We start from the raw sequence: 123710 nt of genomic DNA on the forward strand, positions 1-123710 counted from the left end.
AACATTCATTAATTCATTCATGTATAGTCTCCATGCGTGCGTCCTTGCCTTGCGCGGTGTGCAATGACAAAATACGTTGCTTTGTGAAAACTTTTCACACGATAATAGTACGCACCTTACAGTAGGTTATTTATACTAGGGTGGAATGATATTTCTTTTTTCATAAAATATGTTATCACCTGCACCTGCGCCATGATTTAGTCTCATTTGCCGATTGCACTTCGCAACGAGTAGATAATTCTCGCCATGTTGGCATTATACTGTGCCGAACTATCGTAGTTATTTCTACGCACAGCAAACGCGTGGAACGACCTTCCCGGAATTGACTGTAATGGTGCAACACCCTGACCAATTTATAAAATGTTTAGCTCATATTGTATAATCAGTAATTTTATTTCCGAATTTGTATTGATTATATGTCGCTCTCGTCGCAATTTTTATTTTTTTTGTTTATTATTACCCTCAGGGCCAAAGGCATTATAAAGGGGAGGGGGTTACAGCAATAAATGAGGAAAAGAAACAAATATGAGGAGTTAGAGCGTTTAAGCACAAAAGCTACTGATTATACAGCTTTAGCTAGGGTTTACAACGTCATCATAAATTGGTATCACACTAAGATAGCAAAGTGGTAAACACAAAAGCACTTCGGTTACAACGATACAGTAAACAAAAGAAATGCTTCGATTACACAATGTTAGCTAGAGCTGCTCGAAATCTTTGGTCATCGTAAATGGATACGACTTTACCAGGAAGATGGTTCCGTTCGGTGGATATGACCGCAGAAAAATGACTGCAGAAAATTTTAGTGTGACATGATTCAAAACCAACTTTATAACGCTGGTCGATTCGAGGCGATACATATTGTGGCTGAAGGATGAAATCGTTGCGGAGTGTTGAATGATGGTATAATTTATGAAAAAGAACTAAACGTGCGATTGTATGATGAGAAGAAAGTGGGGTAAGTGCAAGGTTGGTTTTCATGGCAGACACACTTGCAGTTCTGTTGTAATTACGTAAGATGAAACGAACTGAATTATTTTGCAGTTATTTTAATGAATTAATTAGTTTGTCAACGGCAGGATCCCAAACAGAGCATGCATATTCAAGTTTCAGACTTATAAGGGTAGTATAAAGAAACATTTTTAGGGATGATGGGGCGGTTGAAAAACTATGGCATTGGTAGCCAAGCATGCGGTTAGCATTGCGGGTTACGTAATCTGTACGAACATTCCAAAATAAATTAGCAGACATATGCGCACCTTGGTATATATAAGAGTGAACTAATTCCAAGGGAACATTATTTAGGTAATATGTATGCATGCTGTTAGTTATTCGGGATACCCACATCACTTTACATTTGCCAACATTTACTTCCATCAGCCAAAGTTTGCACCAGTTAGCTACACTAATTAGATCAGACTGAAGGTGGTTAGCATCGCCTGCATTAGTTATTTCACGAAATACAACACAATCATCAACAAATAAGTGAATATTAGATGATAGTGAGGAAGGGAGGTCGTTAATATAAGTGAGAAACAAGAGGCCAGAGTACTGAATATTGGGGTACACCGGAAGTTACGCTTCGAAGTGGAGAGTTATGGCCGTTTGAGGGGGGGGATGGGCGGTTAAAATTGAGAGCGATTAGATAGGAAGCACTCAATCCACTTCAGGATGTTAGTGTCATGGTGCAGCTGACTTAGTTTTTAAAGTAAAACATTATGACAGACCTTATCAAATGCTTTAGCGAAGGCTAAAAAAATGCAATCAGCAAATGACGAATGATCGAGAATGCGATGCAATTTGTGCGTAAAGATTGCGAGCTGTTTTTTGCATGAAAATGGGTTTTCTAAATCAATGCTGAGCTGGTGTGAAAAATGCATTGTACTCCAGGAAATTAACAAGATGTTTATATGTTCGAGCAATTTACAGCAAATGATTGAGAGTGAGAGGGAGTGATAATTAATCATCATCATCAGCCTGGTTACGCCCACTGCAGGGCAAAGGCCTCTCCCATACTTCTCCAACAACCCCGGTCATGTACTAATTGTGGCCATGTCGTCCCTGCAAACTTCTTAACCTCATGCGCCCCCCTAACTTTCTGCCGTCCCCTGCTACGCTTCCCTTCCCTTGGAATCCAGTCCGTAGCTCTTAATGACCATCGGTTATCTTCCCTCCTCATTACATGTCCTGCCCATGCCCATTTATTTTTCTTGATTTCAACTAAGATATCATTAACTCGCGTTTGTTGTTCCCTCACCCAATCTGCTCTTTTCTTATCCCTTAACGGGTGATAATTACGTGTTAAATTTTTGTAACTTGTTTTATGCAGTGGAACCACCTTTCCCATTTTATATTGGCTAGGTTGATTAGATGTATCCAGTTATTGCTGAAAAAGTTTTGTTAGTATAACAGAAGTAACGGTGTTGGTATTTTAAAGAAACTTTGAGTTAATAGAGTCGTAACCAGGCGATGAGTGTTGGTTCAGGGAACCAGTTTCCCAACGCCAGCTGTATCCACAATCACTGGAGGCATAACTACATAATCGTACTAGCAAATAGGAGGTCGGCGGTCATTGCAGGGGACGGAAAAAATTTGCACAAATGCATCATTAAGGGAGGCAGCGCACTGTTGCTTAGGTATAAGGATGTCCAATGGGTCTTCCAGAGTTAGGTGCTACTCATGGAAAGGGTGATTACATTGATGGCCTTAGATAGAAAGTTAGATTTAGCGTTCTTTGGTGCTGTTACGTACGTGTAAAATGCGGACTTATAAGCAAACCAGCGTGTGTCAGTTGGCGAGTGTATTGCGGGGCGATGTAAGCGTGTTTTGCGGTTACATAGGCGCTTAAGATGGGTATTGTACCAAGGAGCATCAGAATTAGAGGTAATGATGCGGGATGGAATGTACTTTTCAGTTCGTTCCTGAACTTTAGCGGCGAACATGTCCCAACAGCAAACTGTAAGTTGGTGTGGACGAGTGATGGGCGTATTCTTGCACGGAAAGATGAAAACTCGCCTGTTCTGCACATTCGTGAAGCATGTGACATTGAAAAGATTGCTTAGAATCGCTGTGCGCTGTTGCGGTGCATCTTTTCTTTCGCCATGGCGATATCATCTCGTGACGTCAATAATCTTGTAGCGAGTCGCTTTCGCGACAAACTGCGGTGCTTTCATCTAAACATTCGTTCAGCACGACACAAGGAAGATGAACTATCTGCTTTTCTTAACACCTTTTCTTTTACTTTTGACATTATAATGATTACGGAGACTTGGTATACTCTAGAAGACCAGGTTTACAGGCAAGATAGTTATAACACTTACTTCCTCAACCGTACGAATGAAAAAGGTAATGGCCTTGCCGTTTTAGTAAAGAACGACATAGACTCTCAGATAGTACCAGAATTTTCTCTTATTAATTCCGACATTCAATGATCAACTCTAACGTCACGAAATTACGTTTACTCTGTAATATACCGACCACCTGATTCATCTGTAAATAATTTCACCAGTGTTCTTGAAAAATTATTCAATTACGTAACCGACAACAACTTAAGACTAATTCTTGGTGGCGACATTAACATCAACGTACTAGAGTCTTCTCCCCTCGTAAGTGAGCTTGTGGCTACGGTTGTGTCAAATGGTTACGAGATAGTAACACATACCCCCACACGTATCACACCAAATTCGGCGACTTTCATTTATGTTTTTATTACCAACATAAACAAAGATAACGTGGAGTCAGGTGTATTGTGTTGCGATATGAGCGACCACCTAGCACTTTATTTTATTACAGACAGTACTACCAAAAAGCCCACGGAGTTACCGACTAGAACAGTTCAAGACATCACGCCTCTTACCTTAGCTGCTTTTAGCAAAAGTCTTTCCCAAACAGATTGGAGTACAGTCTACCTTTCATTAACTGCAGATTCAGCCTACGAGACATTCATAGCTATCCGTAAACAAATTTATCTGAAACATTTTAAAGAAAAGGTTGTAAAAGAATGCCGTAAATATCGGAAAGCATGGATTAATCATGAATGTTTAAAAATGATCAAAAAAAAAAAAGAGACTCTTTAGAAGGTTTTTAAAAACTAGAGACATATCAGACCTTAAAACATTTAAAGAATTCCGCAAAAAAGTAATCGCGCTTATTAGGAAAGAAAAAAAGAAATTAGTTAAGTCAGCAATTCCATCCAGATTTCTGCAGTGGGAGTGCAAACATCTGGAGGAAGCTTAATACACTATTTCACAGGACCCCTATTTGCTCAGGAATTACGGAAATAGAAATAGATGGCCGCATTGTTAAAGATCTAGAGCTTGCAGAAAAATTTAACCACTTTCTCATAAACGTTGTACAGCCAACGCAACAATTACAGCCAACGGTAACTCGTGCAGAAACTACAGAAACGAACAGCATCTTTTTCGGGCCAACCGACGATGAAGAAATAGCCTTAACGTTCTCTATGCTAAAGAACACCAGCGCGCGTGACATAGACGGTTTTCAGATATCTCCGATCAAGCATGTAATCCATATTATAGCTCCTGTGCTCACTCACATTTATAACCTGTCTTTATCGACAGGCTGTTTTCCAAAACAAATGCAAACGTCTGTTGTCACTGTGCTATATAAAAACGGAGACAAAAATGACCTTGCGAACTACCGGCCCATTTCTATATTACCGATATCTTCAAAAGGCTTTGAAAAAATTATTTTTAAAAGAGTCATAAACTTTTGCACCAAATTTCACATAATAACAAAATCACAATACGGTTTCATGAAGGGCAGGTCGACTGAGACTGCTTTACTAGCCCAAAAAGAAATATTTCTAAAATCTTTTGAAGATAAGAAACTCTGCATTGGAATCTTCGCAGATTTTTCCAGGGCATTTGATCGTCTATGTCGTTATATTTTAATTGAAAAACTAGAAATGTATGATACCTATGGCATCCCACTTTCACTCTTGAAATCATACCTTAAGTGCCGATCGCAATGTGTAAAAATTAACAATTACTGCTCTTCTCTTCAGCCGATAATCACTGGGGTACCACAAGGTAGCATTTTACGGCCGCTGATTTTTAACTTATGCATCAACGACATTGTAAAAATTAGTGATAAACCTAAATATATAATCTATGCCGATAACACTAGCATTTTCTTCACTGGTAACGATATGGGTACATTAACTACACTTATCAACACTACATTAGAGAGCCTACATGCATGGAGTGAGCGAAATTCATTAGTCATTAACGCATCAAAAACAAAAGCTGTAATTTTTCACTCGCGGATGCAGCTTACTTATCCACGCGATGCCTTACGCTTAGGTAGTGCGACGATTGAATTTGTAGAGACGGTTAAAACTTAAGGGTGTTTTTTAATCGTATAATGTCATGGGAACAACAAATTAATAAGCTAATAACTAGTATTTCCAAATGTGTAGGTATACTTGCACGACTGCGTTCCTTGCTTCCAGTTTCCTTTAAGATAACACTTTATAACAGCGTGTTCTTATCGCTTGTCAGTTAATGTTTTTTGGTATGGGAAAGTACAACAGCAACAAATATTAATAGACTATACAAACTACAGAAAAAGCGCTTAGGCACATTGCTAATGTTGACTATTATGCATACACGGGTGAATTATTTAAGCGGTTTAACATTATCCCAAGTCATTAGCTTTACGAGTATTGCCTAGTAATAAGATATAAAAAATCCCTGCTCAATAGCAATCGCGCCTTTTTGGATATTTTTCCACTAGAACCAATCACTATCCCATACTCTACTCGTCACCAACAACACTGGATCATTCCATTGTGCAGAACACACTTTGGCCGACAAACGCTTCGCTTCACTGTTCCTGTTTTATTAAACAAATTAATTCAAAAAGGATAATACTTGAAGAATGTGGCACATGTATACTTTTTTTAGCGCAAAACAACAGACACAAGAAAGACGACAGGACAAGGCGCTTTCTTGTGTCTGTTGTTTTGCGCTAAACAAAGTATTCATGGATTCGCACCAACCAGCCCGCCAACGTATTGTGGCACATGTGTTATTACGGAATCCCTTTTATCATGAAATCAACGCAACATTATTTATCACTAACTAAAGTTTCAGTGTATATTGAAATTTGTCTTCATGTATTGTACTGTGTAATTTAACCGTAAAGGAATTCGTGTATCTATATTTTCAGTTCATGCTGAATCTATGTGTATTATGACTTGTAAAATATTAACCCCTTCTTGCTATGAACGAATTTTGTTCGTCTATCCTCAATGCATTCCATGTATCAGGGAGGCTCGGGTTCCCCTCAAGTGACTGATGTCACTTTTATCCCGAGCCTGCCCTCATCCTTGAGATGAAAATAAACTGATTTGATTTGATCGGAATTGTGCAGAAGAGAATGATTTACAAAATTCGTGAGGAAAATGTCGAGAAATGTAGTTAATTCGTTATTTATGGCGCTTAAGTTAGCGTTTCTGTAAATATGTATAGTTTTTCTTAGTTTATTTGGCTTGGGGATTAAAGTGTTAATTCAAAATGCAAGTAGGCAGTGATCGCATATACCAGGTAGGTGTGTAATCTGATACAATGCAATTGTATCAGGGTGGGATGTCAAAACCAGGTCAAGGGTGCTTGAGGGCATTAGAAACTACACGTGCATAGGTTGTGTTACTAGTTGCGACAATGAAAAAAACTGAGCACAAGTCTAAAAACTCCTTATAGTTTGTGCCAAAAAGGGAGAGTGTGAAGAAGGTTGATCGTTCCAGGGTATGTTTGGAAGATTAAAATCGCCCAGAAGTAGGATGGGAGATGAAGCAAATTGCGTGTGAGCAAGGTTTATACTGCCGTGTAGGTCATGGAAAAACGTAGATTGTGCAGAGGGCGAGCGATAGCACACGCCTATGATGAATTTTTTTTGTGACCAAGAGTTACGGAAACCCAGACAGCCCCTAGATCGTCGCTCGTACAGACAAGAGAAGACGGAATGTCATTTGAAATTGCCAAAAGGACGCCACCTCCTCTACGCGCAGCACGATCGCAGCGATAAACACGAAATTGCACAGCATCGTGAAATACTTCTGTGTCAGTGACACGCGCAGACAACCATGTTTCAGTAGGCGCCATGGTTTTTGCAGAACATGTGTCAATTGCAAAAAATAAAGAATTGTATTTGTTGAAGGTGCTTCTAACGTTAGAATATAAAACTGAAACTTGAGTAAATCAAGAAAGTGAACCATTGTCCCTAGCGCTTTCCTAGATAGGAGGACGTGGTGGAACAGTATATGCACGCGGCTACATTATCACTACGCTGTTTGAGTTTTTCAATTTGATCTGAATTGGCGTTGTACATATATGATTTTCGTTTCAGGATTACCTTATCATGTCGCAATTTCAAAGGTTCATAAGAGGCTTGCCTCTTACCGAATGCTATCAGTTTTATTCGCGTGGTTCGTGTACTATCGGAAAAATCCTTACTTAGATTGACTTTCTTATGCTTGAGTTGGCTGCGCAGAGACAGTAGTTTATCTTTGGTTTTGAAGTTTGCGAGCTTCACAATAACAGGACGGGATTTATTAGACGTATACGAACCTGGGCGGTGCGCACATTGGATTTCATCTACTGGAAGTGGGTCGGTAATACTACCAATTACTGTGGCTATATTCGATTAAGTTTGTTGCCATGTCTCATTATTATCAGGACATTGTCTCTTGGACCCTGAGGACGTGTGCTATACGCCTAGTGCACCGCCTATAGAGGCGCCACTGACAGCCACCTAGCGGGCGCTTCCAACAGTACGTGCGGGAGCAGTAGCAGACGACAACCCTTTGCAGCAAGGATGGCTAAAGTTAGCGGCTGCGATTTCTCCTTTGTTCGGTTGCCAGACTGCTTCTGCGGTGACAGCTGTAGGGAAGACGCTGACCTCTGTGGGAGCGGGTATGAACACGATGTTACCGGTGTTTGGAACATGGTCCACATACGTGCCAGGTGCGTCCCGCAGACAAACGCCATGAACGCCATTTACATGAAGTGGAGCTCATTTTAACTAGCCGATCAATTCCGTTGAGTAATGAGATGTCTCAAACGTATTTTTAAATTCTACCCTTGCCGTAATGCTGCTTCTGCACCTCAATAATAATAAGCAGTCGTTTTTAGTGCAGACTTCTATCAAACAAATCCGCGCGGTGCGATGTCTGCATATGCCGTTGTGATTTTTCTGCCGATGAATACATATGATATCGCCGAATAAGTGCAGTCGAAGTCGCTTCAAAAAGAGCAATTGCGATTTTATTGATGGAAACGCGTACACTAGTCAACGAAGTCACCAAACGCACGGGTTATTAAAAGCGCGTTTTAGCGCTGTACCGCCGATACAATTCAGATGCATACGTCGATAAACTGCCGTTCCCGCTGCTGTTTTTGCAATTTTAAATTCCCCTAGGGAGCTGCTTGGAAGCGTACAAAGATAATGTTGACTAACTTTTCAGTACTTTTTTTTAATGTTACGATAGAGAGGTGCCACATTTAAAGGCAGAGCAGCGCCAGTCAATGTAGACGAGCGTTGGCGGCAAGGCCGGGTTTAGTCCTCTGCAGCGTAAGCATAAGAAAGAATTCAGTTGAGTGCAAAATTCACATGCAAGATAGGACTACATTGTGAAACAAACAAATCACCCGGCGTGTTAAGTCTGCTCGGACAGCATCGAGGTGTGATGACTTCCCAAACGTGATGCGAACTTTTCAGCGAAAAATGGAACAAAGATACCATGTGCAACAACTATTAGCTATTCTCGCCCGGAACTATCTATCTTCTAAACACATTTCCCAAAAAAACCACAATGTCTAAGATGCCCTCGGGTGAAAAGAATAAAGCTGTTGCTTTATTATAAAGAATAAAGCACTTGCTTGGTATCATTCAGATAAGACACAGCGTGATTTATACCCTTTACAAACAGGCAGGGTGAAAACCTCGCAGATCAAAAGAATCAACAAGAGTTATGCATGAAGCAACTAGCAACAGTTAAACATGTGCGAAGCCACGCATAAAATAGATCTAAAAACATGAAGTGCGGGACAGCTGGTGCGAGGATTTACTGAGCCACATTAAACCAACAATTTCAGTTCTTGCAAACTTCAGTAGCTTTAACATGCAACACAATGCGCTCGTGCAGTCATGCTGCCTAGCTAGCGCAACGCGGTAAAGGAGCGGAAAACAATATAAGCGGCAAACGGCATTCCGAAGTTTAGTGAAATGCCTTTAAACCGCATGCTGCACTGCAGAACTTTGTCGCTTACGGGTCTAACTATGATCGAGTGGAAAAAAGACACCGACGCGACAAAGGAAAGGATGAGAACAAGGAATTTCCAGCCGAAGCGACGATCCATTGCTACCGTTGATCCCGCTGATGAGGCTTTGCGGTGAATGATTAGAACCGTATCGCCGGCCCGTTTTCGCCAGTATTTGAACCCCACACCCTGCAACAATTCTTCGACATTCCTTGAATCTTTGGCCACCCCACACATGCGAAGAGTGTTGCCTATTTTGCTCTGAACACGTGAATAAGGCAGAAGCACTATCAACGACACAACAAACTACGGCGTGCGGCTGGCTCCTCTCCCGTGTGTTCTGCGCAAGGCCGCCACCAGTGGTGCATCCATCGGCGCGCACTACGCGTATAGACGATGATGTATAGTGTTTAATGGCGCAAGGACCAGATATGGCCAAAGAGCTCTAAGAAATAGTGTTGAGCGATCGATAGATTGATGATTAGGGGTAAGTAGATGTAACGTGGCTGGTGTAGAGTACTAAACCTGATCGTTGCATGAATGCATAACGCATATACTTGCAATAAACTATGGCACTGACTACAGCGAGGAGTGCTATGTATATAGATGACATGTAAACTTAAAACATTCAATTAATGATAATTTCCAAACAGCACTATTGCCTCACCAGGATCCTTGTGCGCAAGGGCCTGGAAGCGTGTGCTATATATACTAATGACGCAACATGGGCCTCAATTAAGAGGCCGTGATACGGATCACTCTGGTGTATAACATCTAGCATACTAAGATCATTAAAAAAATCGAAGGGTGATATCACGTCAAAGAGTGGGTCTTCGCAAAGAAACAATGCCGGGTGTAATGAAATACGCTGTCTGTATGCTAGAGGACAATGCTTTTTTTCTTTGATCTTCTACTTCGCGACATCCAAGGAAAACGTGGAGTACAGTTAGCGTTTCACCACATTTCCTACAGGTAGGAGGGTCACCCTTGGTTAACAGATAAGAGTGTGTACCATACGTGTGGCCTATTCGAAGTTGGCAGAAAGTGACCTCAGTTCATCGTGTTCTTATTGGTGTGCAACTTCCTAAATGTGGCTTTATTAGATGGAGCTTATTAGAGGATTTTGCCTCCCACAGGCGTTGCCAATAGCATCTGAGCTTTTTTTGCGTAAGAGCGGTTTGAGAACTATGGCAGCGATAGTGATGGAAGGGTTATTAGCACTTGATCCTATGGATGTAGCCAGTTTCTTGGCAAGCATATTGCCTTCTATGCCTCTATGTCCAGGAACCCAACATATGATATGTTAAGAAGTGTAAGCTTTGCATACAGCCGAGCAAAGCTCTGTAATTACATGATTTTTACATTGCCGTAGCGACGATAGAGCTTTAACAACGCTTAAAGAGTCAGTAGAAATCATGGCCTTGCGAAGCTGGATATTGGTGATGTACGTTACAGCCGAGAGTATTGCATAGGCCTCAGCTGTAAAAATGTTTGTTTGCGGGTGCAGATCAATGTATTACGTGAACGATGGGCCTACCACTGCACCAAAAAACATCGGCATGCGATTTTGATGAGTCTGGGCAAGAGTACGTTGCCTGAAGTTCTAAAAAGTGCATTCGGATGTGTTTGTCCGGGGAATGCTTTGTAACTTCTGCAAAAAAACTCACAATCAATGTGGTGCCACTTCCACGGCGGCAATGGCTTCGCTGGAGCCATTAAGTGATGGTAAAGAAAAGGGACACTCATTTCGTGGCTAAGGTTCTGCACGCGCAGAGAGAAGGGCTATCTTACTGTCTGTCGGCTGTGGAACAGGGTGGCACTGGTGATATCGTTTTATGGTTGAGGAAGTGGGATGTTCATTGTTCGCATGTATTTTCTGAAAATACATGCAACTAGAGTACGACCTTTGAAGACGGAGTCACCATTCATTACATTCCACGTAGAAATTCTACAGGACTTGTCCTGAAGGAACCGGTCGCCAAGCGGATACCTAGATGGTGGACAGAGTTAAGTATCTTCAAACGCATCGACTGGCAGATTTATACACTATGGAGCCATAGTCAAAACGTGTATACGTATGACTTTTGTACAGGTTCATGAGGCACTACCTGTCGGTGTCCCATGTCGTATGTGATAAAAGTTTAAGAAGGTTGATTGTTCTTGGGCATTTGCTTTTAAGATACTTTATATGTGGAATGATAGCTTTAACTCCGGTATGATGCGTAGAAGTTTCTGTTCTGTGGTCACCGACACGTGCTGTCTGCGTAGCTCCATATTGGGCTCTACAAATAAGCATCTTTTTCGTGTGAAAAGGACACAGGAAGTTTTAAGAGGATTTAGCTTAAGGCCATTCTTTTCTGCCCATTTACACACTTTGTTGAAGCCACGCTGAACATGTCACTCACAGATTGCGAGGTTGCGTGACATGAATCCTAACTGTATATCACCTACATATATGGAATAAAACATATTCCGGGGTATACATGACCTCAGGGAGTTTATTTTTACGATAAATAGGGTACACCTTAATATCCTACCTTGCGGTACCTCAGTTTCTTGAATAAATGGCCTGGATAGTGCATTGCCAACTGTAACACGAAAGGTACGGTGTAATAAGCAATTTTCAATTACCTTCAGCATATTTCCTCGAATATCCATTGCTGAGGGATCTCGTAAAATCCCACATCGCCAAGTTGTGTCGTATGCTTTTTCCATGTCTAAGAACACTGAAAGAAAGAACTGCTTCCTGCTGAAAGAAACTGCTGAAAGAAAAGCGGTCGCGAAGGTTTGCCTCAATCCGTCCGAGATGGTCGGTAGTCGACGGAGCCTCTCTTAAACCGCACTGATAAGGGTCAAGCACTTCGTTCAAGTCAAGGAAACTTAAGACATGACGATTTATCATTTTTTTCGAAGAGTTTGCATAAGCACCGTGTGAGTGCTATTGGACGGTAACTTAAAACGTCGAATGGGCCTTTACCCTGTTTCAAGACCGGGACTACGATAGCTTCTTTCCATGAGGATGAAAGGTATCCGGCAGCCCAAATAGAGTTGAAAAGTGCCAGAAGTGCCATCTGTGTGTCATTTTTTTTCCATGTCATACATGATTCGGTCAGATACCGCTGCAGAGCTCGTTCACACGCTTAGGGCAACTCTCAGCTCGGCAATATTAAAAGGACAGTTGTGCCGTTGATTCGGTCGAAATTTTCGGCCTAGTGACTTCTGTTCTGCTACTTTCTTGCATTTAAGAAATGGTTCTGGGTAGTGTATGGAGCTTCATACACGCTTGAAGTGTATGCCAAGGGCGTCGGCCTGGCTTTCCAACGTATTCCCTTGGCCATCGACCAAAGGCAACGGATGGATAAGCTGCCCCTTTAGCCTTCAGAGTTCATCCCATACTTTAGCCTCTTGGGTATAGGAATTGATGCCAGAGTCAAATCTCTCCCAGCTCTCTCTCCTAGCCTGTCGTCTCATGCGCCCCCTTGTGGCTTCGTATGTTTAAACGCATTAAGATTTTCCGCCGTTGGATATTAGCGCAGTGTGCCCCAAGCTTTGTTTTGTTGCCTTCGCGCATCCCTGCACTCACCGTTTCACCAGGGAACACGTCTCTTACATGACTGGCCATTTGTCTGTGGGATGAACTTTTCTGCAGTGTCGATAATAAAAGTAGTAAAATACGCCACTGCGTCGTCAATACTAAAAATCGCTTGAAAATCTCGTGATAAGTAGGCAGATTGTTAGAATGATTGCAGTCAGCGGAGCCTACTTTCCATCGAGGACACGCGGAGGAGGGTTTTGTTGCTGTTTAGATTCAGTGCAACCGAGAAGTGGTCGCTCCGAAACGGATTTTCTAATACACTCCATTCTTGTTAAGAAAAAAGTGTGGGAGATCCAAGCGCTAGATCGATAGAAGAATAAAAAATCATGTGCAATATTGTAGTAGGTGGACTTTTTCTTGTTAAATAGTCACGCACCAGGGGCCACGAGAAAAGTTACGATCAGCCGAACCCTCGTGTCATACCGGGAGTCTCCCAACAGATTGTTTTGAGCATTAAAATCCCCTACGACAAGATAACATTCACGAAGCTGGTCAATCGGGCCATATAATTCCGGTTTGCTCAGGTGATCGTTTGCGGTATGTAGGTGAAGCAGACAGCAACCAATTTACTAAACACAATTGCTCGCACAGCAATTGCCTCGAGAGGCGTCCGAAGCAGCAAATCTTGGCAAGCAGCGGTCTTGTAGACAACTATGGCTACACCACCAGATGGAGTGTTAGCCTCGTCATGGTCTTTGCGGAACATAGCATATGACCGGAGAAAATTTGTCCGTGCAGCTTTTACTGTAAATGTGTTTCCTGAACACATAGTACCTTTCGATGACGTGTGCGTAAGAATTCTTTAATGTCATCAAGATTGTGGAGAAAACCTCTCACATTGCACTGCACGATTTGCGTATCCATTTTGAAAGAGTGTTATATTGTGTGTTTCGGAAAGGAAACTTTGGCTCACAGGGTCCTTTCCGGGCGTCATGATTCGCGGTTTGTTTTTGAAGCGGGAGCGAGAATCGCGCTGCTCCCCAGGCGCTGGTTGCGCCGTTTGGCTTGGAGCTGGATACATCGACTCCTGAGAGCCAGTGGACTTCCGCTCACTCGAGTTTTCCGGTTATGCCTTGCCACGAAAATCAGGGCCTTGGAGGCCACCAACACAGAGGTCGAAGGGGCCTCCTTCAGAGACGGCGCAGCAGCGCTGGCTGCTGTCGCCCGTGGGGGGGGGGGGGGGGGGGTAGGGGGCGTGGCACTGCCACGGCCACTCTTTTTGTGGGCCGGGCCCATGCTGGAGTCTGCTGCGGGATCACCCCCTTACACGCCGCATTAGCAGCGGTATAGAGAAATGAAACAGACTTCCGTGGTTCTTGGAAATATATGTCTTCTTTTAATTTGAGTGTGATGCGTTTTTCTCTTTTCCATGTAGGGCAGGATCGAGAATATGCTGCATAATCACCATTGCAGTATGGGCAGTGGATCGCGCCAGTACAATTGTCAGAAGCAGGATCGTGGTCAACGCATTTCGCGCATGTCAGTCCACTTCGGCAACTTTGCGAGCCATGGCCGAACCTCTGGTATTTGAAAGATCTACGCGGGTTCGCGATATACGGTCTTACTCGCATTTTAGTATACCCTGTTTCGAGAGTCTCTGGGATAGTACTGGAGCCAAATGTGATAGATGCTTCGTGGGAATTTCAACGTTGTCTCGTTTAATCTTTAATCGTTGTACTTTTGCCACGTTTTGTTCTTTCCAGCCCTCTAGGAGCTCTTCTGTCAAGTTCAAAAGGTCTCCAGAAATTAGTTCTTTGAATAGGTTCATTCATCGGAGGGGGGTCACGGAGATTTGTACATAGCCGAATACTACGACACGGGAGAGTTTTTCGTGCTGGTGCTGGTCACGAACCTAATGGAGGATGTCGGCGTTGGCCATTTTGGCCACCTGGTTGGGAGCTCGATTTGGCGGAGGCAACGAACACACGTTTTGACAGCTTGAGAGCAGAATACCGCCCGTGTTTTTTTTTTGTGCTCTCTTCCGTTGTCCACGCGCTTTATTTGCGGTCAATATGATATGCAGTAAACACCAACTAGGCCAAGCTGAGGTTCTTCTGAGAGGAGAGAGTAGACAGGCTTTGTACAAAAGTGAGAGCAGGTTTGCCGAGTGGCTGTGGTGGCGCCCCAATAGACCAGCCGCCTCCCTTCCAAGAAAGAGCAGGGGGCAATGACCCCCAAGGCGAGGCACGACGGTCGCTACAAGGGCTCCACCTCTAGAATGGTGGAGGGTTAGGTGTGATTGCCGGAAGGAGTGAAGAGTTAATGTTCAAGATAGGCTGGTTTCACGTTGTCGCAGGGCACTGTCTGTTCTTTGCCTCGAACGTCAATCTTTAAGGTTTTCTCTGAATGCGAAACCACACGAAAGGGGCCTTCATAGGAAGTAGTCAATGGCGGCGTGATAGAGTCCCGCCGAAGAAAGACGTGTGTGGTTGTGTCCATTGCCAGGAAACTAAACGCAGGCTGCCCGCGGGAGATACGTAAGGCTGTAGGTCGAAGCTCGTCGAGCCAGGACTGTGGCCTAAGTGCTGCGCTGCAGCGGGCCTTGCTGGATGCCGAAAAAATTGCCTGGAACGCGGATTGCTGACCCATAGAGCATCTTCGCTGCGCTGACTCCGAGGTCATAGTTGATTGCTCTTCGCAGCCACAGTAGTACTAGGGGTTGCCTTCCCACCCAGTGCCGTCTGTCGTCTGTCTGTGGCGCTCAATGACGCCTTCAGTTGTCAGTGGAGACGCTAGACCATGCTGTTTCTCTGTGCGTCGTAAGCAGTGGTGCTATGAAGGTGCGTGCCGAGCAGTTTCGCCAGGGCAGAAAACGCGAGCTTTGGAATTGTCACCCTCCGTCAATAGTTATGAGCAAAGGGCAACCGTACCGCAATACCCACGTAGCAACAATTGCGCCCGCCACTGTTTCGGCCGTGATGTCTTGTAGAGACGTCTCCTCGGGGCGCCTTGAATACCGGTTGACGCACGTGAGGAGGTACCTGAAACCTTGGCAGGGCGGAAGAGGCTCCCCCAAGTCTAAATGCGCGTGATCGACACGCTCTCTGTTGCTCCAAACGGCTGCACTGCTGTACGCGTGTGCCGGGTCACTTCCACGGCTTGACAGGCTTGGCAGCTTCTTGCCCGGATTCGAACATCTTCGTTCATTGGTGAGACGAAGCGGTCTGGGGTAAGCCTCGGTGTCGCTCTGATGCCATGTTGGCTTAGCCCGTGCAGTGAATGAATATTCATAGCCGAAACCGATGGGGCGCGAACGGTGTTGCGACGTCTGTTTCTCGAAGTTCGATCGGCGTTAGTATTCGGTCATTCCAGCGGCTATAGGCGGCGTGAGGGTAGGTCAAGATGGCTGCCGGGACGGTGATAAGGCGATCTTCCAAGCGTGTGCATCTCGAGCAGCAAGGCACGACAGGCCATCTAGTTTCGCTGCAAATGATACGTTCTCTCTCGCTAAACAGACGCAAAAGAGTGTAAATGAAGGCGAAGCTACGTTCAACGCCGGTCACGTCATGCTGCGGCATCAAGTCCACTAGAGACGATTTTTGCGAAGGGGGGCGCAGAAGCGTTAACGAAAAAGGAGACGTGGACAGGAAAGACGCTCACTTGCGACTAAGTATATTTTCAAAGACAAACCACCAGGAACGTTATTGCACATGCGCGGTCATCGAGACTTGTAAAAAAATGTTTACATTTATATTCAGTTCAGTTCAGTTCTTTCCTTCAGTTTATCCTTTCCCATACGCTGTTACGACAAAATGTATAGATAGCAGCACAAGTTAGCCCCTTTTGACCGAAAAAAAGAGAAACCGCTTGATGGTACGCATCTGTTACTGTTTCGCGAAGCGAGGGTTTCCAATGTATTTTATTTGCAACTTTGCCCTCGCCTTGTTCTGTGCCTTTCTTTGTCGTTTTGTTGGTGCCGTTTTATCCTCGACAGTATTCCCAGCCTCGCTATCTTTGCTGACGTATACATGCCGAGCTTACTTAAGCGGGCGCTACTTTAGAGAGCTGTAGCTTTGCGCGATATGTGATACGTTATTGCTGTAACTTATACGTTAGGCCCTCTCTGCATGAGCTGCCTCTTCGCAGAACCACGGTAGGCATGCCAATCTATCAATGTTTTAGCATACCATTATCGTTAAAATTTTTAGAGCGAAGAATCCAAGTTATTGATGCAGCGAAGAATTGCGCTTTTAGAGCGTTTTGAATGGCCAACGCATCTCCACCACTAATGCTGCTGGCGCCTGTACGCTAGGCGGAAATACAAAACACTTTCCTGGTTCGGTGTTGTCTCATAGTAGCGTCAAAACAAACTGACCTCTGTAATAACAACTAACCATCGTTTATACTTCGTGCTCAGTATCGGATAAACTTGAGCGACGGCTAGTTTTACCATTTATTTTTTACTATGAGGACGCAGAGGAACTAGCAAGGGCGAATGGGTATCGAAGCGGGCGATCTGAGCGGACCTGGATTCTGCCATGTTGCGCAATCACGGGGATCTGCCGTAGTAGGCAGATTCCCGTGATTATCCCGTAGTAGAATCCCGTAGTAGTAGGAATCTGCCGTATAGGCAGTATATGACACGCATGCGCAGTGTTCTGAACATATGAAGGTAACGAGTGAAGCTGAACTTTTCTGCTAATATACATTCACGTTAGTGCCACCTGGTTCTGCAACCGCACGATTGAAAGAAACAAGAATCGAAGGAACGAATTAGATGAGGACAGGAACAGTGACTGACATCGGCTCCCAGTCCTTGCAAGCCGGCGGCCTCGCCCACCCAGTTGATGATGCCGTCGGCAAACGCGAAGAACGTGACGAAAGCGAGGAGGCAGCCGGTCATGCAACCGGCCAGTGCAAGGCTCAACACCAGTCCGCTGCCTAGCACTTCCACGAACCGTAGCTGCCGCCTGCAGAAGAGCAGTACCAGCCATCTTATCGAAAATTCCCAATACAGTTGGGACTAAAAAGCCCTAAATGGTTACAGCTGTGATTTACGTGATACGTTTTAATGTTCAGCATTGCCCAATAAAAGCACAATCCTTAATCATCCACCAAGTGATTTCCACCTCTTGCTAGGTGGCACAATCATTTCTAACTTACGGTAAGTCTCCCGGGAATGATGATATTGTCCTGTTTGCGTTGTTTTTCTGCAAGGTGCTGCATTCATAGAGCTGAGACACTTGCACACAATCTGCTCTGCCCATGCACGCGTACTAAGTTAGCGCGCAACATTCATTCGCAAACATTCCTACGTAGCCTGCGCCCACATCTAACTGGTGTTGCGTTGGGAAAATATGTACTACGTAGTCGTAGGGAAGGCTGGACGAATCACATTGTCCGCAAGGGCATCGAGGCGTTTCCCCAGCCCGCCGCTCGGCCATCGGCGCTGCTGCTGCATTTGGGTTTCAAGGCAAAGGATGTTCTGGGACTGCTCGCAGTGAGCAAGAGACGATTAGAGGGGGAGCGCCAGGGCATTGTGGCGCTGAAGGCTTATGACAGCAGAGTACATGGTGGAACAGTTATTTAGAACGACACTAAAGGGCAATATATAGTTCAGCTGCATTAGTAAATTACGCTTCCAGAATTAAAAACGGTGTCTCATACCGTGAGAGAATGCTTTTTAAGCCAGAGAAGGCGAAAGAACGCGCGACGACGCCGTCCTCAAGTTCCCGCCCCAAATCGCTGCGACGTCATGGATTGAGCGTCCGTTAGGGTGCAGGTCTTGAGGCGATGGGTATAGAAGTACTATTACATTGGATTCTAAAGGTACAAAATGCTTAACCTGGCAAGTCTCTACAACTTGTCCAGCATTAAAATTGCCCAAGTGAGAGAATATATTTTAAAATGCGTGATGGTCACACAGACCCATCGGCGCACCACATTTAGACGCGAAATTCAACGAACGAAAGTCTCTCTGATATAGACCAAGCGAATTCACCAAACAGAATATTCAAGAGATACCTTACCAGTGAAAAATAATTTAAAGTTGCTCTTTACTGTCCTTTTATCTCATAGATCACACCTGCTGACGCATACTGTATTTTTTTTTCTTTCGTTCTCATCTCTCCATTTTTTTCCTCCGTTTTCCTCCGTCGGGCCCCCTTTGAAAACGCCCAAACAGCAGCAACTATGTATGAAATTCACGGTCGCCTTAATTGAAGTCTCGTTACCCCAGAAGTGAAGCGACCACTATCCCAGGTATAACTATGTTAACGCAGGAAGAGAACACATTCTGGAGAAAAAAAATACGCTTAAAATATTCCTGGCCGTTTGCTTCACCGTAAGGACGCGAAACTACGTTATAAGAACGCACGATAAATATCTCAAGACTGAAAGCACTTTGTCCCCAGAGAGGACTGTTGTTTGGCCATGTTACGGCGTTGCTGTTTGGGCATTCCGTCTCTCGATTTTGCTCAAATTACATCAATATTGATAGATGCATATTGCGTGTTTCTTGTGGGCGATGCACGTGGGTGCCCCGACGAAGACGACCAACGCTCTCTGGCTCTCGAGCTGTCGGCTGAACTGGCCAGCGCTGCAGTTATCCTCTGTAAATATACTTCGTATATAGTCTCCAGTTCTTAATCCTTCGTTCGCGTAACATTTTGGTGGAGGGTGCCGTTCCCCGTCCTCGCCACGGAGCTCCGCAGCGGCCGCACCGTCTTGCTTTCTGCCATGGCTTCGGGTGCCGACACCTCGTCGGCTTCTACTCCTGCGACCGCGCCAGCAACGTACGTTACGGTTACCAATTGACGCAATCCTGGCATATTCTCCGGCCAAGACAATGTCGACATTGAGGACTGCCTCAGCCTGTATGAGCGTGCTAGCCAAAACAACCACTGGGACCCTGCCATTATGCTAGCCAATGTCCTATTCTACTTGGGTGGAACTCCTCGTGTCTGGTTCCGGACACACGAGGACGAGATCTCTAGCTGGGATGCTTTCAAGGAGAAGCTCAGCGACCTCTTTGGAAATCCCACCGGTCGGCAGCTGGCTGCTAGAAAAGAGCTTGCTACCAGAGTTCAGTCTTCTACTGAATCGTATGTCTTGTACATACAAGACGTGCTCGCTCTTTGCGGAAAGTAGACGGCAAAATGACCGAGGTTGACAAAGTCGTCCACGTACTATAAGGATCGCGGACGACGCGTTCAACTTGTTGGTCTTCAACAATGTGTCCCCCATCGACGTCAATGTCAAGGAATGCCGCAGCTTTGAGCTCGCCAAAAGGCGCGGCGTCTTTCTCCCGGCTCCCGGCTCCTTAACACGGCTGCTACGTCGTCTTGCGTCGACCTTACCGCTTCACCACCCTTAAATGAGCACGTCACACGCGTTGTTCGCCCCGAACTCGAGGCTACAAGTCCTGCGCCGTTCAATCTACGCCTACTTGGCCCCACCATTGACCAACCAGCCCCAGCGATCTCTCTCATTCAGGCAGTTGTGCGGCAAGAATTTGCAAACCTCGCTTTTCCTGCTGCCTGCTCTGTCTCCCGGCCTGACGTTCGACCGGTGCCGACAGCTACGCCTCACAGTGACCTGTACTCCCCTCCCAGATACCGCAACCCTTCCGTATGGAGAACTCCGGACTACAAGCCCATTTGCTTCCGTTGCCGGCCTCAGCATTGGCCACACCGCTGGCCACTGCCGCACCTCCTGGACGTCGCCGTATTCGAGGTCCTTTTCCCCGTCTCCTCGCCCATATGCCGACCCACGCCGTTACTCGCCTCGTCATCTGCCTCCTACCTCAGGCGTATCCGTCGATGACAGTCGTCCTGCTCGCTCGCCGTCACCTCAGCGCCATCGGTCCCCGTCGCCCCAGCTACGCCGCTATTCGTCGCCGACCAATTATGGAGCTCGGACGGAAAACTAGACCATGCAGCTCTTGGGGGTAGTGCTCCATTATCTTCGTCGTGTTGAAATCTTCTATTGATGCTCCCAAGAACCAGAACTTACTTGATGTTCACGTCGACGGGTGTCATTTTCACGGCGCTAATAGATAACTCGAGCCGAGGTGTCCATTATGACTTGTAACCTCCGTCGTCGACTGAGAGAGGTTCTCACGCCTGTTACGACACGAGCCGTACGCGTGGCCGATGGCAGCGCTGTTGACGTCTCTGGAATGTGTACTTCCCGTATCAGTATCGCCGACCACCACGTTCCTGTTCTTTTTGCAGTGCTGACCAATTGTGCCCATGACCTAATCCTCGGACTCGACTTTCTTACGGCGCATTCAGCTTTGATCGACTATTCTGCCAGTACCCGTTGCCTCGAACATCCTCTACTCGCGCATATTCGTGCCGAACTGCCGAACAACTTTAATATGACCGTCTTCGCCCACCTGCCACCTAAAGTCTCGACTTTCGTCGATTTGCTATCATCTTTTCCTGTGCCTGATGGTGATTACGTCGCCACACCTGTTCCTGATGTCCTTTTGATGCGCAATATCACTGTGCCCCACTCCGTCGTCCCCGTCACCGATAACCGGACATGCCTCCCCATCGTCAATTTTGGCCTGACAAAGGAAGTTCTACCGAAAGGCATGTAGGTTGCAACGCTGCGTGCTATAGGAGATGACCACGTCACGACGTTTTCAGTAGACGTCTGCTCAGATTCTTCACCATGTCCACAGGATGCTATTTGTCCTGACGCAACAATATTTTCGTTTCGTCGTTCCTCACATGACCGTCACGTCTCTTGCGCGGCTTTCTATGTGTGAGTCTTAGCGCCAAATATAAGTTCGGTGCCTAAATATACCATGCAGTGTAGCAGTGAAAGTCATGAGTATAGAATGGAACGCGTAAACAGCATAAATCGTCAGCATGCATGAGAGCGTCGCATGCACTGTTTTGTAGGGAACTTGTGCACATTCGTTCGTGCGAAAACTACACCGCGGGTGCACTCCTCATCTTTTTGCTCAGAAACTGAAATTACAGTCTTTGAAGCGAACTTATGTCTGTGTTAAGCCTGTCGTGTTGTCCTGTTGTACGGTTTTCAGTGACTGCATTGAGTCATATCTGCTATATTCACTGCGTGTGCATCAATCACATGACAGCTTATTAATTGATGACAGACGCGTAGTGGACAGGGGCCTCGGACTAATTTTGACAACTTTGGGTTCTTTAACGTGCACCGAACTATCCCGCCTTCCTCCCGCGTCGGAATGCGGCTGCCAAGGCCGGAAATCGAACATTCGACCTCGTGCTTAGCAGTCACTGAACCACCACAGCAGACAATATATGCGAGTATATCACACACAGCTCCACCAGGTGTTTCTGCGACCACTGTCTCTGGTTATTAGAAATTAGAGGATCCGAGATAAAATTCGAATTTTTTATGACCAAGCTACGCAGCAGTGGTGCATGTCTCATTTTACGCGATACTCACCAATGAGATGTGTGAATAAATATTTCAGTAATTAATTTCTTTAAATTTTTTAATACCTTAACGGCCATGTTGTAATTCGAGTCAGCCAGAACTCGACCATTTGCTAGAAACCTCGCGTATAGCATCAATTTTGAGAAATGCAGGCTTAATATGGTACCCGTGAAGCGAATTGCTGTTTCTGTGCAGTTGTATTTTTATACTGTAGTATTTTGATGCGAACGCGTCAAAGGATCCATTGTGCGAAAAAGCCGGCGTCTGTCGTCTGTAGGAGCGAAACGGCCCCTCATTTCCCACTGGCTGCGACGCCACGTCACAAGCGCGCCTCGACGCAGCAGAGCGTGCGAAAGGGAACACACACGCTCCAGGCGTGGCGCGAGGTTGGGAGTGCATCGCCGCGACGCCACGTCACCCTCAATCTCGCTCTCGGAAACCGGTGTTATCCGCGGGTTCCTTGTCCGCGCAAGCTCTCACCTGCGTTCTAACGGCGACAAGGCCAAGCCAAATCAAACCGCACCAGGCGTGTCATGGCGCTCGCTTACCCGTGTGAAGTTCATAGCTCGAAGGACCACTCAGCGGCGTTCAAGTGGACATTAATGCTTCCGCATTCACAACTGTAACAAGTACTTAGTTGTCCTCGGAGGTTTAATGATTACTTTTCGTGTTCTTATCTTTTTAATCAGCCTGTCCGAAGCAGCAAGCAAGCCCTCCATGCAGCAGCGCTGACATTTTTCTTTACTTAATACTCTTTATTATTAGTTTTTAAAGCCAGTACACACGCAGTTAGTCGGACCAATAGGCTTCAGGGCAAGTGATGGGTCTGAATGCTTAACAAGTACAAGAATACTTGCAGACTTAACGATAACAACGCACAATCACGACACACTTAAGTAAGGCGCAGAAAATTGGCAAGCTTAAGTACTTAACTATGTAGTGTATTAAACCAAAGTACAACACATACAGGTACAGAAAAAAAATACTTTCTTGAAATTGAGTTACACGCTTCTTCATTCCAATAGTTCCATGGAAATCAGGAAAAGATGCTTGAATGATGCCAAAAAGTTATTCTTTTCTTTTTCTTTGTTTGGAACCTCATTCCACACATGGGCTGTATCTATTATCACAAGGTGGTAAGTTAAATAGATTGTTAGTAGCGACTCTTGTTTCATTGGTAATCTGAAGATAGTACGGGGCTGCGGCTTGTTAGACTTTATTATTTTATTTACTACTTCAGCTATCTTCAGTTTATATGCAGTTGAGATAGGTAATATGCATAACTGCTGCAAGAGTGGTATACTGGGGTGAGTACTTTTTGAGTAACTTATTTTAAATGAGTAGCACGTTTTTGAAAGCGGGAAACATGATCTAAATATATTTAGCAGGTGCTGCCCCGCGTTTCCAGGCAATGGCATAACTGGCTGTGCACAAATGAGAAATACAGAATGTGTAAGATCGAAAGTCCAAAGCACGCTCTAGCCCTTAGTAATACATGACGGCCATGGGCTAATTTGGAGCAGACACCAATGTGTTGTTTCCAGTGCACATCAAATTCAAACAGAATACCAAAATACTTGCATTGCGACACCCTGAGCAGATTCGTGTTGTTAATAGTGCAACGTGGCCATAATTAATGTTCTTTCTTGGCGAGTGAAACACGGTGTACTTTATTTTCTGGGTATTAAGAGTCAGCTGATTACTTACAAAACATTGTGATACTTCGCTAAGTTCTTCATTACTATTACATTGTAGTTCCTCTAAATTATCCCTTGTGAAATGTAATACAGTGTCATCGGCATATATTGTCACAGTCGGTAATGTAAGAAGAAGAGGACGATGATGGTGGCCTTGGAAACGAAGAAGAAGAGTTAAGTTTTATCGCTGCTCTACGCTTGTTGTCTCAGCCATTAAAAGCCATCTGTAAATAGAGGCACGCTTCTTCCTTCCCGTAACATCATTGGTGGAGGTGCGGGGTAATCACTTCCGCAAGACGGAGCTCCGCAGCGGACGTAGCCTGGCCGTCATGTCATCAGAAGGAGAGAGTTCAACGACGGCCCCGTCGTCGCCACCGACGGTCATCCTGGCACAGCCTCGCGACCCTGGCATGTTTTCCGGGATCGACAACGTTGACGTCGATGACTGGTTGCAGAATTACGAACGGGTCAGCGCACACAACAGGTCGGATAACACGCTTATGCTGGCCAATATAATATTCTACCTCAAGAAAACAGCAGGGTCTGCTTCGAAACACACGAAGAAGAGATTACGAGTTGGGACCAGTGCAAACAGAAACTTAGAGATTTGTTCGGCAAGCCCGTCGGCCGCCAACGTGCTGCGAAGAAGGACCTTGGGACCCGTGTACAGACGTCCACTGAATCGTACGTGGCGTATATCCAGGACGTCCTCGCTCTTTGCCGCAAAGTGGATAACAATATGGTAGAGGCAGACAAGGTCAGCCACGTTTTAAAAGGCATCGCGGACGACGCGTTTAACCTGCTTGTTTATAAGAACATAACAACGGTCAATGAGACCATTAACGAATATCGCCGCTTTGAAGACGCGAAGAATCGCCGCATAGTTCAACAGTTTACGCGTCTACCTAATACCGCAGCTTCATCGACGTGCGAAGACATTTGTCCACCGCGTGAGCCCACCTGCTGCGAGACGTCGTACGTATCGCTCCACGAGAAATCGAAGCAGCGTCTCCTGCCACGCCAGTGACGCAGTGCTTTGACGATTCCCGGCCGCTTGTGTCTCTCATTCAGTCGGTAATTCGCCAAGAACTTGCCAATGTGGGTCTTCCGTCCATCTGCTCCACCAGCCGTCCTGACTTTGCTTCGTCTGCTGTCCCTGCCCCCGTTAACCGGAGCCAATACGGTCCATATCCGAGCTATCGCGACCCGGCCGAATGGCGCACACATGACGATAGTCCCATCTGCTTTTACTGTGGACATGTGGGCCACATCTCTCGCCACTGTCGAAGTTCCTGGCCAGCCCACTCTCGACCAAGCTTTCCCGCCTACCACCGCTCCCCACTGAATCCTCGCCCGCCATCACTCTCCACCGAGGTTGAAGATGCACCTGACAACGCTCGAGCCACCACGACCAGCCGCTCGCCATCACCATAGTCGCCGCTCCCGTTCGCCCCAGCTGCGTCGCTCTCCATCCCCAGCTTACCGTCGCCGGTCTCTGACGGGAAACTAACTGGGGCAGCTCCTGGAGGTGACGCTGCTCTAGAACCCCGGCCTGAAATTCCTCTGCTGACCCTGCCTACTAATCGGAACCTTCTGGACGTGGATGGTTTGCCCGTTACAGCACTCATCGACACTGGAGCCAAAATTTCCATCATGAGTGTGGAGCTTCGAACGCGCTTGAAGAAAGTACTTACTCCTGCTCCGACTCGACTGCTCCAGGTCGCCGACGGTGGAACTCCGGCTGTGCTTGGAATGTGTACTGCTCGTGTCAATGCCGCCGGTCGCCACACGTCCGTTTTGTTTAGTCTGCTAGAACGTTGCCCTCACAATGTGATCCTCGGACTCGAATTTTTGGCCGCCCATTCTGCTCTGATTGACTGTTCCGCCGGTGTTGACAACTTGACCTACCCCTACCTGTTCCCGTTGACCATCCTGCTGAAGCTCCAACTCAGCTTTGTTCCCCGGATTTTATACGCCTGCCATCTCTTGCAGCAACCTGTATGTATGTTGTTAATGTGCGATTCAGGCGTTCGGTAAGACCGTTAGTTTGAGGATGGTAAGGGGTAGCCTGCCCACCTGTGCCTGACGGAGACTATGTCCTTACTCCCGCGACTTCAGTCCGGCTTTCTCACAATGTCTCCTTCCCGCACACCATCGTTTCTGTTGCACACAATAAGACATGTCTTCCCATCCTAAATTTCGGACAGTGCCCACAAGTACTTCCTCGAGGCATGTCTCTTGCCACATTGTCACCGACACACGAGTGCCACATTTCCGCTCTATCTGTTGCGCCGTCTTCGACCAATGCTCATTCTGCGCCTTCTGCATCAGCCCCGACCGACGACTTTACCAAGATGATTGCACCGGACGCCTCGGTCACTGGGCCCTACGGCTGCAGGAATACACATACACTGTGGTCTACAAGTCGGGTCGTCTACATCAGGACGCTGACTGCCTGTCTCGTCATCCCGTCGATGTACCGGACGGTTTAGTGGATGCCGCACCGATCTGCGTTCCTTCGCTCGCTGCCTTGCAAGACATTGGCGCTGAATAACGACGCGATGAGTCGTTACACACACCATTATCGAACGCCTGCTCTCTGATCCGTCTGACCCATGCCTTCACAGGTTCGTACTACAAAATGGCATCCTGTATGACCGCAACATGCACCCCGTCGGGCCCGAGCTCCTAACAGTCATTCCATCTCATCTTCGACAGATTGTACTGCAGAAACTGCACGACATTCCCACCGCTGGACACCTTGGCGTCACGCGGAACTATGACTGAATTCGGCGACGGTTTCTCTGGCCCCGTCTCAACCCGCTCCGCCCGGCGCTATGTTGCCGCGTGTGAGTCGTGTCAACGCCGGAAAAGACCAGCTGTGCCTCCTGCCAGACTGCTGCAGCCTTTGGATATACCGGCCGACCCTTTTTTTCGCGTTGGTGTTGATCTTCTCGGCCCATTCCCTATATCAAATGACGGAAATAGGTAGATTGCCGTCACTACGGACTATACAACTCGCTATGCCATTACTAGAGCCCTACCGACCAGCTGCGCTACAGACGTAGCTGATTTCTTGCTTCACAACGTTATCTTGCGCCACGGTGCACCTCGTCAACATCTCACCGATCGCGGCAGATACTTTCTTGCCAAAGTCATAGACGACCTACTTCGATCATGTGCTACTAAACACAAACTTACTACCGCTTACCATCCTCAAACTAACGGTCTTACCGAACGCCTGAATCGCACACTAACTGACGTGCTAGCAATGGATGTTTCCTCCGATCATGGCGACTGGGACGTTGCTCTACCATTCGTCACGTTCGCTTACAATTCCTCGCGCCACGACACAGCTGGCTATTCACCCTTCTATCTCCTCTTCGGCCGTCAACCGACTTTGCCTTTCGAGACTCTCCTTTCGACCACACTCGACTCGCCGACAGAGTACACTCGGGATGTCATAGCCACAGCGGCCCAAGCACGCCAGATTGCCCGAATTCGTCTTTCTGCTTCACAGACACGCCAGAAGTGCCGTTACGACCAGCGCCATCACGACGTGCACTACGAACCAGGTGCTCTTGTGCTAGTTTGGTATCCAACTCGGCGTGTTGGTCTTCCGGAAAAATTCCTCTCGCGATACTATGGCCCTTACGCATCCTTCGCAAGGTGACCCCTGTCACATATGAAGTGTCTCCGCTGGATGCCACGGTGCCTTCACCTCTCTCTGACATCATCCACGTCAGTCCGTCTCAAACCTTACCTTTCTCAGACCAATGAGCAGCACCAATAAGGTGCTTTTTCCGACGGGGGTGATGTCACAGTCGGTAATGTGGGAAGAAGAGGACAATGATGGTGGCCTTGGAGACGACGAAGAAGAGTTAAGTTTTATCGCTGTTCTACGCTTGTTGGCTCAGCCATTAAAAGTAATCTGTAAATAGACGCATGCTTCTTCCTTCACGTAACATCATTGGTGGAAGTGCGGGGTAATCACTTGCGCAAGACGGAGCTCCGCAGCGGACGTAACCTGGCCGTCATGTAATCAGAAGGAGAGAGTTGAACCACGGCCCCGTCGTCGCCACCGACGGTCATCCTGGCCCAGCCTCGCGACCCTGGCATGTTTTCCGGGATTGACAACGTTGACGTCGATGACTGGTTGCAGAATTACAATATAATAGTTTCAGGATGAGAGATAGTGCGAGACAGTGAGAGATAGTGCCGGAGACAGTGCAATGCCGGGCCGACCCGCGGTGGAGGTGAAGCAGGCGTTCAGCAGTCCGCATACGTGGGCCGATCACGAAGATAGTGCAATACTGGGCTGGCCCGCGGCGGAGGTGAAGCAGGCGTTAAGCACTCCCCATAATTGGGCTGATACCGAAGATAGTGCAACGCCGGGCCGACCCGCGCCGGAGGTGAAGCAGGCGTTAAGCACTCCCCATAATTGGGCCCATCCCGAAGATAGTGCAATGCCGGGCCGACACACGGTGGAGGTGAAGCAGGCGTTAAGCTATCTGCATACATGGGCCGATCCCGAAGATAGTGCAATACGGGCCCGACTCGCGGTGGAGGTGAAGTAGGAGTTAAGCACTCTCCATAATTGGACCGATCCCCAAGATAGTGCAAAGGCGGGCCGACCCGCGGCGGAGGTGGAGCAGGCGTTAAGCACTCCGCATACGTGGGTCGGTTCCGAAGATGGTGCAATGCCAGGCCGACCCTCGGCGGAGGTGAACAAGGCGTTAAGCACTCCTGATACGTGAGCCCATTCCGAAGATAGTGCAACACTGGGCTGACCCGCGGCGAAGGTGAACCAGGCGTTAAGCACTCCCCATACGCGGGCCGATCCCGAAGGTAGTGCAATAATGGGCTGACTCGCGGCGGAGGTAAGCAGGCGTTATAAGCACTCCCCATAATTGCGCAAATCCCCAAGTTAGTGCAATACCGGCCCGATCTGCGGCGGAGGTGAAGCAGGCATTAAGCCGTCCTGATACGGGGGCCGATCCCGAAGACAGTGCAATACTGGGCTCAACCGCGGCGGAGGTGAAGCAGGCGTTAAGCACTACCCATAAGTGTGCCGATCCCGAAGTTAGTGCAATACCTGCCCGATCCGCGGCAGAGTTGAACCCGGCGTTAAGCACTCCCAATAATTGGGCCGGTCCTGAAGATAGTGCAATGCCGGGCCGACCCGCGGCCCCCATCGAAATGCGGCCGCCGTGGCCGGGATTCGATCCCGCGACCTCGTGCTCAGCAGCCCAACACCATAGCCACTGAGCAACCACGGCGGGTACGTGTATAGACCGATGGCGATTGCAAACATATCTAAAATACAAAGTATAAAAACGCACCGAAATGAATTGTAAAAACCAATGGCCACGTGACAACAAAACGTCAATATGTGCTCAATATGTGCTATGATATCAAGCAAACACAGGCACAGAAAAAAGGCAATAGCGATGTACTAGTAAAAGAAGGGACAAGTGACGGGCTACAAAGACAGGCAACTCAATTTTCCTACACATTCATTCATACCACACGCGACGGTATCAAACTTATAGATAAGGAAGGATTCGCGGGCTTCTCTATCATGATTTGAACGAAATCCATATTCAAGCAACGTGACTCAGTTTATCAAATGAGTGGTCAGGAAGATGCACGTGTCTTGAGATGGGCAGGTTGGGCAACGTGTTAGCGTGGGATTTATGATTGTTAAAGCGGAATCTGAAAGGCTCTTCTGTTTGTCCGATGTACCATTTTTGCAGAGCGTACATTCAAGCATGTATATTACGTTTTTTTGTGTCGCGGTCGAAATCGCCTTTGATTTTTAAACAAAAGTTTGAAGACGTACTAGTAACCTGTTGCGATGTGACCATGTAGGGGCATACTTTACATCGCGGTTTTCGACAAGGATGGCATCCGATGGCATCAGGGCAGTCAGTCTTAGATGATGATGCTAGTATATCTCGAATATTTCTAGCTTTACGGTATACTGCTTTAGGCGGATCAGAGAATATGTTTTTGAGGCGTTCACTTTGCATTAGAATATTGTGGTGTTTCTTTAATACATGCGAAACACTTGAGACTGACGCAGTGTGGGTTAGGACAATATTTGTCTGGGGTGAGGGAGTCGGTTTGTTCTTAATGCAAAGAAGCGTCCTTCGGTCATGCACGTCTGATCGTTTTATTGTATCGTCAATTAATTGTGGTGGGTAATTTCCTTTGGCTAAAGCGTTTTTTAGGGTCCTGCTAGTAACAGCGCAAAATGTAGACAAGAGACGAGACAAGAAGACACCACAAAAGCTGCAGCGCTTGTGGTGTCTTCTTGTCTCGTCTCTTGTCTACATTTTGCGGTGTTACTAGCAGGATAGACAACCAACAAGCCCAAGCTGCTATTCTAGCGAAATACATTTTTAGGGTACCGCGATTTTTTTGAAACTCTGATTGCTCAGAACAAATTCTTTTAAAACGTACGGCTTGGCTATAAGGAATGCTAGTCTTGCAATGTTTAACGTGACTGCTATCAAAGTGCAGATATTGACATTTATCTGTCGGCTTTTTGTATAGGGCAGTAGATAGTTTATCATTTAGCACTGAAACGCTGACGTCAAGGAAGTTAATAGTAGATGCAGAATACGTGTGAGAAAATGATATCGATGGATGGGCATTGTTCAAGTCAGATATGAAGCAAAGCAGTTCCTGTTCCCCTTGAGGCCAAATCAGAAAAAACATCGTCAATGTAACGTTTGTAATAAAATGTTTTTAACGTCCTGGTTAGCAAAAATTTATCTTCTAGCGGACCCATAAATATATTGGCGTAGTTCGGGCCAATTCGCGTACCCATAGACGTCCCACTAACTTGCACATAGTGCTTTCCTTCAAATTCGAAGTTATTTAGTTCTAAAATAAGGGCTAGCAAAGTTGCCAATGTGTCGCTATCGATGAGTTTCTCGGGTGATACACCTTCGTAGCAATTGACGACTGCCATGATGCCATCAGAATGTGGAATGTTAGTATACAAAGATGCTACATCAAGTGTGACCAAAAGAGAACCTTGAGAAATAATGAGATCGATTATATCTGACAGGAAGTGGGTAGTGTCTCTTACGTAAGAGGCAAACGTAGCTGGGATATTACTAATCAGGGAATCTATGTAGCTGGACAAATTTTCTGTGACTGTACCTATACCAGAAATGATCGGACGACCTGGGTTGTTTATCTTATGTATTTTAGGTAAAAGGTAAAAACGACCAGCAACAGGACTTAGTGGAATTAGAGAATGAACCGCATTGTCAGGTACCTTTTTCTTCTTGACGAGATCTAGCGCTTTCCTTTTGATCAGAGATTTTTATTGCTCAGTGGGGTCATGATCAAGGCGTTTATAAAATGTCGCGTCTGCTAGCTGTCTGTGGGCCTCTGCGGCGTAATCGGACTTGTTCATTATGGCAACGGCACCACATTTGTCAGCAGGCTTAATGACGATGTCATTGCGAGATGACAGAGTATTGAGTGCTTTCATGTCATTGGTGGACAAGTTATGGCGGAAGGGTGCTTGTCTTTGATACAATTGCAGAACGTCTCGTTGTACTGCTTTGATTTACATGTCCAAAAATCTATCGCGCTGTGTAGGAGGGACCCAGCGCTTGCCAGAGGGTAACTCGTGTTTCGAATCACTTGGATTGGAGCGGTCAGGGAAGTATTCGCGCAAGCGTAAGTTACGGGCGAAATTATCCAAATCTTTCAGTAGTTGAAATTCATTATGTCCACCTGTTGCTGGACAAAAATTAAGACCACGACGTAGAACACTGCACTCCTCAGCTGTTAGCAGAATGTCCGAAATATTAACAATATTATTCTGCTCCTGATGAGCAAACCTACTAACAGAGGATGACGAAGAAGTACCGGAGTGTACTTCTAGAGGTTTGGTTTGAAAAGGGGCAGAGTTGAATACCTTGTCCTGGCTTCCAGAAGGGCGCACAACACCGTCACGGGACAGTTTCTTGGCTTTCAATGCGTAGATTTCATTCCGTTTTTTGGTTGCGAATGCCTCTAATGCGGCGGATTGGCTAGAGGACATTTGACTTTCTTGGTTCATGAATTTCTTACGGGAAGAACGATAGTGATCTAACACGACACGGGTGAGTTGTAGTGAAGCATTTGTTAGTATCTTATCCCATCTAGCTATATTGCGCTCAGACATAGCTGGTTTTACAACAATACGGAGACCCTTTGGTGCAACAGCCGCAGCTAGGTAGGTATTTAGCGTATCTACATGTAGAGCATTGCGAATTCTTTTTTCTGTAATCTTCCTTAGCCTTAGAAATTCATTTGAACAGAGGTAAGAAATATTGTTACCCGGAGACACAGCCTTTAGTCAATTCGCCGGTGCATCATCCACGGTTTTCGTGTGGACTCTGCGAAACTCGTAGCGGGGACCTTTGGGGGAGGAACCTGTATGCGTCCTGTTTCATATCGGAACCTGTAGGGAACCTGCAGCGTCCTGCAATTCATTTCGGTGCGTTTTTATGCTTTGTATTTTAGATGATATGTTTGCAATCGCCATCGGTCTATACACGTATCAGCTGTCCTTGAGAACGATTCAGATGCATTCTGTTCGCCCATTTTATTCGTTTTTCATGTAAACATATCTTCATTTGGTTGATATGCACATGTATATTAATTGTACTGACAGCATGCAACGTATTCTGATGAAGGCCGGACCCCGGCCGAAACGTCAATAAACCGCTTCATACGCGCGTCTACTTCACTGTATATATTGTCACAAGCTGTCATGAACCACGCCTGCCGCGGAGACAACGAGAAGAAAGAAGAGAACGACGTTGGCCAAGCTGCCGCGAGACCGCTCTTCAACAACCGCGCCTATCAACCAGATTCATCTGGTTCTGCGTTAAACACCTCGTGTGTAACATTTGGTGGAGCTATGCGGGGTAACTCCCACGACCTACAACGGAACCACCAGCACTAGAGCTACGCCGAAGCCGTCGCCTCGCCGGACTTTCGCCGTCGCGCTCAATCATGGCTACAGAGCAAAATACCCTCACCAGCAGTGCCTCGGCAAGCCCAGTCCCTATCCAGCACTACCGAGAGCCACGCATGTTCTCGGCGAAGGCAGAGGAAGATGTGGATGAGTGGCTAACCCATTACGAAAGGGTAAGCCAATACAATAACTGGAATGCTGCCAGTCAGCTTAGGAACGTTGTTTTCTTCTTGGCCGGCACGGCGCTGGTATGGTATGACAACCACGCGGACATGCTAACTACATGGACACGCTTCGTTGAGGAGATCAAAAAGTGTTTCGGTGACTCGGACGCAAAGAGGAAACGTGCGGAACTCACATTAGCCCAGAGAGCTCAGGTACCCGGCGAGACTTGCACTACCTATATCGAAGAAATTTTGAAGCTGTGCCGAACCGTGAACCCTCACATGACAGAGGAAGATAAAGTGGGACACGTGGTAAAAGGAATAGCGGAAGACGTGTACAACTTCCTCATTGGTAAAGAGAACTTGCACACTGTATCAGAACTGATACGGCACTGCCGTACGTTCGAGGCGCTGAAGACTCGCCGAATTACACCAAAGTTTGGACGGCTGGCCAATGTAACAACTGTAGCAAGTGTTGACACGAGTCCTCCGCTCCCAGACCTATCGTCCGCCATCCGCCAGATAGTCCGCGAGGAGCTACAGCGACATGACGAACAGGCACGTTGTGCGGCGCCACGTTACAGCTCCTCCGTTTCCCGAGACACTCTTTGGGAACCCCCTTCGGCTACTTGGAACCACTCGGTGAACGTCGCGGATCTTTACGGCTCCAGAGACGAACCGCATTACATTACGACCGAACCACCACGCAATGATTCGCCCCCTCAACGTTTTGATCCACGCCCACGCAACTTTCGTCCACGAAGACTCGCCGCTACCTACGACTTTCAAGGGGACGAGCCTCGTTACCCTCAACCGATGTCTTCGGCAGAATACTTCAACCCGCATTCTGAAGTTCGCCCTTCGCCAGTGTGTTACTGCTGCGGCATGCCTGGCCATATAGCTAGGTACTGTAGCCGACGCCGAGCATCGAACTACGGATCGTCAGCGCCGACTATGCGGTCTAGCGGTCGTACACTGCGCACTCAGTGGCCAGGAGACTCCACTTCAGGAAGCCACTTTCGAGAGGACCGATGCAGCGCCCAGGAGACCTACCTTGGAGAAGAAAGAACCCGGAACCGCTACCGCTCCCCTGCCTCCGACCGTACTCTGACGCCACCACCAGCCTTCCGAGCCTCCCGATCACCATCCCCTCGGCCGCGATTCACGTCACCATCGCCTCGGCGCCGTTTCGTGTCGCCCCCGCCGGGAAACTAGCCAGCGCGGCCGATGGAGGTGAGGTCGCTGGAAAATGTGTGCTGCCGACTCAACTGCCTCCAACTATTTTCATGCTAAAGAATAAGGTTCATGTACTGATTGATGGGGTCTCTACAATGGCTTTAGTCGACACGGGAGCAACTGTCTCGGTCATGAGTGTGGGGTTTAAAGGCCTTCTGGGACGCAAGGTTATGTTTCGTTGGGACCAGTGCACAAGTTTCCGTGGAGTCAGTGGTGAATCATTATACCCGGTTGGTGTGTGTAACGTGGATGTGTCATTGGGTGGGAAAGTTTTTAATGCAGAGTTTACTGTTCTTCCTCGCTCCTCGCATGACGTGATTCTGGGGATTGACTTTTTGCAATTGTGTGGTGCGAATGTTGACTGCCGGACGGGAGAACTCAGTGTCGACACCAGTGTTTCACCTGTGCTCTTTGAAGGTGAAGCTTGCCCGGAGAGTATGCTGTGCGTGTCTGAGGATACAGTTGTGCCCGCCTTATCCGCGATGCGTGTTGCCGTCGCCTGTTCATCTCCGGCTCCTATCTCGTTCGACGCTGCAGTGGAACCTGTACATCGGAACTGCCTCAAGAAAAACGTGTTAGTTCCGCACTGCGTAGTCTCAGTGACCAATGGATGTGCGGGGCTGTGGGCGCTAAACTGTTCCACTGAAGCGGCAGTGCTACCTCAAGGCCTAAAGATTGCCACGTTTCAGGAAGACTCGCCCGTATCGGTGGCAGTACTTACAGAGCTCCCCGATGGAGGAGCAACCAGTGTCTCTAGCCCCGGGAGCTCGAAGATACTTTCCATGATTGACAAGTCACTCAGCGATCACGAGCGTCGACTTTTGATGGCCCTGCTTACGAAACATACCTCGGTATTCGACTTTGCGCAGCGCGATGGCCCGCCATCAATTCCTGCGTCCAGAACTCGTCACCGCATCAACACAGGAGCCGCCCAGCCAATCCGACAAAAACCCTATCGTGTATCTCCGTCAGAACGCAAGCTAATCAGCGATCAGGTCCAAGAAATGCTATGCAAAGGCGTCATTCGAGAATCATCTAGTCCTTGGGCAGCACCCGTGATATTGGTGAAGAAGAAAGACGGTACGTGGCGGTTCTGTGTTGATTACCGTCGCCTAAACGCCGTCACTAAGAAAGATGTATATCCGCTCCCACGAATTGACGACGCCATCGACTGTCTCTTTGCGGCATCTTACTTTTCCTCAATCGATTTACGGTCAGGTTACTGGCAAATTCCTATACACAAGGACGACAGAGAAAAGACAGCATTTGTAACACCCGACGGACTATTCGAGTTTAACGTGATGCCTTTCGGGTTGTGTAACGCACCTGCAACGTTCGAAAGGTTCATGGACACGATATTACGCGGCTTAAAATGGGAAGTTTGCATGTGCTACTTAGACGACGTTGTGATCTTCGGGCGAACGTTTAGTGAGCACAACAAACGTTTGGATTTGGTCTTGAACTGCTTGGAGAAAGCGGGCCTTGTGCTCAATTCAAAAAAATGCCGTTTTGGGGAACGACAAACTCTTGTGCTAGGCCATCTCGTCGCTAAAGAAGGCATCCGACCAGATCCACAAAAGACTGCGGCCGTAGAAGCATTTAGAGTACCCAACTCTGTCAAGCAGTTAAGAAGTTTCTTGGGCTTGTGCTCCTATTTTCGCCGATTCATTCCCCGGTTTGCTGACATGGCTCATCCCCTTACACGCCTTCTCCAAAAAGGCGTTCCCTTTGAGTGGACTGCAGATTGCGACTCATCGTTTCGCCAGCTCAAGTTCCTGTTGACATCCCAACCAATTCTTCGGCACTTTGATCCTTCATCACCAACTGAAATTCACACCGATGCCAGCGGCGTAGGCATCGGCGCTGTGCTAGTTCAGCGTGTTGACGACAGTGAGCACGTGATCTCTTACGCTAGCCGGTCCTTGAGCCGCTCCGAGCGCAACTACACAGTCACCGAACAAGAGTGTCTGGCGGTCATCTTCGCCGTGCAACGGTTTCGTTCGTATCTCTATGGGCACCCCTTCACTGTGATAACAGATCATCATTCGCTATGCTGGCTTGTGAATCTGCGGGATCCCTCAGGACGACTAGCGCGCTGGGCCCTCCGTCTACAGGAATACGATTTCGTTATTTGCTACAAAAGTGGCCGGCGACATGCTGACGCTGATTGTCTCTCTCGGATGCCACTTCAAACAACTGAATGTGATGCGGACAATTTTGATGAATACATCGCTTTTGTGTCCCCGGAATTTCCGGATATGGGTACCGTCATATCCGAGCAGCACAAGGACGAGAGCTTACAACCGCTCTTCGCGGCAGCACAGGAGTCACCTGCAGGCAGTCGCTTTCGCCTACGTGATGGCGGCGCGCTGTATAAGAAGAGCTACTCGACCACCGGTGCACGCTACCTTTTAGTTGTCCCCAAGAACCTTCGCCACCAAGTATTACACGCCATGCACGATGACCCAACTTCCGGTCATCTTGGTTCCACACGTACACTCTACCGGGCTCAAGAACGTTTTTACTGGCCTAAGATGCGGAAAGACATCGAACGGTACGTCGCCAGCTGCTCTCAATGCCAGCGCTACAAGCGTCCGCCACAAGCGCCACATGGCCTGCTTCAACCAGTTCCCCCTTCTAGCGTCCCCTTTGAGCAAGTTGGTATAGATCTTCTGGGCCCTTTCCCGCGATCCTCCAAGGGTAATCGTTGGGTTATCGTTTGCGTAGATCACCTTACCCGCTATTGTGAGACCGCCGCATTGCCATCGGCCACAGCTACAGAAGTTTCTATCTTCTTGCTGGCTAACGTTATACTCCGACATGGACCTCCTCGCATAGTAATCAGCGATCGTGGGCGACAGTTTACCGCGGACGTGGTTGAAGAAACCCTTCGTCTGTGTTCATGTAGCTTCCGCCATTCTACGCCCTACCATCCACAAACTAATGGTCTGGTCGAGCGCACAAACAGAACGCTTGCCAACATGCTATCCATGTACGTCGATTCAGCACACAAGAATTGGGACAGTATCTTGCCTTTCATTACCTATGCCTTCAATACCGCGAGACACGAGACCACTGGTTACTCACCATTTTTCCTTCTGTATGCTCGTCCGCCGCGCTACACCCTCGACACCATATTTCCCTACTTCGCTCATGACAACGAATCAATTGATGAGATCCTATGTCGAGCAGAAGAAGCGCGACGCCTCGCTAGGCTACGCACCCTAGCATCGCAGGACCGGTCCAAGATCCGCTATGACGGGCGTCACCGCCACGTTTCCTTCGATCCTGGGGACCTTGTGTGGCTCTGGACGCCGTTGCGGAAGCGTGGCTTGTGCCAGAAGTTTCTCGCCCACTACGTCGGCCCTTACGTTATTCTGGAGCGCCTCAGCGAAGTGAACTACCGCATTGCACGTCTCACGAGCAGTGGACGACGCTCGGCCAAGGCTGAAGTGACGCACGTCGCGCGTCTGAGGCGTTACAACGCACGAGATGACTGACTCGCCCGGCGGGCTTCGTCTGCCAGCGGGGAAATGTTACACACGAGGTGTTTAACGCAGAACCAGATGAATCTGGTTGATAGGCGCGGTTGTTGAAGAGCGGTCTCGCGGCAGCTTGGCCAACGTCGTTCTCTTCTTTCTTCTCGTTGTCTCCGCGGCAGGCGTGGTTCATGACAGCTTGTGACATTATATATATATATATATATATATATATATATATATATATATATATATATATATATATATATATATATATCCCACTAAAGAATCTTGCACGTCCTTACTGCGCAGTCGAGGAGCACCTACCTGGCTGCATGAATTTCAGACCTGTGCTATATCGATCGTCCTAAACGAAATAGCGGAAACATGAGAAAATGGGGGCATAGCCGTACGCTACATCACTAAGCATTCACCAATACTCACGATTTGTTTATGCTGAAGTTGCCTTTCTTCACCCTGACCTTGTCCACTTCGGGAAGGTATATTTTGCTGAAGCAAAGTGAACCCAAGGATCCGAGGATGCCGCTGATCACAACGTCGTTCAAGTTAATCTGCGTTAAAAATGGAGAGAGTGTAAGCAGAGAAATGTTCCTCACTCTGTAACAAGAATTTTGGAAATATAGTTGGCTGGCAAATTGCCGTACGAGCTTCGGCCTTCCTTAAAGTCGAGTAGTTCCAAGCGCCGTTCATTTAATAGCACATTTGGAGCACGGCAGATTTTGGCAGACGCCAAATTGACGAGTAAGATTAGAAAGCAGAATGAAAAATAAAATGTAAACGTTTCGTGCGAAGCTCGTACATGCCTTCCAGCTCAGCCCCCTTCTTTGGGCGGCCGCCTCCTGGTTATCCGGAAAAGTTGAGGAAAAGCGAAAGATCGGACACCGCGGAAATACGCTTTTTCATTGGGGCAACGTTCACAAGCTGAGCTTGTTGGTTCTTCATAGGGTAAGACGACGCAGGAGCAATGCTATAGAGAGACAGGAAAGGATCGAATGACAGACAGAAGTGCTATGCTGTCAATGGTCGTTTATTTTTCCGGTACAATTTACTGTTCTACCACACCACAAAATGTTGGTTGTACCAAATATTGCTCCCTTCAATCACCTGCGTGTATTGATTTCTAAAGACGATGCCTCCTCCTCACACAATGCAACGGACAGCCAAGATATGCCAATTATGCGCCGATCAAAACTGTACTGTGCAGATGAAGTGGTGAAGCTTTTTATGACAACGGTGAGTGCAATCATAAGCACAGACAGCAGCTCACAAAATACAAGTGAAGTGTAGGCAGTATCTCTCATTCCTGTGGAAACAATGGCATTGGTTAAACTGGCCAATGCATTAACGACTGGCGTATAACGCTGATCTCAGCATGCATGGCTGCCCTGTTGTGAACTGCCATGAGATGGGCAGCAGCCGACCATTGACAAGCGCGAAATTGTCTCCGCACGTAACTCGCGGTCATTCACGTAGATACCAAGAAGGTTTTGTCGAAATAATAATAATATTTGGGGTTTTACGTGCCAAAACCACTTTCTGATTATGAGGCACGCCGTAGTGGAGGACTCCGGAAATTTTGACCACCTGGGGTTCTTTAACGTGCACCTAAATCTAAGCACACGGGTGTTTTCGCATTTCGCCCCCATCGAAATGCGGCCGCCGTGGCCGGGATTCGATCCCGCGACCTCGTGCTCAGCAGCCCAACACTTGTCGAAATAGTTTTGTAAAACAGGTGCATCCCATGCACTGTTCAAGGCCGAGTTGCAGTTCTTCGGAAGGATTATTCATTGCCGATAACAATGAAGCAACCCATATAGCTACATAATTTTTGATTACTGTATATAAATCTGTGATTAAGCTCTCGCATAGCAGGAGCCTTTACAGGCTCAAAATAGTCATATTGTCACGTTGTAGTGATGATAAAGAACACAGCAGCAAAACTGTGAATGACGAAAGCAACTCTTTATTTGGCGAACTTGCGTCCCTAAAAGCAAGTCACATTCAAAGCAGAACTATAGCAGCCAACACAACCGGCGACTGTTGAAAATCTGATCAGCGGGTCAAGCGCGGCGGCTTTTATACATGAGTCATCGAAGGTTCCAGCGTAATCGCTGGTGCCCGCGTGCCCTCCAGAAAGTACTACACAATTCACGGCGCACATACAATCAGATTACACAAGGTTTGGTTATAACAGACAACATCGATGACATTCGAGAAACTCCCGATACATGTAGGCGCGTACGGCGCCTTGTAATAGCGTTTAAGATTGGTTAGCCGGGGAAAAGCGGTCACCCGAGAAAGATCAAGTACATGTGTTAATATATTTAAAATAAAATATAAATTATAATAATTGCTTGAAGGTACAATAAAATTCATAACGTTTCAAAAGGAAGGGCAACTAGTACTATGAGGTTCTGTAAAATAGGAAATTAATACCTTGGGAAATTTTTTTTAATGCGCAACGCATCTCCTGATGTGGGTGACACTGTATACTTGATTTATTGCTAACTTCAATATACATTTGTCGTACTTCTTGCCATAACTTTATATGTCGTACTTACTGTAATAGTCTGCTGAGATTTTATTGGCAATTTTTAATGTTTAATGTGAATAGAATAAGCCTAAATTCAAATCGCGCAGACTTCTTCGCTTAACTTAACGGCTGTATTGAAATTCAGCAGGTGCTGTGAAGCTTTTTTGTTGAAAAGTGGTGCACGATATTCGCATGCCGATGCTCGCACACAGTATAACCTCCGGATGGTAAGAAACAAGTTCCATACCAACCAGCAGTAAACCCTCTAAAAATGAAATAATATAAACAAACGATGACGCCTGGCTAGCGACTAAATTAAGCGACTTTCGTCAGCCAGCGTGAGTAGACCGTCGGAAAATTACGTCCATCACTTCAAGCCCCACATCCACAAAAGCTTTTGGATTGTGCAACCGACGGATCTTTCTCAGTGATTATAATGACATCTTTGATAAATCCCTCGCTCTTTTTGTCCAACTAGTATACTTTCTCTGGTTGCAAGTGTTTATACATACGAACGAGAGCACCTTGTACGGCGAACGGCGTTTTCCTGGGAGACTCAGTTTGTTCCAGAGCTCGCTTGCTTATTTTCATTCGAACGCTGTCGTGAGTTTCTATCGTGTAACCCTTGACCAAGCAAGGATGGACAAGGTTATACTGCAAAGCGCAGGCCCAGGGGCCTGCGCGTCGCGGAAGTCGGAACCGTTAAGGGACATTTCGAAACGCGGATCTTAAGAGAAACTGCTACTGAAGTCCGCATTTCATAAAGCAATTGGGAACGGCATGTTACTTACGCCTGCGTCCACAAGCTCGGGCAAGGTGCTGGCCGACAATGTGGCGAAGCCGCAGGTGATTACAGTGAACACCTCCGACGGAGTCATCACCGCCATATACGGGTGCACCATCAGCGTTGACTCCGCCTGCAACGGCACACAGGCCAGCTCATTCGTTTCGGAGAAAGCGGGCATGCGAGTTACCGAAGGATAAAGACAATATATCTGAAATCGAAAAGCGTAGATTTGATACGCTAAAAATAGAAATGCGTGGTTTCGGCACTTATATTCTATGTAAAACGAAAGGAAGTCCTTAAAGGTATGGTGCCTAACTTTCGAAAGCAGCAGATGTGCTTTGAGGCACATTATAGTGGAGGGCCCCAGATTATTTCTTACCACCTGGGGTTCTTTAATGTGCGCGTGAACCTAAGTACACGAGCGCTCTTGCATAGCGTCACCAGAATGCCTGCTGGATAAATAAAGTTCTGTTTTGAAAGTAGTCACGTATTTTGTCGAATATTTCAAACGAGACCTCACAGCCTCGTGGGTACATCTCTGCAGTTTAAATGAACCTGAGAACAGAGCACGTGATCGTAGCTGCGGCTTGACCGCGTTGGGTGGATATTACAAGAAGTTTTGGCAATACAGGGCTGCGAAGGGTGAAGTAGAGGTGCCTGGTTACATAGTATATAGATCTTTGGGTTGCTGGGGACACAATACTATGGCTTGAAATGAGCTCTCGTCGGGCGCTTATCTGCTCCGGAGGGGATGGCAAATCCCGCGCCTACTTGAAGTGTACGTACTTCTGAAGATATCAGGCAGCAATCTTGCATTTCTTCACGTAAAGTATACCACGATGAGAAACAAAACAACGCCAAATTATGCCACTACTGGCCGGCGTTATCCTGCTGCATACATTGCGGAAGGTATAGAATCAGGCACAAAAAAAAAAGATCAAATAGCCCCGTGACTTTTGCCACAAGTTTGTATTTCGGGGCAGGCAACGAATGGAACAATACCTTTAGCTCTGCGAACATCACTCTGTACACAAGTGAAGAAACAGTCTTCATTACCGTGTGGAAGATAAAAAATGACGCACAGGGTCATACTACACATAGAAACACCGAGAACGTATAGAAAGATGCCTTTAAGTACGGTTGTGCTGACGCATAAGGCCGCCTGAGCTTTGTCTGTGCGATGAGTTGACATTCGACCAAAGTCAGCAGCAGCATCAAGTAGAGATTCCTTTAACAAACCATTGTCGTTATAGGAAAATAACGCTAATGGCACTCGTACCCTCGAGGCGCGCGCTCTATGCTCTGCGCGCAAGACATCGCATGCCGAGTCTCTACCGCTCAGAATGAGGCAGGTTTGCAATATTACCGTTACGTCGATTAGATGGTGACATATAGCCTATGCCCTTACAACAGGAAGTTACGAGTTTGTCGCTTGCACTCCGTTAATTGAGTGCCCGGCGTTGACAGCAAGTAAGTGGAAACTTTTCATTCCTATGACGCGCATGCATGCACGTTTCGATTATCATAGCCGAAAGGAAACGATAGAAAGAAACAGGATCCAGTGATATAATGTTGCACTTTGGCAATAAGGGCGAGACATTAAAAAGGATAGCAAAGCATTGAAAAAGTTTGCGGGACGCTTAAGCTTCGCCTTTAAGAGTGGAACGCAATAGCATTCTAAGATACTTGACTGCTGCGCACGCTTCGCGGCAACTGCTGCTTATGTCACTGTAATACTTACCGGGAAATGCTGGCGGCGAACGCTATCCACGAAGGCGAACTTTCTGGGGTGCGATCGCGGATCGTTGTTCGGCACGTTCGTTCGGTTATCGCGGCGCGCGATTCGCCTACTCTGCGCCGACGTAGCCAGCCGCGGGGTGCGGCCACGTTTTTGGTGACGTCAAAATCACGACACGCTCCTGTCAATCATCGTGCAACCGAGCACGTCATATGCTAGGCGCCGAACACGACGGGAGTTGGGAATTTTGGAGCGATCATACGGTCGTTACGAGACCGGCTTCGCATGGCACGTCTGGTGGATTGGATTGGATCCAATCGGCGGCTGCGGCTGCGATATGGCACGTTCGGATCCAATCCATAGTTCAATTCGCGAAAATGGCGCCTGCGTTTGAAACTTACGTACACGTAGTACCTACACGTACGTACGTATGAAAAAGTTTTTTTTTTCTATTTTGCAAAGATTTATTGCTACTGCAGTTTTATGGCAGTCTTTGGATACATCACCTAAGCAACGACATTTTTGAGGCATGTGCACTGAGTTCTTCCCGCTGGCCTGGGCGGGCCCCCTCTTACAGTCGTAGGCCTGGGCCGGGCATGGTCATGTAGGCGTTTGCCCAGGCCTGGCCTGTAGCCAGGGGCCGGGCCACGCCTGGGCTTCAAGCTACGGGCCCGTTGCTCTAATCCACATAGCACTACTTTATAGGAAAGAAGTTTCGGCACATTCTGACACCCATTTTTGAGCATGAAATATGTTGTCCTGAAAATTGTGGACACGACATGTAAGCATATGCCACGATGCATTGCGGAGGAATATATAGCGGGACAATGCTATGGGGTCGCACGAAACGTGTTGCAAGACACGTCTACGCGGTTAAGCGCTATGCAGCAAATCTGGTCGCCTACGTCGACCGAGCTTCTCAAATCATCATTTATGCTTTCCCGTGTTCTTAATGGTCATAACTCTGCAATCATGCTGCATTAAAATTCTACTCTAGGATCATGTACATCATTCCAAGCGGGGATGGTGGGTAATAATTATGCCATAGCAAGATTGTATGTAGAGTCCCAAACAGCAGTCTAATGACTTCCAGCCACAACGCGAAGCCGCTGAGCTTAGTTCTTATTGTGAGTCATTAGAGCTTATTTCAAGGATATCTGCAGTGCACCTAATTGTCTCCATATGTATTAAGTTTGCGGCCCTTGATTTTTATGTCGTAATGATGTTTTAATGTCCTTTTTTCCTGTAGGAAGTGAAATAGTCCATATACACCGCAATGCTTGCATTACGGCTTCGCAAGTGCAAGTTAGGTTTAATTGATGCGGCTTGCTTCAGAAGAGCGTTAGTTTGCGAGTCCAGATTCGCAAGTCCAGCGCCGAGAAATAGCTAAAAGAGGCAAAACGCTGGTTTTGACTGGAAGACAAATTAGCATGAGAAAGCACCAAAGTGATCATACATGTTCGCTCCGTCCGGCGTGATGTGCGACGAACGAAACACCTATCTGCTGCAGGTCCACATGAACATATTGCTATTTGCATACCTGTCAACTCTCCCGATTTGGTCAGGAGGCTCTCACATGTCCGATAAATCATCCCTATTGTACGAACACGGCCATAAATCTTCCGGAAAAGTGCCCCAATCCCATCGAGAGAAAAAAAAAAGAAAAAAAATACTGCCACGGCCATTATGCCATTGTGCGCTGGGCAACTAGCGAAAATCACATTTAAATCGATGCGATGCCATTTTTCTGTAGGCAGTGTAGGCCTAACTTAGCTTCAGATCAAGACATGCGTTGACGAGTGCGCGGAAGGCAAATGTCTGATAAGCGTTTCATAATGGCAGTTTCCCTTAAGTACGCTTCACCATTGTAGAGCTGTTATGTGAAGCATTTTAAGAGCGGAATAAGTACCTGCACGAGGCATACCGTACGTGTTCTTTAATTATACACGCACGCACGCGCCGTCTCCGGTCACATATGAGCATTGAGATGTCTAATAAAACTCGCAGCCAGTCAGAGCTGTTTCTGACGTTGCTGTGCCCCTGAAAAAAAGAGCGCTTTGTTTTTTTTTGTTAGGCCAATAATCACTTTCTATGCTTTTTACCTATGCCTCAAGCTTTTGCAAAGGTGAATAATGTAATAGTGGAGAAGGCTAGAAACTGACTATTAATAGACCTAAAATCAAAGCATCGAAAGGATAGGCATTTCTGAGCATGTATAATAGGAATATCCTGAGGTCGTTGAAGATATATATCGCTAAATAATAATTGCGCTGGTTACATTGTTTATTAGTTAACGATTTTTCGTTTTTATTAACACGTATTATGCTGGCGACCCCTCACTGTTCTCATTTATGTTCAGGAACCCTTAGGTCTGATTTCATTAAAGCGCCGAAGCATTTGTGGACCGTGTTGTAATTCTGTTTTCTTTTGTTGTTCGCTTGTTACTGCTGTAAGTCGATAATTATGCAGGTTTATGCACTTGTTACGTTCATTTTGTCTTTTACTATAAGGTCACATGCCAGCGTTCTGTGCGTATTATCTTGTCAGGCTGTTAAATATTTTTTAGTGGGCTGAGCAATCCCCAAAGCTGCACTACACGGATCTTTTCTCATCTTCATCCATTTTTGTAAGAAAGCAATGTGGAGAGATAAATTCATAGCGCTCACATAAACGCTCGCTTTCAATACGTACGATGAAGAGCTGCGCGTACCATAGGTACAAACATGTTGGCCAAAGCGCACATGGTTTCAGTCATGGTGGCCCCAGTGAAAAACTTGAACACGCGGACTAGCTTGACAATTGCGGCTCGGAGAGGTGCGATGCAGTAGACAAAATGTATCCAGAAAGTGACCAAGAAGAACCTCGGCAGAATCTGCGAAAGAGGAAAGAACGTGGAGCTTGAATTTAATGAATCCCGGCCTAAAGCCGTAATGTAAGCACGGTCGGCGAATTTCAATGAGCTCTCTGTGATGACAACTGCAAAGGGCAGCTAGGCTCAGAGAGCTACGTATGCTGCACATGCAAAGACAAAATGCAGGGGTCGAATTCCCGCAGTTCTTTGTTCGCAAGTTGCCGCTGCCATTGGCCGGCCGCCTTTTCAATTAAGAAATTAGCTCTCACGAGAAATCTACTGTAAGAGCTTTGTGCCGTGACTACGAGTCCTTATTCCAAATTCGTTGCTTGTGTTGAAAAACGGTTTTTAGGTTAGGGTGGGTACTGACGAAACGTGGCTGCAAGCGAGATAGTACAATGACGGTCCAATGGCTCGGCTATCACCAGGCACAACGCCCTGTCGCAGGCAAGTCTCGCTGCAGCAGACCTTGTTCATCCATCGCACGCTTGAGAGCAGCACAATAAGAGTGCGCAAGTGCACAGTCACGTGGTGTTGTTTCACGTTTCGCGGGTTTTCTTTGGAACGCGGAAAAAAGGACCACGTGAGATATATCGTGTTGGAAACAATTTATTGAGATGTTTCTCAAGGTGCTCTACAACTACGCGTATCACACTTGGGGTCAGCAGCCAATACTTAAAAAGTTGATTAACTAAACATAACTAATCGGTTAGTTAAAGGGAAAATAAAAAATAGCCAGAGTAACTCTAGGCCAGTGCCAACATTATGCATTTGGTTTAACTCGCGTCCGGAGTGGCTTTCATTTTTAGAACTTTGGCCGAAATTATGTGGGACAAGCTGTATATGACGTATGCTTCCACATATTGCTTCTGACGCGTGATTCCGCATTGTGATATTTTTGTAAATACTTAAGGCTAAATACCAACACGCATACCTTATCTTTCGACTCCTTCCGTGCAACTCAAGAGTACCGCCTATAGGCTTTGCAGCAAAAGAAATTTACGCGGTCTTATGCAGATTGTTCTTAGGTTAAGCAAACGAATATACGCCGGTTCAAACCAATTTCAACCGTTATTTCTTTCACTCCGGTGTTGAGTGGGAACTAAACCGTTTTCGTTAGACAGGAAGGAAAACATTCACGAAAAAAAGTTTCAGTTCGACACTCGGTCAATGGCAGACATTTTGCCAACAAAAGCACTGGTGAGATTCGTCCCAGACTTCATCGCAGTACAGTCCTGTGATTTTTTCGACTATACTTAGCAGAGCTACAATCTCCTTGTCTTCGTGCTTTTCTTGAATGGCCACTGTGCCAACTAATTACTTCAGCGCGGCTGCGGATGAGAGTATGACGTCAGCGCTAGTGCAGCGTTCCTGCACTTTCAAGATTGTGCTTCCTCTCTCTCTCTCTCTCTCTCTCTCTCTCCTCCTTTTTGGTTCGCGGCCATTGCACCTGTTTCTAAGCGAACTCGTTCATACTATAGAACGTTCACTGCCGCCGCATCTGTAAACGTGCCACATCGGGGTATCACTTTCTGCTAGAGGTGTGCGAATATCAGCTTTTGAATGCGAAGCATTTATTTATTTATTTATTTATTTATTTATTTATTTATTTCCAAGACTTGTAGCTCTTGCGGGCTGTTATAGCGGTGGGGGGAAAATAATTTTCAACAAACACGTAACGCCAGTTCCGCAATAAACAATGCATTCAGCAAGCACATACTGACAGTTTACGCTCAAATGAATCAGTTGTGTGCGTTTCAATAAATACATCTGCGTCAAGTTTGTTCCAATCGACTATAGTTTTCATAAGAAAGGAAAATTTGAAGGCACCAAGGTTATTTATTGGCGAACATTTGCCACTTTGACAGTATCTATCTAGCCGCCTACGTCCTTGTGCTCTCACTGTCGTCTCGTTAACTTGGTATGTACCAAAAGTGGCATAATATGACAAGATTGCATGACGAACATAAATGATTGGTCATGACATGAATATCATGACGTGCGTCATGTAGGTCATGAAACAGCCGCCTACGTCTTGGTGTTCTCGGGGCCATTTCGTTAACTTTGTATGTACTACGACTGTCATAGTATGACAAGTGTGTATGACGAACATAAATGATATGTCATGAAATGAATCTAATAACATGCGAGTCATGTATGTCATGAAACAGCCGCCTACATCTTGGTATGTACCAAAATTGGCATAGTATTACAAGAGTGTATGACGAACATAAATGATGGGTAACGACATGAATATCATGACATGTGTGTCATGTAGGTCATGAAACAGACGCCTACGTATTGGTGCTGTCTTGTTTGTTTCGTCAACTTGGTATGTACCAAAATTTGTTTACTATGACAAGAGTGTGTGACGAACATAGATGATATGTCATGACATGGGTGTCATGTAGGTCATGACGCATCCGCCTACATTGGGGCTCTTATGGTTGTTTTGTTAAACTGGTGAGTACCAAAATTGGCGTACTATATGACAACAGTGTATGACGAACATAAACGATAGGTCATGAAACAGCCCCCTACGTCTTGGTGCCCTCATGGCCGTTTCGTTAACTTGAAATGTACCAAAATTGGCATACTATGACAACAGTGTATGACTAACATAAATGATATGTCATGACATGTGTGTCATGTAGGTCAAATAACAGCTGCCTATGTCTTGGTGCTCTCATGATGGTTTCGTTAACTTGGCAGGCTCCTTGCACACTGCTTTGCATAGCGATTCCCACAGAGCGTGGGATCTGTCGGCTGTTTTCGTATATGAATCGAATAAGAATAATATGTATTGAATATCAAATTGAACATCTAATAGCCAAACGCAGACACATATATTTACATCAATATTTATTTTGCTCTGATTAAGTACCAAACCTGTACTGACTAGTGGTAAAAAGACAGCTTATAATGAGTGACAGAGCGTCATTCTTAAACAAAATAATACATTTGTTATTAAAACAACTGCACAAATTACCGCCTTAGAGCCTGGTTGCAAACGTGCTTTCCAAGCAAGAGGGAATGCTGTGGAACCAGCTTTTCAAAAATGCTGAAAATATGGTTGTAATAAAGAATGGAAAAAAAGACAAGGTCTTCCGGGTTTCATTAGTGTACTATGTGGTGTGTTGTTCCGTGTGTTTTCATGTTTGTTATTCGTGAGGGGAACTAGGCTCTTTCATTAGACCTTGACTTTTTCTCTAATGTGAACCGCTGTGGAGCTGCCCTAATTTCACTTACATCATGTTAACCTGCTCGAGCACCATCTTACACTTACACGGAACCTTTATACAGCCATTTACTTTCTTATTAGAGTGCACTACCTTCAGCATTGACTCACATTCTTAGAATGCACAACCTCCATGTTCACCCACATTCATTGTGGTGTAAAGCCACACTTCCAGTTCCACTTATAGGCGCGCGCAGTTTGAACGAGCGCACCTAGGCATAGATTTAATAAGGCCAACTCTAGAGCCTGTGGGGATGCGCGACTCTCGCGCGTCTTATGTTTTTCCCGCATAGCGCGCCTCCTGTAGTGCGGCTTCGCCGCGTGGCCTGCGTGATGCCCGCAGTCGATGCGGGCATCATGCGGGCCTGCGGTCGATGTGGTTGGGGCGCAGTGCGTGAGATGACGCGAGTGTTGCGTTGCTAACGCCGCCTCACGGCAGGGTTACTTGGGGGCGCAAGGGAGGACGGGCTGTCTCTTTCCCGGCGGATCGGCTAACAGCGAGGACGTCCCGCGCGCGCACGCCGACCCATGCTTCTGCGAGACCGCCTCGCGTGGCCTGCCTTCGAACGCGCCACCGTTGGCGTGACCGTACACGCGAACGACCAGGCGTTGGGATCCAGCATGGCGCGAACATATTCGCTCGTTTTCCGGTCGCGGTGAGTCGGCCTTCTAGATTTGTCGCGCGCCCATCGGCATGTTTTGTGGATAGCAACTCGGCTAGCAGGCATTGATCTATGAAAGGTGCAATAAATGCCCTTGTGATTGTTTGCACTACTGTGTTGTCGTTCCTTTGTCCCAAGAGCACGGGTGTGAGAGACCCGACATCTGGCGCCCAACGTGGGGCTCTTGGGACATCGGACGATAGATTTAACAGTTTGCTTCGTGCGAGACCTTTGTTTGAACCGAAGTGTAGGCCTAGCGTGAATTTTGATCGCTAGCATCGGCGGCGTGCTTTCTTGAGCAAGGTGATGGTGGCTGTAGTGTGTTTGAACATGTCAACATGCTAAGCCTTTTCGCAAGTATTTTTTTAATGACATTCGTCAGTACGAGAGCCACGTGGTCTGCATCCTGGGAGAGCGAGGCTGAGCGCCCGCGGAGCAGTGGCAAGCCTGAAGCGAGTGAGTACGGAAGCCTTGTGGGTGGTCCGAATTTCTTATGTAAATAGCTTCTTGTATCTCTTTGACTCGGATGAAGTCGCGGCTCTAGGAGCCGGGTGGCCGCGGGCCACGGGTGCCACTACGGGCTGACTGGTATTGCGGCCTGGCACCGGGCGCTCCGACACCGTCTAGGACGGTGGGCGCCGTCAACTCGGATGCTGTGTGCACCGAGCGGAGTAGGACCACCTCACACAGAGCTGACGTCTCCTCGCGGCTGCCTGTTTTGCGCTCATTTTGGGTGTTTTTGGATGCCGGTTGTTGTCAGGGTAGCGACGATTTAGGCCTAAGGCTTTACGAAGCTGCCTGTCGCACGTGGAGGGACACAACCTGGTGGACCGTGGCGTTGAGGTGTTGCAATTTGCTTCCCTCATTCTATTTAGCCTTGCACGAATTGAAATTACTCGTTCGACTCAAGGAATCGAGCTTCGTTCACATGAACTTAGCATCTGAGTAGCTGCCTGATATTTTGCTAGCCGAGTTGAACATCGTACCACGTGGGCGATGCGCATGCATAATTCCTCTCCCTTGCACTACTTTAGTGTTTGCCGAGTGTGTTGAATCTACGCAGTGTGATTGGAGTCACCCCTGGCTTGCTGTCACCTGCACATCGTCTGCGCTGCTGCCCCGGACTACGATCGAGCCACCCCGGGCGATGGTGATGCTGTGGCCAGTTCGGCGCAGCGACTTCGGCGGCCTCCTGCATCCAGCTAACAACCCTCGGCGGCGGACAAAAGAGCCGGCGGTCACCGACAGCTACGGCGGCTCTTCCCAGCAGGGCGCGTCGGCGCGAGCGACGCTTGTTCGTACCGACTACTGCGTCGTCGTCTCCGGAGTCCTGGCCTGGCATCGTGCCGTAGAGCCTGCATAGCTGCTGTCGTGACCGGCGGACGCCAGCGGTGTACCCAAGGACAGTTGGCTCGCATGCTATGGACAGCGTGTGGACATTTCCTCAGCGCAGCCACTGTTGTATGCACTCCCTTGATGTTAGACCGTGTGACATGTTTCGCCGGAATAAGAAGTGATTTAAGGTTGGGGGATGTGGGGATGCGCGACTCTCGCGGGTCCCCTGATGTTTTTCCCGCATAGCGCGCCTCCTGTAGTGCGGCTTCGCCGCGTGGCCTGCGTGATGCCCGCGGCGGTCGATGTGGTTGGGGCGCAGTGCGAGAGATGGCGCGAGTGTTGCGTTGCTAATAAAGCCCCTGAAACTTCGTAAAGTAGTGCCACTCTCCTCCTCCGCCTTCACTCCTCCTCGTTTTTCCTCTCTTTCACGCTCCCTCCTCGACCATGGCGCCGCCTACGATGCTCGAGCGCAGCAGACGACCTTTCGCAGAGTGAATGCACGCATAGCAAGGCAGTGCACTTTAGGCGTTCACGTTGGCTTTCCAGCTCCGGGTAACTTTTTGTACAGCATAGAATTTCTATTCGGATGCTTGTACAAATTCGGTAACGGCAGCTTTTGTTTATTTTTTGATAACTATTTCTTAAAAAAGTATCTGAAGGAGTGTTAACGCTGTGCGTTGACGACTGCGAATGTATCGCGTGCCCTACAATTAGGTACGCAACATTTGTCAAGGGCGTGTCGCAAGATCTTGTTGCGAATGGTTGTAAATAACACGTTTACCATCGAATGACAACCTCTTGGCTTCCAGCAAGTCCTCAGCCTAAAGAATCCGCGCGGCCCTTACCATGTGAATTCGCGGCGCGTATGAGCTATGACGTACAAAGGCTGACGGAGATCACTGCTCTGGAGATTAGAAAGTGTATTACAAGCTACAGTGCCGCCAACGTGCGTGCTTGCCAATCTAAGCGCGCGCAAAGCCTCAGAGGTGGGCGCTGGTGCTATTATGTTTCTCGTGTCTCAACGCCGACAGAAATACCGCGGCCGATCATCGAGTCGGGACTGTGCGTACACAAGAAAATAAAATGAGTTTTTAGCATTCGTGCGCGAAGCGGGAGCGCGATAACAATGCTTGACTCAATCTCAAACAAGACCACTGTGGCCTTCAGTAATTTTTTCAGGTTAATGACTTATCACGAATAACACTTCATCGTGCGTTGGTTCGTCCGTTTACTAAGTGACGTACTTGTCGCGAACCGAGTTGCACTGAGGTGCATGCATTTAGGACGGTTGCACTCCCTTCGAAGTAACATTTGCGAGACATTACTTTATTAGTGAAGTCATGATCGCGCAAAGAATCCCCCCGCCATGACGCGGCCGAAATTGCGGCAAGTGAAATGATGTTTTATCCATAGGTTAAAATTATATGAAACGGCATTCGAGTTGCAAGTTAACAGTTTATTTTCACATAGATGCATTACAGATTTGCCTTTGCAGTTACAAGTCCGTGTGCATCATTTATTGTCTCATTTCGTAAATAAACGCACCAGCCTAAGAGTCCTACAGCAAGCGCGTCTCAATTAGGCATAATGACTGTAGAAACTAACAGTAACATAGACGAGCAAGCTAACGACTATATGAGCGCGTGAACTAAACAAGCGTGCGAACGAACGAGCAAACGACTAAGCACGAACGACGACTAAACCAGCCAGGTAACGGGCGGGCGACCGCACGTTTTCTTTGCGAGTGCTCCACCGCCGCATCTTAAGCTTCGCACACTTTAAAGCTCACGCGAATTAGCACATACGTCTCAATTACCTATGATGCGGTCGCTCGACGACGAACGCACCACGTAACACGGTTTCGGGAGAGCACGCACGCTTTTCATCGGTGCCTCTGTATCGCAAATCCACCGGGCGACCACCAACAAATGTGGCAAACAAAGCTAGTCTACCTAAAGAAGGCTAGTAAGTAACCACAAAAGGCAGAGAGTTGCTCTCCTGAGGCGCTTTCATGATCGAGACTGAAATTTTATCAAAAGGACGGCGCTGAATCTTAAAAATTTTGTAATCACGTTATCGCAAGCAACCTCGCGTGCCCGCGAACTCAAGCCGGTTGGCGTTCAAAACGATTAAGCGCACCAAATATGACTAACATGACCACGTAGTGCGCATATAAGCAAAGCAGACGTTGCGTACAAATCATGTTAAAGCGTGCGTACAAATGACAACATGCACAGTGAACTGTGCAATATCTACTACGTTATTGCCCGCAGCACAATACGCAAGCCTGGCACATACAATACTCTGAGAGAGCCAAAACTTACATCACATAGTCGCGCGGAGGAAGTTGGTCGGAAGTTCTCCCTCCCGATTCGGTGACGCCATGTCTTTCTTCTTAACGCGTTGCGCTAACCGGACGGTATCGCGAACATACTCTTGCCTTTGCTAAAACTACATTGGCATCCAAACGCGCAGCAGGTCATGGTAACTGAAAATGACGTGAAGCGACATCGCACTTGCAACAAAACATCCTTCAAGGCGTTCACAAGATCAAAACAACACAGAATAGGAACGGAAGGAACGCCGCCAACAAGCGCCGCTTCTCGAGCAAAGATGGCACTGAAGCGCGACTGTAAACAAACGAAGCCGGCGCAAGGGGCCACGTGATGCCATTAGGCCAATAGCGACGCGGCGTCCGCTTCGGCCAGAGCGCTGGAGGAGGAGGCGGCGTTCTTCAAAGCGTGGCACTACTTTACGAAGTTTAAGGGGCTTTAGTTGCTAACGCCGCCTCACGGCAGGGTTACTTGGGGGCGCAGGGGAGGACGGGCTGTCTCTTTCCCGGCGGATCGGCTAACAGCGAGGACGTCCCGCGCGCGCACGCCGACCCATGCTTCTGCGAGACCGCCTCGCATGGCCTGCCTTCGAACGCGCCACCGTTGGCGTGACCGTACACGCAACGACCAGGCGTTGGGATCCAGCATGGCGCGAACATATTCGCTCGTTTTCCGGTCGCGGTGAGTCGGACTTCTAGATTTGTCGCGCGCCCATCGGCATGTTTTGTGGATAGCAACTCGGCTAGCAGGCATTGATCTATGAAAAGTGCAATAAATGCCCTTGTGATTGTTTGCACTACTGTTGTCGTTCCTTTGTCCCAAGAGCACGGGTGTGAGAGACCCCACAAGCCAAATCTTCATATAGCGCCCATGCCTTGAAATTGGCAAGCGCATGGGAGCCGCGACGTTGCTAATCTGTGCAGGCGCGCATGCGCAGACGACCAGATGCTATTTAGGCGAAACGCGCAATCATGCGCGCAATCAACGCGATTCCGAGCCTCCCTAAGTATTGTGGCGCCATCTAGTGCACGCACCTGAAAGGATACCCTTTCACGCGTCGTAAACATTACACGGAAATTTAAAACGAAGCTTTCTGCGCCTTTCCCTTCGATTTTTCCACTGATGCAGCTGTCTTGCACGCCTCGCGTCGTGCACGCCTCGTGCACATCGCTTCAGCGACAGCGCACGAATACGAAACCATTGCCGTTTCCACCTTGCTTCTGTGCGATCAGCTGTCGGAAATGCAACTGAGTTTTCGCTGCCACACTGTGCTCCAGTCACGTCGGGTTGAATCATATGTATTGAAGACGTGTGCAGTAGTTGGCTGCAAAAATAGTGACTGGCATATGAAGGAATGGAATGAATATGTGAAGCGAAGTTGGCGGACCGTTGCTGCAACTGTCCGTACGTGTTACCGTCACTTCGAGGTGTACGGCTTTCTTTGAGGATACAGAAATTAGCTCATCCGCCAGCATTGTATCGCTAACCTTTAAACAAAGTGCTTCAGCCGCGGAACGCCAGCAAGAGTGAGTACCGCTCGTTAAACAATGACAACGGGAGTAGCGCCGCTTCCTTTCATAGTACGTTTCGCGCACAGTATCTAAACACATCTAGCCTCAATTGGCATGGAATCTTACGCCCACTCTATAGCCAGCGTGTCCATAAGGGAATGGGCGTACACTTGAACATATGCGTACCATACATGAACAATAGATGACGGACTACACCAATAGTGCACGAATGGTCGAAGCTGAATGTTTCGTGACGGTCCACAAGAGTAAGTAAGTGACTAGCGATAATACATCTTTGATACAAAATATTGCAATGTACAAAATGGCTATGTTTCAAGCCTTGTGCGCAGCAAGAACAAATCTTTCGGAAGTGAGCACACCCGCGGGAGATTAGGCAGAAATAATAAGATAGTGACCGCACCAAAGAAATGTGACAATCCGCGGCTTCAAATATTTGCCAAATAAAGAACGAAGGGCATAGCACACTAATCCTGGTTCACTTCATGAGCGGAAAGTTTGGATAGCTTGGAATGGATATTTAGCCTCGCTTTTAAAACAAGCACCACATACGCTGCTCGCGCCGTTTGGACATAGTTTAATCAGCTTCCAAAGCGCTCTTGCATGTTCTCTGAAGCTGTGGCCTCCCAGTCACCGTCTGCGATATCTCCCAAAACAGAGGTTTTATAAGCCGCACCGGCGCTATACACATCCTTTGTAAACGCGGAGGCGACGGAGGCAGTTGAGGTAAGCAATGAACTCGTCACCACGTGATCAAACATGGCAGCGCCCACAGGATCGCCGCGAAAAGGGTGAACATGTATGGAAGGCGCGCGGCAGAGAGGAAAGGCGACGCGAGATACTCGTTTGGACCTTTCCGTCCCGTCGCATGTGCACCCCTCCGGAGCTGCCTGGGAGTCGCCACATTAGCCGCTTGAGAGCTTATAGCGTTGTTTTGCGTAGCGCATGAATGGCTTTAGGAAAAACGCAGAGGAGAAAGAGCGCTGTTTCTCCTCTGTAGCTTTCCTAAAGCGATTCTTGCACCGCGCAAAACACCGCTATGAACTTATTACGAACTAGCTCAAGCATACACCCTTGGTACTCTTGACAGCTGCAATCATGCGCAAGCCCCCACAAAAGTATTGCAGAAGCTGCAGCGCTGACCTTTCTACTAACGTGCAAGTCCAATGGAGAGGTAGATAGAATGGTAGAGATGAGGAGGGAGAGGGAGCGGAGAATGGGCAGAAGCGACGCAGTCGCGAAACAAGTGAATAACAAACAGCCTTGCCACTCTTTGCTCGCAGGTGGGGGGGGGGGGAGAGAGGGAAAAGCAGGCGTTAGAAAGCAAGGAAACGCTACTGCTATAGATATGACAGCGGTTGCTAGTGAACTGCAGGTACGGTACCTACGTTTCTGCTACTTCTGAAAAATGAGCAAAATGGAAAATTTTCAAGCGGACAACAGACGCAGAGCGTGCAGACGCAAAGTCGCATTAAAGCATCCCAAGGTCTGGGTGACACTATGGAGGCGGTCGCACGTCAAATCAACACTTCTGTGCCCGCCAAGGTAGCATTGCAGCTATGGCATTTCTCGAGGTGGCAGGCTCGGTCCCGACCGTGGCAGCCGCTATTCGACGGGAACGAAATACAGAAGCACTGGTGGACTTAGATTTAGGTGCACGTCAAAGAACACCAGGGTGTCAAAATTCACGCGGAGTCCGCCACTACGGCGTGTCCCATAATCTGATTGCAGTTGTGGCACGCAGTCTTATAATTCAAATTTGACACTTTTGCCATGATTTGATGTGCCCTGTGAGAGGCCTCAATCAAACACGTCTCCCAATGTGTTCTCTGTGCTACGCAGACAAACAGCACTGGTGGTGCTGGTAAGGTTTACCATCAACTCACCACTCTCATATTGGACTAAAGGCTGAAGAAATTAAACATTCGCCGTCAAGATCACCGCTAGTAATCGTCAATCAAAGGAAAACAGCAAAGAAAGCTTCGCTCACATCGATTAATTCCCACAGTTACTGAAAAATATACAGAATAAACATCACACATTGTATACGTACGAGCTATGTGTAAATGCATGTTCTTTAATTGTATTTTGGATATTTTTCGCGTTACAATAAGTAGAGGTAGCAACAAGGCGGCGCCTTCGCGCAGATTTATTCCTCTAGAGTTAGCATACCAACTCTATGCATCCAGGTTTCATTTCGCCATGCTTTGCCTACTAAGCATTAATACTGCTCCGTCTAGAGCTCTACCCTAACTTGGTGCGTCTTTTTCATTGCGAGTTTCGTATTGACGCCTTTTTAGTTGCCATACGTGCACAAGATGGCCTCAAATTGTCTAACTCCTGAAGTCGTTTAGAGGAGCTCAGCTCGTCAACGCGATCCTGGTTAATTTTACTTCGGAAGAGCTTAGCTCGTCAATGTCAGTATTCCCGCTTTCAAAGAGATGTGGATGAACTCAACACGTCCACAACTTAGTTTTTTTGCACAGACGGCTACAGCTGCAGTGTTTGAAATGCGTGGTTATTTCGCTTTTTTTTGTCTTACTACATAGCTGTCAGCACTTCTTCAACGCCTCAAAGGCCACGCTGATTCAGTCTTCATGTTCTCAACATAGATGGCAGCCATTTTTTCAGAGCAGGAGGGGCGCATTTACTGCCATCTTTGTTTTCTACTATATATATATATATATATACACACACACACAGACGGCATCTTTGTTTTCTACTATATATATATATATATATATACACACACACACACACACACACACACACACACACACACACACACACACACAGACGGCAGCTCTTTATCAGCGCTGAAAGACCGCGTTTTGTGAATCGCGTGCCTTTTGCACGTTTTGACAGATTTGGAACGATGGCGTCTGCCGCTGACAGCTCGAACGTGAGTAGCGCGTGCAAAAGAAAGCCGCTGCTCGACTCTGACAGTGAAAATAAGAGTGAAAGCGATGCCCTAAAGTTTTGTTCTTCTATAGTGAAGAGGGTGAGATAGTCTTCTTATCGCTTCTTCTACCGAAAGTGATGATTCGGAAAGCGAAGACGGCGCTGACCTGGCCCGTCAGTGCTGCAGCGCGGACGCCGACACAGCCCCTCTCTGTCTGAAGGGGGGCTGTCGTGCAAGAACGCACGAAAAGCTTTCTTAGGGGAAGAACTTTCCTTCGCACAAAAAAAGCTGATTTTGAAACAAGTTACAATAAAACATTTCCCCTCGTTTTAACTGTACCGCTTGTGGCAAGGGCAAGTACATATATATCTTGCATAGCAAAGAGGTAAAGTGAGATATACATGCATAAAACATGAAGCAAATTGGCTGCTTTGGTATGGTTTCCGGTGGAGCGAAATTTGAAATTAGTAATAAAATTAAACCAAATATGTTCACGTTTGGTCAAAATAAAATAAATAATTTAGGGGGCTAATTAACGAGATGAAAGTAGTTAGATGCCCAGATTCCACGAACCCCAAATCAATCTGAAGTCGCCAAAGAATGCCTTGTATTCAGAAAAGATCAGAAGTTGTGGGGAAAAACAACAGCTGGGACTTTTGCGCCGCAGAAATTCGTAAAGAGGCCCATTGCAAGAAAAACGTCACAGATTGCACTATAGAAAATAAAATTCATACAAGACTAGACTCCCAAAGCAATGATTAACAGCCTACAAGCAAGAAAATCACAGGTTGTCATGCAGGTTATCATCGCGAAACTGAAAACAAGTCTATAGCATTACGCATTTTGTATCTGCATTGCTTTGAAAACTTTTGTCGCCAGCTAACTCCTGCTAATTTGCGATACTTGCTTTAGCAGACGGAGAATTGTTACGATACTTTAAAATTCAGCTGTTGCGAAATAATTAGTTCGGACTATCGAAAATACCGAATAGTTCCGTTTTGAATACGAATAGTTAGTTTGTGGTATTCGATTCGTATTGAAAATTTGGAGTAATCTCCGATCCTTACATTCTACTGATGCGTGCTACGACAGTTGATCTGCTGTGAGACCGCCGGCACCGCGAAAATTGGTTCTAAAAATAATTATATTCATCATCACGTCAATGACGCAATAATTTTGAAATAAATAAATGTGAAAATGGAACTTAGAACCATGCTGCATCGGATTGAACACATCTCTCTCTCTGCGCTGTAGGATCCAACACTCTTAGTTTAGAAGCTCACACTAATTTATTTCTGTTGTGTTTTGATTTTTGTGGTCATGCCCAAAATGCTGCGGATGTTGTAGGGAATTAAACCTCAGAACGGCTGCTCAAGACGTCCGCACAGGTTGTCCACTGAGTAAATATTTTAAACAGAGCAATAAAATTTGAAGTCACTGCTTGGTTCGCAATGCGTCGCAATGCGTCGCAAAAGCATTAACCGTTCGCTCCAAATAGTTATACATTCATGAGAACCATCTTCTACCAAACCGTGAATGCTTCGCATTACGTAGATGTCAACCGGAGTTGACTATGTTTAATTTTTTTTAATATGTTACCTATTCTCTGCGCTAGAACACCCGGTCTGCGGTGCATTTCCTAGAGCTTGTGACCTTCTGATTCGTATAATTTCAGAATTGCGAGAAACATTATACATTCCAAAAACAAAACTGCGTGAAATAAATAATTGGATGACATCTCGTCTTGTCGAGAAAGAGATTCATATTCGCTGAGAACGCACATGCCACGCAGTACCGTATCAACCAGGGTCATGCTTCAGTTATCGCAAGGAAAAAAAATCTGGGTATCGAGAAAATATCTGAACTCCTTGAAAATCCAGACAAAAAAAAAAAACAGGCCGAACCGGAAAGATGGTAATCTACGCTGCCAAAAAATGTTCACACCCTTAAAAGTGTTTTCTTGTCGCATTGGTGGCACCAATACCGTTAGGGCCTTACAATAATTTATAGAGGACGACAACGGAGCTCTAACTAGACGTGCGATGACAAAATACCTAGTTGAAAACTGTGTAAACATTCTGACAGCCTTGGCCGCAAAGGAATATCCGAGAGGAGAGTTTCATATCTCACCCTGTGAAATCTTATTGTCGGATATTTCTATGCGCCCAGAATGATTACAGAATGCGCCAGAATGATTACACAGTTTTCAACCATGTCTTTGGTAATCGCACGTCTAGTTAGACGTGCGATTACCAAGCTCTGTTGTCGGCTTCTGTAAACTTTTGTAAGGCCCTAACGGTAAGGGTAACAGTGCGACAAGAAAACACCCTTTAGGGTGTAAACACTTTTACAGTGCAGCACATGGCTACGCAAAATGACCTAACAACTAAAGCAAACTTAGCTTCATCTTTCGGCCTTTAAGTTAATCGAACAATGGTACCGCGAAGAAGCCGAAACGTCGACCCTTCTGACAACAACATATTGGTACGCGTTTTTTTATCCTATATCTAATACAAATCCGCGTGTCTGAACTCACCCCTTTTTTATGTGACAATCTGTACTTAAGTATGGCTGCTCTTTAAATTAACGTAATATTAGGACAGCATCATGAATATATATATATATATATATATATATATATATATATATATATATATATATATATATATATATATATACCGAGGTGTGGTAATGTCATCGGACTGCTCACGGAAGCCGCTCATGAGCAACGCCATATTGTTAAAGCTGTAAAGCACCCAACTTCATCGGAATATTCAATGCTCGCATGTAAATGTAAAAAAAAAAATGCCCCTTGTGTGACTTCAACAAAATTTGAAGAACGGCTGTGTCATGCGGGACCCTGCCCAGGCCACCCTCTTTACCTCTCGGGATCAAATGACCAAACCGAATTGCTAAGTTCCGGTTTGGCCAGTGCGGAAGGAGAGAGAGCTACACGGCATTGAAAGTTGTACTTCGAGGGGATCACTATTCGCCCGACTCAAGAACCTCAGACTGAAGCTTCTGTATTTATTGTGCTATTATTTCCCTAGACTTAACGAATATACTTATCTAAAAAAATATTATTATGTCTCAAGGCGTAATACTAGTGTTTGCGAAATTATTATAGAGAACGAAACAAAGATGAACTTGTGTAATGGCTCCATTTTTGTCCGAGCAGTACGCCAGTGGGACAGGCTGACTGAAGACCAAGCGCTTGGCGCAAATGATGTCCTGTATTTGCTGATGTAGCCCTCTTGCTGTAATGCCCTTTGGCACTGCGAGTAACCTTTAAATAAAATAAGGGAAGTCGTTTTAATCACTGCCAGTTTCAGCCAGTGGGTTTATTCGCTTATTAAATGAGAATAACTAATTAAATTTGAGGTTTGCTTTTCGCCATCCTGAATACAAAGAAGGTTAGAAAATACTCTTTATGCCCAATTTTTATTCTAGCAGAAATCGCGCGAAACGGGCGACCATTGATTGACGTATTCGAGCCAAAGCGCTTACGCATTCTTTTGCGTGTGTGACGCCACCGGACAAAAGAAATGTAGCAATAAACATGCGCATAAAAGTAAAGCTTTCCTCCTTGGTGCATACGGGTGTCACGTCATCTGAGTTGTCAGATAATAAATAAGTATAAAATGTGCACCGCGCATGTCAGATCTGGCGGTTACAAAAAGAAATATCACAAAGCGCCCGCACAGACAGTCGTTAATATTAAGGCCAAAGCGTCCTTGGTATTCTTCGCTGCTGGTCAAGCTCCGAAATTCTGTCGTTGTTTGAATTCCTATTGCGAAAGAGCCTAAAGCTCTCTAACATATTCGGGGCATAGGCGAGTGTCACGGCCCACACTCACGCGCAACAGGAACGGTGCCTGTACGTCGAGCTCGCCGAGGCCGACGAAAGAGGTGTTCTGCAGCGCCTGGGTGAAGTTTGTGCCGACGGCGAAGCTGCCGAACAAGAACTCGAGGCCCCACGGCGCCATCTGAACGGCGGCCAGCATCTGCGACCCGAGGCAGGAGACGAACGGCGCCGACGTCTTCCACTCGAGCAGGGCCACGGCGGACACGTACCACACGACTACGCCGCGGCTCACGCGTCCAACGGAGATCTGCGCGTGGCGGTTCGAAACGAGGCTTCTCAGAGGTGCATGCTGCTAATTCAGTATTCGGAATGTTCCCTGCAACGACTGACGGGCGACATGAAGCCGAGTAACCAAATAATTACTTCCTATGCTTCGTATACCTGCTCAAAAGAAAAAAAAAAGGACGTAATCGCCTTCATTGGCAAGGCTTGAATTACAGTTGGCTAAAGTGCTGTCATCGGTCAAACATTTTTGCAAGGTACCTACACTGTTCTCGATCTGTACAAGAGGAGTTACGTGCCCTGTTGCTTCTTTTTATTCGTGAGCGAGAAAGATCAGCTGAACTGAAAGGTTCGATCTTTTTTTTTGGTACTTCAAACCAAACAGAAAATGAAGTCTGAGGAAGCTTAAGAGATATTAACTGCTATTTGGAATTATTGCAAAAAATAATATGGAAAATGAAATTGGACGAACAGACAATTTGCCGCAGGTAGAAGCCGAGCCCACACATGCTATGCGGATTCGTCCTCCACATCTTGTGCGGCCTTATGCGTCGGCCCTGGTCTAGCCCAGCTTGTCGTATTGTTCGTTTGCGCTTTCGTTAATGGACTCAGAGACCTTCGATTTATTAGCATTTTTTATTTTAGTTCGATATATACTTCCATGTTTAATTTTCAGCAACCGGACAGTGTTTATTGAGGTGGGTGAGGGGTGCCATTGCCACGTGCATTTGTTATCGTACTTTTTTTACGCCTTAAATGTTGCTGCTTTCGCTTCATGCTTGTTACGACCGTCCGGTTTAATTTTGCTGCGCAAGACGAGCTTGCAACCTTGAATTTCTATTGGGTAAAAGGTGTTGTAGCGTCTACTACGACAGATCATTATCAGATCGGCACCGTGAGTGGAGGATGTTCCCATATTGCCGGCATCACCACCAGCATACGGGACTTGGATAAGCGACTGATTGGCAGCAGCGTCATTCGACTGGTTAATCGCAATGTGTGTTGCCTGTCACCCCCACCCATAGCAGGCACAAATTCGGCCAAATACGTTTGTCGATTACAGTGTATCATAGAGTTTCACGTATTAATCGCTAGAGGCAACTCCGGCGTACACGCGAGCTGCAAGCGGCGTGGTTGAGTCAGCATGGGAATGAAGGGTAGAACATGGATTTGCCTAAACTTTGTCCTTCTGGCTTTAAAGGGCTTCGCGTCTTTGCACACTCTTCGTTTTCAACATAGTACTGTGCAATAAATAATTTAAAAAGTAGTATCAAAATCTTCTGACGGCAGGATTAAAACACACCACCTCTAGCACCATTACATGTACGGACGAATCCATCGAGAAGCGACATAGAACGACCATTTGAATTTTTCGCGGGCAAGCCATGGCGCGTTAAGACACTTGGCGCGTTTCGATTCGGCTTCCTCGACAGCCTGAATTGCGGCAATCAGTAGTGATTGCTCGTGTTCGCAGTATTTTGCACTTCGCAAAGTATAGTGAAGGCCGATAAAGCGTCAAAAAGAAAGCCGCAAGAACGTCGAAATCCACAAACACGAAGATCTGACAAATCCATGTAATACCAATGAATACCATGGTGGCTGAACGATTGCAGCGCCAGAGTTAAAATAAAATTAAATTATGGGGTTTTACGCGTCAAAACCACGATCTGAATATGAGGCACGCCGTACTGTGGGACTCCGGATTCATTTTGACCACCTGGGGTTCCAGATTAATGTGCGCCTAAATCTAAGTACCACGGGTGTTTTTGCATTTCACCCCTATCGAAATTCGGCCGGTGTGACCTCGCGCGCTTAGCACCGCAACGCCAAAGTCACTAAGCAATAACGGCGGGTAGCGCCAGACTTCCCTCTAGTAGTTATTGTGGAAAACTGTATACGTAACAAAGCTCTCTTGGTTGATTTGGCAACATACGCCTTTAACACCCACGAGACTGTATGCCTTATTTCGTGCATTAGCCAAGCGTATAAAAAAATGCAGGAAAAGAAGAACGCCCGCACGCACACACGTACTCACGCGCACGCACGCACGCACGCACGCACATGGACAACGACTTACGCCAGCTGGGTCCCTCGAAAATAGCGCGGCTGCGCAGAACATGAGTAACGTGGCGCTGAGCGGGAGCATGCGGCGCACCTGGCCCCGGGACACGCGCAGCACGTGGCCCAAGCACACTGCCGCCGCCATACGCCACACGCGGTCCGAACTGCACGCGCGCAACCACTTCTTTCTTGAGCCGGGCGCGATGCGCAAAGACCACGGTGGCGGAGCGTCCAAGGACGGTGACACGCAACGAGATAGATGTGGACAGAGAAAGAGGCAAACTGGGTAGAGGACGACCACTGATTCGAACCTGAGCTTTGTTGTTGCGTCCGAATTTCAAGCCTCCTAGAAAATTGTGCTCGAAAGTTAACTCGATTGTCAAGTGCTCGAATGACTGAAGTAAGCAGGGAGCCAGATGCTGCGAGACAATTCCATAGCTTGTCCTTGCTTTGTCTGCTGTTAACGTGTGACATAACAAACCCTGCGAAATGAAATAAGCGGTAAGGATGGCCCCAAAATGAAAGAGAGGCAATAGAAACCATTTTAAAAGCGATTCTCTAGCGTTATCGTTTTGCCGAGTTCGCAGATTACGCAGTACACTTGCTGTTTTCATGTTTTAGTAGCGCAAGCACATAGTTTCTCTGTAATCTCGGGCATATATAGACTAAAAAAAGACAATTAGGCAGAATGATGATTGTCAAAGTCAAACGATAGCTTCCGAGTAGACATGCTGAGATATAATGCTGGGCACACTTGTTGGCTAGCTACATTGTTTAAACGCTACGAGACGTGCGAGTGCTGTCATGACGCAACTGCCTCCAGGACCGGCCCGGGTCACGAATAAGGTTGACACCTATCGGGTACAATGGTATTAGGATCGTGCCAGCTTTCATAATTCTGTCTCCGCCGTCGGCCTACTTTACTCGGCCAGACAGCCGTCCACGCAAAGTGCGGGGGAGAGCCAAAGAAAGCTTCGCTCAAAAAAAAAAAAAAAGAAAAGGAAGAAATGGGGCGCTGCGCGCCTTCAAGGATCAGCACCTTTAATACGGTACACCTGTTTTGCTTCAATGACGGGCTGATATATTTAACTCCAGGCACGCACTGGTCTCCATGAACAGGTGAATCTGGCTGGCGTGGCCGGTCTGTATCCGATGTTTTACAACGGAAGTTTGACCCAATGACCGATCATCGCGATCAAAAATGTCCCGGTACGAGACAAAAAGGCAGCGAAGTGCGTCCGCATGGTGGATTGGAAGGTCAGGAGCGATCACTGTCGTGAAAGTTTCTACTAATTGGGTTGTAGGACCTGAAGCAACAGAGGTAGGCGACGCAGTATCAGTAGTTAGGGCAGAACTATGGTAGTCGCAAGCCGGAGCCAATGTTGCAAGAGATGAGGCCTGAGGTAGCACTTGAGCGCAGAGGCCTAAATTCACCACAGGAAGAAATGTGGCATTTGCCTTTTATACGGACGACTGTGCATGGGAATGCGACGTTCTGTGACACGAGGACAATGGCGTTGGGCGACACGATGTAATCGCAGTCAGCGATAGGTGGATCGGGTGAAACAGCAGTACAGGTCAAGTTCGGTGAGATAGGCGAACGTAATCGGCGGAACATAATCGACTCGGCGTAGGATCAGGAGGGTGAACGGCATGCGGTAGGGCGAGTTGGACAACACCCGCAGAGCGGCCAATAACGGTCAAATGTGCCGACAGAAAATGAAGGCCTACGATGATTTCGTGAGGGCACTGCTCCAAGACGTAAAACAAAACAGAAGCATGGCGTCCAGATACAGTGACACGGGCGGCACGCATCCCTGTGAGAGGTGGAGTTCTACCGTCGGCGACCCGGACGACAGCGAGCGGGGCAGGACTTAGGACTTTCTTTAGGTGCGTATGGAGGTTCGAGTTAATAACCGGTATCTGTGCTCCTTTATCAATTAGTGCTACTACAGGTACACCGTGCACGTCTACTTTGACGAGGTTGTGATGACTAGCAGAGGAATTTTGGGTCGGGTAGTCGTAGCAGGCTCATCTCTCGGAGCAGAGCCCGTTAGTTTTCCGAGGAGCGGAGTGAGAAGCAGGAGACGGAGAGCGACGAGGCAGAGGTGTGCGGGAAAGACGTGGGCGTGGCGAAGGGGAACGGTTTGGTCGTGCGGGAACAGATGTCGGAACGTTGTCTTCTTAGACGTGTGTCTGTGGCCGGGGACTACCAGGCGGGCGCCTGGTGTTTGGAAGTTCTAGATGTGCGATATTGGCGGGAAATATGTCCAAGGCGTCCACACTAGAAGCAGACAGGCCTGTCATCAGAAGTGCGCCATTCTTCCGGGTTTCGATAACGAGGACGAGCGTACGAACTGCGCGGTAGATCGGGTACGCCGGGTGAGCAGTAGTCGGGCCTCTTGACTGGGCAAAAGGACTGAAGTCCGACGTTGGCCAATTCCTACCGCACAACGGTCTGGATCAGGGATATTGCTGCGTGGAAATAGTCTGGGGCGAGAGCCTGGGGAAGAACTGGAGAGGCAGCTGCGATCTTCTGGCGGACGATGCGTACAATACTGTCGGACGCAGCCGACACGGGTGGCACACGGAGGTCCTCGCAGGTAAATGTTGCAGCCGCGTTAGGAATGCGAGAAAAGTCGTGGGCAATGCGGCTGATTTTGGCTTTTTCGAAGTGGCAACATTCAGCAATAATGCCGGGCACTGTCGAGGAGTTCTTGACGACCAGGAGGGTAAACGCGTCGTCCGCGGTTCCTTTGGGGATAGAGCGACCTTTCCAGCTTTTGGCATCTTCTCGTCAGCCTTGCGACAAAGCGCAAGCACGTCCTGAATATAGGTAGCATACGACTCAGTGCAAGTCTGAACTCGGCACGCAAGGTCTTTCTGCACAGCACGCCGGCCGCCAACAGGCTTTCCAAACAAATCAGTGAGCTCGTGCTTGCACGAGTCCCAGCTGGTGAGTTCCTCTTCGTGGTTCTCAAGCCAGATGCGTGCCGTTCCCACGAGGTAAAAGATAAGGTTAGCGAGCATGAAGCTCTGGTCCCAGTGATTGCTCGCGCTTATCCGTTCGTATAGTTGAAGTCAATCTTCAACGTCGGTATTATCCGTGCCAGAAAAGGTCTGTGGGTCACGTGGTTGTTTCATGATGACGGTGGGCGATGACGGCTCGCCTTGAGCTGGTATTGCCGATGCAGTCAAGTACCGCGTGCTGCGTTAATTCGTCCTCTGTCTTGGAGAATCCGCAACCTCCACCAAAACGTTACAGGTAGAAGAGAGGTTTAATACATTTACATCGTATTTACAAAGCATTCACTGGCATACACGATGAAATCCAGTGCGCGCGATATCAGCGAGCGCCATCGTTTTCTGCAGGACCGTACAGAGGACGATGACGCTCGCTGTGCTTGGTAACATTATCACTGAATCTACCCCACACTCCACAATGTATCGTAAGTGTTGTTTTCTTTCTTCCTCTGAGTTCTTTCCTTCCTTCCTTCCTTCTCTTTTTTTTTTGTTTTGCCGCGCTGAGTGTTGTCACCTGAAGGGAGCAGCTTTGACGCTTCGTCAGTCACGTGTTCGCCTTTACGTCAAATCCACTTACATCTGTGTGTTTGTTCTAAAACAAATTGTTAAAATTGCGCATAGCAGAGGATAGAATTAAAACCAACACTTTGAACCCATACTGGGAGGCCACTTGTGTCAGTGGTTCAGGTGAGCTCTCGCGGAAGGCGCAGCATTCTAGGGCTTTGCTTTTTTAAAATCGTAGTGCCTCTCCGAAGCAGATGTACTGCGCCGACTGCTCTCCTTATGCTTTTGTAGTTTGGGTAGAGGGGCATTTTCCTTTTTTTTTCTGGGAGCCTTAAAGTCGCTGTCACTATTGTTCTATGGCGTTCGGTGTGAGTGTAACCTCAGGTCGAAGGCATCGAAGAATCAGTTCCTCTCTCTTCGCAGAGTGTAATAGTAACGGAGCATGGTGGTATCCGTTACAGCATGTTGTTCTCGTCGTTGTAATTTTTTGTGTTACTTAAAGCGATAGCATGTATAGCTAGTAATGTCGTCACTGCCATTATGATGCGGTGGCGTCTCTTCTATTACTGCACAGAAACGAGTTCGTGTCATGCGGTTCCTGTTGTGCGGGCACCCAACCTACATTAATGAACGTTGTGCCAATTGTGAGTTCTTTAGCGAGCCTGTGTATGCGTTTGGCTCGGGATAACTTATTCCAGAAAATCTCGTTCTCACTCACCGCCTTTTCTGAATCCATGCATATGCATCCATTCAGACGCTCGTTAAGAGGAAGCTTTACTTTTTAGCTCGGGTGCTATATAAATACATGTAAAGGGAGAATTCGTTTTCCTCGGCAACCGCTCTACCAAATTTGACTATGTCTGTTGCATTTAAAAGACCAACTTGAAATCTGGTGACTGATTGTTTCAAATTTTTGATGAAGGCCAATTTTTAAAAGAATGATATCACAATTCTGTGAATTGCATTTGATGGTACATCTAAAGCGAACAAAATTGATATGTTTCATATGAATCTCAAAAATTTAGTAATGTGGAAGTACAACTTTTGCAGAAGCCTTGCACACAACGTAACAAGTTCACGTAAGATATAAATTGACATATAGAATTTGTCCGCTTTGAATGATATAAAGAATGCCGTTTACAGAACCGCGATATCTCTTCTTGATGCAGAGCTATTAATTTGTAAATTTTGTGCTTCTGAAATTCTTTTAACAATATACAGGCCCTAAATCGAAATTCCGCTTCAACAGTCATTATAACTTAACTTTATCTCTCAAATACAACGAATTTTATTAAAATCGGTCCATGGGTTATCTCAGAAATGCGTTTCTGCGTTTTACATGTATATTTGAATAGGTCGCGTCGGAGTTGGGCCTGAGCTAAGGCTTCGTCTTAAGACTGATCTCCTGTAGTTCCGAAAAGTTCTGCTGTTTGGAAACAAATTGTGCTATAAAGGTCGGGTAATATTATTAATGAAATGAAAAAATCTTAACATTCCTTAGTTTCCTGCTAATGCAATCAGCCTTCCGAACGGGAATCGGCGTGTATCATACAGCTAAAGAAAGAAAGTAAAAGCTGCTTGTTTCGCAGAAAAGGGTCAACAAACAGGCGGGCGCACCCTGTGCTTTCACTGTTGCGCAGCATTCATTGTATTCTTCAATGTTCTTTTCCACGCTTGGTAGTGCGCGTTTTTGTTGAGTATATTGCGCAATAGTTAGGCCCCGTCTAGGGGTTTGAATATGCAATTCCTGTCTGCTACCTAGCATACAGGAGTGCTGCCAAGCCACGGAAGTCTTTTAATTACTTTCTACTATGTGACGCCACAGTATTTAGTCTTGGTCATGCGTTGCTATGCGGAATCTTTAAAAGCGTACGTCTTCATTGCACCAGTAATTTATGTATGCGTTACAGAGTGCAGTATGCGACGACGGCATGCTAAAGCATTGATCTCCCGGCATGCATGTATACCGCGGTTCCGCGGAGACGCGGTGAATGCGCATCAGGATAGCGTGCCCTCGAAATCTAGAACGATCTTGAGGTGTTGGACTGCTTGTCCTTGCGTTGAGCGTCAGTTTGTTCTGAAGTGTCGAGCTGTCCAAACGACGGCACCGTAGTCGCGCAAAGTGCCAGAGAGGGAGCGTATCTTGGCACCCTGCACTAAAGTGGGGAAGTACTTCACATGTCGGCCGATTCGCGGCGCTCAGTGTCCCTACGGTGAAACGTGTTTGGCTATAACACCGAAATAGAGTGCCCAAAATTCCCTGCCCGAAACCTGCGCACGCACGCACGCACGCACGCACGCACGCACGCACGCACGCACGCACGCACTGGCATCTCCTTTGAAACGGGGCCTTGACAAATAGCCACCTAGCCTGTTTGACCTAATCAGATATTGCATACACACTTGCCACTCTATCATTTTGCCTTCATCTGCTTAATGTTTCTATAAAATTTGATATCTACCGTATACAGTTACCTATGCCTTGAAACGGATGCGGTCGTACCAATGTTTTCTCTGCCTGTTTTCCTCCGATACTCTAAACGTCTCTTGCTTATCTCAACTGCTGATCACTTAGTCATTTGACTAGATAACGTAATCAGTTAATATGAGGGCGAATCAGAAAGTCTTTTCCCCTATCCTTTATTAGCCAAAATGAGGAACATACAGGTAATCACAAATATACGTAGAATTCTACATAGCTTACACTATTTTTCCACATGGTCCCAAGACCGGTTCAGACGTTTGTCCCATCGCATCATTAGATCTGAGGTGCCCCTATGGCGGAATTCGTCAGGCGGACTGTGGAACCACCGTCGGACTGCTGTCCTTGCTTCACCGTAGGACGTGAATCGCTGTCCTACCAGGAACTTCTTCAGCGGATAGAAAACGTGGAAATCAGTAGGGGTGAGGTCCGGACTGAATGGTGGGTGGCCCAGATTCTCCCAGTGAAATTACCGGAGCTTGTGGGCAGTCAGCGACGCATGCGGTCTCCCCGAACATTCATTGCCGTGCAAGTCTTCACGACCTTTTGCGAACTCGCAACACCATCACCTCACACTTAACAAAGCGAGACACCTTTCTCCATACGTGGCCCGCATTTCCTTGTGGATTTCGATGGGTATTCGCTCCTTGCGCCATAGAAAACGAATCACACTTCGTTGCTCGTACACCGTGGACGTGTGAAGTACAACCGCCATCTTTAACAACTGACAGCAGCGCCGTGCCGCGGAGCTTCGGGCAGATAAGGCCGGACCGGCCCAAGAAAGGTCCACCGCTGGAATTGATGTTGAATTCGCATTTACAACCGTAAACTTGCTTTAAAAAATAGGGGAAAGACTTTCTCATTCGCCGTCGCATTTGTTCCGGCAAGTTTTTTTTTTTTTTGTAGAAACCAGCTCAGCTCTCAAATAGCGAGGCACTGTGCTTTATATTATCGTACAGATTTCCCTTCTAATTTCTTTCTTGCCATACTTGTAAATCTCCATGGTCTTTCTCGTTTCCATCTTCTGCATTCAAATTACTGTCTGTTTCTCTCACTTTCTTTTTGATAACTCTTTGATAACATTTTCCTTTTGATATTCATCTTGATAACTTTCTGATTACCTTGTACTTGGTTGCCAAAATTCTTTATCTCTTCCTCCATTCTATGTCCACACTTTTAGGTACAAATATTTGTGCACTTTGGCCACACATTCCTTCATACTCATGCTCCTGCGTCTTTCTTCAAAATTAATTTTGCTCTGCTCTTCTCTGACTTAGAAACAGACCCAACGCCTATCACCCTGCACTGCGTCATTTGTGGTTTTAACGTGGGCCACTGAAGCCAATCGGCCTACCGATCTGTGGCTAATTTCAAACCTCGACGAGCTGTCTGATTTTAAGGACAGGACGGCATTTGCGGCAGTTAGCGCTGGCACTATTACTCCTATACGAATTACTCGCACCACCTCACTAATTGTAGCACCAAAGTGATCTGTGTTTCACTATTGCTGCATTTCTTCTTTTTTAGGTTATCTCGGTGGATGTTTGAGTAGACCTTTCCATCGTTGACGTATACAACCATGTATTTACATCGCTTTACTATGGGTATGACTTGTTATTGAATTGATACTACGGCATCCCTCGTCTCCTAATTAAAGATAATAATTCCCAATTCTTATGTGCTAAACTTACGGTGTAGATTTGCCGATGCATTACCACACACATTTGCAAGAAGGTCTCTAAATTCCTTGAATTGTCCGCTAGTCGCACTATTTCGTCTACATACATCAGCGTATATAGCGACCTTCTGTTGCACCCTTTGAGCATTAAAGATGTAGGATAAATAAAAACCTAATCCTCTGTTTTCCAGTCATCTTTCTATGCCCTTAACAAAAAGCGTGAACAACAATGGAGAGATAGAAGAAACTTATTTCAGTACTCGGTGAATTTCGACTAGTTTTCTGCATTTCCGGCATTCCCATAAGATGTCTGCTCGGCTGTCCCTGTATATCTCCCTTAGCAGCTCCACAAAATCGTCATCTATCGCCCTTACTGCCAGCGCTCCTTAGAAGCAGAAGCGCAGGCAGCGACATGTTGTGCCGCCCTGTTAGAAACTTTCTTTTCCTGTTGCACAACTGTTCTTCTAGAAGGAAAAACGAAAAAAAGTCCACAGTTAGAATATGCATCATCAGTATGGGACCCACATCATGCCATCTCAATTAACTGCCTTGAAAGTGTCCAGAATCGCTCCGCTCGGTTTATACTAGCTAATTACCATCGTACGGCAAGCGTAACACAAATGAAGGCTACTCTGAACCTACCTTCGCTATTAACCCGCAGGAAACAATCACGCCTATGCTTATTTCATAAGACCTACTACCAGAACGCTGTGCTTTGGTCGGCATGGATTAATCCAGCACCATTCATCTCCTCACGTAGAGATCATACGCATAAGGTACATGTTCCTCGTTCTAACACGCTAACACATTTGCAATCATTTTTACCTAAAACATGCAACGAATGGAACGGTCTGCCAGCATCTATTGTTAGTATAAGTAATCCTGTTCAATTTAGAAATGCTTTAGTTCCCTACATGTAAATAATAAAACTTGCGTTCAATATATCATGTGACTAGTCATTGTATAAGTACTATTTTTGCAAATTAACTATGTATGTATTTACCTATTATTGCCAACATGTATATTGAAGTGTATGATGAGATTTCTATGGTGAACTACTACTATTTTTTGTGTAAATTAGTGAGCTAGTATAATTTTCTATTTTTATTTATACTGTGCCTTTCCTGTATATCATTTTTTTACCTCCTTTATGTAGCCTCTCCCCTCTATAATGTATATTTACTCTGAGGGTACTATAAATAAATAAAGAAATAAATAAATAAATCGGTGGTAGCGCCATTCAGGCAGAGAAAGATAGCACTAAGCTAGTACAAAAGTAACCGACATCAAGTGGAACTAGGGCTATAATTTAGTAGTGAGATTATTAGAGGAAACTCTCGCATGTGCCACCGTCATTCAAGCCCCGCGGGAATGATTGGTAACTCGCATCGATTTTCCTACAATTTATTATGATGACTTTTATGAGAATGCGCAGTGTGTAGCTCATATCGTTCTTTTGTTTTCTAGCTCAGCTTCGCTGCGTGCCAGCCCCACAGCGTCTCTTTAGAGCAGTTGAGTGCTTTGCGTTGGCAACAATTTTTTTTACATTCCGTAATTGTTAATATGAGGCTCTTTCAATAATTTTCTTCTCGTCGAAACTCCCACGTAACGTTATGGGAGCGTGTCACATAGTGCTCACAGTAGACGCACCGTGGCGCTGGCGCAGATAGAAGGGCCTAAACGAGACGGGATCCACTTCAATTACAGGCTGGCACAAGAACTGGGCTGGCGAATTGGTGGTCGCGCTGTTGCTTTTTTAGGGGGCCCGCGGGCGCTCAGCAGGCCAGAGTAGATAGTAATGAAGAACGTCCCCTAGGGGAACCTCAGAAGAGCATCGCCGTCGATAGCAAGAAAAGGAGGAAAGCAAGAAAGAGAGCTCGCCAAGGAATAGGCTACATAAACATGCAGGGCGGCAGAAGAAAGGAAAAGTGGGCAGAGATTGAGGAGCAGTTAAATAGAAAACAAATAGGAGTGTATGCGGTTACAGAAGCGCACCTTAGAGATTCAGAAGAGCCGCCAGCTATTGAGAATTATGTTTGGGAAGGGTGCAACAAAACTAAGTCGGAAAGAAAGAGAGCGGGAGTCGGAATGCTCATCCATCAGGGAGCCAAATGGAAAAGAGTAAATTCAAAATGTGAAGAGCATCTTTGGTTATCAGGTACAATGAGTGGGAAAAAAACTTGGCTGGGCGTTACGTATTTGTGAACCGGGAATAATTGCACACAGAAGAATAAAGAGTTAGTGGAATGCATAAGCGCTGATATTAAGGGTCTCGGGAATGGGGCTGAAATTGCCTTTTAGGTGACATGAATTCTCACATACAGGATTTAGATGGCTATACCGACAACAACGGGAAATCAATGCTAGACCTTTGTGAGCAACATAACCTTGTTATCGTGAATACAGGGCCTAAGTGTGAAGGGCAGATCAGGTGGGAAGTGGAAAACCGGCAATCGACCATTCATTACTTTATAATGCAGAAGGAATTCATGATAAGTTGAGAGAAATGGTCATTGATGAGGAAGGGTATAGCAGCATAGGGAGTGACCATAAACGCATCATTTTAAAAATGGGATATGGAGTTAGGAAAGAGAGCAAGGAGCGCAAAATGGCCAGTCCAAATTTGAAGTCTGAACAAATAGCAAATATAGTCATTAGAGTCGAGGAAGAAATTGGCAAATGGCCAAGTAAAGAGTGGGAATATGGTGAGCTTCTAAGTGTAATAACGACAGTAATATGGAAAGAGAAACATGTTTGTTGGAAAGAAACAAAGAAACCGAAAAGCTGGTGGAACAGGGAGGTCCGAGAAGCGATCGCAGAACGACAGAAAGCATCTCGAGAGCACAGGCAGGCAAAGAAGGCGCAGTTGCCGCAGGATGAAGTAACCAGTAAATGGGAAATATACCGGGAGAAAAAGTCCATGGCTCAAATACTGGTGCAAGCAAAATTAAAAGGTGAAAGTGAACGTTGGTTGTCAGAAATACGTGAGAAAAAGAAGGCCGCACCTAGAATATTTTGGAACCACATAAAATTATTAGGCAGGAATTCAACAACAATAACACAACATATCCTAGACGAAGATGAAAACAGACTGGAAGGAGAAGCGGCAATAAATTATATCCGAAAAATAACAGCCGAATCTTTCCAAGCAATGACGAGGTTGTATTTGAAGAAAAAAAGAGCATGAAAGAGACCCAAGTGGAAAAGGAGCTGGTGCTGACAAATTTAAACTGGAAGAAAGCGGAAGAGAAAATTCCTAAGCGCACAGCCATGGGGCTAGACGAGGTTTCCGCTAGGCTGATTAATGAACTAAGACTAAAAAGTAAGGAAGCTCTGGTGAAAGCAGTAGAAAAAAATTTAAAAGATAGACGAATACCAAACAGTTGGCGACAAAGTAAAATGAATTTAATTTATAAAGGTAAGGGGGAGAAAGATAGAATTCACTCGGTATTCACCGTTGACCATTATACGTCGGTAGTATGTAGTATAGCAATGCAGGCAATCAAATTAAAGCTTCAAGTTTGTGCAGAGAATAATGACATTTTGGGAGAACTTCAGAATGGCTTCAGAATAGGTAGGCGCTTAGTTAATAACTTATTTGTTCTTACTCAGTGTATCGAAATATCAAAAGTAGAAAGCAGACCGTTATATGTGGCCTTTTTCGACATTACAGGAGCCTATGACAACGTAGACAGCAACATTTTGTGGGATATGCTGAAAGGGGAGGGCTTAGGTGACGATTGTCTACAGCTTTTGAGAGAGATTTACCTAGAAAATACCGTTTGCGTTGAATGGGAAGAGATGAGAAGCCAGGAGAAAGTTCATATCGACAAGGGACTGAGACAGGGGTGCCCTTTATCTCCGCTGCTGTTTATGATGTACATGGTGAGGATGAAGAGGGCGCTAGAAGGAAGTAATATCGGGTTTAATCTCTCATACAAACAGGCGGGTACAGTAACAGATCAGCAGCTCCCAGGTTTATTTTATGTGGACGACATTGTGTTGCTAGCAAACAAGCAAAGTGATTTGCAACGTCTGGCTAATATCTGTGGGCTGGAAGGCAACAATTTAGGTATGAAATTTAGTGTTAGAAAATCAGGTGTTGTGGTACTGAATGAAAACAGTAAACAGACAGTGAAGATACAGGACCAGGAAATACCTCGGGTAACAGAACATAAATATCTTGGTATATGGATAAACGAAGGCAATAGATATATGGAAACACAGGAAAAAACAATAACAGTGAAGGGGAAGGGAAATGCTGCCATAATGAAGCACAGATCGCTATGGGGATACAATAGGTACGAGGTCCTCCGAGGTATGTGGAAAGGTGTAATGGTTCCAGGACTTACTTTTGGAAATGCGGTTGTTTGCTTTAAATCAGAGGTATAATCAGGACTCGATGGCAACCAAAGGTCAGTGGGTCGCCTCGCATTGGGCGATCACGGGAAGACTACAAATGAAGCTCCGCAGGGTGAGATGGGCTGGACTAGTTTTGAAGTGAGGGAAGCTCGCAGTAAAATTGAGTATGAAGAACACCTGAGGAATATGGAAGAAAGTAAATGGGCTGGGAGAGTGTTCAGGTATCTGTGCAGGAAAACCATTGATTCAGAGTGGATGAAAAGAACTAGGAAGCTTACCAGCGACTATGCGGCCTGCAGGGTGGGCAACACAGCAATAAAGACGGTCAAGCGGAAAGTCAGAGAAGCTGAAATAATCTCATGGGTGACGGCAATGGAAAAGAAACCTGCCATGAGTAACTACTCAAGAGGAAAAAACGAAATCAGGAAAGAAACAACTTATGATAACTCAAAGGGAAGCTCATTAGTTTGCGAAGCGAGATCGGGATGCCTTAGAACACGCACCTATAAAGCGAGAAATAAGAAGGAACAAGAGGCATGTGCTTGCTGCGGTGAAGCCAGGGAAACTATGGAGCACGTTTTATTAGAATGTGAAGACGTCTACCCAGCGGTCGATTTAGGCACCACTGGCCTTCTTGAAGCCTTTGGGTTCAGCACGCGCAGTGGAAAAGTAAACATATGTCCGCAATAGGCATTAGTAAGAGGTGATTGGAGGATTGGTGGACGAAAAGTAGGGAAACGACAAAAAACGGAGACGTGCAAAAGAACAGTTAGCAATAGGGGATCAGAAAATTTGGGTGTGGGAGTTCGTAGTGTTTATTTTTTTTTATTGTTTACCTTATGTAGGACATTAGGGAGTATAATAGCGAGAGCTTGGTGGCGCAACCCACCGCTCCGTTCCAAAGGAGACGCTCATAACATCCATCCATCCATCCATCCATCCGGCACCGGGGCGGCCATCGGACACACGCCATAAGCGTTCTGTCCGTGCACCGACTATAGCGCAAGTGTCGGCTGCCATTTGTGTCGCGTAAACATTGACGGCGCAGCGTGAAATTTGCAGCTCCTTTTCTGTATAGTACTTAAAAACTTATATGTGAGCAATTTCGAAACTGATCCTATGCGTTGTTTCGTTCCGAAGTTCACCTGCGCTTGTAACAGAAGCTTAGTTATGACTTCAGAACGTACGTACATTTTTGACCACTCCGTCCTTAAAAATCGGCAACAGAGCGACTACACTTCACACTTCCATGTAGTTACGCGTAAAAGGCGTTCGTTTTATAGCTGTCCGCGCTCCAATTTTAGAGTCTTCTATGTCTGTCCCCGTGTGCTGACAGGGATACTTAATGGCAGCGACAATGCCTAGGATTTGTTTTGTTGCAGCGTGTCGGTTCGGCTTCAAAGATGCCGGCCAAGAGATATGTTTGTTTTATTTCCCTACAGATGCAGACCTACGACACAAGTTGGACAGAGCCGTTCCGCCAGCGAGAGACTCTCGGCTTTCCTTCCGTCTGAAAACACATTCGCAAGTATGAAAAATATTTTGCTGAGCATGATGGTATTCGTTCCGAAGCCTTCCCATTGGGAGGTCTCTTATAGCCTTATTTTAGGTTGTTCAACGCTATAAATGAGTAAAAGTACAAAATTATTTGCGACTGAAAGCAACACGTTACGCAAACCATGTATGCACTGCTTAGAACGAGCAATACACAGTGAACGAAAATGTTTCGTTGCAATATGACTGATGTAAAGGGAGAGCAAGCAACATTCCGAGGATTTTTAAGGCCTGCCGGTTACTTGTCTGAGTAGAGCGAACCACCGCGTCAAGCGACGTGCTATCGTCTGCCGACACGATAGCTGTTTGCAGTCAACTTCTAATAAGTGCCTTTATGGTAGCAGCCGTTACGCTCTTATTAGGCAAATAAACTGTCTTCCAAGCGGATGCTTAGTCAGACCATAGTTTCTACCGGCGGTGGTTGTCAAATCATTTTCCTACCGCGCCAGAGCTCCTACCTATGTAAAGTAAGTCAGCCAACTAAGGTTTATTCCCTTGAAGCTGTGAGCTTCGCCTGGCTGACTATTACGAAGTCATTTATCCCCCATTTATATGGCAGCTCAGTCGCTGTGCCTTTCCGCTGATTAGCTCGAGGTCGCGGATTCCGAAGCCCTTCCTTTGGGAGGTCTTTTATAGGCTTATTTTAGGTTGTTAAACGCTATAAATGAGTGAAAGTACAAAATTATTTGCGACTGAAAGCAAGACCTTACGCAAGACATGTGCGCACTGCCTAGAACGAGCACGCAAACTTTAGGAACCGCTACGACCTGTGCGAAGGTAGCTCAGTGGGCGGGGTATTTGGCTTGAGCCTCTATGTCAACGCCATAATAAACGAACAGTCACGTTCGAGACAGGTCGCCGCAAACCGCTGCGCGCGGCAGGGCTGATTGGGACTTTTTATACGAGGAATGACACTTGGAAGGCCATGTGCGTCGCATAACGCTATGTTGTATAACTTAAGCACTAACACATCGCACGCTCTATTATTTTGCCTTAGGCTACCTTTGCATGTCCAGTCTGCAAATATGCTGAAATAAATGTCTGGGAGGCGTCTTTCTTCGTGAAATATTTTCGTGATCGCGTACTCAGGCCATCTCAGAGTGGCTGATTGATGCCCTTCTACTTACGCCAGCGCCTCTGGTGCCCCTACTGTCTCTATATGAAACTTTTGAGCAAGTTTTCCGACCAGAAAAGAAGTATCGAAGAACTGTGCTAATAACTAAACAAGTCTCGACGCCTTCGACACTACGCGTGCTGCTAGGTCTAGGTAATCAAAAGTGGTCGAACGCGGAATGCGGCAGGCTGGAGCCAACGTTTCGATAAGGGGATTTGTCCAGAACACATATTCATAAGGAAACAACTGTTTATTTACGTGCTCAAAAAACGTGGCGTTTGCTGATCGACACCGTGCAACAGAAAGTCCGAGAATGTGCGCGGCGGTGTGTTTCGGCCAATTGGGGGAGGACGCTCCCAGCCTTGCGTAATTGGTAATGTGATCCGCCGCCCGCCCCGGATGGCGCAGTGCGAGTGGTCATGGTTTGAGTATTTCTGATGGCGTCCGTGAAGTCGTCCCTCTTTGCGTAACTTCGCATAAGTGGGGTGGTGCGCTTCAGTTAACAGGATACATATCGGAATATATATCAGTACACGGCACGAATTTGATGAAGGTCCTTTATCGAAACGTTGGCTCTAGCATCCTGCTTCCCTTGTTCGACCACTGCTCATAATTTCATGTGTTCATCTTCCTGTGAACATCTGTCTTGCTATATCTAGGTGACTTTCCGTGGCATATGCCAAAAGCATATGTCGCCTTGAAAAATACAAGTCCACTTGTCGAAACGTTGACTTCCACTTTCACCTTGTTCTCGTTTTGCTCACCGTCTTGAATTTCCATCGCCCAACTTCCCCATGTTTTCTATGGACAGTAACACTCACTGTGCGTAGTAATTCGTATTTGAAATAGTCATTTCTATTTGTAATGTCCCGAAAACCGTATGCTCATAGAAAATAGATGCTAAGCAAGGTTAATCATTGCATTAGAGTGCGTACAACGAAATTTAAAACAAATTTTCGATGGAAGATTGGCAGTTCGAAGCCAGAAGCATGAAATTTAGACAAATTCGTCTACAGCCCATATATATTTCCATGCCGGATGAAGCGCATGCAATAACGACTGGGCGCATAGACACCACGAACAGAATTCCTCCAAGTGTTCTTCGTAATAAATGCTTTGGTGCCCCCATGCACTAACTCGGTGGCCATGCCGATAAGAAATCACGAGATGATGGGTATCGAGCGCAGCAAGAACTACAGGAAGGAGGAGAAGGCAATGAGGTCGTACCAGCGGCATAATTTTCTGACGACTCCGCTGCTACAAGGACAATACGTATATTGCGAGGCAGCTGTTTAGCCTCCGCGGTTTATTTTGCAGGTGGCGCGCTGAAGACGATGACGCTGGCCATGATGATGAATATATACAGATGAAGAAGATGAAGAGGTAATATAATGCTCACACAATTTCCCCTCCGCGTGGAAGTGGCCAACCTGGCCGCTGGTTATGGCGGGAAACGCCGTATGAAAGGCTTTAAGCGAGAAACATGCACAATCTCCGTGGCACGGCAGCGGCCGTCCAAAGCGGAACAAATAGAGTGACACGATAGTCAACTGGCGAAATCTGTTACCGAACGATGTAGGGCCCGATAAAACGGGACTGAAATACCTCGCACAAGCCAGGAGCACGAACTGGGGTCCACAGTAACACTTTGTCTCCAGGGTGGAAGGAAGCGACACGGTGAGATGCATCATAGCGAATTTTGAGGTCTTGTTGACTTGCGTCGGTGTTGAGGCGGGCACGTTGGCGACACCAGGCAATGCGTGAAACTGCTCACACACTGATGTGGACGAGGGCACGGGGACACCGAAGAAAGAAACGTCAAGGATGGTGATCGGTTGGCAACCATACACAAGGAAAAAGGGCTAGTACCCCGTAGTGCGTTGGACGGCCGTGTTGTATGCCAAAGAGACGAATGGTAGAATGACATCCCAATTGGTGTGGTCAGGGTTGATGTACATTGATACCATGTCGGACAGCGTGCGATGAAAGCGCTCTGTGCGACCATTAGTTTGAGGGTGGTAGCTGGAAGTCGTTTTATGGATGGTATTGGACGCACAGAGAACATCGTCGAGAAGTTTAGAGAGAAGGGTCCTGCCGCGGTCACTCAAAGGGACACGTGGGGCTCCTTGCCGTAAAAAGATGGCTTCCAAAAAAAGGCTGCAATCTCCTCTACGGATCCCGAAGATAGTGCGGCTGTTTCAGCGTACCGTGTCAAGTGGTCTACAGCTGTGACGATCTATCGTTTACCGCCAGTGGTTAAGGGTAGTGGTCCATAAAGGTCGATACCAACGACTGCGAAAGGAGCTTCAGGACACGAACATGTTGAAGCAGTCCAGCCGGAGGTGAGGTCAGTCGTTTGCGGTATTGGCAGAGCGAACAGGAAGCCATGTATTTCGCTACGCTGGTTGCAAGTCTAGGCCAAGAGAAGCAGCTGAGAATTCGCTCATAAGTTTCATGGAAACCAAAGTGACCGGCAGTGGGATCGCCGTGAAAGGTCTCCAGTATCTGGACCCGAAGTGATCGGGGAACGACAGGAACCTAACGGTGTCCTTCGGGATGAAACACGTACCGGTATAACATCGAATGTTCGATCTTGAAGTTCAACTGCCGACGGAGCCGAGCGTAAGGTGGGCGAGATGATCCGCGAATACGTTCCATAACGGAGTGGCAGTAGGAGTCATTATGTTGGCAAAAGGCAAACGTATGCGAATGGCTGGATGGGAGCCGGTTGAGAGCTGCGAGCGAAGGGTATTCAGGCGACGCATTCTCGGGTTTCCGCACGGAAGGTGGTAAGCAAGCTGCGTTTGAAGACGGTGGTAGGCGATAACGAGAGAGAGCATCGGCATCCTGGTGTTTCTTTTCAGACTTGTAGGTGACGTCGAAGTCGTATTCTTGTAAACGAAGTGTCCAACGGCCGAGACGTCCCTTTAAATTGTTTAGTGTCGCCAACCAGCACAAGGCATCGTGATCAGTAACGACCGTAAAGTGGCGGCCGTGCAGATAAGGTCAAAATTTTTGGACGGACCAAACAACGGCGAGACACTCTTGCTCGGTAACCGTATAATTTTTCTCTGCAGCTGTTAGCGTCCGACTTGCGTATGCAACCACACGTTTTTCAGAATTTTGCTGGCGTTGCAGAAGAACAGCGCCGATACCGTGGCCGCTGGCGTCAGTATGTAGAAGAGTTGGTGCGGTGTTGTCAAATGACATAGCACAGTTTCGGACGTGAGGGCACGCTTGAGGGCGTCAAAAGCAGTTTGGAATTCGTCCGACCATACGTAGGGAGCTCCAGAAGGAAGGAGTTTATGGAGCGGCGCCGCAGTGGTGGCAAAGTTACGTATGAAGCGCCGTAAATACGAAGCTAGGCCAAGGAAGGTACGCAAGTATTTGGCGCGTTGAGGCCTGGGGATGCGTAGGACAGCGTTAATCTTGTCGGGGTCGGGTCGAAGGCCCTCCCTGCTGACAAGGCGTCCGAGTACTTTAATGGTTTTGCTGGCGAAGTGGCACTTTTTTGTATTCAGCTGAAGGCCAGCAGCTGAGAGGCATGTTAGGACTTCGTCGAGGCGCTGCAAGCGCTGATGGAAGGTCGACGAAAATATGATGATGTCGTCAAGGTAGCATAAGCAAGTCTTCCACTTTAGGCCCCGTAGTGCGGTGTTGATCATCCGCTCAAATGGGGCGGGAGCTTTACACAGGCCGAAAGGCATTACGTTAAATTCGTAAAGTCCATCGGGTGTGGCAAAGGCGGTTTTTTCCTTGTCTGCTTCGGGCATGGGGAACTGCCAGTATCCGGAGCGTAGGTCAAGGCTGGAGAAATACTCCGCGCCTTGTAATGAATCTAACGCATCATTGATTCGGGGCAGTGGATATACATCTTTGCGGGTTATATTGTTCAAGGCACGGTAGTCTACGCAAAATTGCACTGAGCTGTCTTTCTTACGCACCATAACGACAGGTGACGACCAAGGGCTTGAGGATGGGCGGATTATGCTACGTTTCAGCATGTCGGCAACGTGGGTATCGATGATCTGTCGTTCAGCGGAAGAAACGCGGTATGGCCGCCGGCGCACGATGGAAGTTCCATCTGTGTGTATTCGATGAGCCGTCGCAGAAGTATGCTCCAGAAGAGGAGAGTGGATGTCGAAGGAGTCTTTATGCTTGGATAACAACGCCAGTAACTCCCCCGTCTGCTGTGGCGTTAGATCGGAGCTGAACGTGGCTGATCCGAGTGTGCTGTGGCGTTAGATCGGATCATATCATCCCACCGGCTAGACTCACTCACGCTGTCATAATTGTCCAGCCAGTCGTCAACGTCGTCACTACGAAGGCCAGCGAACATGGTGGGATCGCGCTGCCGCGTGCTGACGGTCCATGAAGGAACGGCCGGTGGGGCAGAGACGGTGACGCCGGCGGCTCCTGGAGGATCTTCTTGGGGCATGCTGGCGGAAAGGCGGAGCAAGCGGCGGCCTGAACGAAGCTTCAGGGAAACTCGAAGGCGTAGAGGACCAAGGGATCGAAAGCAGCCTCCACCACTTGCGACACCTGCAGTGTTAAGCCTCAACGGTTTATTTCGCATCTCGCGCGCTGAAGATGATGACGCTGGTCATGATGATGAATATATACAGATGAAGAAGATGAAGGAGTAATATAATGCTCACAATATATTTAAAAAGAACATCGTTGTTGGAAAATATTCATGAAGGGACGATTTTTTCACACCTGTCAGTAAAAGGACTGTGCGTCTACTTTGAACAGGCACGGCATACATCGACCACGTATTGTGCAACGAAAACACGGAAAAAATATTACTCCGGGAGCTGTTGCATTTTTCTATCAAGCGTGTTCTTGCTCTGTACGCGGAAGACCGCCTGCGGTGGCATGATACGGTGCTGACGGTGTAGTCATTGAACCTGTACCTGACAGCGCCAAGCGTGTACGCAATCAATGCTTTGATTGTGGTGGAAACACAGGACACTTAAAGGCCAGAAATTTTTCTGAGACTGATTTGTTTGCTAATATACTGACCCGCATTTAGAAAACTTGCCTCCTGCACTACGTTGCCCAAACTTAGTGTGGTTCGTCTAGAGTATTCCAGCGGTTGCTCAAAGAAATGATGTCTGTGTTTCCCGCGTACTGGACTGAGTGTCCATTTAAAAGCTCAGGGTCTCTTCAATGAATGCCACCTGTGCGAAGCATTTTACTCACGCATGTGTAACCTCGAGAAGGTCGAGCTTCTCCCTGAACTCAGGGTAGCCATCCAGGATTTCGGACGTGGCGTGACTGAGGAAAGGTAACACAGTCAGCAGGACGCCCAGAATCAGGACGAGGTTGCGCATAGCGCACCAGTCCTGCAAGCCGACCACTGCCGACCGGTAGGCGCAGAAAGCCAGGTACGTGTAGAACGCCATGAGCCATGCTATCTTGGTCAACAGCCTCCACTTGAAGCGGCCCGGCCCTCTGCGAGGACCCGGGACTCGTTGATCGACACCTCGTGGCCGGATGAACAAAAAACAAAAAAATAAACGAGAACTTTTGTGGCCCTCGAAAGTACCTCAGGATTTTCCGTCAACCAAGGACACCACCAGTCTGAGCGAAACTTTGTTGCAATCTTTCGCGTGAAAAACGTTTGTATGTTCCACGCAATATGTGAGTCAATTATAATGCGACGCACTTACTCGCACGACGCATGTGAATAACGTCGCGCACCCGGCCGTGTCCAAGGTTGTCGTCTTGAGTCGTTCTTCATGCGAGTGCTGAAATAGCCACACCACTCTGTAACACGTCCAGCGCGACTGAAGCGCCGTTTCGGCAGATGTCCGGTGAGGAGTCGGCACAAATGTTTGATTTCACCTGAGTAATTATGGACAGTATCAGCTGGTGCTGAGCCACGGGACGAACCTGGCTACACCGGTGCAATCTCGTCATTTACGGCATTGACTTAGCGTCAACTTTCGACTGACTGCTTATTTTCTATTGTCTCACATGCAATATATACACGCAGGCGAATGCGCAACATACAAAACAGCTTCAACCGCGCAACACCCTAATCACAGCCGGCTATCAAAAAACCTTCTTTGTGCATGCAAAAGTAAAACTGATGTGTCGCTAAAGTTGGCGCTCCGCTTGTTCTTCCGTCCTTCCTTGTTTGCGCCATAGCGATCATATTTATGGTCCACTCAGCAATGATCTTAGGAAGAGCGATTTCACGCTGTTGGGCTATCATTGTTCAAAGACAGCATTGTAATTCACTTGCTTAGAACATAGCGCTTAAGGGAAGCGGACGAGAAAGGAGGATGGTAAGAATCATGTCTGTGTATCATCACAAAGCTGCTTAGCCCATGAGTTCGAAAGGCAGGGAAGCTAGTATACATGGATCCTAACAATAGGGTTCGGCTGGCACACCAAGTGCAATTTCTTTATTTGGGCAAAACAAATACAAGGTTTGCCCGCAAGGTAAGGCAAAAGGAGGGCGTAAACGTCCTGACTAAGGCCTTTACCTCACTGTAGCAGCAGACGTAGTAGTTTACAACCATCAATAATAATGCAATCAAATACAACTAATAGGACAGAAAACATCAAAAATAGTTACAGCAAAATTTTTAAACACACTGCAAAGTATCAACTATTTGCAAAATAGTAAGTAAATAAATAATTACTGCACTGCAAAAAAATAAAAACATTCTGTTACTAACATAAGTTATACATTTGTAATATAACATTTATGACATCACTATTGACATCGAACAATTTAAAACTCCATTAACATTCGTTAAACATGTCGTGATCAGAAAATAGGATGTTTTGCATTGCATATTTAAACTAGTGAATTGTACAATTTGTGGCTCCGTGAACAATGTTAAGCTATGTATTGCATAAACACATAGTTTCATATTTGATAGTTTGCGTGCCATATTTTGTCCTTGGTTTCTTCATTACTATTGAAGTGCGACCTAGGCTATATCCTGTGGCTCTACTTAGGTAACGATTTGAAAATTGTTCAAAATTGTTGGACACCTCTTTAAATAGCCGTATGCAGATCTTTGTTTTGTGTCTCTAACATTAGGAATGTTGTATCGCATCATTAATATAGAAGATCATACGTATTGTTTTGAGGAGTTAAGCCACCGAACAGCTCGACGTTGAAGTACTGCGAATTTTTCTACATCGGTTTATTACCATTTCCCCACACTAAGAGGCAGTAGCTAAAACGTGAGTGCACAAACGAAAAGTACAGTTGTCTGAGAAGCTTGACAGGCACAGAGCATCGGATCCGTTCTAGCAAGCTAAAAGATCGTGCAACCTTAGTGAGTACCTTATTTATGTGCTCTGTCCAGCTTAGCTTTTGATGAAATGGCATACCCAGAATCGAATGGCTTGAGGCATGTTTGAGTTACGTAGTTGCGACGTCGGGGAGACGCACTCGCCAACTTCCCCAGGAACTTTACTCCAAAAGTTTACGATGGGAATTTACTCTGCCCTCCCCTCAGAATTACCCTGATCTCAAGCACAGCGGGAAAGCAGCGATGGCTTCTGCCATCATAGCGCCGACAGAGACGCATGCGCTCTGGATGCAGTTAAACTTATATGTATTGGTAGAACCTTTCATGCGATTTACAGAGGTTGTGGGTAGGACTCCCTCCGGCGGCAAGTTGTCGTTTCTCCCACTCTCATATCATTTAAAATTTATTAGAACGTTCAAAACATATTCCCGGAGAGAAATCCTTGCAGAAATATTGGAGGAATGCACTTGACACCGGTTTTGACATTTTCATCAAAGAGAACAACTTCTAAATGCATTCCCGTTCGAACCTACCGTGCAGTTAACGTCATATGTCAGTCCGAGTGTCGAGATATATTCTGTTTAATAACGGTCGTCGAAACGCCGCTGTATTTCAGATATTCAAAAATGCAATATTTTAGTAATGGTCAGCCAGTCAGCTCAACTGTTTACTGTGAGCTGTAATGTACTGTTCGCCTAAGCAAGAAGGAGTAGCTGGAATAAGTAATGATGCTAACCTCCCATACACACAAGGCAATAAAAAAACCCCCCTTAAATTCGCATTGCTTCAGAATGAAAACGTGCAGGTGTAATAAAAACCTTGTAGACTTGGTAAGAAAGTTTCAGAATTTACTGTCTCTGATGCCTGTAAATATTATTCTTAAGTCTGACAAATAAAACAGCTTCATTGCATTTTATCTGTTCATGAATCCATGGATCTGATTTACCGAGTTACAAGCACCCTTTAGCATGGAGCAAGAAATGTGCTGTGCAGTGAGTTGTGCTTTATCAACTCAGAAAAAGAAACATGAATAATAATTTTAGAGCGGGTGGCAGAATGCCTTGATGCGTGTTGAACGGGCGTCTAGTGGAATAAGTGAACTTTTATTCCGAGTATCGCTTTAGCGGAGTACCCATTGGGCAACGAGGCGCCGTTTATACGTACTTCATGCCACCTGGGTCTGCTCGCAACGTAACGCCAGGATAACCTTAACGTGTTATAGTGATATCTGAGCCATTAGGTTCAATGTAGTAAGGCTAGCTCATTACTCAGCTACAACGCTCAGTCCTTGCGAACAAGGTAGCCTCTCTAGTTCTTCAGATCATGTGCGGAATCTTTCACGAAAAACAATGCATCCCTGCTGTAGCAGGTTAGCGCTGCGGGAAGCGCAGTATTTTAGTACATTTCCTCCGCGTATTGCACGGTTAGAGCGGTCGGAAATTTCGTGGAAGCGCTCACTCTTCCTTCGACGGGAAGCAAACGAGTTCATCGATGATGTACGGCAAGTGGCCCGACTGCTGTGCGCTAGTGGCGTCGGTCCACGGCGGCAAGCCGAGGGGCGGATGCGTGGGTGCCGCCGCGCTGTCGGTAGTGGGCGTCCCCCCTGGGGCAGGCGGCAACAGCACGTAGCGCTGCTGAGCCGCCACCAAGCCATCAAGCAAGGGCGACGGAGAAGAAGGCGGCGCGCCCCCTGTCCAGCCCTCGGTGACGCCGATGTCGGCTGCTGCAACAGACGGCGTCGCGGACTCGGCTGCGCTGGCGGTGACTTCCTTGCATGCGTCATCGGCAGGAGGAGGTGGTGGTGGCGTTGCAGATTCCAATTTGGCGAGGTCCTTCTGTTTGCGCTTGGCAGCCTTGCGGCTGACTTTACGGACAGTGCGCATTATTTTTGTATCATGCGTTGTCCTTTTGCGGAGTGGCATACACCCACTGTTGTTCCTGCCTTTTATGCATGGCATATGCCCACGAGGCTGTATTGGCCGAAGTTCACAGTGGAAACAACAAAAAATGGCAATTTTACGACTGGCTTGATAAAAGAAATAATGCCGATATTTAAAAACAAATCGTAACATAAATCGTGGAAAGAGGAACGCACACGTCGATGGTCAGGCATACAGTCAGAACAGTGAATACCGCTACGTGCCTGAGACTCTGCAGCACGCCTTTTGCGATTGCTCTGCCTACGTGCGAGAGTGGTAGATACATTTGCGGTGGCAAGCAAACGAAGGCAACCATTATATCGGTTCTGCTATGCGCGTGGCGTGACCACATGACTGGAACAAGAACCTCTACGAGTGTAGTTCTAAACAGAGAAAGAGAAATTTAGCTTTTGAATGAAATACAGAACATTCTGCAGGCGTATATGGAGGCGCCTATACGCGCTATCCTTGCATAGGAAAGCGGAGGGGGGGGGGGGCAGAAAGGCCCTTGAGAGAGGAGGTGGGAAAATAAAAAAAGGCAAGAAATTATGAGATCACGGTACATATAGCAGATATAATGGTAAATATGTTTATGTGAATAGATTAGAACTTACTAATTAGGCCACGAATGAAACAAAAAAACGAAAGCTTGTCCTTGCTCTGAAAGAGAAAGCATAACAGCTTGTATGTTCTCTAGACCTGGCGAAGTTTGGGTAGCAGACCCCATTCTACTGAGATAACATGTCCTTTCGTCTTTATGACCTGGACATTCCAACCAAATGTATTCTATAGTTTCTAGCGCACCACAGCTATCTGCGGTGCACGTGAGCTGGCCTCCGAACAGCGTCATGACAAACCCATCGCTATTTTTCGTACAGGTATGCCTACCTGTGCTGAATACAAGAGCCAGTGCATCGACGCAGCACATCTGCGCCTCTGTATCGAAAATGGAGCCCTGGCCAGCGACTCCACGTGCGGAATCCCATGGTACCACATAATGGCGCCTTGACTGCACCGACCATGGGTATGAAACGGCTGCTACGCCAACATCCGTTCAGTGGGCACGTCAGTTGACCTCGGAACAGCGTCAAGACGAAGTCATTTCTATTTTTCGTACGCATTAGCAATGAATATTCTACAGTTAAAACAAACGATCGTTGCCTTATACAACTGGGGTTCCCAAATCGCTTGAGTGCATTATTGATTTGCGCACCGCATCTTGTTTTGTCTTTGTTGATGTTGTGTGGGGACATCGAGTCCAATCCAAGGCCGTGTATTTTGTGTTATGCTTGCTGAGAACTACTCAATCAGTGACTTGATGGTCAAAAAGGCATACAAGAAAGGCAAGACGGTATCGAATCTAAACTGAAACAAGTCAACAACATAGAACAAAGCGCACAGTGCCTCGAAAGAAGCTTGCAGATTTAGAGAGTAGAAAAAGAAGCAATAACCGCATTGTTTTCCGCATCCCCGAAAGCGAAAACGAGATAATGGATGAACCCGCCGTGGTGGCTTAGCGGCTGTGGTGTTGTGCCGCTAAGCACGAGCTCGCGGTATCAAATCCCGGCCGCGGCGGCCGCATTTAGATGGGGCGAAATGCAAAAAAAAAAAAAAAAACGCCCGTGTACCTTGCATGCGGACCCGTTAAACAGCCTCTGGTGGTGAAAATTAATTCCGAGTCCCCCTATACGGCGTGCCTCATAATCAAATCGTGCTTTTAGCACGTATAAAAACCCTGAATTCAATTAATTTCGAGACAATGGAAGCTCTCAATGATAAGGTCGTCACTGATCTTATTCAAAGTACGTTGGGCGCCGATGTGCGCTCGGTAGAAAGATAACACAGAACAGAGCGTCGTCAATCAAACAAATGTCGCCCTGTTATACTGAGAATGTACGACCATCGCGAAAAAATAAGCAAACTGAAAAACTGTTTCAAAGTAAAAGGAATGCATGTGTCTGTGTCTGAAGGATTCTACGCTACCACTAGGCAAATAAGAAATCAGCTTTGGAATAGTACAGCTGAGCTACACAAATCGTGAAGGAAAGTCAAGCTTGTGTTCGATAAAATCAGGGTTCATAAGGAATTGTTTGTGTGGGATGATGAACAAATGGCAAGAGTACCAGTGGTGTGAAACCGTGGTAGAGTGAGGCGGATGCACATGCCCACACATAGACGCTCGCAGCGTTGTTAATAAGACCACTGATTTAGAGTATTGTTATCGCACACAACCCAGAAATTATTGTAGTAACTGAGACATGGCCAAACAGCAGTATTAGTGACATTGAAATTGTACCCCCGGGCTCCTGCATGCACAGAAATGAAAGTCGTTCACGGGGTGGCGGAGTTGCAATTATGTTCAAGGAATCGTTGCAAATATAGAGACTACCTGACATTGTAGGAATTGAATGTGTCGTTGTCAAAGTCATCATGGACGAATGTGCTTTGTTAATTGGAGGTTTCTGTCGGCACCAGAGTTCCGACAAAACCTTTTACGAGTCTTAATAACTTCCCCATGACTTAGAGAAATCATTCCTGTAATTTGATACTTTGGCGACATTAAGGTTCCCCATGTGGACTGGGACAATTATTTTCCATATGCGCTCTCAAGTGACGCTGAGCCTCTTCTTGACATTACATTGTTTCACGATTTAACGCAACTGGTGAAGATACCCACCCGCGTTAGAAGTGCCAAACAATCTGTCCTACATATCTTAGTCACACAGAAGATACTTATTATCTATGTCTTCCAAGGCATATCGGGCCATAAGATTATATGTCTTAGAATACAATTAAGCTATGCCTGTAAAGTCAAGAAACGCGAATCAAATGTGCCTGTATTCTCTCGTGCAAGCGATATTGATGCTCTATATAATATAATATATATGGGGTTTTACGTGCCAAAACCACTTTCTGATTATGAGGCACGCCGTAGTGGAGGACTCCGGAAATTTAGACCACCTGGGGTTCTTTAACGTGCACCTAAATCTAAGTACACGGGTGTTTTCGCATTTCGCCCCCATCGAAATGCGGCCGCCGTGGCCGGGATTCGATCCCGCGACCTCGTGCTCAGCAGCCTAACACCATAGCCACTGAACAACCACGGCGGGTATTGATGCTCTAGATGTGTTAGCTCATTTTCATACTTTGTCTCTCTCTCTGAACGAAGCGGCTTCGGTTGCATTGGGTTCTCTACCTATGGAATTTTTTCCAAGAAACTTGTCACAAATGCATACGTGACTTTGTACCACACAAGCATAAAATAATTTCGAGCACAGACCCCTGGATCACCAAAAAGACAGTACGCTTCGGACGAAGATTGAAAAAAAAAAACAAAATGATAGGCGACCCTAATCTGGCACTCGCACCTCGGCGTCGGTGTTCTTTAAGTTAAGAGGAAGCTTTAGCTCGGGCCCAACTTCGACGCGGCCTATTCAAATACATGTAAAAAGGCAAAAACGTTTTTCTGACGTAACCCCTTGACCGATTTTAATAAAATTTGTTGCATTTGAGAGAGAAAGTTAAATTCTAGGGACTGCTGCAAGCGCAAATTTGATTTAGGGTATGAATTTTATTAAAAACATTTTCAAAAATTCGAAAGTTCGAAAAAAATAGAAGCACGAAATTTACAAACTAATCTCTGCATCAAGAACAGATATCGCGGTTCTGTAAACGGCATCCATAAGATCACTCGAAGCGGACAAATTTCATGTCATTTTACATCTTACGTTAATTTTTTACGTTGTTTGCGAGGGTTGTGCAAAAGTTGTAATTACATATTAATACATTTTTTTTTAGATTCATGTGTAAGATGTCAAATTTGTCCGCTTTAGATGTGCTATCAGATACAATTCACAAAATTGCGATATCATTTTTTTCTTGCTGAGTTGCAGAGTTGTGAACTTGATAGTTTCGTTTTCTTAAAATTTGCAATTTTTGCCAATTTTTAATAAAAAATTTACGACCTAAATTGAAAATTCCAAACCAACTGTCACTACATTTTACGTTTTTCTGTTAAATGCAACAAACCCCGTCAAACTTCGTGCAATGGTTGCCGAGAAAAACGAATTGTCCTTTTACATGTAGTTAGATAGGAGTACCCGAGCTAAAGCTTCCTCTTAAGCGAGAGGTCTTTCCCCTGCCCCGATATGCGGGCGAGGAGCGAGAGACGGTGAGGATGGATGGATGGATGGAAGGTAAGAGCGCCCCCTTTGAAACGAGGCGATGGCAGTTGCCACCATGCTCAGATTTTTATTTTGCCTTTTATTTTTATCTGCGTTGTGTGTTACTGAATTTCTCGATTTTCTTTAAATACGTCTTCCTACCCTTTTAACCTTATGTCACCTCTCTGCTTTTGTGCCACCAATCCTCCAATCGCCTTTTGCTAATTTCCACCGCATATTTATTTACATGAATATTATCATATCTGAAGCCTAGGGCCTCAGGAAGGGTGACTGTGGCTGCATCGACATCGGGTTTTATACCATCACATTTTAGTATGAGGTGTTCCATTGTTTCTACATATTTACCACACACAGTACATGTGTCTTCTTCTTCGCTAAATTTCTTTTTATAGCTCCGCGTTCTAAGACATCCTGATCTAGCTTCAAAGAGTAGGGCACTGCCTTTTGAGCTATCATAAAACGCTTCCTTCCTGATCTGCTGTTTCCAATATCGATATAGTTCCACACTATGCTTCTTGTCCATTGAATTTATCCAATTTTTACCTTCTGCGTTTTTAACCTGTCGTTTAATGCTCTGTCTTTCTTCGTCCTCGTGTCTGGCATACTTACTGGTTAGCTTCCTAGTTCTTTTCCGCCGTTGTGAGTCAACGCTCTTTCTGTATAGGTATTTAAACACCATAGCTTAGGAGCTTAAGCTAAAGCTAAAGCTAAACACCTTAGGAGGAAGCACAGCGCGCGCCACCTGGCGAGGCGTAGCCCCCTAGCGAGCGGCACACGAAGCGTACCTTATGCGCCCTCTCCGGTGCTGACGTCAGAGCATGTAACGAGCGCACGCGCGCAGTTGTTGCGACCAAGCCAGCGAGCAAGCAGGTGTGCGCCGGGAGAGGAGGTTAGGTTAGGTTACATCACTCACTCCATAGAGGAGGGGGTGACGTCACATCCGCTCTACAGTCTTTGCCAGACAACTGTTTTCCATTAATTAACCGATTAAATATCATGCGACCTTCTTGTATGTCGCTTTATTAGTGATGTCATTACTTCGCTTTCTACTTCCGTGTTTCCAGGAATTACGCCAAAATCGTGCTCACGTGGCGGGTCTCCAAAGTTTACGATTGTGTGCTTGGGTGTGCGGTAATGAGTGATTCTTAATTAATTCTAATTATTGCAACCACATCTGTAACTCATCTTGTAACTAAACTTTTGCTCTCATATCATATCTATAATGAAACCCCTGAATTTTGTACACTACTATTTTTCTCTATATTTTCTGATTTATTTTGAATTTCGGCCCCGGTCATCTCAGGAGATGAAGCGGAAGTACTGCGCAAGAAACTCAATGATCGTGCCACTAAAATTAAAAACGATTAAACGTAGCATAAACATTATAGTATAAACATTATTGCTTTAGCAGACAACCCAGAAACAGCATGCGTACTCAATGAATACTTTTACTCAGTTTTCGCTAACGATGACGGCACACTTTCGGAGTTTGTTTCTTTCGACGAAATGCCGCCAATTCATAGCAGAAGCATAGAAGAGGAAGGCATGTGCTCCCTTTTGCTTAAGTTTGACGATAAGAAATTCAGTGGAATTCACAATATACGGGCCGCCCTTTAAGGGAGATACGCAGAATGATGTTCTATGTACCTGTATCTAATATTTAACAAATCACTTGCTCGAGCAGAACTTTCCTGTGATTGCTAAAAAAACACCTATACCCAAAAGGTAAGTCAGTCAATACCATCCGTGTGTAGACCTATGTCGCTCTTAGGCGCATATTTTAAAGTGCTAGGACACATAATATTCAAAGGCTTCTCAGTTTTCATCGAAGGTAACAACATAAAGTAACAACATAGGCGACAGTCTACACGATGGTTTTCGACGCGATCTATCGAAAACTACGCAACTACTTGAAATGGTTCATGACTTGGCCATTGGTTTAGACAGAGCCAGATTAACATACATCTTATTTTTAGACCTTGAAAAGGCTATGTGATCGCGTTTTACACCGGAAGCTGCTTATCAAACTAAAACTAATTCTTAAAAGCGATTGTTTATAAGCATGGATCGAAGCGTATTTAAAGTGCAGGCATCAGTGTGTCACAGTTCATAGTATCAATTCAACATCTGCATCAGTTCAGTCCAGCATACCTCAGAGGTCAGTCGTCGGGCCGCTTTTCATTTTGATTTTTATTATTGACATTTTCCATGGCACCCCGGACAAGTTACGACTATTCGCTTATGACTGTGTGCTTATGACTGTGTGCAACCCGCTCGCTTTGGACGCCAAGCGCATCAAGACGTCGGGCTCAGTCATCGTCTTCTTCGATGGACTGAGAGTGCCGAACTTTGTGTGCTACGGGCCGACCTTGTTGTGATGTTATCTCTACAGGAAACAATTTGATGTGTGCTTTACTTGTGGTAGGGTAGGACACCGCTCGGACGTGTGCCCCACGCCGGACTCTGTTCAGTGTAGAGGGTGTGGAGCCTTCAACCCACGAGTGGACCACGTTTGCACGCCCAAGTGCAAGTTCTGTGGAAGAGACCATCCCACCGGAGACAAGGCGTGCAAGCAGAGATTTCAAACACCCTATGTTGTACGAGCTCGCCGAAGGGAACGCGCCCGGTCACGATCGGCCACAAGGGAGAGAAGCCGCTCCAAGTCGGGAGGAGCGCAGGCGCGCTTAGAAGTTGCAACACCTGGTGCCAAGCCGACCGTTAGCACCGCCTGGGCGGATAAAGTCAAAGGTATTGTGAGAATCGTTGGTGGCGCCACTACGCCGGCGGTGACTAAAAGCAATGATGCCAGAATAGAACAGTTGATTGGGGAGGTAAACTCTTTGCGTAAAGCTAACGAAGAGCTGACCAAACAGTTAGTAGAACTGAAAAAGAAGGCACAGCCGAGCCCTACCAGCTTAGCAGTAGCCAGACCAGTAGGTCAAAGCAACGAACCAAGCGAGGGAGATAACTCCCCCGCCCCCCCCTCAAAAAAAAAGAGCAGTAAGCCCCGAAACTGTCTCGGTTTTCTCAGTCCTCAGCGAGCTGAAAGAGGTAATCAAAGAAATTAGAGAGACGACGGAAAGGACTAACATTAAAGTGGATAAACTATGGAAATGGTGGTTAACGGCCGAACAGCGATTCAAGAAACTCGAAACGAGATGCGACGACGACGAATTCTTCCCGTCAGAATCAGAAAGCGTAAAATCGCTCTCCGGAACGTCAGGGGGCGCTCCAAAGAGTTCGATCGCGGGTAACCCATCCAATATCATAGATAGCGCCCACAGTTTTAGTGTGTGACAGTGGAATTGTCGCGGATTCCTCAACAAAAAAGGCATCGCTGCGCCAATTAATGAGATCTATGGGGGTCAAACCAAAAGTAATTATGCTGCAGGAAACTTTAGCGGACGAAGTTAAGCTAACCGGGTACAAATCGGTATGTAGAGAAATAGATTGCGGGATGGAATTGGCCACCATCGCTGACAAAAAGCTACCCTTTATCGAACACGATATCCATCTCGGATTGAGTAAAATCGAATATGTCCTAGTAGAAGTCGCGCTCAAAAGGCACAAGGGCAGAGCGCAGAGTATCTTCTGCCTAAACATTTATAGCAGTCCCACCTACAAGAAACAAAGCTTTAGGGCACTTTTCAACAAGGCACTCGCGTGGCAAAGAGCTCCCCGCTCATCATCGGAGGGGACTTTAATGCCCCCTACCAAGCTTGGGGATGCGCTTGGAATACAAAGAAAGGTGAGGGGTTATGGGACCTTGCCACGGACCTGGGACTGTGCCTGATCACCGATCCGGCTCCCCCCCCCCCCCCCCCCCGCTGTGGCACGTCCACGTGCAGGGACTCTACACCCGACCTAACTTTTGTCAACAACTCGAAACAAGCTAGTTGGGAAAACTCGGGCACCGATCTAGGCAGCGACCACTATATCATAGGCATAGGTATAGGTATGCCGAAACAAGAGGCTAGAACCTTTCGGTGCACAGACTGGGACCTTTTTAGGAAAGTTAGAGCGAAGAGACTAGAATCGGAACCGATAGAAGCGGGCAGACAGTCCTTCCAGACCTGGATGAACCAGCTCGAAGAGGACCTCAGGGAGGCCACTAAGGAAATTTGGACCGAAGAAAACATAGAGAGCATAGACAGTAGGCTCGCGCATCTGATCGAGGCCAAACAATCCATCCTGCATAGATGGAAAACGCAGACTGAACCGAAAGCTCAAGAAAAAGATAGCGTTGTTAAACAGACAGATCGAGGAGCATACGAGAGCGCTCGTGAAACAGCAGTGGGACGAAGTTTGCCACTTGGCAGACGGCAGAATCAAACATGGAGGCAGTTGGAACATCCTCAAACATCTATTGAATGAGAGCGACACTAAGTCAAACAAGAGAAGGGCAATTACAAATCTAGTACATCAAGTCAGCCAGTATACGACTCAGGAGGTAGTCATGAGACAGCTCGCGGACAAATATCTCCCGCTCAAACAACCTGGCGATAGCGACGAACGCGTGGAGTACATGGGAGGACCGTGCGAGGAAATGGACCGCGATTTCACCGAAGGTGAGGTGCGGGCCGCCCTCCATGGTCTTTCTAGTAGATCGGCAGCCGGACCCGACGGTATTACCAATAAACTCTTAATGAATCTAGACGATGAGTCGATCACTTTTTTGACGGATCATTTCACCGAGTTGTGGAGAAAGGGAGACTATCCGGAGGAATGGAAGATGGCCAATACCATCCTCATACAAAAACCGGGTAAACCGCTCCATGTGCATAACCTACGTCCAATCTCGCTTACATCGTGCATAAGTAAAGCTATGGAACACGTTATTCTCAACAGACTCACTAGATACGTCGAGCAAAATGACATACTCCCGTATAATGTGATCGGTTTCCGCCCCGGACTATCGACTCAGGACGTCATGCTCCTGATCAAACACCAGCTCATACACGTTAACCCGGTGCACGCGAGGGCGATTCTGGGACTAGACGTCGAAAAAGCTTTTGATCGCATAGAGCACAAGGCCATCCTCGAGGTCCTGTCCGAGCTGAGGCTGGGCGAGAGGCTATTCAGCGTAGTCAAGGCGTTTCTGGGCGGTAGGCAAGCGAGCCTCACGCTAGGAGAACTAAAATCGAAGGTGATGAACCTGGGAAACAGGGGCACCCCGCAAGGAGCCGTACTTTCGCCCATGTTATTTAATATAGGAATGGCCATAGTCGCGACGAAACTGGAGAGTATAGAAAGTATACACTTTGCAATATACGCCGATGACATAACCATATGGAGCGCCAACGGTAACGTAGGCCAAACGGAGACCATACTGCAGCAGAGCACACACGCCGTGGAAAGCCTGCTAGGCGAGATGGGACTCAACTGTTCGGCGGCAAAGTCGGAGCTTTGGTCCTAAAACATCGGCACAGGGGTCGAAGACCCAGGGGCTACGTCCCCGAGGAGCAACCTAAGATTATCTTACGCTGTCACGATGGATCCGCGATCAAGCAGGTGAAAAAGTTTAGTTTTAGGCTTCCACATAACAGCGGGAGGTACCAACCTCAATGCCATTCAACACATTTCAAACAAGACGGACCAAGTCACCAGGTTACTAAGGAGAATCAGCAACAGACACAGAGGCCTGGGTGAGGACAGCGCTCTAAGGCTAGTGCACGCCTTCGATATCTGTCACTTCACCTACGTGGCAGGCCTATTTAAATGGTCGCAGGCCGAGCTGAACAAGTTCAACACTATGATCAGAAAGTTAGTCAAGGCTACCCTAGGTATACCCATCAGCACCTCGAACGTGAAGCTCATGAACTTAGGCGTGCACAATACGATAGAAGTGATGGCGGAAGCGCAACAGATGGCGCAACAGGAAAGACTGACGAAAACGCGAGCGGGCAAGCTTATACTCAAAGCGATAGGGACAGACCCCAATAGATTGATGAACCCGAAGGAATACGAGGTAGAATTGAGCGCGAACCTTAGAGACGCGATCAGAACCACCCCCCTCCCGAGAAATATGAACCCGGAACACAATGTTAGCAGGAGAAAAGCGAGAGCGAAAGCTTTGTTGAAAGAAATTGAACAGCTAGAACAACAGGCGGCCCTTGTAGACGCTGCCTGGGTCAAAGGCAAAGAGGCCTACACGGCCGTGGTGGTCGACAGCCGGGGCGAGGTACGGAACGCCGTCACCATCTTCACTAATGATTTCACGGTGGCGGAGCAAGCCGCGATTGCACTAGCCGTCAGGAACCATAAATGGTCTTTCATCTATAGCGATTCCAAAGCAGCAATTAAGAGCTTTGACAAAGGCTATGTCGCTGGGACTGCGGCTAAAATTATCGACACGGTCGAAACTATCAGAACTGAAACCCGATGGTTTCCTGCACATATGGGACAAGTGGACGAGACTCGGCCAAACCTCAACGAGGTGACGAACGACCTGGCACGAGGACTTGCTTGCCGTGCCAGTCAGAACCGAACCGACGCCCACTACCATTCCGGGGAGCATAAAGATCACTTACTAACTTACAACGACATCACTAAATATTACTACTTGGGGCGTAGGCAATTCCCACTGCCACACGTAAAATTGAACAGGGCTCAGGTAGTCACGCTACGTTTACTGCAAACCGGGACGTACCCCACTTCGTATTTCATAATAAAATTCCCCCCGAAAGAGAAATTAGGAAAGAATGTAACGTGTGCGATGGCATCATTGACATCAGAAGCATGCTGGCGGGCTGTCCCGCGACTCTCGCCGACCCCGAAGAAAAATGGCTTTACTGGCACAAGATGATATCAAGTTCTTCATATCAAGATCAACTACCGGCTGTCCAGAGGGTTCACGATGACGCCATAAGGCTCGGCCTGGCGGTGCCGACGTGGACGCGGCCCGCCTCGGTCTGAAAAGACTGGGCTTCAGGACTCTAATAAAGTTTTGTGAATGCATGAATGTGCTTTATGAGTGAGCTCACAGAGAGCAAGTACTTTTGAATTTATCTAAAATTCAGAATTGGTGCTCAACATGGCAAATTGCTATTAACCTAGAAAAAACTGTAGCAATGACTGTAACCCGTCAGAAAGACTCCTTAAAATTCCAATACAAACTGGGCAATCACTGCTTGCCTTTTGCTTCAGAATATTCGTGCCTAGGCCGAGTCATCACATCTGATTTAAGATGGAACGAACATGCAGCATATATTGAAAAAGAGACTTTAAGAAAACTAGGATATTTAAGAAGAGCTCTACCTAAAGCAACAGACAATATTAAACTCCTTGCATATAAAACGCATGTAATACCAATACTGGAATATCGATGAGCTGTTTGGGACACAAGTGAACATAGTTAACCTTCAATCAATAGAAAGAAAGGCTGCAAGGTTTTCTATTAAACGCCTACTAGTGCGACATATCTCCATCAGCTCCTTTGCAAAGTGCAGACTTGCAAACGTTATAAACTATACGGTATCGCGAAATAATGAAGTTATTTTGCCTGATATATCATGGTAAGTTAGCAATAGACAAACGTAAGTACATCAAACCTATCAACCACCGCGAAACGCGTTCGTGTCACCCTGAAAAGGTAACCGAACACTTTTGCCATTGTGGTGTATACAGGTATCCTTTTCCCTCGTACAAGTAACGGCTGGAACAATCTGCCACCGGAAATTCTAGAAAGCACTGATTTGGATTCGTTCGCTTGTGCGTTGCTTGCACTATCTCAGTGACACTTCTATCTTCTTTTATTTCATATTGCGTTTTGTTCTCCTTCTGTATACACAGGGACTACTTCATTAGTGATTAGGTTTGTCGTCAGTTTTGAAACTGAACATACTATCGTGCACTTGATCTATATTGTACTGAGCATTATTATCATTTTATGTGATATTTGCACCAATTTTGTTTCTCATCACAATCTGATGCAGTTTTTATACCTGGTATTCGAGATTATGTTTCTGTACGGTACCTATATCACATTCATCACTACTCAATGTACTACGTAAGCGGTGTTTGCTGTTGCTGTAATATTGGTCTCGAGCTCCACCACTGGAAAAGCTGGCGCCACCGTCGGCGTGACGTTCTAGGAGGGATCACGTGGACATAGCGGCCGCGTCGGCTGCTTCGGGCGCGCCGAAGCGAGCTGAAAACGAGAGTTTCCCTCGTACGCTGCGGTCCTCATTTAGTGGCGAGATTTTCCCGCTTCGAGTGTCTCCTTTACAACGCTTGAAAGCACTACAATAGGTAGTGGCTGCCTTTGAAGGCGCACAACATGGTAGGCTACTGCTCGGTGCCGCAATGCCGGACGCACGCAACGGAGCACGGTGCCAGCCTCATTCACACGTAGCCGCAGGACAAGAAGCTGTGTGAAGCTTGGCTCGCGAAACATAAAACCGGCAAACAGTCATCGGCTACAGCTCGGGTATGCAGCAAGCACAGACGCGAGGAAGATTTCTGCTACGGCGCCCGGTCTGCGATGTTCTGAAAACGCGCACTGAGACGCTCGCCCGAGTCCGCTGCCCGACTAATGCCATGCCGGTTTGTTCTATGAACTTGTCGATGCTATAGAAACTGGCAAGTTCAGTGGAGTGGCAGCGGTAAGAAGCACATTTAAAAAAAGCATGGCATATGGTCATGTTTGTGTTATGAATTAATGCACTGGATTACAAAAAAGGAGCAGCGGGGAATTGCACGCTGAGAACACCGATAAACATACAGTGCGACGCAACTCGAGAAATAGTACTGAAAGGTCGAAGAATTTAGAAGAAAAAACAGGTTGAATCATCGCGACGGCACATCACAGTCCCCGTAGGCGTAGAAGTCTCTACAATGAAATTATTTTTGAACAGCTCTGATAGCGCCCACGCAACAATGGTTGCTTGCCTACTGTCAAATGCTCATATTCTGCGGCCTAAAGCTCATGGCACGGTGCGAAAACGCACGCGCGGAAAAAGCGAAACAGTGCGCGGACAAGCATGCAGACGCGCAGTCGGTCGCTGCGAATCTGCGCGATCGCTGCATTGAAGCTTCATTCTATTACGCTCCATTTAGTTATACAAACACTATAAGAACATATTTCAGATAGTTTGCTCTCAGTGTTTACCTACCTTTCACGCAAGAAGTCGGTTCGGGAGACTCCATCGCGGCGACCGCGCGCAGTGGCGTTCACTGTACGTATTCGGTAAAGAGATAGCGTCTGTAAACGATTGTGTGCTTTCAGTTTGCCCAAGATTATTATTTAGACAGTAAGAAACTTCTCTCGTTTCGAAAGTACTTAGAGAAATGTCCGGGAGAGCTCGCGCGTGGTGTTTTCAGTGAGCGCTGACAGCAAAACCTAAGAGGAGCGCGCCACGTGATCCCTCATACTACGCCAGCGAGGCGCTTCCGATAGATGGCGACTCCGTAACTCCTCGCCGCCAATATTACCTTGTTTTACTCTATATCTCATTCGGGCTTTTTTTTCTGAACGACTGATACTTTTTATAAAATCACAGTTTTTTTATGCTTACGTCGCCGGGTTTCGCAACCGTGGCAATGGCATGGCTGTTCCCTTGCTGAATAGGTCAACCAGTCACAGCGGAGAACGCGCGCCTCGTGCACCGTTGGGTTCCTTACAGCACCACCAGATGGCGCTCGCATCGGCGGCAGCGGTGGCGCCGGCAGTGCGGGAGAAAGAAAGAAAAAATAACGAGAAAGCTCGCCTTGGCGCATCCGCGGCTGCACGGTAATGATGAACTTATCCGCTTCTTGCGGATAAAATGAAACTGAATTGCGCTGCCTACGTATACGCATGCTGTCTCTGAAACGATGATGCGTTCAAGGCACCCGTCGTACTCGTTAGTAGTTCGTGCTTGGTTTCGCTTAACTACGCTTAACAAAAGAGAGAAAGAGGAATATAGGAAAGCAGGGATGTTAACCAGTCAAGAGTCTGGTTGGCTACCCTAAGCTGGGGGAAGGCAGAAGGGGAAGAGGGAGAAGGGAGAGAGAAGGTGTAGAGATGTGGACGGACTGTTCTTGAGTTAAAGCCGCTTGCGCAAACAAGACATACTCAGAAAGCACAAAAGTGCCTTCACTGCTTTCTGAGCCGATGATCGGTTGGGATGGTGCTCTAGTACTGTCTGTTCACTCAGAGGATGATCAACTAATTTCCTCACCCGCCGTGGTTGCTCAGTGGCTATGGTGTTAGGCTGCTGAGCACGAGGTCGCGGGATCGAATCCCGGCCACGGCGGCCGCATTTCGGTGGGGGCGAAATGCGAAAACACCCGTGTACTTAGATTTAGGTGCACGTTAAAGAACCCCAGGTGGTCGAAATTTCCGGAGCCCTCCACTACGGCGTGCCTCATAATCAGAAAGTGGTTTTGGCACGTAAAACCCCATAATTTAATAATCTAACTTCCTCAATGTGTTGGACAAAAAATGTCTTTGTGCTTGAAATTGAGGGCAATGGCACAATAAGTGTTCAATGTTCTCATCGCATCCGCAAATATCACATGCAGGGCTATCAGCCACTCCAATTAGTGCTGAGTAGGCATTCGTGAAGGCAACTACAAGTCACAACCGACACAGAAAAGACAATTCGCGTCGGTGCAGACCGGCCGGAGGTCTGAACGCTTAACAAAAGGCTCGATATAATGTGTGCGTGTGTGAGTTTATGCGTGCGTGCGGGTACTCGTGTTTGGACTCTTTATGCACACACACAAAGCGTCGCTGAATACAGATTTCAACTCGGTGGATCCGCTGCGAATTCGCCATTGGTCTTTGTTAGTTCTACATTTCACATTGCTCCTTTTATGTCCCTAAATTTTCTGTACTGTCTTACTTTCATATATCACCGCAGGGGCGTCTGCGTACGCAGGCGTTTGGTGTGTTGAGACACCACGTACCCGAGCACATGAGGGTTGGATCCCTCCGCGTGTAGCCGTGCGCGGCTCAGCCGCGTCTGGGGAAAAGGGGATGGTGGGGATTGAGTCGGTGCCGGGTGTTCGGACCTTAAAGGTCCCCCGGCGGAGGCAACACAGCTCTTCGGCCTCTGTTTCACATAGACGACACCTCCAGACTGACCCACCCGGAGGAAATCGGCAGTTGCTTTTTCCTGTCCCCCTCTTCAATCTTTTGTCTTCTGTCTCGCTGCTTCTTCTTTCCTGTATTCTTTTCATTTCTTCTCTCTTACGAATTTCTGGGCGGCAAGAGTTAACCTGGCGTAGTTATCCAACCTTCGGTATGTTATATTAGGTTATAGCGGCGATGCATGGCTGGCGTCTCCAGGTATTCTAGCAACTTTGTAGCGTTCCCTTCTTGGGCTCGCTGGTATGTGGCTACCATCGCCGCCGAATTTTCCAATTTTATATGGCAAATGCTTCCCCCCTACCTTATCTCTCCCTGAATAGGGGGCGCACCGATGAAACATTAAGTTTTTTCATGCAGCCGGAATATTCTGTTCCGAAGTACCGCGTTGTACACAGCCAGCATGAAACTAAGACGGTCCGAATGATCTCACCATTCCTTGTAGCCAAATCTCTCACGGAAGCAATCGGCCCAGGTTATAATGTAACGAAGATGGGAAACGGGGACCTTCATGAAGTTCGCGACAGACCGCAGTATGACAAACTCTCAAAACTCGCAGCATTTGGAGACATTCCAGTTTTAGTGGGCCCACACAGGTCGATGAACACACTGCGCGGTGTCATTTCAGAGGATGACCTTCTCGAACTCAGTGAAAGTGAATTACTTGAATGATGGCAAGAGCAGAACATCGTTAAGGTACAAAGGATAATGATAAGGCGAGATGACTAGCCAAATTCCGGCCAAGCACATAATCATTACTTTCGGAAGCAGTAGTTTAACCGAATCAATAGAAACCGGTTACTGTAAACTTCCTGTCAGGCCGCATATCCCAAATCCGCGTCGATGTTTCACGTGTCAGCGTTTTGGGTATGGGTCACAGAACCGCAGAGGACGTGCTACTTATGCTAAGTGTAGTTCTTCTGAACACGCTTGTGACATCTGCACTTCAGCAAGCCGCTGTGCCAACTGTGAAGGAGATCACGCCGCCTACTCGCGATCGTGCCCCTCGTGGAAAAAAGTGAAACAAATCATAGAACTAAAAGTCAAACTTAACCTATCTTTCGCAGAGTCACGTAAGCATTTCTCTATACACAATTAGTCCAGTCCTTCCTACACCGATGTGGCGTGCCGGGGGGCAGTGTCACATCCTTCGCGGGCCGCCCAAGTCACACGGAGTGTGACAACGGTCACGTAATCAGCCCCCCGGCAGGAGCAGCGAGCCGTGCTCTACCCCTAGCCAGGAATGACCAGCAGACCTCCGGGCCTGCAGGTACCAGGACCACTGGCCGTGCAGACAGGCCAGTAAAAAACTCTAGTGCGCTCGCCGAGCGGGCGTCATCCAGCGCCTCTGAAAAGGTGATGGATGCAAGCAGCACTACTCTGGCGTCTCAGACGCCGAAGGAACGGCGTAGCTCCGTGGAGCGTGCCAAGAAAAAAGAAAAATCTCGTATGACGGGCCCTGTAAAGGTCTCGTGAGCTAACTTAGCGAATCTTTCTTGACACACAGCACAAAACACTACCAATATGCCTGCGCAGATAATAAACTGGAATGTGAGAGGTGCATTGAACGTAACCTTCGCTTGGTGGCCAGACATTGAACGTTTACCGTGGCCATTCTAAGCGCCAGGTTGGGAGCCATGAATATAGTGAAAAGACTTAGCCCGGACCATGGTGCTTACCTTTAGCTCCTAGCAGTCCGCTAGACGCCCCCGGAGCCACCCGGTCGACCGGTACCACTGGAAAGCGGTGGTGGCAGCTTCGTGGACTTCATTTCTAGGGTAGCGATGTTCGGTCGTGGCTAGTAGCTGCTGCGCCTGCCCATTGGCGTCTTCGAAGGCAGCACCCTCTGCTGCATTACAGGTCTGACCGCCGCCTTGGTCAGGTGCTCCGCAGCTGCTCGGGACTGAGGGCCATTGGTTAATTGTAGATATCATCAGGTAGGTTGTGGCCGAAAACTGCACCAGGGAGGCCAATTCCTGTTCCGGTGAGGGAGTGTCCTTGTTCAAGCTTAGTAGACCTTCCTAATTTGGTTGTGCCTGGATTAGTATAGCCCCACTCGCTCTCGCCATCTTTCGCCGGTGTTTGCAGGCTTGGAGTGACGCCTGATCATGTCATAGGGGAAGCTATTTTCATTCTGTACTGAGAGATACCAAATTCCGTCTAGTGTTATCGGTAACTCTTTCTTCAGGGTTCGTTGCAAGACCTCCCCAAAAAATACTGGATCCAAACAATCAATAAACGTGTGTTGGATTGTTTCTGGTTTCTTGGCACCAGAGGCAGTTTGTCGTCCATGGTACAAATATTCCTTTTCCATCGAGCCATGTTTTTACAGGGAGTGTGTTTGTGTGTAATTTGAAAAAGAACATTTTAACAGCTTCTCTAACAGTCATTTTTCTGACTCTCTTTAATACATCTTGGCCTGGGCCTCCAATGTTTAGTGATCTGTATAATGGCACTGGCGTCATTACATCGAATAAACCTTTATATAGTTTCTTTCTCGGTACAAGGTTCAGGCACTCAAATGAGAAGCGTGTTTTAAGTATCCTAGATGACGGGACTAATTCTCTGAAGTAACCATTTACCCCACAGTCGATTGCAGTCGCACTATACACAACAAATTCAGGCAATGCATTCTTAAAGCGCATTTGCATCATTGCTCTCAAAAACGGGTCTCTGTAGTCCCGCAGCAAGATAAAACGCGAAAAAATTTGCCGGGTGAACAGATGCGAAAGACCGAGACCTCCTTCTTTCACTGAGCGAAATAAATTAGTGCGGCTGATTCTCTCCCAATTGGAGCCCCCAATAAAAACCGCGAATATTCGGTGCAGTTTCCGCACATGGATGCGTGACAGTGACAAAAGCTGCAACACCATAGCACAAGTTGGCAATCACCCGCCGTGGTTGCTCAGTGGCTATGGTGTTGGGCTGCTGAGCACGAGGTCGCGGGATCGAATCCCGGCCGCGGCGGCCGCATTTCGATGGGGGCGAAATGCGAAAACACCCGTGTGCTTAGATTTAGGTGCACGTTAAAGAACCCCAGGTGGTCGAAATTTCCGGAGTCCTCCACTACGGCGTGCCTCATAATCAGAAAGTGGTTTTGGCACGTAAAACCCGAAATATTATTATTATATTAAGTTGGCAATCAAAAAAACATTGCACGCACTGGTCCGAGCAAACATCGATAATTTGCGGCCTTGGCATCCTCCAACTTTTTCCTTCACCCTTGGCGTCAAGTCATCCCAGTAGTCTGCTGTTTGGTTATAATGCTCGAGCGGCACGCCTAAATACGTAGAAGGACTTCTTGCCCACGTGATGCTCGCAAATCTTTCTGGTTTAACGTCGCACATTCCGCGCCAGAAACCGACACTTTTTTCCTATTCATCGCGGAGCCTGTCTGCTTGCAAAAATCTTTGCTGGGGCTTATGGCTTATTCTATACTTTTGCGGTCAGTGAAAAAGATGCCTACATCATCAGAGTAGTCAAAGATTTTCACATGATGCGTCTGAAACCTGAGACCATTTACTTTTTCATTAATAAGAAGACTGATGCAGAAGGGTTCAAGATAAAGGGCGAAAAGCAGCGATGACAACGCACATCATTGTTTTATAGATGACCGGACGTCAATACTCTGGGTGAGGTTCTTGTTAACTATAATGCGTACAGTGCAATCATTATAAGCCATTTTTAAACCTTCTAATAACAATTTGCCAACATTGACATGCTGAAGCACAGAAAAAATAACATCGTGTGGGACACGGTCGAAAGTCTTAGCGAGATCAAGTTGTAACATAGCAACTCGCGCCCCGAGATGGCACCACAACATTCTAGTACATTTCGGGTTACATGCACATTTGTACATATCGAACACCCTTTTATTTCACATGTCTGGTGCGATCCAATGAGAAGCATAATAGCGCTTTGCAAGCGTTTAGCTAAAATTCTTGTATATATCTTATAGTCCACATTTGTAAGAGTCATTGGGCGATAAGCCTCTACTGATAAAAGTGTAGTTGGATTATCCGTCTTAGGTATTAAAACAATGTGGGCAGCGCGGAAGGAAGGCGGTGACCGCTTTTCCTCATAGGCCTTGCTAATAACCTTATGCAAAATTGGGCTGATTTCCCCGATGAATATTTTGTAAAAGGCTGCTCCTATTCCGCCCAGCCCAGGTATTTTTCTCGGAGTTAATTCTTTTATGGCACTTCTTACTTCCTCTATACTTATTGGCTGTCCTAATCGCGTCTTACGTTCTTCATCGAGCGTAGGCATTAGATTAATAACCTCGGTTCTCAGCCCAGTTTTATCGCCTCTTTTATTCGCAAATAATTCGCTGTAATGGTCGACAAATGCCTGCTCAATTTTACTCCCATCTGATGCCAATTCGTAACGGCAGTGGATCTGTCGTATTTCGTTTTGAGCCGCATATTTTCTTTCGTCACACATCGCTCGCTTGTTGGGCGGTTAACCCAACCATATCTTTTCAGCTCGTGCCCTTATCACTGCTGCTTTGTACGTTTCCGTTGCAATTATTTCCAGTCTGCTTTTAACTTTCCGAATTGCTTTTACATACATGCCTGGATTGCCGGTTTCATATATAAGAAAATCGAGTTGGCACTGGAGTTCTTTTTCATTAGACTTGGATTTAGACTAATAATGGTTCCCTATTCAATCGCAATCATTTTGACGTCGTTATTAAAGTTTTCCCACTCAACTGCCCACCCATGTGGCAATTTGGATGTCATTTGTTCAATTCTTTTTGTTACGCACTCCATAAATTTTTCGTCGTGTAAACGCTTCTCGTTGAACTTCCACAAAGCCCAAGTAAAACGGCTTTTTGTCAGCTTTATTCCTAGTGTAGCCATTACAAGCCTATGTTCGCTAAATAACACATGTTTGACTTCATAGTAGCCACAATCTCTTGCAAGGTTAACCGTAACATAGATCCTATTCAGCCTAGCACAGCTGCCGCGCTAGTAATGGATATAGGTAGGGCTGCTTCCTTTTAACAATAAATAACCGAGGTCTTCTAAATAACATTCCTGGAGCAGTGAAACGAGCACTCGTGAAATTTTATCTCGTACAGGGGTATTCTTGGCTGGATCTTCAGCCAAACATACACAATTAAAATCACCAAGAACAATTAAGTATTTCTCACTCTTTAAAAATTGTTCCAAGTCTTCAAACAACACAACACGCTCATAGTCGATGTTTGGTGCATATGTACCAGTAACACGCCATTCCCTAGCGCAGTACTAAAAATCAAGAATAAGCAAACGTCCAGCCCCTCACGCAACTACTTTTTCACCTTCAATGCCGACGTTGTTCCTTATACAAACTGCACAACCACCAGAGGTGCCTATCGCATGGCTAACACAAACATTGAAGTGCCTTCGAAAAGTTCCCACCATTCGATCCGTCTGCTCCTCACCTTGTATCTTTCTTTCTTGCACGGCTACTATGTATAAGTTATTTTCCAGGAAAAGTCGGTTAATTTGATTTTGCCGTTTCTTAGTCGCCAATCCCCGTACATTCAAAGTGGCAGCACGTAAGGGAAGAGCAAGTTTTTCGTCCTTAATTTGTGAAGAGCACTCGGATCGGGAAGTGTTTACCCCAGAAGGCAAGGATGCCGTGGAATCTTCACTCAGTTGTGGCAGTAGTGGGTCAGGATGAACTCGCTGCCCGTCGCCTGCCTCCTCGAGCGAAGTTCGGTGGCCGGACCGGACAGAATCGTCTACGCGGCGTCGCTTATTCGGTCCCATACCGCTCACTCACCAAGGGGAAGCGAGTCGTCACCTTTATTCCGGCGGTTTCTCCACCAGGCTTCTATCAGGAGGAATGTTCGGTTTCGGCTTTAATTACATTCGTCGCGTGAAAGCCGCTTTCAGTGGCGGCCCCCCGCCACCTGCACTACTTAGATGGTCTGGTTCGCCGACACTCGCTGTGAATATGCTTTGCCGGCGCCTCTGCAACGCCTTCCATTGTTTAATACTGCACTGTCGGTGTTTCATATAGCGGTGTCACCTGAGTTGCACTTGAAGGTTTCCCTTGATGGAATCCTCTTTCATCCATTTTTTTTGTGCATGTCCTGACTATTTACACCAGCCGGATTTTTTCACACTTCTTTTTTCACTAGTCGACTCACGTTGCTGTATCACTGCCGGGGGCGTTTCTACCGCTTTTTGTTCCTTCGTCACCATCGCTGTTGCTTCTTCAGCTTCAGCATCGTCCATGATATTATCCATTATAACAGCGTCCTTTCTGTGGCCTGTTATATTTGCGTACGTGGGTACGCACTCGATTTCATCATGGCTGAACCGTCGGCACCGTGATCATCGGGGGATCCGGCAGTCGCGGCAGATATACCCTTTACCTTGGCAGTGCAAGCAAAGTGGCGCCTTGCCTGGAATAGCTACGAGAGCAGGCTTACCGGCGACATATACTTGATAGGGAATATCTTCAGTCATGACCCCGGCCTTTAGCTTGAGGTTCAGCACGCGTGTTGCCGTACCTATTTAGATGTGCCAAGGACACGCCAGCGCTTATTTGTCGTTTCCATTACCTCGCCGTATGGTTCAAAGGTCATACGGATGTCGTCGTTCGTCACATTAGGAAGGACCCAGTGGATTTTCACTCGGACATCTTGGTTGTTCGCGTCTACTACCAGACACTTTCTGCCTTTCGCAGTAATATTCCCAGTGATCAACAATTTCTTCATGCTTTCGTGGCTCTTGAAAGCAACAGCCCACACATGATTCATCTGAAATGCTTCTAAGGCATCAACCTCAGGCAGCAATTCCAAACGACCAAGGGCATCCCGGTAGTCTTCAACTCTATACGGCCTTGCTCATAGGTCACCGTGCAAAAAAAACGTGTTCAAAACAATCCAACCTTTTGGCAAATGAGGCAGCAGCACTTGGTAGTCCTGGCTGTCTTCCATGTGATTCCTGTTTCCGCGGCTAAACTGGGTCACTGTCACCGCCCCGTTGGAGCACATGAAAAACACGTACGTACGCTTTCGCGACCGGAAATGGAATCCTACTGAGCTGCTCGGGCCTGTACTGAGCACTACGGAAACTTTCATATACACAGAAAACGCACTAGTGGAAAGAAAAAGAAGCTGAGCCATTATCCAGGACCGTTAGGTTAAAAGCCTACCAGTACACGAGACGGAGCTACTCGCGCCAGCTGAAAAGGATTCAAAACTTTCGTACACATAGAAAAGGAACAAAAATAACGGCCTTGCCGGAGCAGGGACTCGAACCCTGCACCGTTAGTTAAAAGCCTAACGCTCTAACGACTGAGTTACTCTTTTTTTAATTACCTTGGTTTACTCACAAAATGACATACATACATAAAAACACCTTGGCCTACTTAGACCAACGTGACAAGCGAAAATTCCTTGAAGTTCACCAATTCGGCAAGAACACCCAGCCAGTCAGGCGGATCTGCCTGTACACAATATATTCCACGTATGAAAACAATGGTCTCAACAAAATTTTCTCGCGCTGAGCGCACGTTGACATCAGCAGGTGTTACCGCCATCCGTGTCTTCCAAAGACTGTGGAGGCCCAGGGTCGTACGGTAACCCTTGATCGCCGTCTACCGGCAGTAAACGTATATCCTGGGCTGTTATCGGCAGGTGCTTTTTAAGAGTTCTTTGCAAGACGCCCCAATAAAATATTGCATATCAGTACTCAATAAAAGTGTGCTCAGTGGTCTCCGTCTTGTTACATGGAACAGTTTGTCGTACACGGTACAAATATTCCTTCGTCGGCAATCAATGTTTTGACCGAAAGGGTAGATGTAAGCAATTTAAAGAAAAACGATTTTGCATTTGCTCTCACTGGCATCCTTTTGACTCTTTTTAAAACATTTTGCCCTGGGCCTCCATAGTTTTTCATTCTGTGCACAGGCACTGTCAACATAAGTTCAACTATATCCTTGTAAAGTTTCTTTCTTGTTACTGTCCTCGGGTACTGCCGTGAATACTGAGCTTTTAGTATTCGAAGGGAATTGACTACCTTCCGCAAATAGCCTTTAACCCGATGATTTACAGGCTCTGCACTAGACACAATTAATTCAGGCAGAGCACCTTTCAAACAAAGCTGCAGCATCGTATGCATAAGTGAATCAATTTGGTCACGCAAGAAGACAAAACAATAAGCTATATGTCGTAAGAACAAATGCGACAGTCCAATACCACCATCTCGAATAGGACGAAACAAGTTAGTTTGGCTGACCCTTTCGAATGTGGAACCCCAGATAAAAACAGCAAACACACTGTGCATTTACTGTACATTCACACGAGTCACCGACAAAAATTGGAGAACGTACCACACTTTGGCAATTAAAAATAAATTAGAAACAGTTGGATTTGCAAACATTGATAAATCAGGACCTTGCCACCCTCCGGCTTTCTCTTTTACACGTGACGTCTCATCCTCCCAGTATTGCGCGCTACTGTAGTAGTGTTCAAGCGGCACACCCAAATATTTCGAAGGAGACGCGGTCCATTGTAAATTTGCAAAGACAGATGGTGTGACGTCCCAGCTTCCGTGCCGAAAGTGTATACTCTTGTCCTAATTGATCTCGCAGCCGGTTTGCCTGCAATATCTTTTAGCATCGCTTATCACCTCTGGCACACTTTGGCGATCTGTACAAAAGATTGCGACGTCAGCAGCATATGCAAGCAATTTAACATGGGACGATTCAAGCTTATAAGTATTATTTTTTTCATTGCTTATTAGAGATAAACAGAAAGGCTCTAAATAAATTGCAAACAGCAGCGGTGACAATGGACAACCTTGCCTCACTGATGATCTGACTTTAATAATATCAGTTAGTGTCTTATTCACCACAATGTTTACAATGCAGTCAATGTATACCAATTTTAAGCCATCGAGTATCAGAGTGCCTATGTTAACATGTTCAAGAATACTGAAAAGAGATTCATGCGACACACGATGAAATGCCTTTGCTAAGTCGAGCTGCAGCATAGCTAGCTCACCCCCAAAAATATCACAGCACTGAAGAATACTTCGGGCTACATGCACATTTGTACTGATAGAGCGACCTTTTATGCCACATCTTTGGTGCGGTCCGACAAGAAATTTGATGAGGCTCTGCAGTCGTTTTGCCAACATTTTCGTATCAACTTTGTAGTCGGTGTTTGTGAGCGTTATCGGACTGTACGCGTCCACAGATAGCAGCTTAGCATGGTCGTCAGTTTTAGGGATCAGCATCACTCGAGCAGCACGGAAGGAGAGTGGCATTTCTCTCGTTTCGTGCGCCTTCGTGAGGACTGCATGTAAAATGGGTGCCAATTATCAGCGTAAGCTTTCTAAAATGTGGCACCGAGGCCGTCTGGCCCAGCTATTTTCCCCAGCGTTAGTTCGGTTATGGTCTGTTTTATTTCATCTACGCTAATGGGTTTCTCCAACAGCGCTCGAGTATCTCCATCTAACCTTGGCATTAAATCGAGCGTATCCGGACCTAGCGGAGTGCTCCAACTTTTTTTACACCTATTAGGTTCTCAGAGTGCTCGACAAATGCTCGTTCAATTTCGTTAATGTCACTGGTAATGTTGTTCAGATACGTAATCTCTCAGATTTCATCTTGTGTTGCGTATTTCCTTTCGTCACACCATGCGCGCTTATTAGGAGGAGTTTCCCCTATTCAGTTCTCGGCTCGCGCCCTTACTGCTGCTGATCGATACTTTTCGAAGTCCAGAGCCTTGAGCTGGCCCTTAACTTCAAAGATGTCTTTACCGTATATCCAGGGATTTTCGGCTTCCATGCTGATCATAAAATGAAGCTGGCATTGCAATTCCTCGGTTATTTTCCTTTTTTATGACTGAGCAGTGTTCACCTTTCGATAGCTATCAGTTTGACTTCGTTCTTGAATCGGTCCCATTTAGCCGCGCGTGAATTTGCTGCAATGCCGGTAATGCTTTCTACTTTTCCTTTACTTTTTCGTTAAACATTTCGTCACCCGGTAGCTTAGCATTAAACTTACATAACTGCCAGCTGAAACGCGTTTTCCTTTTCTTGCCACCAAGTGTGACCATTACAAGGCTGTGATCACTAAAAGATACATGCTTTACTTCATACTTAGTGCACATGCTCACAAAGTCAACCGTGGCGTACACTCTATCGAGCCGCGCACTGATTCCACGCATGGCCGATGTCTATCCGAAAGCAGTCAGCCTAGATCATCCAAATCATTTTTGCTGATTAGTGCATCCAGTACTTTTGCGCTTTTGTCGCGGCCAGGTACAACTTTAGCTCTCTCCTCTGCCATCAGCACACAATTGAAATCGCTAAACATACCAATACGTTTCGAACAATTAAAATAACACTCGATTCTTTCAAAGAAGACTACGCGTTCCATCTCTTTATTAGGTGCATGAACACAGATGACTCTCAAAGGCTGACCAGAAAATAAAAGGTCTATAATAAGCAAGCGTCCCGCTTCCGAGACAGCAATGCTCACATCCGAGCTGCCTATATTGTTACGAATGAATATCGCGCAACCACCAGATGTGCCCACAGCATGACAAATACAAACATTGTAGCGCGTTCGAAAGGTTTCCACCATGCGGGCCGTCTGCTCCTCACTTTCGATTTTAGTTTCTTGCACTGCGACTATATCCAACTCATTTTCCAAAAACAGGCGGCTCACTTGGTACTGCCTTCTACGGCCGGCTAAGTCCCTTACATTCAGTGTAGCTACATCGCATTGGTTGTTCAGTTTTACCGCGCATATTATGTGACGAGCAAATGGGTCGCACAGCGCTCACCTCTGTAAATGACCGCACAGCGTTCGTTTCTCTGCAATCGGCCATTCCCTGCAGAATTCTGCCTGGCACACCTGCACCATCTTCGACAGAAGTTTGGCAGCTCCGCAATCCATCGCCGTCCATGCGCTTGAAAGTCTTTCGCGACTTGTTGTACAGGCAACCGTGAAGCTCAGACCCCAGCGCCGTGTTCGTATCGCGTTTATCTGGGTGAACGGTGGGCTTCGGCCTGAATGGTGATCGTCGTACCGGTGCCGCTTTCGCAGGCGGCTCCTAGGCATTCAGGCCACCATTCGGGTCGTCGGTTTTCACCGTCTCGATGTGCGCCCGCTTATTTGACGATGTAGTCACATCGGACACCATTGCGCTCGGCGCGTTGGAGTCTGTCGTTGCTGTTGAGCCTTCCTTGGCTTCTTTCGACCGGTACAGCTCGTCCTTTGCCAGGTCAGACTGCCTTGCCTGCGGTGGTTGCTGCTCGCAAGACAAGAAAGCCACGGCCCGCTGCAAGGGGGCGGGAGCCGGCGGCGTTACTTGTGGTTTCAACTTCACACTTTCTGCAGCAGCCGTTTTCTCAGCTTCTGCCTTGTACATGGCGAGCTCAGAAGAATCAGTATTCTTTAAGGGCCCTGTGACGTTCGCGTATGTAGGCGCGCACTGACGTTCGTCATGACTGAATCGTTTGCAACGCGAGCATCGTGGCACCCGGAACTCTCTGGGAACGTGGCCTTTTCCCTGACAGCGCAAACAAAGCTGCGGCCGTCCAGGCGCCACTAATAAAGCATGCTCTCCGGATACACGGAGCAAATGCGGGATGTCTTCACTTGTAGCACCCGGCTTCAACTTGAGGTTCACCAGACGCGTAGTGGAGCCCTTGTCTGTCACGCCCTGTGCGCGCCAGCGCTCTCGTGAAACTTCCGTAACTTCGCCGTACGGTACTAAGGCCTCGCGTACATCTTCATCTTTGACGTTATGGAGAACCCAGTGCATTTTAAGGCGTAGGTCTTGGTTGTTGGGGTCAACCACTTGGCATCGCCTACCATTGACAGTAATTGTTGCAGCTGTTAGCAGTTTGTTTGCGGCTTCCGAGCTCTTCAATGTTACGGCCCACACGTGGTTCACATGGACAGCTCCCAAGGGGACAACCTCGGAGAGCACTTTCAAGTTGGACAGGACATCACAGTAGTCCTCAACTCTGTGCGGCCGAGCACGGATATCGCCATGCAAAGAAACTGTATGAAAAACAATCCGACTTTCGGCAGTTGGGGCAGCATCACTTGGTAATCCTGGTTGTCTTCATCAACATTCCTGTTTCGGCGGCCAAGATGCATGGGCCGCTGATACTGCTTTTCAGAGAACATGATGGCATGTACGTTCGCCTCGGCTCCCGGTCCTGGAATCCCACCAGCCTACTCGCGCCTGAAAGGAACGCTACCCAAACTTTCGTCTGCATAGAAAAAGTACTATTGGGAAAGAAAAAAAAGCTAAGCCATCATTCAGGACCGTTAAGTTAAAAGCCTAAGAGTCCACGAGACAGAGCTACTCGCGCCAGCTCAGAACGATTTAAAACTTTAGTACGCATAGAAAAGGAAAGAAATTACTGTCTCGCGCGAGCAGGGCCTCGAACCCTGGACAATTTGGTTAAAAACCTAACGCTCTACCGGCTGAGCTACTCGGACTTTTTTTTCTTTATTGCCGGATTTCCCCACGTACAATGGACAGGAATTCATGTTGGAATTGGACATACACTTGATTACGTTGTTTTAAAAACGAGACTGGTATTTTATCTCGTGTATTTAGGTTAGTAAGGCTCTTGTGTTAGTAACTGATCACACACAGGAAGTCATTTTGGAGCATCGGTAAGCGTCCTGTAAACGTCGCGGACGTACATAATGCCCTCTCTGAAGTACACTTTTGAGGGTTGTGGTTTAACATGTTCGTGTCTTACATCCGTTCGCATCTTCCATACACTGTGCATTGTCAACAACATCAGGAGATTACATGGCACGTCCCCTGTTTGATCAAAGGGCAAGAATCGAATACCATAAAGTGCAAGCGGAAATTGCTTTTTGAGTGTCCTCTGTAAAATGTCCCACACAAAAACAAAGTCTGAGTAGTAAAAATATGCGTTCGATAGTTAAGGGCTTATTGTATATTATCCAATTCGTACTCTAAGGGAGAAAAATACGTTTTTTTTCTTTCAGCCAGGGTTTTACAGGGAGCGCGCCGGTGTGAAGAAGGAAGAAAAACGTCTTGGTCGACGCTCTAACAGGCATCTTCTTAACGCGAATCAGAACATCACGTTCTCGCCCTAGTACATATATTAAGTGATAGACAGGCACAGACACCTCACATCAAGCATGTGCTTGCGCAATTTTTTCTTGGTTGCAGCCGAGAGATATTCAATCGAAAAGTGGTTTTTCAGTAAACGAAGCGCATCAACGGCTCCTTTCATAAACCCTTTCACTGGAGCATGATCGGTGGAATAGAATAACACTATGTACTCGGGTACTGCCTTGCTCAAAAACACTTGAGAAATACTCTGCAGGAAAGCATCGTTTTGGTGCTTCAAGCAAAAGAACCGCGTAACAACTTGTCTAAGAAATAAATGCGATAAGCTCAGCCCCCCGCTTTTAACCAACTGAAATAAGTTCAGACGACTAGTACGCTCCCAATTCGACCCCAAAATAAACAAAAGCAGTCTGTGCAACTTTTGCACGGACATCCTTGCCATGCAAAGCACTTGCATCATATCGTACACTTTTGTTACGATGACCATATTACACACAGTTGCACGTGTAAAGATTGAAAGATCGCGTCCGCCCCATTTTGTTGTTTGTGATCGAACACATTCATTTGTACCTGTCCATTGGTCTTTGTTTCCGCGATAGTGTTCCAACGGAATGCCAAGGTATCTGCCTGGAGTATCAGTAAACCTTATACCTTCGAATTGCGTCGGCTGCTCTTCCCATTCACCATGCCAGAATCCTAGGCATTTTTGCCAACTAATGGCGCTTCAAGTTAAACTGCAAAACGTTTTTGCTTCCACGGAAAAACCACAGATGAGGAAGTGCAAGGGGTTATGGGATGGGCTTCGTTTGAAGTCGGAGAAGAGCAGAGCAAAATTAGTTTTGAAGGGAGACTCAGGCATATGGCGCTTTCAGTCAAGCTGCAAAATGTTTTCGCTTCCTTAATGGCACTTTCAACGCTTTTCGAGTTTGGCGGAAGATTGCGTTGTCATCTGCGTATGATAGGATTTTAATTTCGTGCGTTAAGAAGCGATGGCCGCATATCCTTTTGTTCTTCAGAATTTTTAAACTGAACGGTTCAATATATATGGCGAATAGCAGGTTTGAGGCTGGGCATCGTTGGCGCCCACTAGACTTTACTGGGATTCCTTCACTAAGCTTTTTGTTATTTATAGGCTGGGCAGTACAGCTTCTATACGTCATTTTCACTCCTTCACTTATCACGCTGCCTACGCTAACTTGTTCTAGCAATGCGAAAAAAATGCGATGTGCGACTTTGTCGAAAGATTTCTCTAAATCTAGTTGTAGGATTGCTATCTTCCCGGAAGATGCATCACAACATTCTAGTATGCTTCTCGTGGTATGTATGTTTGTGAAAATGCTTCTTCCTTTGATTCCGCATGTTTGATGAGGGCCAACTATAGTTGTAATGACCGACTGGAGTCTTCTTGCTTCTGCTTTCATAAAGATTTTATAATTTACATTCGTCATGCTTGTTGGCCTATAAGACTCTACTGACTGCAATTTGCAAGGTTCATTGGTTTTAGTGATTAGTACTCCGTTACTAAGTTTATATGATGTAGGCTTTTGTTAATTATCGTAGGCTTCTGCTATAACATGGTAAACTATTTCGGCTACTTCATTCTTAAAAATTGATAGAGCGCTGATCCGAAGCCATCCTACCCAGGCGCATTCCCTTTGCTCAATTCTTCAACTGCTTGTTTGATTTCATCTACGGTATTTTGTCTTTCAAGCTCTAGTTTAGTATCTTCGTCAAGCCTTGGCATTTGTTTAACATAGTCGTTTATAAATACATCATTTACGTGCACTTCGTTGCTGAGTAAACTACGGTATCGCTCTACAAATGCTCTTTCAATGACGCTCTTATCGGCCGAGGCTTCGTTTTTTTAGCGAATTTCCTTTATTTCGCTTTTTTGTTGCACAGCTTCTTTCTTCTCCAATCGCCCTCTCTGTTGGTCTTTCGCCTAACCAAAGCCTCTCGGAACGCGCTCCAATAACTGCGCCTTTATATTTTTCTTCTTCCATGTGTTCCATCTGTTTTTAACATCTTTGACTTCACTTTTAAACAAACTCTGCATCCTAGTCTCTGCATTCAAAAGGAAATAAAGTGTACGCTGTAGTTCTTTTTCCCTTTGCTTTACTTTATGTTGTAGCACGCATGATCTGTTCATTGCACTCATTCTAACGACGCACTTGAATTTCTCCCAACCCGCTATGAAACTTCTGTAACTCGTGGACATTAGTTCCAATTTCTCGGGTACTATTTGGACAAACGTGTCATCGGGGAAGTGCTCATCATTTAATTTACACAGTTCCCAGATGAATGCAGAGACTTTGCGCTTTCTACCTATTTCAAACATAACGAAGCTGTGATCACAAAAACTAACATGTTTCACGGCATAGTTAGAACACAAAGACACAACACTTGAAGAGATAAAAACGCGAGCTAATCGTGCGTGGCTTTTTCCCTGAGAGTAGGTAAATTGCACTTGATTCCAGAGGAATATGTCCCCTACATCAGCAAAGCCACATTCATCCACCAACGTCGTAAGCTGTAGGGCACCTCTGTCCCGTATAGGTTCATTCTTAACTTTGTCTTCGGGCATGCAAGTACAATTAAAATCGCCCAGAATAATTAGTTGCCTATCATACTTTAGAAAGGCAGCGACATAATAAAAAAATCTTTTCTTTCTGACATTTTGTTCGGCGCGTAGACACATAATTCGCCATCGTAGTTGATTTACATAAACGTCGCACAATGCTAGCCACCCGTTATCAGAGGCGACAACACTCTTTTCAACAATTGCGATACATCGATTCAAAAAGATTGCGCAACCGCCAGACTTTCCAACGGCATGGCAAACACGAACGTTAAAATCTAATGCGTAAATTTCGGCCATGCGCTCCGCCTGCTCCTCGCTGTCAATTTCTGATTCCTGCAAGGCTAAAATATCAATGAGATTTCCTTTTAGCAGACGTCTTAACTGCGCTTGTCGGTTTCTTGCCGTGAGACTGCGCACATTCAGCGTGCTTAGACTTAATGCCGATAAGGACGTTGAATGCATTGAAAGCAAAGGGACAAGTGGACCGCTCGGCGATTGTGCCAAATTGACAGGGCGCACATTTTCACTGTTATATCGCACTATTTCTGGATGCATCGCGTGGCATGGCGAAGCCGAGGCATTTTCCTTGTCGGCAGGCATGGCGACGTTTCGTGTTCCGCGTCTCGCTACAGTCTAGCGGTCAAGTCACCTGTCAGACAGCGCCCTCCGCTACCGCGGAGGCCTTGCATGCCAATGTAGTGCTCTTGTCTGGAGGCACGTTGGGCTTCACCTTCAGGGAATGCTTTTGGAGGGACCCTGCCTTTGGGGGCGGTTCACCGGCGCTGACCATCTTGCGGTTGTCGTCTTCGATGGTATTTTCACGGGGTCTCTTTGAGATGGCGACGGCAGGGTTGGTTTTTCCTCCTTCCGAGTTGAGACCCTCCATTGCGCATCCGCTCTCTTCCGTCTCGTCTGTCTCGCTAATGGCAGCACACTTGTAAGTTTTCTCGGCCTCTGGCGTGTTCTGAAGCTCGTCATTGTTTCCATTTTCACCGACCGCAACTTTCATAGGTCGCTTGTTTCCGGATCAGACTGAAGGCTTGGCACTCGACGTTGTCGGCTTCTCGCCTGCACTGACGGTCTCCTCCGTGGCGGCTTGATCCATGAGGTGTTCTTCGACGGTGTTGCTCCGCCAAGCTACGGTCACACTGGCGTATACCTACGCGCGCACTGACTCTCGTCGTGGCCGTAGTGACGACAGAGCTTGCAACACGGCACTCGGCACTCGCGTCGTATGTGACCGGTGTCATGGCGCCGGTGGCAGTGCGAGGGTCTGCCTGGGACGTGCAGGGGCACATGGTCTTTCCGGACGCGAAGGTTATGAGGCAGGTCTTCCACGGTAACGCCTACTTTCAGCCGCAGAGACATCAGGCGGGTTTGGGAGCCACTGTTGTGCAGCCTGCAACGCAGCACTTTTCTTTCGAAATATCGCTCACCGCGTCAAAAGTCGCCAGGACACCTTTGACTCCGTCGTCGGGAGTCGTATGTAGAAGCCAATACAGCTTCATCCTGCTGTCTTGATTTCGAGGGTCTATTACCAGGCATCGGTGTTCCTTTACGCTGAAGGTTGGAACAGACAGAATCTTTTGTTTGCCCCTTTTCGACCTTCAAAATGATGGTCCAGACGTGGCTCATCGATAGGCACCGAGGGCCTCCACTTCCGGCATCAGCTGCAGGTGGTCGAGTCCCTCAGGGAAATGCTCGACTCGGTAGGGCCTCGCCTTCACGACCCCATGCAAAAAAACGGTCGTTATACCTGTAGATTCTGTAAGCAGTCGCGGCAAAATAACCTGATAGTCATTCGTCAGTGTGTCATTGAAGCTGACACCGCGGCCCTGCTGGGCCGCTGTAACCGCCCCTTCGGACCAATACGTTCTGCGGCCGTTCACTGCGGTGTCCTGAAGTGGAATCTCTGAGCTACTCGGGCCTACAAGGAACACTTCCGAAACTTTCGTCTGCATAGAAAAAGCACTATTCAGAAAGAAAAAGAAGCTAAGCCATTATCCAGGGCTGTTCGGTTAAAAGCCTAGTAGTCTACGAGACAGAACTACTCGCACCAGCTCAGAAGGATTCAAAACTTTCGTACGCATAGAAAAGGAGAAAGGCCACGGCCTCGCCCGAGGAGGGCCTCGAACCCTGGACCGTTAGTTTAAAAGCCAAACGCTACACCGACTGAGCTACTCGGGCGTACAAAGAACACTACTAAAACTTTCGTCTACATAGAAAAACCACTACTGGAAGAGAAAAAGAACCAAAGCCATCATCCAGGACCGTTAGGTTAACAGCCTAACAGTCCACAAACCAGAGCTACTCGCACCAGCTCTCAAGGATTCAAACCATTCGTACGCATAGCAAACAAAAAAAAGTAAGGCCTCGCCCGAGCAGGGGCTCGAACTCTGGAGCGTTAGGTTAAATGCCTAACGTTCTACCGACTGAGATACTCGGGCCTGGTAGGAACGCTGCCCAAATTCTCGCCTGCATTGAAAACGCACTATTGGGAAAGAAAAAGAAGTTAAGCCATCATCCAGAACCGTTAGGTTAAAAGCCTAACAGTACACGAGACAGAGCTACGCGCGTGGAACTCAGAAGGATTCAAAACTTTCGCACGCTTAGAAAAAAATCTTAGTGCCCTTCTACTCTGTGAAGAAGCATGACCAGCGAAGCCGTGCATGTGGGCCCTTTCTTGGCAAACTGCATCCCCGCCGCGGGTCGGCCCGGCATTGTACTATCTTCAGGATCAGCCCGCGTATGCTGAACGCTAAACGCCTGCTTCACCCCCGTCTCGGGTCGGGCCGGTATTTGACAACCTTCGGAATCGGCACGCTTTGGGGAGTGCTTAACGCTGCTTCAACTCCGCCGCGGGTAGGCCCGACATTGCACTGCAGCTCTCCGCGATCGGCTCACGTATGGAGAGTTTTTTTTTTTTTGCTTACAACGCCAACGGCATGAACATTTCCTTGGATGGTAGAGGTACGCAGAGTCGCTGTAAAAATTAGTCATGCCCGAGCAGGGGCGCAAACCCTCGACCATTAGGTTAAAAGCCTAACGGTTTAAGGACTGAGCTAGTCGGGCGTACATAGAACACTATCTAAACTTTTGTCTGCATAGAAAAAGCACTATTGAGAAAGAAAAAGAAGCTAAGCCATCATCCAGCACCGTTAGGTTAAAAAGTCTAACAGTCCACGAGACGGAGCTACTCGCATCAACCCCGAAGGATTCAAAACTTTCGTACGCATAGAAAAGGAATGAAAGTTACGGTTCCGCTCAAGCAGGGGCTCGAACCCTGCATTGTTAGGTTAAAAGCCATACGCACCTCCGACTGTGCTACTCGGGCTTGCAATGAACGCTGCCTAAATTTTCGTTTGCATAGAAAAAGTACCATTGGGAAAGAAAAAGAAGCTAAGCCATTATCCAGGGCTGTTAGGTTAAAAGCCTAAAAGTCCCCGAAGCGGAGCTACTCGCAGCAGCTCAGAAGGATTCGAAACAATTGTACGGATAGAAAAAGGAAAAAACTCTCAGTGCCCATCCATTTTGTGAAGAAGGATGACCAGCAAAGCTGGGTATGTGGGCCCTTTAATGGCAAACTGCATCTCGGCAAGTGGGTAGTCCCGGCATTACACTAACTTCGGTATCAGCCCACGTATGGGGAGATTTTTTGCTTACCACGCCAATGACACGAAAATTTTCTTGGATAGCAGCGGAATACAGCTTCGCTGTAAGAATTAGTCGCGCCGGGTGGAGATGCAAATTGCAGCTCCACCGCGGGTCGTCCCAGCATTGCACTACCTTCGGAATCGGCCCACGTATGGGGAGTGCTTAACCCCTGCTTCACCTCCGCCGCTGGTCGGCAGGCAAGTATTGCACTATATTCGGGATCTACCCACGTATAGGGAGTGCTTAACGCCTGCTTCACCTCCGCCGCTGGTCGGCAGGCAAGTATTGCACTATATTCGGGATCTACCCACGTATAGGGAGTGCTTAACGCCTGCTTCACCTCCGCCGCTGGTCGGCAGGCAAGTATTGCACTATATTCGGGATCTACCCACGTATAGGGAGTGCTTAACCCCTGCTTCACCTCCGCCGCTGGTCGGCAGGCAAGTATTGCACTATATTCGGGATCTACCCACGTATAGGGAGTGCTTAACGCCTGCTTCACCTCCGCCGCTGGTCGGCAGGCAAGTATTGCACTATATTCGGGATCTACCCACGTATAGGGAGTGCTTAACGCCTGCTTCACCTCCGCCGCGTGTCGGGCCCATAAAGCAGTGTCTTCGGAATCGGCGTACGTATGAGGAGTGCTTAGCGCCTTCGTCACCTCCGCCGCGGGTAGGCCCGGTATGGCACTAACTTCGGAATCGGCCCAAGTATGGGGAGTGCTTAACGCGGCTTCACCTCCACCGCGGGTCGGCCCTACATTGCACTTCTCCGTGATCGGCTTACATATGGGTAGTTTTTTTGTTTACCACGCCAACGGCACGAAAATTTCCATGAATGGTAGCGGTATACAGCTTCACTGCATAATTTAGTCTCGTACAAGCAGGGGCACAAATCCTGGACCATTAGGTTAAAAGCATAACGCTCGAAAGACTAAGTTACTCGGGTTTGCAAGGAACGCTGCCCAAACTTTCGTCTGCTTAGAAAAAGTACTATTGGGAAAGAAAAACAAGCTACGCCATCGCCCAGGACCATTAAGTTAAAAGCCTAAGAGTCCATGAGACAGAGCAACTCGCACCAGCCCCGAAGGATTCCAAAACTTTCGTACGCATAGAAAAGGAAAAAAGTTATGGTCTCGCCCGAGTAGGCCCTCGAACCCTGGACGATTTAGTTAAAAGCCTAACGCTCTACAGACTAAGCTACTCGGGCATTTTTTTCTATATTACCGGTTTGTCAGTTACAAACAAACAACTGATAAATGCACTATTACAAATACAATAAAACACGCGTGTGCATTTTCATGGCTGGAGTGTGAAGCTAAAGA

The 123710-nt window shown here is 46.9% G+C and overlaps 1 protein-coding gene across 1 annotated transcript; it reads right to left on the bottom strand.

Annotated features, from left to right (window-relative positions):
* Positions 1-38259: 38259 nt before the first annotated feature.
* On the bottom strand, positions 38260-104801 carry LOC142568360 (putative transporter YutK). The gene is made up of 4 exons (XM_075678360.1): positions 104747-104801; positions 45609-45770; positions 41165-41290; positions 38260-38391 (listed from the first exon to the last, which is right to left on the bottom strand). The coding sequence occupies exons 2-4, from the start codon at positions 45651-45653 to the stop codon at positions 38260-38262; spliced, it is 303 nt and encodes a 100-aa protein (XP_075534475.1). The 5' UTR covers positions 45654-45770; positions 104747-104801.
* Positions 104802-123710: the final 18909 nt, after the last annotated feature.

This window comes from Dermacentor variabilis, unplaced genomic scaffold (assembly GCF_050947875.1).
Source record: "Dermacentor variabilis isolate Ectoservices unplaced genomic scaffold, ASM5094787v1 scaffold_18, whole genome shotgun sequence".
Taxonomy (NCBI): domain Eukaryota; kingdom Metazoa; phylum Arthropoda; class Arachnida; order Ixodida; family Ixodidae; genus Dermacentor; species Dermacentor variabilis.

Bases quoted from the DNA above. Each gene is read 5' to 3' on its own strand.
- LOC142568360 (XM_075678360.1), bottom strand. From the start codon at position 45,653: ATGACTGAAACCATGTGCGCTTTGGCCAACATGTTTGTACCTATG. The intron at 41,291-45,608 runs GTACGCGCAGCT...GTGCCGTTGCAG, and splicing joins CCAACATGTTTGTACCTATG to GCGGAGTCAACGCTGATGGT. The intron at 38,392-41,164 runs GTAAGTAACATG...TTTTTAACGCAG, and splicing joins CCGAGCTTGTGGACGCAGGC to ATTAACTTGAACGACGTTGT.